Raw genomic sequence first — 144,179 nt, 5'->3', positions numbered from 1 at the left:
TAAATACACTTCTAATCACCTTGACCAGAAGAATTTACATGGTAATGAAGAAGTTAGTTCCAACATTTTTTTATCTATTCTGGGTTTTCCCAATCTATCTCCCAGTTAATCTTTTTAGGTGCAACTACAAACCGCTTTAGCTGTCTGTTGCAAGAATGTATCTAAAAAATAAAAGGACAAAGAGTAGTCTTTGGGTGACCCCTCTTCGACCACTGGAGTTCATCTGTTTTTCAAGGTTTGTCATCGCTTGAATGGACTGTCAGTCAAAGCCAAGGCATTTTGAGGATAATTACATTGCCCCATTTGTGACCCTGACAATTCGGGTTTGACAATATTCAGAATTCCGTCCATCCTCTTTTTGTGTTGCTATAGTCGCCCTAAGTGGGAAAGTTATGCCCAGACAGGGGTCCCGAGCTTACTAGGTCACTGGATTCAAGCTAGCCTGGCTAATGAGGGGTGAACTCCGAAACCGGTGCCAGTATTCTTGACTTACTTTGCTGGAACAACAACATTTTAATTGCTGATTTAGGGCTTTAATGCTTGCTGCTTGAATAGATAAGCTTTAAATAAAGGCATACTGTTATTAACTAATCACCCTTGTGAATGCATATGTTTTACTTTGCAATCAATGTAAAGTGTGGTTCGATTTACCTCTTTTTTATTCCCAAATTAATTCTTAGATGCAACAAAAATACTGTCCCTCAGACAAAACTATCTACAATGCAATATTTTGCTGTATGTGAATGTTCAGTCCAATGCTTTCAACACATACTTCTGTCTTGATTTCACACCACTATTCAACAATAGCACAGTTTAGCTCTGCTAATGCAGTGTGTTCAGCAAAAGGCTCCTTTGTTTAATATGAACTTTATGCTGTTGATGATTGTTATTATAACCCTCACACTATTCGTAAGAGAAAGCACTTACATTCAGCTGTATTATTAATCCATTCTTCTCCTAGAGAACTAGATGTTTTATGACAGACTGTGAATTGTAATCAGCCACAATAAACAATTTACAGCAAATAGAATACACTACTCATCTATAAGCAAATCATCTATTTTTTCCTATTTTTGAATTTCATATCTTTTCCACAACGGAGCATCATTTTACCCCCTACCCCTTATTGTTTGCTTCTCTTCCATGCCAGAGTACACAATTGGTAAAGTCTCTAGTTTTTAGGTCTTTCTGGAGCAAGTGGCGTCTGCTTGAAAGCCGTGCTAGATGCCCCCAATGGATCCAGCCCTAACAGCAGTACGATGGTGAAGAAATCTGTCTCCAGCAGGTGATAAATCTGCGGGAAATGTCTGATGTAGCTTACCTTCTAAATGTGGTTCAAATCTGGCTTTGGAGCAACATATTGGAGGTGGCACTGCTGCTGCGGAGCCCACTGCTGGCTGGGATTGCCAAGCGTCGCTCCGACAAAGTCAGGTATTTCCCCTACGGCCAGAGAAGGTTGATGTGTGATGCGCGTTCCTGGGAATGATCTCTTGGGTCCCGGATGATCCCTCCTGCCTCCGTTTCATTTTCCCCAGAGTAAGTGAGGAATGAGATCGGCGTTGGAGCTACCGGTCTAGCACTGCACTCCAGTGCGAATCGCTATGCCTCTAGCCTACATACAGGCGCCGCTTGATCTTCCTGCTCCTCCTGTCTCGGATTGTGGTTGCAACGCAAGCCTGGTCTGTTCTGGTCGATTCCTGATGGGCTGACTTGATTGGGCTGTTTCATTGTGATGTCCCTGAGCACAGAGTATTTCATTGATGGGTGCCCATTTTGTTTGTCTTTGTTGATGTTGCTGGCACCCATTTTGAAGAGGGGCCCTCCCTTCCCAGGTCCATATGCTCTGCTGGCCATGGAAAGAGGAACAGGCTTGCTCCACTCTCAGCATATGGTGGCCATCTTGGAGTGGTCATTTTACCTAAATCCCACATACCTAGTCTACAAGTTCTCTTTTTAACTTCATACATGCTCTACTAATCAGGTTTTCCCTCGGCTAATATGATAATTACATCCTTTTATGTGGACAACACAGGATAGGATCAGGATAGGATCTTGGCCTTTGAATTGTCCTTAAAGGACTTGCACGAAATGCCAAGTGTTCACTACCTATTGTAATCAAATTAAATTCTACACAGAGGATGACCTTGTTGGAGCGGTTAGTTTGCCCCAATACCACATAGTTTAGGTGGTTATTTCCTTAAAGGTCGTGTGAGAAAAGCCTGCCTGATCTGCCTACCATATAAAGATTTAAATATATCCCATGAATGGCCGTCAAGTTATCACGGCCCAGCCTCCTGTCTTTCAGCCCTTGATAGTCTGGCTCCCATGGGTCTTGGTCTACTCAAAGAAACTCGAGGGTGCGTTGCTGGCAGGTGTGATTCAATTGCCCACTCCACCTTCACCCCCTGAAACTCTCTGTCTGCTAACACACGGAGCTCTTTCGACACATCCCTGACCTCTGTCTATTCGCTTGGCCTACTTACACCTCCTATAGTCAGAGATGACCTCTGCCAGACTCTTGGCTTACCTATTCAATTGCCCACTCCACCTTCACCCCATTAAACTCTCCTGCTATCACACTGAACTCTTTCAACACGTCTCTGACCTCTGCCCAGATGCTTGGCCTACTTACGCCTCCTATGGTCGGAGATCACCTCTGCCCAGACTCTTGGCTTGCCTACACCTCCTTTGTTCGGAGACAAGACGTGTGCTGGTATGGATCCTAATCCTTCAATCCTCATCTCTTCCAACCTGGAGCTGGCTAGCCATAATGCTTTCTGAATAATATACCCCCCTCACCTATCAAAAAATGCTGCAAAAAACGTCAAACACAGACTACTTAAAACCCATCCAAAACACTTATCTCAAACCCCTTCTTCTCCATCAGAAAGGGTGTTACCATAAATGATCTCATCTTCTACACTAAACGTCATGCTCAATGGTGGAAGGCCATATACTCTCTGCTCAGGATCTCCACTTCCCAGAATACTCCACATGGTCTTAGATTGATGGTTGCGCCCTCCTCGGTTTACAGAGCTGAAATCACCATCTCCCTTTACAAAAACTGAACCATTCTTATACAAGCTTCAGATCTCAATCTAGTTGTCTTTGACAACTTTTTCCCCACCATCATGAATAAAAAATAATAATAATAATAGGGAGATTTGTAGAGCGCATGGTGACGCCAACGGCGTGTCCCCGCACTGAGATCCTAGTGCAGGCAGGGGAGGTGGAAGGTGGTACACTATTGGGAGTAGAGAAGTGTTTTCAGTTTAGCTCTGAAGGTGGACTCTGCGGGTTCCAGGCGAAGCGCCACAGGGAGTTCATTCCAGCTGGACGCTGCCACGTACCTAAAGGACCTGCCACCCATTCTGGCTTTGGACACCTTTGGAATGGCCAAGCGTCCCGTGCCAGATGATCTAAGGGAACGCACAGGCTCATATTGTGTCAGAAGGTCCTGCAAGGGAAGGGGTGCCCTACCGTTGATGATCCGGTGACACGTGCAGAGTGCTTTGAATTTCACCCTGTTTCTCACCGGGAGCCAGTGTAGTGTTTGAAGCGCGGATTTTGAAGCTGATCTTCTGGGCCGTCTGAGGACCAGCCGAGCTGCGGTATTTTGTAAAACCTGCAGGCGGTTTAAGTTCTTCTCGAGGGTCCCCAAGTAGAGCAGGTTGCCGTAGTCCATTTTGGAGGTGACTAAGGCGTGCACAAGTGTTTGCCGGGCTTTGATGGGAAGAAACTCCAAGACCTTCCTGAGGGTCTTGAGGGTCCCGAAGCATGAGCCGATCACACGGTTGACCTGAGGTCCGAAGGTGAGGTTAGAGTCGAACCAAACCCCGAGATTCCTCGCCTCCTGGCATGGGATTGGTGTGGGTCCTAGGCAGGGTGGCCACCACTCTGATGTCCAGGCCGCTCGGTCTCCCCCTACCACCAGCACCTCAGTCTTGCCTCCGTTGAGCTTCAGACAGTTGGCAGACATCCAGGCAGCTAGATCTTGCATGCATGCTCTGAAGATGTCTGCCGACAGACCGGGCGCTCGCGATAGGGAGATGACGAGCTGCGTGTGGCTAACTTCAATTTTGCCACCTTCGGAGGGGCTGGCCCCTCAGTCTTCGCAAAGTCTATCTCCTACCTCTTCACCTCCATCCTCTGACCCTACATCTGCTCCGAATGTCACCCTTCTAGCTACCTTAACGCCTAATAACAATTCCCCCTCAATGCCCATTGTGAATGAGCCGTGACAGCACAGTTAGCGTGCTAGTCTACCTGCTTCCCACCCCTCTCTGTTAGCTAGCTCTAACTCCACTGCTCACAACACTGCCCTGATTCTCCCCAGGATCCTTTCCTCCAGCCCAACCTGCAATCCCGACCTACTCCCAGAGGCCCCTAGGGGTCTCCATCTATCCAAGCCATCCTCCCCTATCCTACCCATCCCTCCGAGCACGCACCACCATTACCTAGAACCCCTTCCCTCTGGGTACATTCATTCGCCACCTGCCCTATTATCCCCCGACCCAACTAGCTCGCTACCACTGCAGGATCCCCTGAACCTACCCTCCTAATTCCAATCACACATTGGATGGCCGACTTAACAAGATAGCACTCTGCCTACAACAACTTAAGGCAAAGGTACGTAGCCTATTACATATCACTTAGGAACTGTCAGCTAACTCTAGACTAAGTTGCTTCATTATGAACAATCACCATCTCTGCTCGCTCCTAGCTAACGAGTGTACCTGGTTCTCTTCCAGACCTATATTTGGAGGTCACCATCACACATCACCCACACACCCCATAGTTGGGCTTCTGCTCCGCTCTCTAACAGCCCTTCTCGCCCCTGCAGATGTAGAGCCTCCCTGTCTGCTAGGGATATTCATTCTCTCCTACTTTCATATGATCAAGCACATCCCTCCACCATAACTAACTTGCAACAAATTGAATCCATCCCCACTGATCCCTTCAGGGAACCTAGGCCAAATGCCAGAATTGTTAATGAGAACAGCCTCAAGAGAGTCACCACCACTATACATGCACCAACAGACACCAACATAAGACTCAAATGCGTGCTCCTAAACTGTAGATCGGCAGTTAAACATGCTGTGGACATTGCCAACCTCCTCCTTGCCCAGGATCTTTACCTTGTAATGCTAATGGAAACCTGGCTAAATGATTCAGCCGCTTCCATCCTGGACACTTTAATGACGCCCAACTATGATAACATTAGGTTGGACAGAACTAGTGGTCAAGGTGGAGGCATTGCCTGTTTACATCATAGCAATCTAACAGTGAAAGTACTTCATGCCGAACTGCTGCTCTCTTGTGAATACCTATGCATTGAAGCGACTGGTTGCAACAATCACTCATGCAAATTGCACGTGTTTTACCAACACCCTTGCAGCAACCTTCCCTTCACTGAACAGTTCTTGGACATTATCTCGGCCAATGCTGATTTCCATGGCACTCAGATCTTCCTGGAAGATTTCACCGCCACTGAATCCTTCCTACTAGACCTCAACCTAATCCAAATCTGTAATAGCTCTACTCATATCAAAGGAGCTACCTTAGATCCGGTCATTGGTAATCTCAACTCCATCCTCCTGGATTCGATCATCCTGTGTGATTGGACAGACCACTATTGCATCACCTTCCACATCCTGGAACTGGTAAGAGAAAGTAGAGCCCAGCCTAAGAACCCAAAGCAGCTGAAAAGATGTCTACGGAACATCAACTCGCAAGATCTGACTGATAACATCCTGCCCCCTCCCTTGAACATGTTGGATGTCCACACCTTACGGTCCACTATAACCATGCAATGCCTAATGTACTAGACTCGGTTGCACCACTACAGCTTAAAAGAATTTCCTCTAAACTCTCCAAACCTTGGTTCAATATCAAGTTACCACTCACCTGAAAACCAGGTTGTTCTTTTTGAGAGATGAGACGCTAGTTCCCAACAACCCCAAACGTCTATGCCTGCCCAGTTGCAATCAAAATACACCTAGGCATGAACAGACCTCTAGGGGAAGGGGGAATGTAGTGAAAAAAGAGAGAAAGAAAAACACACTGCTGTCTTCAGATTGAAGCACTTCTATGGTATATGCATCATAGACGATGTCTAATACTGTACACAAACTGTAGGACTCTGCTTTCTTGAATCTAGAATGCAAGATTTATATAATCAAAATGACGACAACTATATATTTTTTTTACTCTCAACCTTCCATATAGAAACTATATTTTACTTTGCATTTAATTGTACCTTTTCTCCTAGTACTTCTTGTTTCACAATAAAAGTTATCGCCACGGGGCGTGTCCAAGATGGCGATGGAGTAGGACGTGCTTTCTGTCCCTCCGCCGCCGTGATTTTTCTAGCCTTGTTTAGCGCCTACCCCGAGCCTTGCTGATCACCCCCAGCCTTGCCGCGCCGCCGCCGGAGTCACCGTCGGAGTTCCGAAGCTTTCCGCGACTCCGGTGGTGTAGGTGTGGCCCCGCTGACAACGCTGAGGCCTGTGGCGAGGCCGCGTAGCAGAGCCGGGGACCTGCATGCGGCGCTGCCGGAGAGGCTGCGTCCGGACACACAGCTGAGGAGACGCTCGCCGGCGGAGGAGCCGGCCCGGAATTCCGCGAGGAGTGGCCCGGCCCCGCAGGCAATAGGAGCGCTGCGGAGCCCAAGGAGGAGCCGACGGTGAGCGGGGAAAGCCTGGTGGCTGGCGGGCGCCTGCCGCACTCGAGGCCGGGGATCAGGGGCCTACGCCCGACCCGGCGCGGAGGACGCCGGTTCATGGAGTGTGGCGTCGCCGGCCCGTAGCCGAAGAGGAGACAGCTGCTGTCCTGATTCCTGCGGCTGAGGCTACTAGACTTTGCGGGGGACCCCCTGGGCCGGGCAGTGCTCTGCCAGTACCGTCCGGACTGTGCTGGCCTCGGTGGTGGGCTGCTGGCGGTGGGCCATGGCTCCCCGGAGGCCGCCGATCTCGCTTTTTGGCCCGAGCGAACAGGAGGACCCTGAGAAGCAGCGGAGCACCCCTGAATAGCTCGGGGCAGGGAGGGGTGTACTGCTCTACGGCGGAGAGGCCTGCAGGGGAAAAGGCTTGGGCTGCGTCCATGCCCGGGACAAACTGGAGAGGCTCCTTAGAGTGTCCTCGGGCTGATAGCAGCGAAGAGTGGTGCGGAGGGATCGTCCTTTCGAGGAGGTGGGGGATCGTCGCAGTGGCCCCGGTCCAGCAGCGGAGCCACCTGTGGAGAGGAGGTGAGGTCGCTTGCCCCGGGGGGAACATATTGGATGGCACACCCCAGGTGGCAGTAGTTGTGCTGAGGGAGCTGGGCAAGTTCGGATGGCTCAACGGGATCGCAAGGACAAGCCGGGCAAGGATGGGCCTCTGAAGGGTACGCAAGCGGCGGGGTCCCCTAGCACCAGCTCGTCTCCCCAGCTGCGGGACGATGAAGCACCGGCCACCAAAGCCTTCATGCTGGAACTTTTCTCCGCCATCAAAGAGGACATCTCGGAGCTCCGGTCACAGCTTGCCTCCGATCTCAGGGAGGTTAGGAGAGATGTTTATGGCATTGGCGAAAGAGTCGCGACGTTGGAGGAACACGATCTGAGCCTAGCAGAGGATGTGCACCAGCTTCAACAGGATGTGATCAGGCTGACGGAGCAGAACTTGGATCTTCAGACACACGCAGAAGACCTGGAGAACCGCTCTCGCCGAAATAACATACGCATTCGCGCGGTGCCATGGGGCGGAGAGGCGGGGAACCTGCACAGTTACGTAGAGGCACTGCTCTACAGGTCCTGGAGGAGGATGACCTTCATGAAGTCAGAATGGACAGGGTGCACAGGGTCGGACTGCCGAGAGGCACGGGAGCCCTGCCTCCGGACATATTGGTTTGCATTCATGACTTTCAACTTAAGGAGCGGATCCTTCGGAAAGCGAGAGGTATCACGGATTTGCAGTTTAGAGATCACCGCCCCCAGCTCTTCCAGGACTTGGCTGCTTCGACTCTACAAAAGAGACGCAACTTCAAACCAGTGACATCATTCCTGCGGGAGCGTGGTGTGGCATACTCTTGGGGTCATCCCTTATGCCTCATCTTCAGGTGGCAGAACAGGCTGGGCCAGGTCCGCTCCTTGCAGGCTGCCAAAGAGCTTCTGGGCATGGACGACGTGGCCCCCTCCCCGAATGATGGGCAATCACCAACGCGACGAAGGTGGCGTTCTTCCTCTTGGCAGAGAGTGGGGCACCCGGTGACGCAGAATAGGCCGTATCCCTAGGCCAGCCAACAGGAGAGAAACGGAGCTGTGGCTTCTGTGGCGAGCGCAACGGTGTCGCCATCTCCAGAAAGTTCGGGGGCAGCGTGATCAAGAAGGGAAGGCTGTTTGGCTGCGGGGGGACCGCCCCCCTCCGCTCAGGTACTGTGGTCCCTATGTACTTTTGGGAAAGACGACCCGGTCCAGGGAACGTGTGGGTCACTGACTTGATCCTCACCCGCCGTTCCTCAGGGGTTCCTGTGAACACCCCTATGGTGGTTCTTTACTTCTCTCTCTTTTTTTTTCTAGCCCCCTTGGGGCCTTGCAGTTGCGGGCGGGAGAGGCACTCCTGTTGAGGCTCTACGGTCCTGAGGAGGGGGGTGGGGGAAGCGGGGTGGTGAGTTTTTTTGGGGGAGTGGGAGGGGGGGTTGGTGGTGGCGTGAGTGTGCATGGCGATATGTTGTAGTACTTGCGCTTTGTTCTGGGAGGGGTTGCTACTCCCCGGGAGGATGGGCACGCTGTCCCGAGACCTGGCTGGATGATTGGAGTCGAAGGGTTGAATGGGAGGTGGGGCGCTGGGGAGGCGGGCACGGATCCTGGAGAATGGGGGGCCCGCTGGTGGGTCCTGTGAGAGGGCTTGGTCTGCTGGGAGGCCAGGGCTCTTGGATGAAGTGGTATTTACTGGTCATGGAATGCTGAGCTGAGTGAGGGTTTCTTTCTGTGATGCCGATTACTGTGGGTACGTGGAATGTTAAGGGGTTAAACTCCCCTCAAAAACGGCAAAAAGTGTGGAAATACATTATAGACCATAGCATGGATGTGGTGGGTCTCCAGGAGACACATCTGGCGAGGAAGAATGAAACCCGCCTCAAGCATAGACATTACCCGCTTATATATAGGTCCTCTGCCCTCACTAAGCACAGAGGGGTGGCCCTTATGTTCAGCTCAGCGATGCGGTTTCAACCACTGGGGGTTAAGAGCGATAAGGAGGGTAGGTGGATCTTGGTCAAGGGTATGCTCCGAGGCAAGCTATGCACTTTTCTGGTACTGTAGGTCCCCAATGCGGGACAGAATAGGTTCCTCCAGGATCTGCTGACTACTGTGGAGGACTTTGTTGAGGGGGCACTCTTTGCGCTAGGGGATTTCAATCTGGTGTGGGATCGTGATCTGGACTGCTCTCGCCCTCAGAGCGCTGACAGCTGAGACACATAGGCAATTTGCAGACCTGGGGCTGATCGATGGGTGGCGCGCCTTGCATCCCCTTGTGAAGGACTACACCTATTATTCCCATATCCACCATACTTATTCCCGCCTAGATTATGGATTCCTGAGCCAGTCCCTTCAGGGTTTCCCTATGTGGTGCTACGATTTTCCCCCTGTCAGTCTCCGATCACAGTCTGATGGCCCTCTGTGTACACTGAGCCCTGACTCTTCTGGAACACGCAAGTGGTTTTTCCCAGCCTCACTGGTTAGAGACGATACCTGCTGTAAGGCACTACGGGTAGCAATCCGAGACTTTTTTTACCTTAATCCAGTAGAGGACACCTCGATCTTTGTCACCTGGGATGCCTTTAGGGCATCGTTCAGAGGTAGTTGCATGACTCTCAACGCAGCCCTTAATAGACTGCGGCGAGAGGAGAGGGAAGGATTGGAGGAGGAGTTGGGCCGTTTGAAACAGACTCATAAACAAAACCCCACCAGACAAACGCTCCGCGCGATGACGGCAGTCCGGGGTAAACTCAGAAACCACTATAGCAACAGAGCGGAATTCACTCTCCTTAAACTGCGCCGACTCTCTTATTCGCAGGGTAACAAGATTGGGAAGCACCTCGCGCGTCAGTTGAGGGCCAAGCGAGAGAAGGAATACATCGGAGGCATCCAGGATTCCGGGGGGGAACTGAAGCATCGCGACGAGGACAAGGCGGAACTCTTTGGGGAGTTTTATGCGGCACTATACTCGGGGGACGCCCTAGACCCGGAGGCCCAACATGCTTATTGTAACACCCGGGGTTCTAGGTTTGGTGATTTATTGTAAAGTAACACAGTATACAAGAAATCAATAAGGTAACTTAGTCACTGGTCACCTTCAGCCGGTATACGTTACCCCGTCCTCTGAAAATACGCCGGTCCCGGCGTATGCCAACAGAGGGCAGAAGCACAGTAGCCGGCAATGCCACTCGATGTGTTTTGAGGGAATCGTGGAAACAGCTGTTTCTCACAGTGGAGTCAGGGAGACACCCGGCCGGGGTCTCGACCTGAAGGGAGCAGCCGCTCGACCTTATTCCACAGAGGAGTCAGGGAGACACCCAGCCGGGGTCTCGACCTGAAGGGAGCAGCCGCTCGACCCCTTCCTCTTCTACAACGGGACGCTGCTTCACCTTCGGGTGATGCGTCACCGTTGTCCCAATAATGCAAAAAGCGGGTGACGAGAGCAGCCGCTCGATCGTCTTCGGAAACTCTACAGCCGATACGCGGCAAACACCTCCTGGTGTGCGTAACAGCTGGAGTCTCCCGTAGGTTTGGAACAGGCTGGGAGCTGCGGCTCACACCAGCGAATGTCCCAGTGTGGGACTCCCGACTCCTCCGAGTCGGCGGCGGCAAAGTTTTCCGCGTCCACTAACAAAAGACAGGCTTCTCGACTCATCCAAGTCAGAAGCGGCAAGGAAGCTTTCCTGGCGGCTCACCGAGAAAAAAACAGGGCGGACTGACAAAGATCGGCCTGGGGAGACTCTCTCGACCCACCTCCGTCTTTGTCCTAGGATCCTGCTGGAATTCTTCTCACTGCTGGTGCACAGGAACAACTTGGTGGAAGGCCGTGTGGATACTAGAATATCCGACACCCTTCTTCGTTCAGGTACCACCTTTATAGGCGTGTGGTAATTGCGTTATGTAACCATTACATTGAGTTGCGTAACGCTCCTCCCGCTTGGCCTTCTGGGAGTTGTAGTCCGTTAAAGTCGCGGATGTCTTTTCCCTGTCGGTGCAGGGATTTCCTGACAGTACATCCTCCCTCCCTCAGCATCACCCCACAGGGCCTGCGCTGGAAGGGAAGCGACGGTGAAACTGCGAAACCAGGCGCGGTGCGTGCACCCCTGCAGCCGGTTCCCACGATTGCTCCTCAGGTCCATATCCTTTCCAAGCGATTGGGTACCACAACTTTCCCCTTAGCCACTTGGAAGCAAGGATACCTGCAACCTCATACTCAACCTCCGATTCCACCACTATCGGTCTGGGCTTCGTGTACTTTTTGTTCGAGGCTGGTTTGAGCAGTGACACATGGAACACAGGATGGATTCTCAATGTCTGGGGTAGGCATACCCTCACATTCACTGGACCCATACACTTGGTGATCCTGTACGGCCCCATGTATTTCGGATGGAAGACGCTGTTCTTGCGGAACCTCATGTTCCTTGTAGATATCCAAACATGGTCTCCAGGCCGGTATATCGGACCAGGTCTCCTTCTTCTGTCCGCTGTAGCCTTATACCTTTGTTTAGCTTCAATCAAGAAGGCCCTGGAGCGTAACAAGATGTCCTTGATGTGTGCCACTCTTTCCGCTGTGGCAGGTATCTTGCTCTCTCGAAGTGGATGGACAAAGGGCAAGAATCTCGGATGATGGCCATAGTTGCTGTAGAACGGGGATGATTTAGTCGAACTGTGAGTGGCATTGTTGTACGCTATTTCCGCGATCCAGAGCAGATCGACCCATTCCTCCTTCCCCTGCTCCACAAAACAGCGCAGATACTGTTTTAGAGTTTGGTTTAGGCGTTCCGTCTGGCCGTCCGTCTGGGGGAGGTAGCTGGTGGACATCGCGGTCTGGACGTGCAGCGCAGGGCACCACGTCTTCCAGAATTGTGCCGTGAACTGCGACCCCCTATCCGACACAATCACCTCGGGCAGCCCATGTAAACGTACCACGTTAGTTAGCAATACTGTTGCTAGTTCTCCTGCCATAGGTACCTGTTTGCATGCGATGAAGTGCCCCATCTTAGTCAAGTAGTCCACGACCACTAATATCGCCGTCATTCCTTGATCCTTTGGCAAACCCACCACGAAGTCCAACGAAATATTCTCCCATGGTCTATTCGGGGTAGGAAGGGGACGAAGGAGCCCTTGGGTTTTGCTGTGATCCGTCTTCATGGTAGCACATGTGGTGCAGTCCTGCCCCCATGTTTTGACATCCGCTCTCATGGATGGCCACCAAAAATGGCGTCCCAGGCTGGCCACCGTTTTCTCGTACCCCAAATGACCCGCACTGGGGGAATCATGACACCACTCAAACGCCTGTTTTCTCAGTCTAGGCGTGGGTATCAGCAGGCATCTGCCTTTTATCGGTATACCGTCTTTCACTTGCCATTCCTTGTGGCTATGTAGCCACCTCCTCCAAGCGAACGAACAGATCCCTCTCCGGATTCCCGTAATGAAGGTGTCTGGTTGTATAACCCCCAGCACCATCTGAGGGGGAATGATCGAATGCACCATCGCTTGTGGAGGTTCCTTGACAGCAGATTGTCGTGACAGCGCATCGGCCTTTCGGTTTTCCGACCCAGGACGATAGGTAATGTGGAAGCTGAAACCAGCGAAGAATATCATCCATCGTAACTGTCGAGGAGAGAGATGTCTTGTAGCTGTCATGAATTGCAGGTTCCGGTGGTCGGTGTACACCGTCACTACGTGTCTGGCCCCCATCAGCCAGTGTCTCCACTCAGCGAAAGCGTCCTTGATGGCGAGAAGCTCTTTTTCTACAATATGGTAATTGCGCTCAGCGTCATTCAGTTTGCGAGACATAAATGCCACGGGATGTAGCAATCCCGTGTCCGGATTGCGCTGTGACAATATAGCTCCAATGGCCACGTCTGATGCATCTGCTTCTACTACATAGGGAAGGGATGGATCCGGGTGTGCCAAAACCGGCGCTTTGCCGAAGGCGTCCTTCAAGGCTTCGAAGGCCTTCTGTGCTTCTTGAGACCACACAAACTCAGCTGACTTCCTTAGTAGTTGTGTGATCGGTGCCACCAACCCCGAGAAGCCATCGATAAATCACCTGTAGAAGTTGGCGAAGCCAATAAAGCTTTGGTCATCCTTGACTCCGTGGGGGGTTGGCCACTCTCTTACTGCCTTGATCTTGCGTTCCACCATCTCTTGTCCGTTCGGACTCAGCATCACTCCAAGGAACTCCACCGATGTGACATGGAAATCACATTTGCTGAGCTTGCAGAACAGCATATTCTCCCTCAGCTTCTGGAGTACCGCCGAGACGTGTCTTACATGATCCTTCTCATTGTCGGAATAAATGAGGATATCGTCGATGTAGACCACGACATATCTATCCATCTCCTCCCGAAACACCTCATTCAGGAAATACTGAAAGGCGGCCGGTGCGTTGCACAACCCGAACGGCATGACGAGGTACTCGAATAGGCCAAACCGTGTCTTAAATGCGGTTTTCCACTCGTCGCCGTCCCTCATGCGCACCAGATGGTAAGCCCCTTTCAAATCCAACTTGGTGTAAATCCTCGTCTTCTTGACCTGCTCCAGGAGAACACTTATGAGTGGTAAGGGGTAGCGGTTCTTTATGGTGATGGCATTCAACTCCCTGAAGTCCACACAGGCCCTCAGCTCCCCGTTTGCCTTCGGCATGAAGAAGAGCGGCGAGGCGGCGGGGGATTTGGACGGTCTTATGAAACCCAGCCCCAAGAGTTTATCCAGATATCCTCTGAGATGTACGTTTTCCGGTTCTGTCAATGCATACAATCTGCCGCTGGGCACGTTGGCTCCTGGGACCAGATCGATCTGACAGTCGTATATTCGATGTGGAGGGAGCACCTCTGCCTTCATTTCATCGAACACATCTTCGTATCTGCGATAATTTCTGGGAAGCATAACATCCTTTTCAGCTGCCGTGGCTACCGTCTGACTTACGTTCGGATCTGTGAGGAGTTGTTCCTGTTTCTTCTCGCAGTGTATCCGGCAGAACGGGGATTTCATCTCGATGGTATGTGTAGGCCAATCCACGGAAGGGTTATGCTTCTGTAACCATGGAAGTCCCAATATGACCCCGTCTTGCGGTGCCCTGATTATGTTGAAGTCTATCTCTTCCAGATGGCTCCGTCCATACTTCATCGGTAGACCCCCTGTGTGCTGCCCTATGGACCCGGTCACCAATAGTCTTCCATCCACGGCGTATACGTCTTCTGGAACAGCTTTGGGGAGAAGCACCAGCCCCAGCCTGTTTGCCTCATTAATGTCCATGAACATGCCTGTCGCCCCCGAATCCACCATGGCCACCACCGGTACCCACTGGTCGTGCACTCCCACGTGCACTGTGATGAACAAGTGCCTTTGTCCCTTGGACACAGATTTAGACAGTGAAGGGATGTAATCGTGACTCCTAGATGCCCCTTCGTTGGTCTGGGAGTCCTCTAGTTTTCCGCCGGGACGTCCAACACCGCTGTCACCGACCGGTTGTTGTTATATCTTGTATTTTTTGGCTTGGCTGGACACTCCCGGACATAGTGACCCTTCTTGCCACAGTACAGGCACAGCCCCTGTTTACGGCGGGATTCCTTCTCTGATGCCGTGAGACTCGCTCTGATGGCACCAATGTCCATGGGTTCCCCCTTGGGTGGGGTCGTGGGTTCTGGACTTCCCACCGTTGTATAAGATGGAAGAGCTTTTCCTTTACTTCTAGTGTCGCCCCTTCTGTCACTCATCCGATGATCCAGTCTCAACACCAGGTTGATCAGCCCCTCACACGTCTTGGGTTGTGGGTCGATTTGAGCAACCACATCCTTTAGCTCGTCACACAACCCTTGGTGAAACAGCGCAGTTTGTTTCGCTACTGGCCACTTGGTTTCAGCCACCAGTCTGCAAAACGCATTGAGGTATTGCACTAGATCGTTAGACCCTTGTCTTAATTCCAACATCTCGCGGTCTGCGGTGTATGAGTCTGCCCTTCTGTCAAACACTTTGAGGAATTCCTCGCGAAAAGCCCCCCAGTCACAGAGGATGGGGTCATCACGGCTCACCAATGGTACAGCCCACTGTGCAGCGTTCCCAGCCAAGTAGGATATAAGAAACGCCACCCTGGCTTGGCTCGTCGGGAATGCCTTAGGCTTGCAAGACAAATGCAGGGCCACCTGCGTAAGGAACACTTGCACGGTGTTGGGCTCTCCGCTGTATCTCTCCGGGGTTGCCAATGGAATAGCAACCGGCATTTCCACCACTACCGATGGACTCTGTGTCGTGAGGGAAACGCTGGGCTTAATGGGTCTGTTTGTATGGCATCCAGCCTAGCCCGCACATCTGCGGTTTCCTGTCTTAAGGCCGCGAGCTCTACTTGCATTGCGGCCAAGACGTCGTCCAGGGTTGCCATGTCTGTAAACGACCAGGAGACTGTTAAGGTTTATAGGTCGGATATTTTGTAACACCCGGGGGTCTCGGGGTCGCCACAGACACCACAAAACAGGACACGACACGGTTCTAGGTTTGGTGATTTATTGTAAAGTAACACAGTATACAAGAAATCAATAAGGTAACTTAGTCACTGGTCACCTTCAGCCGGTATACGTTACCCCGCCCTCTGCAAATACGCCGGTCCCGGCGTATGCCAACAGAGGGCAGAAACACAGTAGCCGGCAATGCCACTCGATGTGTTTTGAGGGAATCGTGGAAACAGCTGTTTCTCACAGTGGAGTCAGGGAGACACCCGGCCGGGGTCTCGACCTGAAGGGAGCAGCCGCTCGACCTTATTCCACAGAGGAGTCAGGGAGACACCCAGCCGGGGTCTCGACCTGAAGGGAGCAGCCGCTCGACCTCTTCCTCTTCTACAACAGGACGCTGCTTCACCTACGGGTGATGCGTCACCACTGTCCCAATAATGCAAAAAGCGGGTGACGAGAGCAGCCGCTCGATCGTCTTCGGAAACTCTACAGCCGATACGCGGCAAACACCTCCTGGTGTGCGTAACAGCTGGAGTCTCCCGTAGGTTTGGAACAGGTTGGGAGCTGCGGCTCACACCAGCGAATGTCCCAGTGTGGGACTCCCGACTCCTCCGAGTCGGCGGCGGCAAAGTTTTCCGCGTCCACTAACAAAAGACAGGCTTCTCGACTCGTCCGAGTCAGAAGCGGCAAGGAAGCTTTCCTGGCGACTCACCGAGAAGGAACAGGGCGGACTGACAAAGATCGGCCCGGGGAGACTCTCTCGACCCACCTCCGTCTTTGTCCTAGGATCCTGCTGGAATTCTTCTCACTGCTGGTGCACAGGAACAACTTGGTGGAAGGCCGTGTGGATACTAGAATATCCGACACCCTTCTTCGTTCAGGTACCGCCTTTATAGGCGTGTGGTAATTGCGTTATGTAACCATTACATTGAGTTGCATAACGCTCCTCCTGCTTGGCCTTCTGGGAGTTGTAGTCCGTTGAAGTCGCGGATGTCTTTTCCCTGTCGGTGCAGGGATTTCCTGACACTTATCTTAATGAGCTCCCGCTCCCTCGCGTCTCCCCCGAGTGGAATGAGCTGCTTGAGGCTCCCTTCACTAGGGAGGAGGTTCTGGCGGCGATTAAGAATTTGAAACCCAACAAGGCACCCGGGTCGGATGGCTACAGGGCACTCTTTTACCGGACCTTTGCTGCGGAGGTGTGTGACTCTCTAGGGCTCCTATTTAATGCTATGGCGGAATCAGGTATGACCACGGGCTCCATGGTGGAGGCGGTTATCTCGATCATCTCCAAGCCAGGGAAGGATCCCACCAGATGTGCCTCATATAGGCCTATAGCCCTGCTGAATATAGATGCCAAGCTGTATTCGGCTATATTGGCATCCCGGTTACAGGACCTCATGCCCGCTATCATCCACCCCGACCAATCCGGTTTTATAAAGGGGAGTCAGACACAAGAAAACACTCGTCGAGTAGTCCACCTCTTTGAGAAGGCTACGGGCTTCCGTATCCCTGCGGTCCTGGTGGGATTGGACGCGGAGAAAGCCTTTGATCGGGTGGACTGGGGTTTTCTGTTCCAGACCCTAGCGGCCTTTGGCTTCTCACCCAGATTCCTATCTATGGTGGGAGCAAATTACAGCTTCCCTCGTTCCAGGGTCTCGGTCAATGGCCACCTGTCGACCTTCTTTTCACACTCCCGTGGCACGAGACAGGGGTGCCCAATCTCTCCCCTGCTCTTCGCCCTGAGTATAGAGCCGCTGGCGATCACGGTGCGGGAGCACCCAGACATCAGGGGCCTGCCTTTCACGGGCGAGCAGCATAAAATCGCTTTATTCGCGGATGACATCCTACTATCCCTTTCGGACCCCGCGACTTCCCTCCCTCATGTTCAGACCGAACTGGTGCGTTTTGAGGCGGTGGCGGGCTTTAAAGTCAACTACGACAAGTCTGTTATCTTAAACCTCACGCTCTCCCTGGCAGAAGTAGACCGCCTCCGCCCGCTGTCTCCCTTGCCGTGGACCCTTTCTTCCCTTTTGTATCTAGGAGTCCACCTTACCCCCACAGTGGGGAAGCTGTATGCCGCCAATTTCCCTCCCCTGCTGGCACGTATTCGCTCAGATCTGAGGCAATGTCTACCCCTGTACATCTCGTGGTTAGGGCGGATACACGTGATCAAAATGACACTCCTTCCTAAGTTGCTATATCTTCCAGGCGCTGCCCATAGTCGTGGACGCTGACTTCTTTCGCTGTGTTAAAACCCTTATGCTCCGATTTGTTTGGCAAGGTGGGCGAGCTCGCTTTTCCTTTGCCACTCTTAGGCCCCCGAGGGGAGAGGGGGGGGTTGGCCTCCCGGATGTGCTTCTCTATTACAAAGCAGCGCAGTTCAGGGTGATGGTGGAATGGTCTCAGCCTCTGTCGGAAAAACACTGGCTGCATATGGACAGAAGTGTGGTGGGACTTTCGATATGGGACTTAGCTTGGAAGCCTAAGGGGGACAGACCTAAAAATGTGTATATTAACACTCCCACCGGCACCACCCTGAAGGTGTGGGACTCGGTCGCTGGGGACGAGAGATGGACAACGTTCCCCTCCCCTTTTACGCCCATCCATTTCAACCCGGCGTTCCCTCCTGCCTTACTTGAGGGGCCCTTTGATGAGTGGAGAAAGGGCGGTTGCTTCGCCCTTAATCATTTGTTCCATGGAGAGGCTCCGCTTACATTTGATAACTGTACACGGGACTATGAGGTCCTACCAACGGAGCGATACCATCACGCCCAGTTGTTACACTGGGCGCTCTCCCCCGCTGTTTGCGACGCGGCCACTAGAGCGCTTACCCCCTTTGAGGCCTTCATTTCCCAGACCACTGGCATGCGTGGAGTCATCTCCTTCCTATACCGTCACCTCTTGTCCACGGCGCCCTCCCCCAGACCACGATACATGGGCCTCTGGGAAGAATTGTTGGTCCCCGGATATCTGATATTGAGTGGTCACAATTGTGGAGAGACTTGGCAAAACACAATCATTCTATTGAACTTCGTGAGGCCCATCTTAAGACTATGTTGGACTGGTATCTCACCCCCGCTAAACTGGATCGCATGTTTCCCGGCACTTCTGACAGATGCTGGCGGGGCTGTGTCATGTTAGCTGATTTTTGCCACATCTGGTGGGATTGCCCCGCTATCCGCCCCTACTTGGAGGAAATTCTTTCCCACATTAAGGACATCTTGGGCTACCCCGTGGCTGACTCAATGGCACATGTACTAGGACTCCGAGACCCTCTGCTGGAACATCAAACCCGCGCAGATAAGAAAATCCTTTGGTTGTGCATTGGGGCGGCAAAGACCACCCTAGCGGCTGCATGGAAAAAGAAGGGGGCCCCAGCAATCTCTCTGTGGTATGCTAGATTGTGGAGATTGTTAAGCATGGAATGCATGGCTGAGGTTTTTGTAGGCGATTTTAAGAATTTTGCCTTTTGTTGGGTCCGCTGGTTCGATTCCTATCTAGGGGATTACCATCGGCAGTATACCCGCCTACGTTGCGGAGCCTACATCTCTTCCAAGTATGAATGCTGGTGCAAGGTTGAGTGTGAATGTGAAGGACGCCACCACCGGGAGGGGGGGTGGGGGTGGGTGAGGGAAGTTTCTAGTTATAGTTTGGTTTGGACATTTCTGCCATGCCTGTGGCGGGAGGCACTCAGCTGTTCGCCCACAAGGACTTATGCCGGTTGCAGTTCTTTGCAACTAAAGTGACCATATGGACTCATGTTTATTAACTGGTGCGCACCTCTGGGCTACAGCTATGGTGACTGTTTAACTTAAGAGCCCTAGTGGCCCGATGGATGGGTTGCCCATAATTTTCAGTTCCTCCCGCCTGCTTTGTTTAACCCTAGGCGAGGGTTGTTGTGCGAGATTGTCGCAAGATTTTTTCTGTTTTTTTCCAATAAAATACACCTTTGACAAAAAAAGAGTTATCGTCACTCTATATATTTCGTTCTGTGAATAATGACTGCGTAAATATATTAGTCATTCGCCTTTTCTCTGCATTAAAACAAATAACACGTGTTAACGTCTACATAAATTTATGTATACCAATCACAAGGTATTTACTGGTCTTGTATCACTTATGAAATAAAGTATATTTGTGTTCCGTGTACCACAATTCCTAAACAAAGAATACAGCATATAATGTCCAAAGTCACTGGTTAAAGAAAATGTTTACTTGATAACACTCGAGTAGTGAATCACAGACGAGTCTTTCATTACGAGCATAAAAATGTCAATGGAGTTCTAGTATCAATCATAAGTATCTGTCTATGTCCTCACAAGACTGGCTTCACTAAACATGAAGAGCAGGAAATGCCTAAGTTGTGCTTTCTTTATTTTCAGGACTGTGGAATCTCCGGAAGCAATGTGGGAATGAAGCGTCACCAAGACAACACCCGCATGCAGGAAGTGAAAGGACGCAACTGGAGAACGGAGAGGAGGAATCCGGAATGCCTTGCTGCATCCTCAGCAACAGATGGCAGATACACGGGAACGGGATGATGAGACCAAGCGCGTCTCGTTGTTTTCGAATTCTATTTATAGGCCCCAGGTGGGTGGGGTGCATGCAAAGCCGCTCGAAGAACTGTCAAATATTGGACACGTGTATCACATGGCCAACTGACAAGCAGCAGACACATGCAACTCTTAGCCAAGTGTTGAATGTTGAACAGTAAGAGAAAACAAAATTTACTTGAAGCAGCACAATATTACATAACAAAGCAGTTATTCAGTAAACATTATCGCAACTCAGATTATACTCATGATACTGCAATCTCCCGATAATATCCTCAATAATAAAACTACAATATAATGTACTGTGACTCCAATCTATTGGCAGTGCTCAGAGCACTATATGAGTACTGGCCACGCTCGATACACAACTCCTAACATTCACTGATAGTCTTAATTCTGAAAGATGAAATTTAAGACTCGCTGAAAGGCTGTGGCGATCATATCCCTCCCTTGAACATCTCTACAATCTGAGATCCCTTAGAAGCATATACAATAAACGCATCCAATGCTGAAAGGCCACCGTTTTCAGAATGCAACTAGAGCAAGCAAAAAAAGTTCCAAAAACTATTCGAACTCATCAAGTCCCAAGCTAGCAATCATCCTAATCTCTCATCACTGGGTCAAGTGACTTTGCCAAACTGTGAAGAATTTGTTGATTTCTTCACCGATAAGACTATTAGGATTGAAACTGAATTACACTCTGCCCTTGATCACCTGTCGATCAGTCCACTGAACACCTCAAATCTCCAGGGTTAGATATCACAGACCCCGCACAACCCCACCTCCCCAAAAACAATGCATCCTGGAGTTTGTTCCAAACCTTGGATGAATGCACTAATGCTGTCGACTTCAAAACCTTCCAATCACTACGACAACCCTCTGCCATCGAACCTTTTCCTGGAATATAGATCCTCCTTACTATCACTGAAGACTACAATTGTCACTTCGACATGGTGCTATTCCAGATTGCGTAAAAATTGGGTCAAGTTACCCAGATTCTAAAGAAACCTTCTGCTGATCCCACAGACCTTCACAACTTTCGCCCATTCTCTAACAACCCCACCTTGGCAAAGCTCCTGGAGAAATGTGTGCTGGCCCAACTCTGCAACCACATCGACCATTTCCAACTCCTAGACCAATGACAATCTGGTTTCCGCCCAGGCCATAGTACAGAGTCTGCTCTAACGCACATTGTCGATGATGCACTAAGAATGTTGGACCACAATGAGTCGTGCCTATTGATCCTTCTTGACCTTTCATCTGCATTCGGTACTGTCAAACACGATAATCTAATTGACCTCCTGTAACACAGGATTGAGCTATCTGGGCCTGTACTAAACTGGTTCTCTTCATTCCTGCAGAACAGATCCCAAAGTTTCAAGATGAACCAATCACTGTCCCATCCTGCACCGGTCAATCTGGGGGTTCCCCAGGGCTCAGCGCATTTTCCCGCGCTCTTTAACCTTTTCATGGAGCCTCTGACAGAAATTCTGAAATCATCCAGGATTCACTATCACATGTATGTGGATGATACCCAACTATACCTGAAAATCTCCTCCCCGAGGATATGCATTCCCTCATCTCAGTCCTTCAGGAAACACAAAGCTGGCTGACACGTAACCAACTGAAGCTAAATGCCCTAAAAACGGAATTCCACCTAATCTCACCCCTCAATCAATCTCAGGTCATGAAAAAATGGTTGAATCAGCTCACTGCTCTTAACTGTAGACCTCACCTCGTGGATTCGGCATCCTCTCTGGGTATTATATTAGACAAAAGTCAGAACATGCAGAACAACAACAGTTCCATCACCAAAGGAGCGAACTTCCAACTCAACATCCTCAGGAAACTCAAACCCTATCCCCTGCTCATGACCTAAAGGTTGCAGTGCAAGCATTAGTCATCTCAAAGCTGAACTATGGTAGCGCAATGCTTTCAGGTTTGCCCAGAGTGAAGGCGGCTCCTCTTAGGGTTGCCCTTAATTTTGCTGCTAGGCTCATAACTGGCACTAAAAAATACAACCATATTTCTCTGGACTTGCCGGGCCTGAACTGGCTCCCTTTTGAAGCTCGGATACAGTTAAAAATTGCATGCACGGCAAACTGTAGCTCTCATGAGAGCCTCCAGAAGTGCCAGGACCCTACTGCTCAAACCACAAAAAATCAAGAAAAAAAAGACCTATAATTGAGCCTTCTCAGGTATGGCTCAGAGGATCTGGAACTCCCTTTACTCCAAAGTCAGGGTCACCCTTCCATTGTCCACTTAAAAAAAAAAGACAAATAGCTCCTGATGAAGAAATTTCTACCTCAGCCTGGCTTCTCCATTTGATACTGGGGTCATAGTCGGTGATTTGTGGCCCAGATGCCTGGCTCTTGAGAATGTCGGACATTTTAAGACCGTGAATTTTTCGCTTTGTTGATTATGTTTTGTTTGCTTGTACCCTTCTTGATGTATAAACTGTAAAGCACTCGGACATCCCCGGTGGTCATGTTCGCTGATGGGAGGCACTCAGAGTCGATAATGGTACAACAGGGTACAAGACAGGGATGCCCTTGTTCCTCTCTGTTATTTGCTTTCTATATTGATCCATTGATAAGAATGATAGAAATTAATAGCTTAATCTCACCAGTAAGATCTGAGGGTTGGGAAAGTAAGATCTTAGCATATGCTGAGGATCTAGCAGTTGTTACCCCCTGTGCTATTTGGGGTAGTTAGAGCTTAGGCCCCTGTAACGTTTTGTCCATATAAGGGATCCAAGCCAAATTTGCGTCCATTTCTTCAGACATCTTGAGGAGTCTAAAGCTACCCAGGCTTTGTGGATTACCCTGGAGGGGACCCAGAAATTCGCCAAAATATAGCCTTTTTTTTCTTAAACATATGGGAAAAAACTGCTGCAGAAGAAAGCTTCTGTTTTTTTCTCTACAAATGGGATCAACAAAGGGTTTGTGGTGCTGAAATCCCCATCATCTCAGCTTTCAGGGACAGGCAGACCTTTGTCAGAAAACCGAAATGTTTTACACCGTTTTAGCATCTTACTGGGACATAGCCTATTTTTGCTATTTTTTGTGATTTCAACCTCCTTCCAGTTAGTGGTAGAAATGGGTATGAAAGCAATAATTTATCCCGGAGAACTATACGTTTCTGAAAAATAGACAAAATTCTGAATTCAGCAAGGGGTCATTTGTGTAGATGCTTTAAGGTTTTTCATAGAAACTGACAGCTGAAAATGAAAAAATATTGAAATTGATGTTTTACCTGTAACTTCTACTAAGTATGACAGATTTTTTAAAGCAATATACTGTTACATCTGCTAGGCCCATCTGGTTGTGGGGATATATATGACTTGTAGGTTCACCAAGAACCCAAGTAACCCAGAACCAATAACAGCTGCGTCTTGCAATGGTTTTTCATTGTGTACCGGGTATGTAGCAATTCATTTGGTAAAGTATAAAGAGTGAAAAATAGGTATCAAGGAAGCTTATATATTTCCAAAATTGGAACAAAATCTAGAGTTTAGAAGCAGTGGTTATTTGCACATCTCCAACATTGTGGGTACCCATACAAGCATGTGAATTAGAGGTAATTTTTAAAAATTTCAAAGTTACTTCTTTTTTACAAATGGTCTTACATTTGGAAGGCATAAATGCAAAGAAAGTCAATTGGTAATAACACTTGTTCTACTATTCGGTGTTCCCCATAATAGTCTCCAGATACAATTGGTACCTCACTTGTATGGGTAGACCTAGGGGCCGATTCCTGTCCGGTAAAAAGCACTCCGAATAGCTGTTCGGAGTGTTTTTCCCAATACGAATCGTACCCTGCAACGTCCCCCGTACGTACGACGAAGTACGATTTGTACCAGGAGCTGGACTCCGTACGAATCGTACAGAGACCGTATGACTCTAATCTCCGTACGAGTCTCACTCGGAACCCGCTGTACGTGACATCTGTACAGTTCGCGGCTGGTTTATACGACCCAACAAGTACGATACATGTCGGGTACACACCGTACAACCCTTTTTCTACGGGAGCTGAAAACAGCCGTAAAAGCAGAGTTTTCGATGAAACAGGTACGGAACGCCGCCCCGGGTATGGCGCGTACCCCCCATGATCGGAGGGGTACGGCACGTACCCCTGCAATCATGGGGGGTACACATCTTACACCCAGGGTACATGGGGTACCCACCGTAGCCCCTGTATGCTGGGTGTATGGCACGTACCCTATGTTCGCTGGGAGTACCGCGCGTAGCCCCCATGATTGCAGGGGTACGCGTCGTACCCCTCCGATCATGGGTGGTACGCGCCGTATGGTGTATATGTGATTGTGCGCTTTTCCGTACGAATCGCCCTTACCTGACATGGACCGTACGACTCGCGTCCTGATACCCTGGTCTGGATCGTACTCGTCGGGTCACACGGCATGTGTATGAGTCGTACGGTTCACCATTTCAGCCTTGCAATACGTACGGATCGCGACGATTCGGACAGATTGACAGAATACGGATCGTACTACGCGAATTGGACGGACGGGTACGAATCGTACAGCGATGACTCCGGATGAAAATCGTACGGACGGCCCGCGACAGGAAACGTCCCAAAACGCAACATGGACACATCACATGTTTCCAGTGAAAACTGACCCTTTTTTTTTGCAATGTGCCTAGCTGTGAATTTTGGACCCTAGCTCTCCCGGCACCTAAGGAAACCCTATACATTTTTGAAAACTAGACATCCAGGGGATACCAGGATAGCGTGACTTGTGTGGCTTTCATCAGATTCTGTTACCCAAAATCCCTTGCAAACCTCAAACTTTGTAAAAAAAATATACATTTTCCTCACATTTCTGTGATGGAAAGTTTTGGAATCTGTGTGAATCCACACACTTCCACCCAGCATTCCCCAAATTCACCCGAATAAAATGGCGTCTCACTTGTGTGGGTAGGCCTTGTTCCTGCGACAGGGATTGACCCAAAACATACTGTAGAGACATCAAAAGTATCCATTACAAAAAGACCTTTTTTGTGAGCGAGTCACCTGCGTTTTTGATCCTGGGCTCAGCGGCCACCTAGGCAAACCTATCAATCCAGACATTTCCGAAACCTAGACACCCGGGGGAGTCCAGGAAGGAGTGAATTGCTTGGATCCCCCAACGTTTTCTTGCCCAGTATCCCCTGCAAACCTCATATTTAACTGAAAACAATTACATTCTTCTCACATTTCTGTGTGGAAAAGTTGTAGGATCGCCTGTCTGACGCAAATTTCCTAGCACCCGGCATTCCCCCCGATGTCCCGATAAAGATGGTGCCTCACTTGTATGGGTGGGCCAAGTACCCGCAGCAGGGAAGGGCCCAAACGTATTTTGGAGACATCAAAATGATGTATCACAAACGACCTAGAGTTGCAAGGGGTCCACCTATGTGTTTGGTCCTGGGCTCGACGGCCATCTAGGAAAACTTACCAAGCCCAGACATTTCTGAAAACTAGACATCCGGGGGGGGGGGGTTCCTACCTAGAATCCCCTGCAAACACAAATTTAGCAAAAAAACCTAATTTCCAACGATACCTCTTCCATGTGTTTCGATGCTCGGGGGGCTGAGATAACCCATGAGTACCAAATCAGTGAAACTGAAACTATGTTTCAGTTTATTTTTTAATGTAATGATGACATGCTCGCCATGCACGCAATCATCATTACATTGAAAAAAAAATGGTTTTGGAGGTTGAAGAAGCTCTTCTCCTCCACCGAGGCCCCCAAAAAAAGGAAATCCCTCTGCTGTTTGCAGCAGAGGAATTTAGGTGCCTGTGCACATGACGGAATGGTTCCGTCATGAGGACAGGAGCACTGGTGCTCATGACCGAACTATTCTGTCATGAGCACAGAAGGGGTTAAGAGAAATAGAGAAGGAGGCTAACAGGTTTGTCAAGTTTTCAGGATACTATTTAAATCAAGATAAAACTCAAATGATCGAGGAGGAGCTTCGCGCTCAACCAAGATGGTCGCATGAGCACAGGGCTCCCGAGACCCTCGCCACCTCCCGCATCTATCCTGAATTTTATCCTGACTACGACGACGGGTTATTGAAAACGCAACCCAGCTGATATAATAGCTGCTTTCAAAAATCGATTTGGACCCCGGGAACCGAAACTACGATACTTTGAACTTTTGTGGGCTCCTCCATGGAACTGACCGGGGCTCGAGTCACTGTGGTGCCCAGGTGGTAGTTGAACAACAACGGCCTGCGGGGTCCTGCTCAAGACCTTGGAGTTAACTTTTGGTTTAGTTTTTGGTTCTTCTGCCTCTTCCTATCTCAACACCGCACTGGCAGATCGGGAGCCGGACCCCGCAACTTCACCGTGAGCCAGCTGCCGAGTCTTCCTGTTCGTGTGACATTCTGCTGTGACTCACACTTGAGATCCCTGTGGGTGAATCGTGAGTAAGCATGGGCGAATTTTGCGGATCTCGCGTTCGCGAATTTTGCGGATTTGCGAACTCGCAATCCGCAAAATCCGCGAATTCCCGCGAATTTGCGGATTTTTTTTTTTGTGTTCGCCCGTGTTTCTGCCAGTTCGCGAGGGTTTTTACAATTTCGCAATTTGCGAACTTACCTGTCGGGTCGCAAGTTTTGCGAACTTGTTGTTTCTACGTGTCCAGCCTGTTTGGGACACTCTTCTTCATCACTGCCACTCTCTATCACCACTGCCACTCTCTGACTACTCATGCCACCCTCTGGCCCACCCATGCCACCCTCTGTTTCATCACCACACCCTCTGGTTGTCCAGTGTACATTATTTTCGGCAAAGCAAAGCACACCTTCCCTGCCTCAAGTGACCTGAATTAATTTGGGGCTGATTAATGTGTCACAGAATATTTTTTTAGCTGGCACCTGCTTCCTTAGTGCGCCCTGATTAGTGATCTTTTGCACTTGCTAAGTGCTTTCATTGTTGCAAAATTAGTTACAACACCTGCCCTGCCCCAACTGACAATAATGAATTAGGGGCTGCTTAATGGATTTTAACTTCCAGCCTGGCTCCTGCTTGTCTCCCTTAGCTGTAATTCAGGACCTTTGTGGCATATGTGTAACTATTCTGAGGTTCAGAGCAGGGTCACATAATAGTTGCAACTGGCAACTGAACTCTGGAGGGGCCCCTCAGGAAGCACTACAGGAAATGGCTACTAATGATGAGCGTGAACTTTTGAACCTGGCAAGTAGTTTCAGTTTTGCTAAGATCGTATTTCTGCAATTTAGCACTTATTCGCGGGGCGCGAAGTTGTACTGGGAAGCCGCGAACTCACGCGAACAGTGCGAGCAGTGCGAGCAAAATCCGCTGCTCGCGGATTTGCGGATTTTGCGGGAGATTCGCGAATCTCGCGGATTGCGAATTTCCCGAAAATCCGCAAAATCCGCGAGCGAAACGGATTTTCCGCCCATACCTAATCGTGAGGAGTCATTTTTACCAGGTCTCAAATGCCCCTTCGGGCGCAACATCTAATATGGCGGGCAAACCCGATAGCGAGAAACGGAAGACCAAGACCGTTCACCGAGGGGGTACTATTCAATCGAACATTATGGATCGCTATACCCATCCTAAAGGGTCCCCCGGTGGTGCAAGTAGGTCTCTGGAAGATGCGGGTGACGGCTCAGCCGCAGTTGATGATTTGACCCTGCGCGATGTCATGAGCGCCGTTGCCAGCATGAAGACCTCCAGTGGCCAACAATATGAGGCTCTGGCTCTAAAGCTTGACACAGTGGCAATCGATGTCAACTTGATCAGGGCAGACTTATCAAAGACAAACGAAAAGGTAAAATCCCTAGATTTGAAGACCTCCAGCCTCACGACCGATTTACAGACGGAGGTCCGCAACCTACGAACCTCCAATGATCATCTCGCCCCCAAAGGCTTGAGCAACTTTTTTGCGGTGGAACGTGCACACAGAGTGCCGGGTAGGAAGCCGAAGTCGGGTGCAACTCCACGGCCAACAATCGCCAGAATTTTCAACTTCAGAGATAGAGACGCTATCCTGCAGGCATCACGGGTGGGTGGCCCCATGAAGTTTGAAAACACCACGGTGAGCTTCTACCCAGATTTTACCCAGTTCGTTCAGAAACAAAGGATGGGGTTTCAGGGGGTGAAGCGGCAACTGAGAGACATGAGTATGAAATATGCGATGCTTTTTCCAACTCGGCTACGTGTTGAACATAATGATCGGACGTTCTTCTTTGACCGCCCGAGACAGTGAGTGACTGGCTTGATACGTTGCCTACACAGCGTGATCGCTCGGAGCATTCTGGAGGTGCTGAAGGTGGCCCGTTGGAACAAGAATGAGAAGTGGTTGCTGGTTTCCGGACAGTGCACACAACTGGCAGCTGTGGTTTGATGACTTTTGTATTTGCGATACTTTATGGCGTTATACCCAGAGGTGGCGAGGGGGATGGGACTCTCTCTCCTCCGGGTTTCTTTTTGTAGACTAGTTTAATGTTAGAGCGACAGGCACACTGCAAGTTGGGGTGGCTTATGAGTCTAACGGAGGGGTGCAGGGTGGAGGGGTGTGTTTCGGGAATTTGTTGGGAGGTGGAGGGGTCTGGGTGTGTTTCATTTTGTTTCAAGGCAACGCATTATTTTGCATCATGATCTTGGTGTCGTGTTCGTTGTGGGGTGGATTCTGCACTTACTTCCGGAATGGGGGTAGGGGGTTGAAGTTATTGTGTTGGAATGTTAACGGGTTTGGGGATAGGATAAAACGTGGAGTAGTGTTGCAGCTATTGAGACGCCTCTCCCCTCACGTAGTTTTATTGCAAGAGACGCATCTGATCAGAAACACATGCCATGCTCTGAATCGGCGAGGATATCGTCCAATTGCACACTCTGGATGTACTACTGGATCTAGAGGGGTGGGTATCCTAGTTAGGAGTTCCCTCCCCCTGGAGTTGGACGACATAATCCTTGACGAAAGGGGGCGCTATGCTGCGTTCACTGGTAGGTGGGAGGGGAAGACTATCTCACTGCTTTCTGTGTATGTTCCACCTGGTCTGCAGACTACGACCTTCGCTGATTTGGGGAGAGTAGTGTTGGGGCTCCCTGAGGGCATTCTGGTGATGGGTGGAGATTTCAATTCTGTCGTTTCCGGTAGGGAGGACCGCAACCCCCCCAGGGACCTCACAGGATCACAGCGTTGGTTGAGTGGCTTTTTGGAGACGCTGGGACTGGTAGATTGTTGGAGGCTGCTGCATCCGGGACAGGCGCAATACACCTTTCACTCTGGTGCACACGGTAGTCTCGCTAGGCTTGACTATGTCTTGATGCCAGCAGCGCAGGCCTCTTCGGTTAGAGAAGTCAGGCACCTGGCCAGGGGTATTTCGGATCACTCCCCACTGTGGCTTTTGACGGACACGAAGATGGGTTCCGAGGGTTGAGTGGCTCCGATCAATCCTTGGCATCTCCGTAACCCCAAAATCCGGACAGAGTTGGTTAAGTCTTTGGATCACTATTTTGCTGAAAATGTGGGGTCTGTGTCCTCTTCTGTTTTGCTGTGGGAGGCTTTTAAGACGGTCATTCGTGGTCAAGCGATAATGTTAATCGCTGGCGCCAGGAAAAGCAAAAATGAGGCGGTGGTCCGCCTTGAGACCGAAATAGCTGAGCTGGAAGGGGATTTGGAGTTGGGTATCACTCATGATAAAGTGCATGTCCTTAGTCTCAAACAACTTGATTATAGAGCCCTGGTAAAGGACGCTGCTAGAGCTATGAATAGAGAGCAGCAGGGACGGCTGTATGATGTGGGAGACAAGGCTGGGAAGCTGATTGCTTGGTTGGACAGAAAGGAGAGGGCGAGTTGTGTGGTTCCCTTGGTTGAGAGAGCTGATGGAGTGCGTGTGACAGACCCGGTTGAGATTGTGGAGTGTTTTACTGAACATTTTCGAAATGTATATTCCCCAGTCTCTGACAGACCAGAGGAAGACTCGCATCTGCTGTTAAGGGACATTGCGTTGCCTCGCCTGTCGGACCGAGATATGGATCTGATGGACGTAGCCTTTTCTGACGATGAGGTGGCACTTGCTATCCGTTCCGTCCGTTCCGGAAAAGCTATGGGCCCTAATGGTCTCTCCATCGAGCTTTATAAGCTGCGCCCTGACAAAATGGCGCTGTATCTTCGTGATATGTTCTTGGGAACGCGAGATATCGGCTCCCTTCCTCGTGACCAGCGACTTGCGACCATCGTGGTGATTCACAAGGATGGGAACTGCGGGATCGCTGCACATCCTATAGGCCTATATCGCTCCTGAATGCAGAGCCCAAGATCCTTGCAAAATTGTTGGCAAACCGATTGATAAAGGTGATCGGTGATCTGATCCATCCGGATCAATCTGGTTTCATTCCGCATCGTAATACAGCATTGAACTTGCGGCGCCTGCATGGCATCCTGGCTAGCGCGGCGTCACTGCGTGAACCGACCATCTTGGTTTCCTTGGATGCTCCGATGGCCTTTGATACAGTGGAATGGCCATATATCTGGGCTGCTCTTGCAAAGTTCGGTTTTGGTCCTGGTTTCATCGGCTGGGTAAAACTCCTGGGGAACCACTGGCTCAGATTGTGGTGAATGGTCGGGTCTCTAAGTCCTTTGTCCTGGGGAGGGGCACGCGACAGGGGTACCCGTTGTCCTCACTTCTTTTCGCCCTCGCATTGGAACCCTTGGCTGCCTGGCTGCGGTGGGAACCTTCGCTTAAGGGTATTCAGTGGACCCCTGATTTTGAGGATCGAATATCACTCTATGCAGATGACATCCTGCTGTATCTTACGTCGCCTTGGAAGTCATTGATAGTATTATTTGACGTGCTTAACTCGTTTGGGAATAACTCCGGCCTTGTGATTAATTGGACTAAGTCCTGTCTTTACGTAATCTCGGGGGACACTCCTCCTTTGCCACGCATCTGCCCCATACAGATGACGCAGATGGGATTTAAATACCTGGGGGTCTTTATTTCATTAGACTCCGTAGTTCGTTACGAGCGGAATCTCCTTCCTCTACTCCAGCGGTTAAAATCTGACTTTGCGGCCTAGTGTGGTCTGCCATTGTCCCCCCTCGGGCGTGCAGCTCTTCCAAATGATGTCTTTACCACGGTTTTTGTATGCGCTTCAGAACACGTTTGATGTCATTCCGGCGAGTTACTTCCGGGAGGTGGAGAATCTGCAGAGGCGGTTGATATGGGGTGGACGTCCGCGTATCGCCCTCGCTAAGCTGACGCTTCCCTGGTATTACGGCGGTATCGCACTCCCGGATATCAAGCGATACTACTAGGCCTCTCAGCTGGGAGCGGTTAATCATGCAATGTACGGCCCCACGTTAAACCCTGCGTTTGAGATGGATAAGTGGCAGCTGCCGGGTGGATATTATAGTAGGGCGCTTTACTCCAAATCTGTCGGAGGGAAACTTTCGGGACCCACTAAAATAGCAGTGCGAGTGTGGCAGTGTGCAAATGCGGCAATGGGGTGGACTGATCGACTGACCTGGGCGACTCCGCTCTATGTGTCTGAGAGACTGGGCAACTTGTGGAAGACGAAAGGCTTTGAGCAGTGGGATATGATCAGTATTTGTAAGATTAGGGATCTCTGGACCAAAGATAGGATTAGGACCTTCGAGGAGTTGAAGGTAGAATATTAACTTAGTGACAAGGAGTTCTTCCGCTATGTACAGGTCCGCCATGCGTTGAGTTTGGTTTTTCCTGTCGGTGTTGCTATCCCAGAATCATCCCCACTCGAAGATCGGGTGCTTGACGGATATGTTCCAGACAGCACTATCTCTTTGATATACAAGAAATTGATTAACGATCGTACAGACCTGCTGGTGCACCACAGAGAGGTTTGGACCATTGACGGTTTAGAGCTGGATGATGAGGACTGGCAATCTGCGATATCCTCACCCAAGGAGGTTGCGATTCCAGCCCGTCTCCGACTTGTGCAACTTAAGATCCTGCATCGGATTTACGTGACTGGCCCTCGCCTGATTCGTATGGGTTATTTTATGGAAGGGTTATGTAAGCGTGGATGCGGCTTGACTGGTACTTTCCTCCACATAATTTGGGAGTGCCTGGAGGTGGTTGTGCTTTGGAATCGAGTGCATGCAGTAATGGAGGAAGTCACGGGTGTTCCACTGCGCCCCGAAGCCAGGCGTTGTTTGCTGAACGTTTGGGAACCGACTGATTATGATGTGGCGCAGACTCGGTGGGCGACCCTTGGAAATATGATCGCCAAGAGAGATATAGCATAGTTGTGGGGGTCCCAGAGACCGCCCACTATCTCGGCATGGAAGGAGAATATGGATTGGTGTATGTTTCGGGAGAAAACGGTGTATGTAGCGCGAGGCAGACCGAAGAAGTGGGGTAAAATTTGGGGACAGTGGAACTCGTACCGGGGTAATGTTTGCACACCTCCCCTCACCAATATTCCGGATGTAACTCTTTCCCCCTGATCCAACAATCCTAGTGCTGTCTAGTCCTAAAGTGATATGATTCTGTTTCCCCCTGCTCCCCCCGTTTCTGCACTGATGATTTGTATTAAATTGTAATGCGCCTTCCTTCCCCCCTTGAACACGTATCCAACTGTATTGCCTTCTATTGCCTTGTTTGTTTATGTTTTCTTTATTGTCAATAAAAAGAGTTACAAAATAAAAACCTCAAATTATCATCAATGGTGAGGTGAAATTTGAGGACAGGCGGGTGGTAGAGGGGGCTATCTATTTGGAAGTCAATATAGTAGCTGAAGTGAGAGAATTGGCAAGACTAACTTAGATCCATTGATTAGGGAAACCAAATTGGATTTTGGAAGAATGAACAATTTACGACAATCCCTGATAGGAAGAGGCAATGTGGTAAAAATTATCTTTTTACCTAAAAGTCTTAATATTTTTAGAGCCATTCTTCTTAAGGTAAGAAAACAGTGGTTCAAGGCAATTGACGGGATGATCTCAACATTTTTTGGGGCAAATCCTAGGCCCAGATGGGCACTTAAATATCTGACCTTCCCGAGAGTTCAGGGGGGGTTATCCGTCCCTATTTTTAAACTCTATTATTGGGCGACTACATTGCAACAGATGGCAACTATCTTTAGGATAAAAGAGGAGGTGGGGCCTGACATCACTCACTCGCCTACCCCATATGAGCTGTTGATTGGGGAATAGGCATGAGGGTTTTTTTTACGGCAACTACAGTTCAGGAATTATAAAAGAGTGAGATTCAAGACCCTCCATTGTGCCTATAGAATCTGGTCCGGAGGAAAGTAGGTTTGGGTCAGTACAACTTTTATACTCCTTACAAAAGAACCCTATCTGCCAGATATCTTTTGGGACTCTCACGTAAGTCACCGGGAAGAGCGTGACCCCTTCAGAATGGGCGATTTTTACCAGGAGAATGAATTAATCACATTTGAGATACTTCTGCATAATTTTAATCTGGGGCATAATCAATTTTTAAATACATGCAGATGCATGATTTTCTTCAGAAAAAAGGGGGTGGGGTGGGGTAGAAGGGTTATCTAGGATCAAGTTGATGGAAAGGGTCCTGGCAAAGAAACGCCTATTGGGTCATTTTGCAAACTATTGACTTGCGAAATGCTGGATGATATAGATAAGCACAATAGGTGGTGGCAAGAGAAGACACAGGTAGGAAAACATTTATTTTCTGAATCTATGGATCTCGCTCAGTCTATTTTAGTCTCAGCAAATCTGCAAGTTCAGCACTTTAAAACCAGCTTTAAGTTATACTATACTCCGGGTAAAATTGCAAAATGGGGCAAGTCTGCATTGCCCTCACTGCCAAGTATGTGGCGTTGATCTGATAGACATGTTTGCAGGATGCCGTGGGTGGGGGGTCTGATAATAGACATAATTGTCTTTTTGGAGGCAAAACTGTGTTTAAATCTAGAAATGATTTCTCAACTTATATTATTAGGGGTTTATAATGAAGTACTTCCAAGATAGACACAGGCATTTATGTTTATAGCAATGACGGTTGTAAGACTGTGTAGTAAAAGCCTGGTTGGTATCATACAGAGACAGCAGATCTTATCGATGACCGAGGGATAGGAGGGGGAAGAACCCGAAATATGGTGATAGGGCATGTCAAATCTAAAATCTTATGCACTTTTGGATGAATCATTTTTTATTTAATATCTTTTATGTGATAAATAAAATTATTTGTAATCATCGAAATGTTATCATTGTAGGCTCTGGTGGACTCGAATAGATTGTAATATGAAATGTCCGCTTGGGTTGTGGGGGTCATTTAAAACAATTCTAATAAAAATGTGGGGGTGGGAAGCAGAGTGTTGGTGCTCCGTAGATTTCTTGCCTGCCTGGCTTTGTGAGTTTAGACACAAAGTAGGCTGGTCTCCTAGTGTGGACTGTGGGAGTGAGGCAAGCAGTTTTGAAGCAACAGGCTTCAATCAGGAGTCACTTTCGTTTTAAGTAGGGTGAGATGTGATCGTGTCTTTTGACTCCAGTGACCATCCTTGCTGCAGCATTTAGTGCGGCTCTTAGCGGGCTAGTTCCGACTTTGCAGTGCCAGAAAGGGTGGCGTTCCCATAGTCCAGTCTTGACAGAACCATAGCCTGCGTGGCGATTTTAAATCATTCGGGGAGGAAGGGCTTGATTTTATGAAGGAGTTGTAGGTTGTAGAATGCAGTCTTCCTTGTATTATTTATGTGTTGGCTTATGCTCAGATTGGGTCCTGAGGTTTGAAGGAGTAAGCTAGAGACAATTTGCAGTTAAAAGCGTCAATGGTTTTTAGCCACTCTTGGACCTGGGATCGTCTTTCCATTGTTGGATAGGAGGAGTTTCGTCTTATCTTGGTTGAGTTTCAGGTGGTTGTTTGATAGCCAAACATCAGCCTAAAACACCTTCAGGCAAAGGTAAGCATGAGTTGAAGGCAAATGAGATAAAATATAACATCACAAAACAAAAATATAGAATGGAAGCCAACAGAAATCACAACCTGCTAAAAATAGAGAAATATAAATACTCTTCAAAATAAAGAACAAAAAACAAAGATTCAAGTCTGCTACACGAACTTGCTCTATTTATAATGCGAGACAGGATGTTCTTGTACAGATAGTTTCAAATACATTTTTACATAATATTACAGTGCGTTTCATAATTATAAATGACATGAGAAAGGTATTATCAATAATCTACATTATGCTCTTGTTTAGACAATACATCAGTCTTTGTAGCAATGTTTTCAGAACATAATGGTAAACAAATATTTCCATACCAGCAATAAAATGTAACATTTCAGTTGAAACAATTCTCCTAACATTTTAAAATAGTTAAATGAAGGCAGTTTTAAATGTTGCGGGAGTTAGCAAACTGAAAATATACAGTTCTTTTATTTTCTTTGATAATATATATTTGATAAGCTTTTCTGTTTCTTAGAATCAACTTCACCTGAAAACTGGTAAGAAAAATTTCTTGCCCAGCCTGGTCATTTAAACAAGCCATTAATCAGCACGTTTAATTGTTCATAGTTTTAAAAATTTCATGACCTGATTTCAGAGTGACTGGAATCCTAAATTAAGTTGAAAATTAGTAAAGTTAACAATGAATGCACATGATTATGGTTTGTAATAAACTTTGTGATTTCATAAACTTGAATATACATTAACAAATATAGTATCTTTTATAAGTTAGTACACAGTTCCCAACTTTCTTTCACTCATAGTATACTGCATAGACGTTTGCGACGGCAAACAAGGAGCTGTTCTTGAAAGCATAAGATGAAAATGTATCATTTGCAGGGTCCCAAATGCAGCGGCTTCCAACGCGCATGCTCTGATCATTTAGTTGCCCTATATGGATGAGCACAATAATCTTGTACCTTGGAATCATTAGTTCTTTCACTCGGGCTTTAACCACCTGCAAAATACAAATATGCATATTATTGTCCTCATTCAGGTGAAAAGTATTTAATTAAATAATTTACAATTAAAAATACTTGGATGTTCTCATCTAGAAATAGGAGCACATACACACACACAAACACACACGTTTTTGACCATATTTAGGTTTAATTTATTGACCCTGAGCCATTTATGGCTACTCATCTTATAGAACATACACAAAGGCAATAGACTAGTTTATGATTTGTCGTATGAGTAAGTACACACCTATCATGACTTAGGACTGCAGTTTGCCTTTCTCATTTCCTAATACAGTTTTCGTTCATAGTTTGCTTCAGGCCCATTGGACCTATAGAAAGAAAGGGGCTACTTTAGAGTTTGGAGAGATGGACATCAGTCGCAACAGCACCGGTATACCCGCTTCACCAAGCTTTTGGTTTGCCTGCCCGATTTATGTCTGGACAGACCAACAGATTGTCCATGATGGAACATACCTTGGATCTGTTGCTGGCATTCTCCTCCAATGGTGGACACAAAACAGGCCACTGTAGGTAAGCCATTCGACTGACTGTCAAACTTGCAATGGGCAGTTGGAAGACTTTATTTTGCTGTTCCTCACAGCCAGAGAGAGACAGTACAAATAAAAAATATCTCTACAATATGGGAGAAAACTCCCATGGTACAGGACTATTAATTTTCCATTTTTCAAAAACAAACTCCCACATTGGGAGTTTGTTTTAAAAAAATTTAACATTTGGTAATGTTTGACAAGTGGACCTCATGTGTGACAGAGCCATCCATCAATTTTTCCAACATTGACATGAACCGCTGTGACTGCACTTCTTGCCGATGTATGGAGATGTCAGCAGGGCCGACAGACATCTCAAAATTTGGTGGAAGGGATGTCCATCAAGGCAATGAAGTAAATTACTCCGTCACCTTGACAGACATCAAACCATCTGTCAAACTCTAGTCTAGATCAAGCCCAAAGTACGGGTGGTACATGTATGGCACTTTGAAGAAGCATTGGTAGAGATAGCTCTGTGATTCACAGCAAAGGCCAGTGTGCCACGTCCTTCTCACATTTCAATGATTTATTGCATGGAAAAATTGGAGCGATTCGGACCCGGAAACGATTCAGTCGGTGGTTTTGCGTTTCTCACATCGTACTTGCTCGCTCGTACAGCTGTACGAGTTGGGCGGAGAACACGCATACAGCTCGTACTTTTTCTGTCCAGATCACGTTTGGAGCCTTCCAAGCGAGTTCGGAATCGGGCCCTATGTGTAATAATTCCTAAAAGAGGGGTGTACTACCTGCTTTTTTTGAAAATTAGCATTAGTTACTCTGCTCTTTAAAAGTCAGACTCTAGACCCTAGCATTTCCCTAAATTATGGACACATTTCCCGTCTTTCGTTTTAAAAAAAAAAATGTTTTTAATTTATTTTTATTGAAGAAAAACAGGGCAAGAATGACATTCAGTAAACCATCATAACTTGTCATAATGTACATATAACCGTTTCTCAAGTGGCTGTGATACTGGCATGGAGCAATTAAAATTAATTACAAATAAATCAAGACACAAGCAGCAATAGCATCAAGTCCCAGTTGGACACCACAACTACTCACAATACAGATAGTCCATTGTTCTGACCCCCAACCCACTGGTGCTCTATCGGGTTGTATCACCTGTATTGACGTCTGGTGGTTCACATGTATATCCCCGAAATGTATTCCATGCTCCCCAAACCTTTTCCCATTTGCGAGGACAGCCGTAGTGTATAAATACCACCCTCTCAGCCACCATGATCACATCCATATCTTTACACCATTTATGAAGTGTTGGGGTGACGTCCGACCCCAAAACATAGCAATATTAGGTTTGGCTACAGTCATGCCCAGCATCACCCAATCCTGCTCCTGGTGAGCAAGGTCATTAGATTCCCACATATTTGATAGACAGCGCCTGGGTTCCGGAAGCAGTGAGATTTCTATTGTCTGTGATATGGTGCGCATAATCTTAGTCCAATATGCTGCAATCTGGAGAAAGTCCCATACAGTGTGGAAAAACGTACCCTCCTCCACGCACCGCCGAAGACAGTACTGATGCTGGGTTTTCCCTATTGCCTACAATGTGACCCTAGTGTAGTATGTACAGTGTAGCACTTTGAGTTGGATTAGCCTGAGACGCGAAGATATGGCTGTTTCTCTCGGGGACGATAGTGCCTCCTGCCATTCCGAATTTCAAAATCACCCACGTCCTGACTCCAGTGGTGTCGTAACCTAGACGTCGGGTCCGGCAAATTATTGACTAATTTACGATAGGTGAAGGATGTCGCCCTTGTGGCCATATGTTCTGTTAACAGCCTGTCTTCTAAAGGTGTGGTCTCTGGCAAATCAGTGCCCGGCGGCATCAGCGCCTGCAATGCATGCCGTATCTGTAGATACCGGAACCTCTCCATCTGTGCCAGGCCGTATTGGGTGCCCAGACTCACAAAGTCAACCCCGCGCCCCTCTGCCACAAGTCGCCCACCACAGAAATACCTATGTTATCCCAATGGCGAAACCCTTTACTATTTCGGAGTCGCCTCAGCTGCAAAGAGTCCCACAGTGGTGTCATCTGCGTGATGGTACCTCTACATGTTAGTCGAGCCTGTGCTTGATACCATATGTATATTGTGTGTGCCATCGGGCCGAACAGGTGAGGTGGCGTACGCTTTCGATACAGTGCAGACAATAGCCTCTCCTACGGAGTGCTTGCCTGTCTGCCAGGTACGCAGGATCATCATGTGGTGCGTGAATCCAGTAATTAATTATTTTAAAATGCGCTGCCCAATAAAATAACTGTATGTTTGGGAGTGCTATCCCTCCATCGTACCAGCTGCGCATCAGCTTTTCCTGGGCGATCCGTGCTGGTTTGTTCCCCCATAGCAGACCAGAGAGTTCAGCTGCAATGGCTTTGAAGTAGGCCTGCGGAACCTGGAATGACGTATTTTCGAGGACATATAGAAAGCGGGGGTCTTTCGTTTTTTGCAAAAATCCGGGAGAGCTGGATAAATACACTACTAGCTTCTTACATTGAGGAAAATGGTGTGTTTGATAAGCACCAATCTAGATTCAGATCCTGCTATAGCAATGAAACCATACTTGCGGCAGCAACCAATGACATATTTAGGATCTTGGATGGAGGAAGTTTGGCGGCACTCATCCTTCTTGATTTGTCAGCAACCTTTGATATGGTTTCCCATGCCATTTTACTGGAAAGTTTATTTGCTGTTGGGCACTCAGATGGTTTGAATCCTTTCTGGAAAACAGAACTCAGGACATCAAGAGGGCAACTTTTCACTCAGATTTGAAAGATATTGATTGCGGTATTCCTCAGTGGTCGGGTCTCTATCCCACTCTTTTTAATATATATGTTGCTCCTGTGGCAGATTTGATTGCTTCTTTTGGCTTTCAGTGTTAAGGCACTGTTTATGATACCCAAATAATCATCAGCATGGAGGGTAACATTTACAATTCCGGCAAAAAATCAAAGACTGTTTGATTAAGGTAGCTAGCTGGATGAATGCCAATTATCTCCAGCTAAATTTAGATAAAACTGAGATTTTGATATTTGGTAATCCCTCCATCTGGTCCTCTATGTGGTAACCCCAATTGTTAGAAGAATATTTGGAACCAGCATCCACTGGCCATAATCTGGGTGTGATATTTGATAGAAAACTCTAATTTGAGAATAAGATTAATAAGTGAATGTCGATGTGCTTCCTTCTAATGAAACAACTAAAATAGATCCTCCCTTTTATTCCTCATCTTTTTGAACAGTTGTTACAAGCCCTGATTTTGAACAGATTGGACTATTGCAATGCTCTCTATTTTGGACTTCCGGATTACCCTATGCAGATGTTGCAATTTATACAGAATGCAGCAGCTAGGCTGACTGTTTGGAGGAGTAAGGTTGACAGTGTCCTTTGTAAAGATGAGATCCTGGAAATTAGTTTGGTTCTTGTATGTTCTTTATTTGGCAAGAGATAGAGTTGAACAAGTCCAGCTCACACTTCAGCTTCACAGCTTTAACCACCCCTTTGCTTTCAAAATATAACATTCTACCATGCAGAGTGTTCCATGTTCCATTACAGCACGAAGCAATGAAGACATCTCTACACATCTTCCCCCCTTATTCACAAAAATAAAAACAATTCAATAACAATTCGAATAACCTTCCACAATTCAATGTACAATAACTGCATACATAAAATGACTATAACAACTATTAGAACTAGATTACATACAATTATACATCAATCACGTAGAACTGGTTGAGGAGCACTGCATTTACAGACATTTCCTGAACTCCAAGCAGAGCCATCAGCCAAAACGAGAATATTCTTCTTGACAGCTCTTACTTGAACAGGTTTTGAAAATGTTCTGTCTCCCTTGATCACTACTCCACCTTTCCTGGTTACAACCCAATCTCCCTCAACTATGTCTGGCTCTTTAACAGCTTTTCTGTCGTTATAATGACTAGCAGCTGCCAATTGTCTCTGACATACTCTCCACAGAAGTGCAATCAACTCAACAAACACTCTTTGTCCCTCAGCCAACCAGGTACCTCTTTCAAACCTGGTTCACAACCTTTAAGAGGGACAAATAGTGACACACCAGTGACAGAATGCAGTGTTACCCTATATGACCACACCAACTTCTTCAATTCCTCCAACCATGACAAACCATTTTAACTGTATAGTATCCATCAACAACCAATTTATCCTTTCCACCAATCCATTTGCTTGTTGCCTGACCAATGCAACTTTTTCATGTTTGATTCCTAATTTACTCAAGAAATCCACCATCTTCCTCAACACCAACTGCACTCCATTGTCAAACACCAGAAATTTTGGAATTCTTTCCTTCATAAACACTCCACATATCCCACAACTTTGTCAGTGTCTATGCAATCTGTAGTTCCAATCCACTTGGAATGATAATCCACCAAAACCATCACTAACCTGTTGCGAGAACCAAGCTTTGAAATCAGGCCCAAGAAATTAATTGCTACTCTCTCCGAAGGACGTTTGTGAAAAACATTGCAACTTAAAGGAGTCTGTCTCATAACCTTGGTCTGGTCACTGTTTGCACATGCATAACACTCTTTGACTGCTCCCTCAAACTCACTGTCCATTCCGGCCACCAGAACGACTGTCGGATCCTCCTCTTCGTCATGTTCCTTCCCAAATGACCCTAATGAGCGATTTCAATAATTCTTCTTCTGATTCTCACGGGTGGCACAAATTGATTCCTCCTTAAAAACCTTCGATGACAGACACTCAACTCTTCATGCACATGATAATAACCCTTAAAACAAACATCATTCTCAAGATCAATCCAACCTTCAGATACAAATTTCATGACCTGTTGCAGAATACTATACTCGGACATAGCAAACACCCATTCTTCTTTTCTGAGAGCAAATTCCACATTCTCACTTCCTACTGCATCAATTTCTTCATCCACTACATCTTGACCCAACACCGATTCCACTGCATCAAGAGGCATCCTGGACAGACAGTCTGCAACTACATTTTTAACCCCTTCACATATTCAACTTCAAAATTGGACTCCAAAACTGATCAAATTCACCTAGAAATCCTGGGGGTTACACTACCCTCCAAACCCCTTCCCCTTTAAACAAATGAATAAAAGGTTTGTGGTCAGTACGAACCTTGAAAGGTAGACCCCAAACAAAATACCTAAAATGATTTATGCCCCAGCAACACTCTATGGCCTCTTTCTCAATAACAGAGTAATATGTTTCTGCATTACGAAGTCTACGAGACGCCCATCCTATGATTCTCTCCTGACCATCATGAATTTGAGTCAACACAGCCCCAACTCCAACAGCACTTGCATCAGGTGGGGGAGGCGAGGTGAAGCACAACTCTCTGTCCCTGCCACTTTGCAGATGGGGGGGAACAACCCAACCAGAGAGTGGCATATGTCCTCCCTCCCACTGGAGGGTGGCATAATAGGGGGTGTACCCACCCCAAGGAAGGGACGGACCCATTGGTTCCAACCTTTACTCCTCTGAATCTTGTATTAAGTGCAACCACAAACCTTTCCTCCTCAGACAAGAATCGACAACAAGAAGAGAAGAAGAAGGACTGAAGAAGCTGTTTTGAACTAAGGAAGAGGAGGACACCCACTGACTTGGGCTCAGCCCTATCGCCCTGTCCCCCACCTCAAACTTTCTCCAGCGAAATCCTGGTGTGTCCTGCAGCCAGCAGCCCCCAAGAACCCGGAGGACCTGCCCTGCCTTCCAACCAAAGACGGTCTCCCTTGACCCTGTGCCTCATGGAAACAGCCAAGCCTGAACTGTCAAGCTAGGTCTTCCCTGAAACCGGCCCCATGATGCTTGTTTCCAGTCCTGGGAAGCCCTGCTTGGCAGTTCGGGCTGGACTGTTTCCATGAGGCACAGGGTCAAGACTGATTTGCATATAGCTGGGTCTGAACTGGGGTGGCGAAGTGAGCTAAAGAACGATGATGGATTTGACCCAGATCTGTGACTGGGGGTGAGTGTCTGAAAAGTTTCAGCGCTCCGTCCATCATCTCCAAGGACATTTGGCACTCTTGCCAGACACAGCCTGGTACGATTCATGGTCTCTGCCAACTCAGGCTTCAGGTGTGTGGAATCCGTATTTCATTCTTCGTAATTGCAGATTTGCTAGCTACCAGAAATTAAACCGAAGGCGTGTTGAAAAATAAATATACACACCATTCTAATGATGATTATATCATTCTGCATACTTTTGTTACATTCTCTCTTGTCAAAATATTTGGTATACTATTTGTGGTTGGTCTACAATAAAATCTTTCATTATAAGAATCTATACGCCTTTAAGTGTGTGCTGAGCTGGGATTTAGGCGGAGGGTAGCCCATTGCTAACCTGCTGAGTCTTTGGCAGGACTGAGTGTCAACCCCAACATGGGCCCTTTTTCATGTTACATATGAGGGAGAAGGGTCATGGTACAGCATGTAATGAAGATGGCGATTACAATCATTCCACCTAGACATTTTGACAGACTTGGTCTTCTGTTTTGCGCATTACTAAAGACTTTGGGGCAGATGTATCATCCGGTTTTTTTGTCGCAAACGCTGCGATTCGGAAAATAGCAGCGTTTGCGACAAAAAAAACGGGATTTGGAATGTATCATTCAAAAAGCCTCGCAATATTAAGGAATCGCTAATTTAGCGATTCCTTAACATTGCGAGGCTTTTAAGAAATGGCAAATTGCGATTTAATATTTGAAATGTATCAAGCATTTCAGTGTTGCGATTTTTGACTAAGAATTCGAAAATTACCATCAACTTGTAGTTGGTGGTAACTTGCGAATTCTTTTCAAAAAGCACTTTTTTTTAATTCTAAAGGTGCCATATGACGCTCATACATGCCCTTAGGGCATGTATGTGCGCCATATGCGTACACATATCAAATTCAGGGGTGCAGCAGGGTGTCCTTAAGACACCCTTGCACCCTTGAAATTATTCTCAATTTGCGATTAGCTAATTGCTAATCGCAAATTGAGTATAATTTTACATTCATTCCTATGGGCCTCCTGGCCCATAAAAATGAATGGGAAATTATTCCTTAATTGCGATTAGCAATTTGCTACTCGCAATTAAGGAATTCTAAGGATTCGCTAATAAATAGCGAAATTCTACATACATACCATTTTGCACTTCTCAAATAGCGATTCCTTAACAATCGCTATTTGAGAAGTGCAAAATGGTATCTTGATACATCTGCCCCTTTGTCATGTTACTGAGACTTCTATAGGTTTATGCAAGCATCGTGAATTAAAAAATGTAGCAAAGTGAAAATAACAGGCATAGCAGAGAGTGTTGAGATGGCAACAACTGTAAATGTTATGCATGTTTTTGTATATTTTACCTCGGAGATGGTCTTCGTCATTTGCCTACATAGTTCAGCTTCATATCTTTCTTCTTGGAGATAACTTGTAAGAACGTCTTTTAAAATGTTGTTTACTGTGGCCACAGGGAAACGTTTAGTAGGACCTATTAAAAGCAGCATATTGATAATATATGAATGGCATTGCAAACTGTATGCTTTACGTACAGTTTGAAGATGCATACATTGAAGTCAGTTAAAATATACAACAAAGTAGTTATTAAAACATAGCTGACGTGTGTATATGTTATGCATTCTGAAAATGTTCTTCTAGGCCAGAGAAAATACCAACAACAAATGACAAGAGTAAGTAACTGGAGCAAGAATTCACATAACTACATTTAGAATATTATTATAATACCTTTAGGATCATGATCATTACCAATATCGATAACTTAATTTTAACACATGTATTGCCACAGTGTTGTGGTTTTGTAGCGCTGCAAGTAACAGATGTGACAATTAGGAGGTTAGTACTGTCAAAGGGGGAATCACATGAAGGGAGAACACGAAGGGTCCAAATAGAATGACTATGTGAGTCCTGTCCTGTCCCGGTGAGCAATATCATTAACAGGGTACCTGACAACAGTCTCCTGGGCAATACTACCATTGCAGAGTCACCGTCATTCAGGCAGCCTTATGGTCTTCACAACATTAGCCAATGACGTGACTTGTACATTATTCCAAATACGAAAGCTCTAGTAAACTGCGCCATCATGTCATGAATATTTTGAAACTTATGGAAAAATTAATTAAACTTCTACCTTCATGATGTTGATGCATTTATGTGGACGTCTAATTCAATATTGGTAAGCAATTGGGTTAATAGCAGTGAAGGATGTGAGTCCTACACAAGTAACAGGGCCACAATTGTATTATTACTGGGAACCGAGTACCCTACTGTAGCACTTGATTCTCTCAGGCTAACAAAGCAGGACAGTCCAAGGCCTGCTCAGACTCCGGGGAGGTGGTATGGGTGAGAAAACAACTCTCTATTATTTATTGTTCAGTCAGTGCTTTTTCCTTAAAAAAAAAAAAAAAGAAGGAAAAGTATTTATTACACACACACACTAATACTTACCACACATTAAATTACAAATATATAAATCAGGCAGATGGAAATACCGTTGGTGACACTTTCATATCACATTTCACCCCTAGTGGGTCCTGAACCCCATAACCACCCCCACCAACCCATCTATACCATTTACATTCAAAACAGCCATAATCAGGGAGATGTGGGGGTGGCCTTGCGCGCAAGATGGCGGACGCGCCTTGAGTGAGCTCCTGACAGTTAATTCAGCGTATGACAATAATCCTGCCCATCCGGCCTTTTGGGACAGCAGCTCTACACCGTGTGGCTCAAGTATAGTGGAAACAATAGATAACTGCAAATTGAGTGCGGGGATCGCGGAAGGAGCGGCGGAGCATGGTGTGGCCTGGTTTTGTTCCCCCGGACCTGTTCAGTGGGCGTCGCTGTGGCTGTGGTCGAGGCCCAGTCGGGTCTACTGGTGACCCCCTGCTGTTTGGGAGCGATGATGACGGAAATTCCCGGAGCCGGGCCGCCGCCAGGAGAACAGGACGCAGGCTGCTGTGGAGGGTGTGTGACTCAATCGGGCCCCGAAGCTTCCCCGCCCCGGCACCAGGGAGTCTGCAGAGTGGGCTACACACCAAGGAGGAGATGTCCGACCCCCTCAAAATACCTGGGATCTTTTCACACACGCTGGCTTTGAACGGGATTGCCGGCCAGGTCCTGATAGAAGGGTGAGAACCGGCCGCAACATATACCGGAGACAGTGAGAAGGTCGTGCAGTGTCAGGCCTGCCCAGCTGGTGCTTGTTGACATGGTCGGGCCTTGTCCCCCCATGCCTCAATGGATATTGCTGCATTTGGCGTGCACCAGCAGAGCGCCCCCCCCCCCCCCCCCCCCCCAGCCGCGCCCCCCAGCACCTAATAGACAGCTTGTAAAGCAGGACAGGTCCCAGTGGCCTCCCCCAGTAATCTCCGTTCTTACCACTCTGTGGGTCTGGATGGCAAGTGGGTGAGGCCTAAATAAAGAGCAGCAGGATAATAACAACACCGTCGAAGGACGGCTCTGACCCTGGGAGGCAGTGCCCTGCCGGGGGTGTGCGGCTGTGGTGGGTCTGAGTGATGTTACAGTTCCCTCTCCTTGCATGAGCCTCTACCCTCTCCATGGGGTACTGGTGGCAGCGCATTCATATGCGTAGCTGATACGGTGCGGTGCTCCATTAAGAAGTACTATGCCGCTGTCCGCCAGTTGTTGCAGAAGCAGCCAGGCCAGGTCCTGGTACTATTTATGGCTGTGGTGGCCCAAGTAAAACATTGGATCAAGGACCTGCTGCCGCTGTGGACCGACGGCCCTGGGAGTGGAGGGGGCCAGCCATCCATCGGTGGATTGATGCAGCCCCTAAGCTCTCACAATGTCTAAGGATAAACCACCACCAGCCTCAGCCAAACAGAGTAATATAGACCAGTACACAAGAGCGAACTCTGGCAGTACAGACCGGGCGAGGTCCCTATCGGGCTTTCCCGACAATGCCATGCTGCTCGCGGCCATTACTTAATCACAGGAGGCCATAGAGGCTAAGATGGGGGCAGTGGGCTCCGACGTGAACCTGTTGTGCCAAGATCTAAGTAATGCGGTTGATCGCATAACAGAGGCAGTAACAAGAATGTCTGAGGTTGGAGATTTAGTGGCAACATTGCAGCAGAAGGTTACAACATGAATGGCCATGACTAAGGAGCTGGCCAGAAGGGCTTTCCTGAGGGATGCAAAGGCTCCTCTGGGGAACAATTCCTGACACAGTGATGAGATCTATGGTACTGCCAGAGAGACTTTCATCTTGCCTCATGGTTGAACGGGCTCACCGGGCACTAGTGAGGAAGCACCCACCCGGTGCACAACCACGGCCTATTATTCCGAAACTCCTGAACTACTTAGATAGGGACGCTGTCCTGCGATATGCCCGGAGCCAAGAAAAAATCATGTACGAACCTGCCCACATTATGATCTTCCCCAATTATACTAGACTGGTCCAGCAACAGGAACACTCCTTCCTTGCCACAACACAAAAGCTGCAAAACCTCAAGATTCAATATACCTTGCTATATCCAGCACGGCTGAGAGTAGTCTATAATTCCCAGACAATGTTTTTTGAAACTCCGGAGGCTGCCTTCCAGTGGATAGACGAATCAGTGGTGATCAAACCTCATACCCCACCTAGAATAGACACTAATTCATCACACAGCGATCGGTGCAACCGCTCCAAGAAGTCCACCTGAAAACACTGCAATAGATCTCGATCGTCCTGGAGGAGCTCACGTACAGATGATAACTATTGGCGTTATTAAGGGGCTGTCGTCCTATGTGAGACTGATATACTAATTGTTATATTTCTCTTCAACTGTTCTACGGTTTCTAATTTCCAACTTTATGGGGATCGCACACTCTCTCCTACTATCTATATTGCCTGTGCATGAGGCCGACATTCGGAGGGCCAATTGCATGGAGGGACCTTGTGTGCCTACCAGACATGGGCTGGACCCGGCGGGACGCCCTGTCACCTCAGTGAGTCATTCCTCTGAATCCCTTCTAGAGGCCATGTTCCTTGGGAGTTAGGGTAGTGGGAGCCATTGGTGGTGTTCCTTCCCGTTCCCCCCTGTTGGGGTTCGGTAGGAGTGCAAACTGCGACAGTTACTTCCAGTTTCATGAAGTATGGCGGAGGTGGGGGGGGGGTTATTTTGTTAGTCCTTTAACAGCTGCAGGACCTGCTCATACCACATTTGACACACATATATTGGGGCTCATTCTCTACCACCGATATACATGACTATCTGCACACCAGGGGGTTGATTCTGCATTTTAACATGGAATGGCAACACGCAGCAGGGCATTATAGAGCATATCTGGTCCTGGTCAGTGAGTATTTTATGAGTGGTAATCCCATTCGAACTTGTGTTGCACATCTTTTGGGTTTTCTTTTAGTTTGTTTTAAAATCCCTGTTGCCCGATGCCCACTGGGTACCAAGATGCTTTACCATGTTGAAGGCTGCACAAGGAATCAAATCCAGGATGCCCCGGATGCTTTTCGACTCAGTTGGCGCTACTGGTTCCCAGCGTGAAAGTGGAAATCTTCATTCTCCCTGCTCGCTCCATTGAGTAGAGACTGATGTGCGTGCCTACCTCCCCCTGGACAAGGGGAGCTGGGGCACCACACCAATGTTTAAAGGGCTGCCAAATGGTACTCCCCCTCCCCTGGCTCACATCGGAGACCAGGGAAGTCCCTGCCCCAGTCATACTGCGCCGCCCCTAGCAGTGCTTTTCTTTACTTCATCCCTGAGGATGGGGTTCCCAAGGGCCAAACATTGGCACAGGGAGGGGCCACCATGCACATCCCTCTCCCCATAAATGTATTTAATACCTGTTCAGTCGACCCATGGGCCATGGCCCACCCTAGTGGTAATTAAAAGAAAATACGCAGAGTGCTCGGAGTCGGTTTTCACATTTCTTGGTTCACAGCAAATCCTTAAAACAGCATATCTCTGACCCTGTTGGGGCAATTTTATTCGTCATCTGCTTTTCCTGCTCCTGGTGGCTAGGGCTAGCCCCCAGGATCATAGCTGTCAGTCCTACTGGCCTATTTGTAGGTGCATTTTGTGGGTAACTGGGTTTTCTGACTTTCTACGCCAGCCTTGTCCTTTCCGTGGCTCCTGATGCTTCTCTCATAAGATGAGGATGTAGTGTGTGGGGGATAGCAAATTAAAACTCACCATGCATGTTGTATTCCAGTTTGGTACCTTGCTGGACCCTTTAGTCCTACGTGGAGCCAACATTTAACTTTAAGGCAGATTTCGCCTACATGTATAATACAATGAAAACACTATTGAATTTACAGTAAGAGCTACTGACCTACTCTATGATTGCTCACTAATATAAGGCCTACCTCAGGTCAGCACCAATCCTTGTAGAGTCCTTTCTGCAACAGGCTACCTGTGCGCAATTACCGGGTTACGCTCAACAGTATGCTCACACACACAACCTGCGCACACATTTGCACATATACATGTGTAATTATCCCAGCACACCTTCCCTTAGCTGCACAGCAGCGACCTTATCTTAAAAGACAGACACTGGTGGTTAACACCAATCACTGTGAATTTACCATGAGTGAGACTCCGGTTGTGAGACTCACCCACAGTAAAGGTAAAAAAACATGATTCATTTCAGAACTTAAATGATCTACAGCTTGCTCACAAATATGTAAGACTCATTTTCATGTAAATTCACTGGACAGTCCTTGTCAGATGAAACGTATGTACTTCAAGAATCCACAAGATTATATGTATCAATCATCCTACTAATTGGTTTTCAGTTGGAACTGTAGAGAAAGGTTTAAAACGCTGGGATACATCGCTTGGTGAAAAAGCAAAGCCCACAAACCTCCCCTTTACGAAATAAAAATGGTAGTGACAGATGAGATGGACCAAATAATTATAGAGTTACTAGGGTTTGATGCAAATTGATTCTTCTGGTCCAAAACCGGTGGCTATCTAGGAGCAAGAATGGCTCCCTAGTGGCTGTCACCCAGACAGGACAAAAGTATGGAAATTCTACATTAAAGATTCTTGAATAGAAAATGCAATTATGAAAGGAGTATATCTGAAGCGGCAAATTGATGTAGTTTACTCACTGTTAAAAAAAACTGTCCCAACTCATGCTCCAAAACGATATCAGTAAACTAGGCACAGTGTGGTTCATTAGACCCAATAATATCTTGCGTATTTCGGATGTTATCTAATGTTGCAAGAGCCCTTACAATTTGCAAAATAATGATGGATTTCGAAAAGGAGAACACAAAACACCCAATGGAGCACAATATTTAACAACATTAGGATGGAACTCAAGCTCCTACTTCTTAAATACAATGCACCCTGCACTATTAGCCTTTAGGCCCTAAAGTTTAGGGAGTATTTTAGGAGTGACTTATAAGTAATAACAAGCATTGGTATAGCAAATAGATCTCGCCTTTGGGACCTTATAAGTGTTTAGCCATGCAACGGTTGACGTTGTTGCACCAAGGATATTGTGTTACATAACTAAACGCTTTTAAGTTCCCAAAAGCGAGACCTATTAGCTACTCCTATCACACAAGCTAGTATCACACCACAAACATTCTTTAATACGAGGCCTTCCGACTAAGGGGTGGAGACCCTACTCAGTCCCAATTGCATACTGTCCAAATCCAAGTAGGTGTTATACATACATACATAAAGAATGTAGTAAATTAAAGGATGTAACAGACAGATAAAAGGGTGTAACTTCGAAGAGACTCGTTGTAGGTATTTCACAGTCTCATCATTTCAGAACTGAAACATTTTCAGTATCATATACAACAGAGCCAAAGTTATTACTTATTAATCTTATGCAACAAACTACCATTGACAATGCCAATAGTCCTGGCTTGTTGTAGGTGTTATATTATTTATTGTATTATATATCTGGATGCAATGACAGAAGCAGCAAAATACTGACACATTTTGCTAAGCACAGATTTTTAGCCTAGGTGTTTTTAAGCAACGCCCTTAATTACAGAGGCCACGCCCCTTTGGGAGACATCCTTCCCCAGTTTTTTCATCCCACTTAAAGCCCTGATCATGACAATGAAGTAAATGATGTTGCTTTGGTAAGGAGCAAGGACGTAGAAGGACAGGGAGTGTTTGATTTGATGAACATAGGGTTTCTCTATTGTAATGACGTCCACAGTGACCACAGCAGTAAGGCACTAGGACATGCCCGAGGGTTGACGAGGGCGGGTGGAAAGGGAGGAGCAGGGGCTAGGGACGGCAGTTAGCCGTTAACCCACAAGGAAAAAGGACACTAATAAAGAAGCTGTGATCTGCAACTCAGTGTCTGCGTGCGTTTATACCCAGCAAGACACTACATCTGGCGACGAAGGTACCTCGATCTCACGCGTGTGTGAGGACGGCTAGCTCGGTGCACGTCCCCACAGAAAAGGCGTCCACCAGTGGGAGAGCAACCGCGTGAGCTGGGAGCCCACCCCAACCACCCGGCGTTGCTCGACCCGCCCGGAGCTCGCCCCACGTGTGGGGGCTGGAGCGTGCTGCAGCACCTGCCTACCGGGAGCCCACCCCGGCGGCGGAAGACTAGGAGCTCGCCCCGCGTGCGGGGGCTTGAGTGCACTGCCCGAACTGCCTACCGGAAGCCCACCCCGGCGGCGGAAGACTAGGAGCTCGCCCCGCGTGTGGGAGCTTGAGCGCGCTGCCCGAACTGCCTACCGGGAGCCCACCCCGGCAGCGGAAGAAGCGTAGCTCTCCCCGCGTGCAGAGGCTGGAGCGTCCTGCTTAAAGTGCCCATTGGGAGCCCACGCCGGCGGCACAAGACACGGAAAGCTGCCCTACCTCAAGCGGTGACTCCGGCGGTGAATCCCGGCTGCAACCGGCAAGCGGTGAGTGGGATGTGTGTGAAAGCGCCGAGCAATAAAGCGGCTCCTGTGGAAGGAAAGAGAAAAGACGGCCAAAATCTCGTTGAACACGAGATTCCCGCACGGCCATTTTGGGGTCAGGCAGCATTGTCCAATCCCTTGCGAGGGTTCATCGGCGGCCATTTTGAAGTCAGGCAGAAGACCTGAAACTGCAAACAAACACTGGCGAGTGCAACAGGGCCAACAAACAAGCACTGGCGAGTGCAATAAATATAGTAAAAAGCACTGGCGAGTGCAATAAACACAACAAACAAGCACTGGCGAGTGCTAAAAGTGTTTTGAAAGAAAAAAACAAGCACTGGTGAGTGCAACGAATACAGTAAACAAGCACTAGTGAGTGCAACGAAGATAGTAAACAAGCACGGGTGAGTGCAACAAACTTAGTAAACAAGCACTGGCGAGTGCAACGAAGACAACAAACAAGCACTGGCGAGTGCAACGAAGATAGTAAACAAGCACTGGCGAGTGCAACGAACATAGTAAACAAGCACTGGCGAGTGCAGCGAAGTTAGCAAACAAGCACTAGCAAGCGCAACGTACATTAAGAATGAGACTGTAAGAGCAGTCAAGAACAGCAGAGTCGGACAATGGCTGACCCAGCTCCCATGAGTACGTTTGGGGCCTCATTTCTGCGCCGTCCAGAGCCCCTCGCTCTTGAATATGGCGGGGGTATGGGTTTGCGATGGCAAGAATGGATAGAAGACTTCACGGTCTACATGAAAGGGTCGAAAGTAACAGACGCCGAAGAGCAACTACTAGCTCTCAAGAACCTGGTTGGTAAAGAAGTTGGACAAATAATAAAAGAACTGCCCACTGAGTCTGCTGGGTCCTATGAGACAGTCTGGTAAGCACTCAACCGCAAGTTCCTACACAAAAAAAACGTGACTTTGAGCGGTACACATTCAATCTGGCCACACAAGAGAGAGGTGAACAAATGGGTGTATTCGTCACACGCCTGAGACGGTTGACAAGATACTGTGAGTTCGATACATTTTCCACCGAAGATGCCCTTCGACTAAGAATCATAGAAGGCTGCATCTCAGAACCACTGAGACGTAAACTGCTCAAGAAAAGCTACTCGCTAGAAGAGATTGAAGAAATGACAAGAGTAGAGGAGCAAGCCGATGAACATGCAAAAAAAATTGGAAGCCGGAAGAGGGGATAAACGAGAACAAGCATTCAGGATGCAGTCTCGACAAGCGCACAGACAATCGCCGTCCGTGCGCTCAAGTACACTCCTCCAGATCAAAGAAACAACATCACCAGTCACACAATGGACGCCACAGCACAAGACACACCAAGAGACGATCCGACAAGAAACTGAAATGCTACATATGTGGCTACGACTTTCCGCATGCAGACGCATGCCCAGCATTAGGGCAATGATGCCGGAAGTGCGGCCGAGACAATCACTTCGAAAGCATGTGTGGGACACGGCACAAGAGCGATCAACGGGGACAGCACCGGAAACATCATCACTCAGACAGTCGTCACCATGTCAGAGCAGTCCAGGATAGACGAGACTCGTCCACTGGGTCGTCACAATCCAGCTGCCACTCTTGCCGGACATATCAATCTCGACTGTCATCATCAAGAGAATCCAGATCCCTCTCACCCATCTCACAAGACCAAAACGAGTATATCTATTTTGTAGCTGACCCTGATTGGCTGAAGGAATATCCACGGTTAGACATCAGAGTTGGTTCTCATCCTACCAAGTTCGTGCTGGACAGTGGGTCATCGTTAAACTACCTGCCAGTAGCGGAATATCAACGAATGAGACCGCCTCCAAAACTGGTCAACGCCCACGTACAAGTGTATACGTGGATGTCGAAGAAACCACTAACGTGTCTTGGGAAGTTTGCAACCGATCTGTCTTACAAAGATCGCAAGATACAAGCCTACATACATGTCATCGAGGGGCCCAAGGCAGACTGCCTTCTAAGTTTGGCCACAGCTGAACGACTGAAACTGATTGACCTATAGTACAAAGTGGATGACAAACCGGACGTCATCCAAAAGTTCCCCAAGCTCTTCCAAGGCCTTGGAAAAATGAAGAACTGCCAAGTAAGACTGCATATCAATGAACAAATCACACCGGTGGCACAACACCACCGGAAGATCCCATTTCACCTACAAAAAGCTGTCGAAAAAGAGCTACAAGAGCTATTAGAGGCCGACATCATAGAAAGAACGAATGGACCAACACCATGGGTCTCCCCGGTTGTGGTAGTCCCAAAGAAAGGAGAAGCCGGCCAAGTCCGTCTATGCGTGGACATGAGAGCGCCCAACACGGCAAAAGAGAGACATCCAGGTCCACACATCAGTGACATGATAATGTCACTCAAAGGAGCAAAAATATTTTCGAAATTAGACCTCAACAAAGGATACACCAACTAGAACTGCATGAGCGGTCAAGATATATCACGACTTTTTCGATGCATCTGGGGTTGTTCAGGTACAAAAGACTAAGTTTTGGGGTGTCCTCAGCAGCAGAAATATTCCAAGAAGTTATCAGGAGAGCAATTCATCATATCCCACATGTACTAAACTACAGTGACGACATCCTAGTATACGGAGCAACCACTCAAGAACACGACAAGCCGCTAGATAGAGTCTGCCATGCACTAACGGAAGCCAACCTCACACTCAACCAGACAAAGTGTGAGTTCCACAAGCCAACACTGAAATTTTTTGGCCACATATTCTCTGGAGATGGCATGAAACCAGACCCTGAAAAGGTAGCAGCGCTAAATGACACACCGAGCCAAGATGACGTTGGTAATGTACGATCATTCCTAGGCATGGCCAGCTACTGCTGCAGATATATACCTGACTACGCCACAATAAGTCACCCACTGAGAGTACTGACCAAACAAGGACAACCATTTCAGTGGTCCACCAAATGTGAAGGGGCGTTTAGAGAAATAAAGAGAGCTGTGGAGTCAGCTGAAAACTTGGCTTACTTCAATTAAAAAAAGAAAACAGAGATAACAGTAGATGCTAGTCCCTTAGGACTGGGAGCCATCCTAGCACAATGCGACAGAGAAGGAGACCTGCGACACATAGTGGCATACGCCAGCAGGAGGCTAACAGACACAGAGAGAGCATACTCCCACTCCCAGCCAGAAAAAGAAAGCCTGGCTGTTGTGTGGGCGTGTGAACATTTCCACATATTTATTTTTGGAAAACACTTCACCTTAGTCACTGACCATCAAGCACTGACTACGATCTTTGGAAACCCTCGAGCAAAAAATGCCACCAGAGCGATGGGGCCTCAGGTTGCAAGAATACACATATACCATCATACACAAACCAGGAAAAGCTGCAAAACCCGCAGACTACAAGTCCAGACACCCCACCAGATCCAGCAAATCAGAACAATCGATTGCGGACGAATGCATTCATTTTGTAGTAGACCAAGCTAGACCTCCGGCCGTTCCGCTGGAAGCCATCTGTGAAGCGACACAAGCTGACGTCACCCTACAAGAAGTGAAACGTAGGATCCAAACCAACAGCTGGAGGCATTCACAGACCAGTGAACCAAACGACCAAGAGATGGCGGCATTCAAACATATCCACGACAAATTGTCAATAGCGGCAAATGGTCTCATCCTAAGAGACACCAGAATAGTGGTCCCACGACAGCTTAGACAAGGGGTCATCAACCTAGCGCATGAAGGACACTGGGGCATAGTAGCAACTAAAAGAGCACTCCGCGAAAGAGTCTGGTTTCCAACACTAGACCTGATGGTAGAGACAACTCTGAAAGATTGCCCGCAATGTCAACTGGTGAGCCGTCCAGATCCCCCCGCACCACTACAAATGTTTCCACTACCGGAGGGTGTCTGGCAACACATTGCCATTGACTTCTTTGGGCCAGTCAAGTCGGGCCAATATGTCCTAGTCATCATGGACGAATACTCCCGATTCCCTTTCGCACAACTATGCACATCCACGAAAGCGTCTAGCACCATACCGATCTTAGAAGAGGTTTTTTCTGCGTGGGGCATTCCTCAAGTGGTGAAGTCAGACAACGGGCCTCCATTCAACAGCCATGACTTTGCTGATTTTGCTCAACATCTCAACTTCAAGCACCGGAAGATCACACCTCTATGGCCTCAGGCGAATGGAATGGTAGAACGCTTCATGACCACGATTAAGAGAGCCATTCAGCAAGCGGAACTCACCCGGAAGAACATTCAGACAGCACTGAACGAGGTACCACGAGCTTACCGAAACACGCCACACTCCACCACAGGCAAGTGTCCTGCCACCATCATGTTAGGACGACCAGTGCGTACAAGGCTGCCAATGATGAGTCCCGCAGTGAGTGAACAATATCCCGACTCTGACCATGAGGAGATGGTGGCCATGGATAAGATAAAGAAAGAAAAGATGACGGACTATCCGGATGAATGGCGACATGCCGCTCCCACTGAAATTCACGAAGGAGACTGGGTGCTGGCGCAGCAACAACAACACCGACTGCCAATATCATGAGGTGCCTCTGAAAGTGATACAACAAAACGGAACTATGCTCACTGAGGAGGCCGACGGAAGACGAATTACCCGTAACATGACGTACTTTAAGAAGTGCAGCCCCAATGTCAAGGAACTACTGACTGAACCAAGAGTAGAGAAAAGAGAACCAGAGACCCTACCCCATCGCAGTCAGGCACTGATAGAAATCACTGACAAGCGCGAGCGTGACAGTCCTGACCTCCAGTCGCGCCCCAGATGGGTCATCACAAAACCGTCTCACCTGATTGAAGAACTATAAGCAGAGACAGTTGACGACTAGAAAAAAGTGGTGCAAACCGTTTGCTGTGTTTTGTTTGGTTTTGTTTTTGTGTCTGTTTACAGAGCGGGGAGATGTAATGATGTCCACAGTGACCACAGCAGTAAGGAACTAGGACATGCCCGAGGGTGGACGAGGGCGGGCGGAAAGGGAGGAGCTGGGGCTAGGGAAGGCAGTTAGCCATTAGCCCACGAGGAAGTAGGACGCTAATAAAGAAGCTGTGATCTGCAACTCAGTGTCTGCGTGCGTTTATACCCAGCAAGACACTACATCTATGAAAATAGGGACATGTAAAAATGGCTGATGCCTGAAGATTGTCACCGGTAGCTGCCATATTTGTCTGTTGGTGCTGACTCCGCCCTTTGGACGCTTTAACCTTGAGGGAGGAGCTAGAGACGTGGATGTATGATTGCTACTTGTGGCAGGTCCTGTAGCAGCTCTCATGGACCCAGCTCAGCACCTGGTCGGGTTCTTTGTGAGAACGTGTCAAGGGGTCGACACTACAAACCGCATGCAACGCAGTGTGAAGAGGAGTCCTTTGTTGGGGAGCTGCCTCCACCCCTCTGAGGGGGAACACCCTGTCCATGCTCTCTGTGACTAGCTGAGCAACAATGCATATTCTTTGCTGATGTAATGTGTACGCATGACGTCAGCAAAGATTGCGCATTGGATAACAGTACGCCGAGTACAAAATGAACGGTGGCTAATGGTGCTTACTGTTGTATTTTTTAAAAATATCAAAGGGCCGGCTGCCTCATATAATGGGGTCTTTCAGTGAATGACATCACCAGACATCAGCAAACAAAAGTCACTTCTGGAATGTAAAACCCCAGCTCCATAGAGTCAAGAAAGTGCAGATTCAGCCATGTGACGCTTACAAGATACAACTGAAACATGGGCCGGAGGAGGCTTTGCCGGACCTGATAGGGGACCGTGTCGAATGCCACCCGGAGGTTGGAACCCCCTAATCAAGACTGCAAAAAGGGGGGCAAAATTGGTCGCCCCCCAAACCAGCTGTTAATCACACAATCCTGGAGGGAGATGGTAAGCGATCAGTCTGAAGCGGAATTGCCTGATGTCTGGGATCCATCACCGCTTAGAGGGACCTGCAGATGACGAAGCTGCGGTCGCCAGGAAGAAACAGCGAGGGACAAACGAACATGAAGAGGATGCTGAGGATACCGAGGAGTTGCCAGGAGGAACAGCGAGGTCAGCGGCTCCAAGCAGGTAGTCGTGATGAGGAGCGACTGCAGCTATAACTGGCGGGAACCGGTCATCGGCGGCCCATTTGTGACAAGTGCAGCTGCCTTGGAGGTGTTATCACGTCCTGACTGGCACTGATGCTGAGCCTGCAGTGTGGGCTGCAGGCGTGAGATGGAACCACAACGTGGGCAGGAGTGAAGGAAAAGCCGGCTGCAGCAGGAGCTTAACAACGGTCCAGCCTCGCCGAGGACCGGGGAAGTCTGCTGCTCACCAGGAAACCAAGAGGGAGGCAGGCGCCTCCTACAGCACAGGAACAGCCGAGGAGCGAGACACAGGAAGAAGGTGCGCGAGGCTCAAATGTATCTGTGTGTAGCGTAAGTGGTATTCATGGTGGAGTTTGCGCTACATAAAACAAGGATAAAAACGAGATTCACAGCCACAAAAAAAAAATGCGCCTGCCATTGTTGCTAATTAGGAGCAGCGTGCCAATGTGTTTTGTAAAAGCCTCCGCTTACTGTGAAGGAAAAACAAGCCCGAGAGCGGTGCGCAGGGGAGAGAGAGTAGAGAAATGTCAACAAACGCTAATTGGAAACAGATGGCCCCTGCGCGCAGCTGCTCCCTCCCGCAAGGTGGATACCGCGACAAGCACGAGTGCTTGAAAAGTACAGACATATTCCAAAAGGTCATCTCCTAAAGCAATGCATGCGCAATGCGCTAGCCTCAATCTAAAAAGGAAGGTTTAGGCCTGGCAAAAGGTTTACTTTGCCAGTCCTAATAGCAGTTTAAAACTGAAGTAAAAGCTGCAGTGGCAAGCTTGAGACATATTTTGAAAATGCTACTTTAGATAGGTGACACAAGCAGGGCTGCTGCTCACTAGTAGAATTTAATTTACCATATACTAGGGACTTACAATGAAAAATCAATGTGCTATTTGAGTGTAAGGCAATTTTACCATGTTTTATGGAGAGAGTACTAGCACTTTCGCACTGCTTGGCACGAGTAAAGTGCACAGAGTTCTATTGGCAGCAACAGAAGGCAACAATCTGGGGGGTGACCTTGCAAACAGGGCCATGTCCAACAAACCAAAGCTGCAATGCTCCTGGTAACAAAGTCATTATATTATTAAGTCTCCCCTATGCCACATAATTTAAAACTCAAATATGTAATCAGTGATGTTACTGACCATGTCATCAGTGATGTAATATGTGAGGTCACAAGCAGTGTATTGCAGGAGCAAAAGTTATAGTTAGCTTAGGTAACTATAACTGCTGAATACTAGCAGAATACATGCAGTAGCCATCGACGTCAACCTTCTATCCTGTGACCCGCGTAAGGTCGCAGATAAGGTCACTACGACTGAACATACTATAGAGGCCCTCCAGTCTTAAGTTAAGTCTCTTCGGGAAACGGTCATGGACCTGCAGAAAAAGACAACCAAACTAGATGACCGAGCCGAAGATCAAGAGTGCTGATTGCGAAGGAACCGATCATCTGGAGGGACGCGGCAAAAAGAAGCCGACAATTCTGGACGAGTCCGGGTGTGCACAGATGGTACCCTTCAGGTGGCAGAGGTGCTATCGGATTCTGATCTGGCCTCGCATGGCATAGCACCTGATTCTAATGTATCCTGAGACTTTTCTGCCTAAGAACATTTGAACACCGATCAGGAAGCTCAGATAAGTACTGATGGGGGGCTGACCCCCAGAATGTGGTATTAGTGTGGGAATAGCAGAGTATTGACCGCTATAACCAGGGAGCACCACGCCCCCTTTAGAGGCTGAGTCTCATACTGGGAGCTAGACCCTGTCTCTTATCCCGGCGATCGCTCGGCCACTGGGAAGGCATTTATTTAAGGGAACATGACCACTGCACATTGAAAGATATGAGAACATTCAGCTAAGACTATGGCTATTGACGCAGTGGATAGTTATTCTTCTTCGGGAATTTGTGGGGGAGGGAATGGGGCGGGGATTTGGATACTAGCTCTCCTGGATAATGGGAGAGATGGATCCGCACCAATGCCCAGTGGGAGGGGAGGAGGTCGGAGTTAAAACAGTTATGTATGTTCTGCAAAGGTTTAAGAGGGGTTCAGGGGGTCCGTGTCTGAGGCAGTCTATTTATGTGAGGCTTATCTCTATAGAAGGAGGAAATATGGGGACAAAAACATATCACCAACCACGAGTCACTATGGTTTCACCCATGATGAAATTGATTACCTGGAATGTCTGAGGTATGGCAATGCTCGAAAAAAGGAGACAGGTATTTGCTCACCTAAAAAAATATAGAATATCGATTGTATGCCTCCAATAAACTCGTGTTTGGTGTGATTCCCTGCCAGCTAGAAGTCACAAATGGCGGGGGCAGATATATGCCACTTCCTACTCGGGTTTGCACAGGGTTCCCATCTGGGTGGCTCCCCGGGTCCCTTTCAATAATTACATCATGTGACGGACCCAGAGGGACGGTATGTGATTCTACATGGCAGACTCGTTGGCCAAGAGATATGCATTTTTAATGTATACGCACCTAACTCGGATGCCCGGGCTTCTTCCCCCACGTGGTAGCTGCAGCGACCCCATATCTAGGTGGTGGGGTGATTATGACGGGGGATGTGAATTGTGTGCTGGATGGGATATTGGACCGGTATCCCCCACGAAAGAACACAAAACCAGGAATGACAGAGGCCCTTAGAGACACCCTGAAGAGGTTGAGGGATGTGTGGAGGGCAAAGTCTTTTCCTGTCACACGCCAGCACCAAATACGTTCAGTAAGCTGGACCAATGTTGTTTATCAGTAGATCTGGTCCCTATGGTAGGAGGGATAGTATACCTCCCTAGATATATTTCGGATCTCTCTCCAGTGCTGCTATCCCTGGGTACCACGAAGCCCAGATCAAGGATCCCCATGTGGAGACTGCAGGCTGAGGCACTCATGGACCCACCTTTCACGGCGACACTGGGAGAAGAAATATCCAGATACATTAAAAACCAACTGGGGTTTGGCGACCTCAAGAGCAGTGGAATGGTAGGCCATGAATGTAGTGATCAGAGGGGTTTGCATCAAGAAAAACATGTAGAGTGTGCCAGCAGCTGAAGGGGGACATTAAGGTGCAAGAAGGAAAGCTGGAGGTTATAGAGACGTCGTTCCCGACTGCCCCCCAGCTTCTGGACAAATGGCGCACAGCTCGGGAATCATTGCTGGAGTCTTTACGTCACTTAGACAATTTCGAATATACAGCGTACCTGCAGCATCTGCAAATGGAGGGAGACAGGTCCAGGGCTTTGCTCGCCAAATTAATTAAGAGGGAAACACCTGTGGCACCCATAGTCCAGATGCAGTTCAGGAAAGGTACCATAATCTATAGCCAAGTGCCTATTGGTCATCTGGCCAAAGTGTACACCGAATGGCCGTCTCCACCTTTGGAGATTGTTGTTGATTTTCTGGCCACTCTAAGCTTACCTCAACTAGAAGATGCAGCGAGTGAAATGTTAGATAACCCGATCTCCAAAGAGGAATTATTGGAGGCCATACAAGCTTTAAGGCTAGCTAAAAGCCAAGGCAGTGACAGTCTCCCGTCTGAGTTTTATCGGAGGTTTGCACCATTGCTGGTGGACCAACTCTTGGAAATATATAATGGAGCCTTTCAGATGCAAACCCTACCAGCCTCCATTAGAAAGGCCCTAGTGATGATGATCCCCAAGGCGGACAGAGATCTTCAGGTACCAAGTTCATATCGTCCTTGTTAAATATAGATATAAAAATCCTGAGCGGTATATTGGCGGACCGGCTGTTGCCTCATATGCAGCCCCTGATACATCCTGACCAGGCGGTGTTTATCTCCAAATGTACCACTAATAACCTGCGTAGACTGGCTCATATATGGCATTCCCCCGCTATAAATCGGGATGACCATGCTCTGGCGCTGTTAGATATAGAAAAAAGCTTTTGATTCTGTAAACTGGTCCTACATCTGGGAGGTCATACGAATAATGGGAGTAGGAGAGGAGTACCTTACATGGATACAATTACTTTACAGGGCCCCCCATGCAAGAGTGCAAATGGGGAGGATGGTTCTACAGCGAGGCCCAAGACAGGGATGCCCAATGTCGCCACTCATATTTGCAGCGGCGCTGGAACCACTGGCAGTGGCCTTGAGGAGGAAGCTGAGTGCATGGGGGATCTCCTCGGAGACACTAATCATGTTGTCTCAATGTACACTGACAGTACGCTGGTGTACATCCAACAGCCGGCTCAAGTGATGCCTATATTTCTGGATACGCTGCAGGGATTTGGTGATATATCCGGGGTAAAAGTAAATCCGGGCAAATCGAAACTACTCCCGATTGGACGGGTGGCCTCAGAGCCAAGAGAGACACTGCCGGAGGTGGGACTCCCATGGGCGGAGACTGAGCCCAGATATTTGGGAATCAGATTGGCGGCTACGCCTGAGAGGTACCTGAAGCTTAACATAGGGAAGGTAATAGAAGGAATATGAGGCTCAGTGCGTTTCTGGCAGGAATTGCCTCTGTCCCTTATGGGAAGAATTGCGTTAACAAAAATTATCATCATACACAATGCTTATATGCGATGCAGCACTCCCTTTATAAAATCCCACAGCACTTTTTTAAAATACTGGCTAGCCTGTTAATGGACCTGCTATGGGGTATCAAACGTAAGAGGGTGAGCCTGACCACTCTACAAAGAACATGGCAGACTGGGGCATTGGAGGTATCATATTTCGAATTTTATTATCTGGCCTCTCAACTGCAGCATGCAGTTCATTGGTTGGATGAAGCTGAGAACTGGGAGAAGAGTCTGTTAGCAGGTACCTTCCCAGGAAGCTCACTTCCTTAGCTCTTGATGTTGGGGAGGGAGTACCACCTGCCTGCCACTACATAATACGGCACTTTGCAGCGGTATGGGAACATACGGTTAGGAAGGTGCTGGATCACGTGCCATATGCCCCAGAGATGTCACTTTGGGTGACACAGCCCTGCTCTAAAATTGCAGCTTCTATGTCTGTCTGTAGATGGAAGGAGGATGGATGCCTAACAATGGGGGAGCTCTTTGAAAATAAACAATTCATCACGCGAGAAAGCACAGAGCCTGCTTTTGAATTGGGGAGGGGACAGTTCCTGGAATATAGGAAGATACCCCAAGTAACCTTGGAAATATGGCCTTCGTTCCCAGAAGAATCCCTTGTCACAAATGTACTGCAAATAATGTTATGTATGGCTCAGGGACGTCGTCTGATCTGGCACCTATACCGGGCCAGCTTGGAAGATAGGACGATCCAGGTACTCCCTGTTCAGTCCAAATGGCAACAGTAGTGGAAGCTCCTTTAACAGAAAAAGATTGGACTAAAATACATGAGGGGGTTAAACGAGTGAGTTTGAATACACGGTTTAAGCTGATACAATACAGTTTTGTGTATCAAACCTACCTTACCCCCAAAACGCTAAATAGAATATACCCAGATAAGTCAGGGCAATGTCCCCGCTGTGGTGAAAGGGACGCTGATTGTATACATAAGACCTGGGCTTGCTCAACTTTAGACCCTTACTAGACCAGATTTTTTTCAAACTAAAGGAAGCAACAGGATGGGTAATCCCTAGGGAGATCCGTAAAGTCCTGTTGGGATTACTCCCTACTCCTAAGCACAAAAACCTTAGTTGGAAATTCGTGATGTTAGGGCTTGTACTTGCAAAGCGCTGTGTAGCCATATCCTGGATGAGTCACGCCCCACCAAGAGTAGCGATGTGGGTGAAAGATGTTTATGAATGGGCAACAGCAGAGGCAGTTCGATTGAAACAAATATAACACAGTGAGAAAATTGAAGATGATGTACGGGCCTGGGAGACAATGATCAAGGACCTAAGGGAAACACAACCACCTGGAGCTCCTTCGCCCTCGAATTCTGGTACTGGGAACACTCCATAGAGAATACAGTAGTGACTAACAACAGCCTGATGAGCCATGAGTAGGACATAAGAGGAGCCGTTATTAGGGAAATAAAACAGGATTACAAGTACACATTCAGACACGGAGGAGGGAGGGAGGGGGGAATATAGGGGAGTTAAGACATTATGTTGACAAGAGGGTATTCTCTAAGAATGTTTTGTTATATAAGCTATAGGAATAGGCAGAAGGCTTGCTTATGGTCGAATGATCCTCTCATAAGAGGCTAGAAATGATTAATTACTGTCCGAATGTTTCAGTATCTGTATTGAAAATGCCCTCTGCATGGTTAAATGGCAATAAAAACATTTTTTAAAGGGTCTAAAATCTTGCCACTACCGACTGATGGATATTACCGGCCATCTAACCAAGATGTTCGAGTTAGCCCAAAGGGCCTATCTTGAGGAGACCCCAGAGAGCTTTGTCAGTGGGCGCAAAGAGCCATCTGCCTACTTGATAACGCCAACACTGCACCCTCAAATGAGCGAAGGAAAAGCGTCTTATTGAAAATTGACCCCAAGCTATTGGAACTGGCTAACAAGGAAGGGGGAGTAGCCTCCCAGGGCCTCCTCTTTGGGGAGGAATTTATTAAAGAAATGGCTAAATACATGGGAATATTTAATTCTATACCGATGTCCCAGAAAAACATAAAAAGAGTCTTTCACAACATGGTTTTTGGCAGGGTCGGGAGAACAGGGGGTCGGTTCCTCTGCCGTGGCCAAAGCTCATCAATACCCTACATGGGACGGGGGCAAGGTCCGCCCAGGTAGAATTTGCACGCCTTCTACCCCCAGAAGCAGAGATATCGTGGCAGAGGCTTCAGGGGCGAGGGGGGACATAGAGGCTTTTCAGCAGGTAAGAATTAGAAAGACCCTTCAGATACCACTATAAAGGTGGGAGGAAGAATAGCCCAATTCTGTGGGAACTGGAATCTGGTGAGCCAGGATCCTTGGATCTGGATACAGTCAAAGGGTACAAAATAGAGTTCATAGACTTACCAATACAAAGGAAGTTATCCTGGGAGAGGACCTTCTCAGAGCAACATTCAATCCTAGTTTCAAAGGAGGTAAGACTTATACACCAAAGGGGCAATATGAAAGGGAAAAGAGTTAGGCTTCATCAGCAATGTTTTCCTAGTGGAGAAGAAAGACCTAAACCTAAAAGAATTGAACGAATGGGTAGTTTACCACCACTTCAAAATGGAGGGAATTCACCTACTCTGAGACGAACTGAGGAAAGAGGATTGAGTACCTCATCTAGACCTAAAAGAGGCATACCTCACTATCCCTATCTGGTGTAGTGTAGTTCCTATATTTCAAATAGGCTCTGCGCATTGGAATAATATATCCTATAGATTTGCCGTAGGACTTAGGTCAGTAGGTCTTTATCGAATATACTAAACGTAATTGTCAGTGCCAGCTAGCTCAGAGGTCACTAGAAACTTTCTCGAATTCACAAGAAGGGATTAGTTTCTGACCACCGCATAAACATGACAACTTTGCTTCCCTAGGACTTGAATAACTATCATCAGAGTCATAGAAACAATAGATAACTATTTTACTCAGTCAATCGTGCATGCTTCGTTTCTACAGAGTTTGCAGAGAAATAGTGAGACAGGAGTTTTCAATAAAAGGTTTATTGAACAGTCTTCTTTCTCATGCAAGAGAGGTGCACTGCTACACTCGCTAGACAGAATGTAAAGTATAATGCGTACAGCGTAAACAGTAATATGAAATAATACTGTAAGAGCATTGTATGGTTTCTAAGCCATATAAAAATACATACATAAATAACAGACTAAAATACTCAACTGGTGCTTCTAAAATACGCCTACCCCAATGTACCTAACCTAGTTTTGGTACGAGGGAAGAAGTAAGTATGGTCTTTTGCCTAGGTTTAGTTTTTGCCAAGAATCTACCAAAGGTTTCTCTAGGTTCTAATCAGCTCCATACCTTTTGTAATGAAGGAGGTCTGGTATCTGTGTCTCGGGACTCGATTTCCCAACACCCCGCAAGGCGAGTCAGAAACACTGGAGCTGGATTCTCGGCAGAGGAGGGCAGCTTCCTGATCAGTGCATCAGCTGGAGAGTCTGCTTCCTTCGGCACTTGCTGTAGCGAGCTACGTCGGGCAGGTAGGTCTTCGAACTGCTCCGAGCCACCGTGCTTTGCCATAGCAAGTGAAGGTATATTTATACCTTGAAGGTGTTTAGGAATGCCATGTTTGACGTAAAGTCGGGCAAATGAACATCATGAATGAACCCCTGGGGAATAGTTGTTCACTGTAAAACTAACTGAGCTCTTGGAGAAATTAATATTCAAGCAAGGGGAAGTCCCTAACAGCTTAAGCTGGTTTTCCAAAAAATCATTGTGACGATTGGTGAACGGATGGAAGTAGCCATGCCTGTATTTAGGTAGCATAAGCTATGCCTAAATAAGGGCTTGATTTCTATGCCTATATAAGGGCAACGTGAATTGTACCTATATAAGGGCATGAATCGTGAAAATCCATCCGGAATCTAAAACGCCATACAACACTGGCAGTTCTGCAGCCTCCCCTTTGGTCCTTCATCAGCCCCCCTGGTGTTTTCCCAAGCTTCTATGCTCAGTAGCTGGATGGTAAAGAGCAAGAGGGCTAAGATGATATTGTACTTGAACGAAATACTAATAATGGCCCAATCCAGAAAGTGGCGTCACAGCACACAGATCTCACAATCAAACTTTTAGAACACCTAGGATTTGTCAATAAACTCCAAACCAGGACACTCAATTCATAGGGTTTATCATAAATACAGTTCAAGCAGAGTTAAAACTACCTGGGGGAAAAAGTAAGGAAAGTTCGAAAGGAGTTAAGGAAAATACTAAAGAAAGAGAGATTCCCGCTGAGAACATTAGCCTCTTGTGCTTAACTATCTGAACCACATATCTGGGCTCCCTGCATTACCATGCCCTCCAGAGACTCAAGGCCAAAGCATTGAGATTGAATAAATCTTATTCCCAGACAGTATCCCTGGACTCTGATAAGAGGAAAGAACTACTCTGGTGGTTGAGGAATGCAGAGACCTGGAATGGCAGCACCATCTCTAGGGAAGGAACCAGAGATAGTAATAGAGTTGGAAGCGAGCTTAGAGGGAATGAGGAGCAAGATGCAGCGACTCAACGACGGGGGCGATAGACAGAATAGGAGGATTTACATATCAACTGCCTAGAACTATTAGCAGTACAAAAGTGGGTGGTGATGGACGGAGCATCTGAATCAATCAAACACTCACACCCAGTCAAAAGATCTGGGTTTAATCTATCACCGTTCTTTAGCCCACTCTGCCACCCCAGTTCAGATATGGCTATATGCAAATCAGTCTGACCCTGTGCCTCATGGGAACAGTCCAGCCCGAACTGCCAAGCCATGTCTTCCCTGGACCGGAAACAAGCATCCGAGGACCGGTTTCTGGCATTCCAGCCGTCTTCAGCCCGGCTTGCTTGAATCCAGTGGCAAAGTGAGCAAGGGACTCACGTCTGAGCATACCCTGCCACACTTATGGCGGCCAAAAGCGGTACAAAAGGGGGTGGTGATGGACGGAGCATCTGAATCAATCAAACACTCACACCCAGTCAAAAGATCTGGGTTTAATCCATCACCGTTCTTTAGCCCACTCTGCCACCCCAGTTCAGACATGGCTATATGCAAATCAGTCTGACCCTGTGCCTCATGGGAACAGTCCAGCCCAAACTGCCAAGCCATGTCTTTCCTGGACCGGAAACAAGCTTCCGAGGACCGGTTTCTGGCATTCCAGCCGTCTCTTCAGCCCGGCTTGCTTGAATCCAGTGACAAAGTGAGCAAGGGACTCACGTCTGAGCATACCCTGCCACACTTATGGCGACCAAAAGCGGTACAAAAGGGGGTGGTGATGGATGGAGCATCTGAATCAATCAAACACTCACACCCAGTCAAAATAGCTGGGTTTAATCCATCATTGTTCTTTAGCCCACTCTGCCACCCCAGTTCAGACATGGCTATATGCAAATCAGTCTGACCCTGTGCCTCATGGGAACAGTCCAGCCCGAACTGCCAAGCCATGTCTTCCCTGGACTGGAAACAAGCTTCCGAGGACCGGTTTCTGGCATTCCAGCCGTCTTCAGCCCGGCTTGCCTGAATACAGTGGCAAAGTGAGCAAGGGACTCACGTCTGAGCATACCCTGCCTCACTTATGGCGGCCAAAAGCGGTACAAAAGGGGGTGGTGATGGACGGAGCATCTGAATCAATCAAACACTCACACCCAGTAAAAAGATCTGGGTTTGATCCATCACCGTTCTTTAGCCCACTCTGCCACCCCAGTTCAGACATGGCTATATGCAAATCAGTCTGACCCTGTTTCTCATGGGAACAGTCCAGTCCGAACTGCCAAGCCATGTCTTCCCTTGACCGGAAACAAGCTACCGAGGACCGGTTTCTGGCATTCCATCCGTCTTCAGCCCGGCTTGCCTGAATCCAGTGGCAAAGTGAGCAAGGGACTCACGTCTGAGCATACCCTGCCACACTTATGGGGGCCAAAAGCGGTACAGAAGGGGGTGGTGATGGACGGAGCATCTGAATCAATCAAACACTCACACCCAGTCAAAAGATCTGGGTTTAATCCATCAACGTTCTTTAGCCCACTCTGCCACCCCAGTTCAGACATGGCTATATGCAAATCAATCTGACCCTGTGCCTCATGGGAACAGTCCAGCCTGAACTGCCAAGCCATGTCTTCCCTGGACCGGAAACAAGCTTCCGAGGACCGATTTCTGGCATTCCAGCCGTCTTCAGCCCGGCTTGCCTGAATCCAGTGGCAAAGTGAGCAAGGAACTCACGTCTGAGCATAACCTGGCCCACTTATGGCGGCCAAAAGCGGTACAAAAGGGGGTGGTGATGGACGGAGCATCTGAATCAATCAAACACTCACACCCAGTCAAAAGATCTGGGTTTAATCCATCACCGTTCTTTAGCCCACTCTGCTACCCCAGTTCAGACATGGCTATATGCAAATCAGTCTGACCCTGTGCCTCATGGGAACAGTCCAGCCCGAACTGCCAAGCCATGTCTTCCCTGGAACGGAAACAAGCTTCCGAGGACCGGTTTCTGGCATTCCAGCCGTCTTCAGCCCGGCTTGCCTGAATCCAGTGGCAAAGTGAGCAAGGGACTCACGTCTGAGCATACCCTGCCACACTTATGGCGGCCAAAAGCGGTACAAAAGGGGGTGGTGATGGACGGAGCATCTGAATCAATCAGTTCGGGCTGGACTGTTCCCATGAGGCACATGGTCAGACTGATTTGCATATAGCCATGTCTGAACTGGGGTGGTAGAGTGGGCTAAAGAACGGTGATGGATTAAACTCAGATCTTTTGACTGGGTGTGAGTGTTTGATTGATTCAGATGCTCCGTCCATCACCACCCCCTTTTGTACCACTTTTGGCCGCCATAAGTGTGGCAGGGTATGCTCAGACGTGAGTCCCTTGCTCACTTTGCCACTGGATTCCGGCAAGCCGGGATGAAGACGGCGGAATGCCAGAAACCGGTCCTCGGAAGCTTGTTTCCGGTGCAGGGAAGACATGGCTTGGCAGTTCGGGCTGGACTGTTCACATGAGGCACAGGGTCAGACTGATTTGCATATAGCCATGTCTGAACTGGGGTGGCAGAGTGGGCTAAAGAACGGTGATGGATTAAACCCAGATCTTTTGACTGGGTGTGAGTGTTTGATTGATTCAGATGCTCCGTCCATCTCCACCCCCTTTTGTACCGCATGCCCACCAGCAGCATTTGTATTTACAAGCCCTGGCACTCCTGGTGCACTTTACTGGGGACTGACAGTAAACCAAATAAGCCAACCATGGACACCAATCAATGTATACACTTTTCATAGAGAGCACTTGTACTGTGGCACTGATTGGCAGTGGCACAGTGCCCTGAGCAGCCAACACCAGCAAACCACAGGAGGCACATTAGCAAAAGTGGAAGGGAAAGTCATGTCAAGGTGCCAGGTCTAACTCCCTTTAAAGGTAGAAAAATTACATTGTTCTCAGCCTGTAGGTTTCTTGCACTATTCAAAGTATGTTCTCTTCTGTTATGCGGTTTTTTGCTACTAATCTATACATAATGACCAAGGATCAGAAAGTTTAAATGGAATAAAAATTGAAAATTAGTTCCCAAATGTACAGGTCTTATAATGGCCTGTTGAAGAGCTGAAGTCATTATAAATGTTATCCTGTTATTCTGGCATGGAAAAGCCACTAAATAAAATTCAGCCCACATTTTGAGGGTACTCGGTGGCCGATGTTCATCCCGTAACAAGAAGCAATATCTATGCCACACAATAGGAATGTTACCAACATATTCATCGCAGCAGTCTTGAAAGAAGAGAGGGATATATGTTGCTTACCCAACTGAAAAGTATTCTCCAACTGAACAGCAGGACGGGGAATATCATCATGATGTCCAGGCTCATCAATATAAGAAACTGTACTCATGGAACTGTGAGAAAAGCAAGGATAATAATGTTGATTAACATTTAGATTCATAGACACTTATTCACCATGCAACCTTATGTTAGTGAAAATGTTTGCAGAGCTAGCCCTATCCAGCAAAGAAGTCTTAGTCATCCCACTTGGTAAGTAACCATGCACATCGCAAGCCTGGCTCACTACAATGTGCGTCATGCCCTCATTCCCCCGTGAGGCTAGATGATTCGGTGTCTTCATCACCAAAGCCACACGCAGTGCTTAATTTCTAAAAGAAAATAAGGGCAGGGGCCCAGGGTTTTTCTTAAGAGGTTGCCAAATCCCAAAGGTCCCTAGTTTTGATTCCACCTCATGTGTCTTTCTTCAAATACCCTACACTTCCTGTCTCCTCCTCTCACCACCATAGTTTTTTTCCATTAATTTTCTCCCTTAGTGAATGTTTTCCTGCCTTTCTCTTGCTCCTTTCTCCCTTTTTGCTCTCTTGCTCTGGCTCATACTTTAATGATATAAATATAAACACCAATCCCAATAAATGACTGCCGGTGTCCATCACTTTGAAACACATATAAAAAGTAAGCACTGGTCAAATACTGTGAACTAATGAGGACTAAGGTATTAGTCCTAAAAGCTGGAGGAATTAGTCAAGAAGGCACGGACCTGGTAAAGCTTAAAAGAGCTTTAGAAATTAGCCCTATCCTTTTGATGACCACAAAATCAAACTACAGCCCTAAATAGGTAATGCAAATCCTGCTCTGACTTTTTGTTTCCATGTAGGAGAATTTTCACTTGTTATGTTGATATTAAGCAATGTTTACAATGAAGTCTGTACATTGTGCACAGGGGTGAAGCACACCGGAATGAATGAAAGAATCTAAAGGGGTCTAAGGATTAGCGGTAGAGGGAAAATAATAACAATTAACTTCAATATTTTGTAACGAAAAACAGGAACTCAGAGTGTTGGATTGCTCAGGGCATAAATACCTGAATAAATCTTGCTCTCTCTGTACACCTACACTTTTACGTATGAACAAACACATGGCGTACTGTGAGACCTTCATACAACAAATGAAAGTACAAGGGAGGGAGAGAAATCGGGGTTGAGAGCAAGGAGTGAGAAAGCGAGGAAGAGAGAAAGAGATGGCCAGACCTCATACTCGGGACACTGACGAACTCAGAATACTTGATGCATGATCAGATCTTGAGTGCTTGCATCCAGGACTAGGCCGCCCTAGGATTGGAAACTGCTAGGACTTGTATGTCAGCACCCTGTGGGTTGTTTCTACCTGATCCCAAGTATAAAGGCCTCTCAAATCTTCTGGACTCTTATGGAAATGAAGTTGCCTGCACACTATATTGCTCTTGCGCTCTCTTCAACCATCTCTCCAATTCTGAGCAGATAAATGTATCAATTAGGAAGACTGTGTTGGACGATCCTGTCACTCTGGACTTCTTGAGCAGAGTCCTGGTGACTCAACAACACTGGGAAAAGAAAAAGACTGATAATCAGGTCTAGAAATATGCCTGAACTGAGATACACTTAATACACCTACACTGTTTCAAGGAAGGCACAAGGTCTAGGACAGGGTGCACACTGGTACCAGGTGAGGGTATCACTATGACATGGAGACAAACACTAGAATAGGAAGACTGACAATGGCTTAAGGCGACTTACACACTAGGGCAGGCAGCACATTAGCACTTGGACTGAGAATACACAAAACCCATAGACTGGAACTGGGAGAGAAGTACATGGACACAGTAACCGAAATACAAGACCCAAATAATCATAATGCCATATTTTCAGTCAAAACTCCAATTCACTTTGGAAATTCCCACAAATATTAAACCGCAAATAGCACAAGATTCCAAAAATCCAAATAACACATAAAGCCCAAGGAATTGGCAAAGAGTGCTATATGAAAATTATGTAATAGAACAAAAATTCATACATTTGAGCCAGATATACAAAATTTAGTAGTCACTAAGTCTGAGCATGAGTTGCAAAATCACAAGATTTGCCACCATAAAACAGTGTGTTGCAATGCACAAAGTGTATTATTGTAGGTCTGAAGGTTTTCTTGAACTCGTGAAGTAGACTTTTTGACCCACGCCTGATTCACAGAGGGCAAGAGATGCGTAAAAGTGCACTCCCCTCCTTTGAAAGTCCTAAATTAGTTAAGGATAAAAATATAATGAAGTGGGGTCGTAGAAATAGACAGCACGCCAGCAGGATAGCGGTACAAGAAGTTTATTGTCACTTCAAAGTAAAAGAGACCTCATCCTTCAGAGTGCAGGGAAAACTGACTCTGAGTTTGAGACCAAACATTCTAACACAAAGAGATTCTACAGTAGAACAACAGCAGAGTGCATGAGCCATGGAATGCAATCATGACAGCAAGCATGTCCTCAGACAAGAACACAACATCCCCTCCCTCTTTTCATAAACACATAAGAAACATGGAGAATGAACATAAGACAGTAAGTAAATTAAACAAAATCCTGAAGGTGAGAAGGAGTTGACCTTTTCCTGTCAGATCTCCTCACTCCAGTCTCTGGTGTAGACCTAGAGGGTAAAGAAGTGCTTAGATCATCATGATTTGGAAGACATTTAGCTACCCTATTAAGGTTCCAAACCTTATGATCTTGTGTTCTAACAGCGTTACCCAAGAGCTTAATAATTCTGGTTGGCTGACTACATTTTGACACACCAAATTTTCTTTCAGGTAGTTTTATTCTGACTAAATCTCCAACACTGACTGTTTTTTTACAGCTTTTCTCGCATCATACAACCTCTTCCTTCCTTCCATTTTTTCTAATTCTCTATACTTCCAACCAAGAGTATTGCTATCAACACCACCAGAAGCAGATAGTGTTTTAGACACTCCGGAAGTCTTGAGATGCGAAGACACTGTTCTCCCCTTAAACAAACAAACGGGGTTACTACTGTAGAGGAATGCGGAGTGAACCTGTACTCGTAAACTTTCTTTTTAATAGCTTCTTCCCAGTTACCACTGGACACTGAAGCCAATTGCATAGCTTCTTTAAGGACTCTAATGAATCTCTCCACAACCCCGTTGCTTTCTGGATGATACAGAGATGCACGTTTTCGCGTGATCCCTCTCTCACTCAAAAATTGCTCAACCACACCAGAAGTGAACTGCACTCAGTTATCCGTTAGGATCGAGTTTGGCAAGCCTTCATTCACAAACAGATCATCAAGAAAGGAGATGACTGAAGAAGAGTCCACACTATTGACAATCTTTATCATTGGCCATCTGGAAAACATGTCAATACACACCAATACATATCTATCTTGTGTTCTAACCTTGACAGGACCCAGGATGTCCAAATAAATATCCACCCAAGGACCAGTAGATTGTTTTCTGATGACCATAGGTTGAGTCCTGCACTTCAGGATTTTGCACTAATGGAACATTGAGCACAACTCCGCACAGATATTTCAATTTGGGTGTCCATGGCAGGCCACCAATATACTTCCCTAACTCTTTCTTTCGTTTTTGCGATACCCATGTGGCTTGTGTGAGCACTCTGAATTATTTTGAGTCTTAAATTCGTAGTAGATTTGCTCCATTCTTCAGATCAGTAGACCATTCATCTTCTGTTATGACACCTTCAGTTACTACACAAACTTTAAGATCCTCAAAAGAATCTTCACCCATGAAGAAATCATCATCATCATCGTCAGAATCATTAGGTGAATCACCACAAAGTCTGGACAAACAATCTGCTAAAATGTTGTTTGAACCAGGTAAATAAGACACACAAAACTCAAAGTCTTGTAAGGCAACTACACATGTTCTTATCCTGTGTGAAACACAGTCAATTCCTTTTTTCCCAAAAACTTCTTTTAGAGGTTTATGGTCCGATACTACCGTAAACCTCTTACCCCACAAAAAAATTTTACGTTTACGGGCAGCCCAATAAACTGCCAAAGCCTCTTTTTCGACAACGGAGTAATTACATTAAGCTCCTCTCAGAAGTCTCGAAATAAATAGGATAGTGTTATCCATCTTTTCTCCATTTTGCAGAAGAACAGCGTCTAGACCCTTATTGCTCGCATAAGTCATTATATACGAATCTTTAGCAGGGTCTTTGATCAAGTCATATTCTTCACTACAATGTTTGTCCCAAATAAATTCTTGTCCTTTTTTAAGCAGAGCTCTCATTCTCTCAATCTTCTGGGTAAAACCAGAAACAAGTTTATTATAAAATTCAGCCATCCCGAGAAACTTGACTAACTCATCCCTGTTCTCTGGATATTTGAGACTATTAATAGCTTCAACTAGAGACGGTTTGGGCTTGATACCAGATCCAGACACCAAATGCCCAAGATAATCTATAGCCTTCACATCAAATTTACACTTATCTAATCTGAGAGTGTGAAAATTGAAGAAATTGATGTACATAGACAGCATTCATTCCCCTTCTTCTCCCACTCCTCTCCCTGAGAGCACCATGAATACCGTAAACTATTTACCGTATCACTCTGTCAGTAAAAGCCCCTACCCCTGTGCATATGTACAGCCAGTTTAGGCACCATGGCCTTTTTACCCATTAGGATCTCTGGTTTCCCTCCTGCGCGTATCTTAACCCCCCCCCCTCTCTCATGCATAGACCATGAAGCCCTCTCCCTCTGCGCGACCCTGCTGTGAAAGGCAACTCTCCCCCTTGACTCGCACAAAACCCCCCTATTCCTTCTTGGAGAGGCATCCTTCGCCTTAGCTGACGTAGCCCTCCCCAGCTGCACCTGACTGCCCCCGCTCTCTCTCATATACAGGTCATAAGATCTCTCGCTCTCTGTGTGACTCTACCCTTGTGTCCACCCTGGCTACCCCTCCCTTCTCCTCACGTGGGCAAGTCATAAACCTTCTTCTTCTGCAAGATCCTGTCCTTGAGAGTCACGGCCGCGCCTGACCAACACCTCCTACCCTTCCATGAATGCCCCTCTGTTGACAAGCCTCCCCTCTGCGCTCGATTGTCCACACGGCATGAATGCCACCCCTTTGATGACCCTTTCCCCCGAGTCCGGCTGACCACACATGTCCGAGGCCATCGCCTGGGCCAGGAGATACCATTTACTGCCCTTATTGTATGAAGTCACTCCTCTTCAAAGGATCCTCTATTGGTCTTAGCCACCCCACCCCCTGGGCTATGATCAGGCGTACACATCCTGCGAAACACTCAGCTGCATGATTGCCCTCCCCTCTTATCAGCAGGTCAAGGGTCCCCATTGTGAATGTATGTGGGTAGGATCACCACGAGGATTATAGGATCACCACGAGGATTATAGGGATGTCTTTCTTTTGCGTCATACAGTCCTGATTGTGTTATCAAGTGTTCTGTAGGGTATAAAAGCAAGAGTCTCAGCTCACTTGTTAGAGCACCTCCCGAAAGACACTGTGTTTCGTGTCCGAAATGACTGGCTCTCCTCATGAGAAATAAACTCTGTTCTTGATTCCTGCTTCCAGCGCCCGTCTCTTTATTTTGGTAACTATTCAACATGGGAACTAAGAGGCGGTTTGCGCCAGCGGCCTGGGCATCGATAGGATTATGGGCTCGTTTTCTACAATTGGCGTCCCAACGCGGGGTCCATCAGTGACATGGGGTTCGGTAAGAGAGATCCAGACGAAGAAGTGAACGTCTAAATGATCGGGGCATGCCTGCCTTGAGAGGGCCCTCGCCCGGCTGCCGATCGACAGAACTTCACCAATTCTGAACGGACCTCTCTTGAAGTAACCTATTGTCCTGACTGGAATCCCACAGGAATGCTACATGGAGTAAGAGAACGAATGGGCGCTGGAGGAGGAAGTCGAAGAACTGTCCGTATGGTCCGGTCCGGGTAAGATTAAGTAGGGCGTTTTTACGCCTGATTGGTAGGGTGGTTTTATCCACCTGATTGATTGATTGTTTGTATTGAAAATCGGTATTTGTATACCGAAATTGTTGGTATTGGTTCATTTAGCTTTGAGGGCTACTTGACATATTGGTTCTCTTCTGAGAACGAGACATTCTCTGTTTTCAAACAGCGGCGAATAGGAACGTCGTCCCTCTTTGCAGATAGAGAAGGGTAGGTAATGTAGACTTTTGTCCCCGGTATTAATCCGTCATGCCTACTTTTCTCCCCACTGAATTGTTTGAAGTCGATTAATAATCGATTGTTGTTCTTTGAGAATTGTTTGAAGTCGATTAATAATCGATTGTTGTTCTTTGAGATCTTCCCTGTCTACAAACTGAGACGAGTAGAAATATTCTGTCTTCCTTTTTGGATAGCGAAGGGCAGGTAATGCAGACATTTGTCCCCGTTGTAATCCGTCATGCCTGTTTTTCTCCCCACTGATTGGTTGGTTGCCTGGACATTGTTGTTCCAGGAATTGTTTCGTTTGAGGTATTTTCTGCCTGCAAACAACGTGGAATAGAAATATTCTATCTAGTCTTTGCAAGTAGTAAAGGGTAGGTTATGCCCCTTTGTGAATTCGTCAGTCCTACCCACTCCCCACTGTTTGGGGGGTAGCTCGCATGGTCCGCCCAGGAGACTACCCTTATGGAGGACATATGCTCCCCGCTCATGGGCCATTTAATGGAGGTAGACCATCTGGTCCGTCCAGGAGGCTACCCTAGTAGATGGAAGTACATCGCTCGGTCTGTCCAGGATGATACCCTAATGAAGGAATATATGTTCCCCTTTTGATCGATAATCTCGTTCCACCCCGGACCATTTATTGGAGGGAACTCGTCTGGTCCGTCCAGAAGTACCCCCTAGTGAAAAGGACACATAAAAATATGAAGTGATCACCGTTCCCTACCAACAGAAAGCTTTAGCTCGAAGCACGCTAAGGAAGAGAAAGAAAAATAGAAAAAGAAATCAGGCTAAGTCAGTAACCCCCTGATGAGCTTTTGACTTCACTAAAAATAAGAAATATTAGAAATAGTTCGTAATAAGAAATATAAAATGGCGAAAAGTTTGGCAGCAAAAATAGCCACGAGGTAGCTAGGCTTCACTGCCTGTTCCTGCTCCCAACATGCCTGCCTCATTGCCCGCCACGCCCAAATAACGGTCACATGAAATAGAAACAATCCAATAGGTACCTTCCCTCATTCCGGAAGCTCCCAAAGTGCAACAGGTCCAAGGTTACGCCCATCCGGAAGGCGAGGCCTCGAGGCACGAGGGGCTCGCCTGACCACGGTCGGGAGGAGATGATGTTGGGCAGGCGGTCCAAAGAATGGCAGAGTCCTCTCCTTCTCTCCTCTTCCGCTGCCCTGCAGGCCACGGGGGGGGGGGGGGGCTGTCTTGCCTCAGCCACCGACCACCCCCCCCCCTTCTGTCTCTCGCCTGGTCCGACCCACGAAGAAGGCCGAAGCCAAGGGCGAGAATGGCGGCAAATCAAGTAGTCCCGCCACACGTCAAATTCCTGGATAGTTACAGGTAGTGCTGCCACATGTCGACGCCTGGACAGTTCCAGATAGTCCCGCCACATGTCAAGAGAAAAGGGGGGGCTGTCTTGCCTCAGCCGCCGACCACCCCCCCATCTTCAATAGCCAGCACGGCCAATATCGAAACGACGGAGCCGAGTAACGGCGCGGGGTCGCTGGAAGGGGGAGGTGATGCGAACGAGCCTCCCCCACCTCCCTCCAGGTGGAGGCTTCCAGCGACACCCCAATGCTCTTACTTAAAGAGGGTCAACATCATAAAGCGGTCCTCTGCCCAGGACGGGCACACGCTCCATGCCTTCTCCCCTCAACCTTGAAGATTCTATAAGAGCCGGGGGGCACCCCGATCCCTCCGCATGGGTGCCCCCGCCCCCTTCACTGGGAACCACGACACCGGTGCAACTCCTGCCGGCACCAGCCTCGGATTGGAAATGGCTAAAAAGAAGCCACGGCACGGACTTGTTCAGTTCCGGAGGAACGCCAGGATGACCCGGTAGGAAAATTGTTGCCGCCCTTCCCACTCTTTGACTCATGGTCCATATTTGCTAAACTGTTAACCACATAGCACAAAACTTTTTGAACTACCAACGGAAAGTTCTGGGCCAACCATGCGAGACTAGAGACTTTCTGACTGTGCTGGAACTTGCCTGACCCCACCTAAAATGGCGCCGCCGCAAAATGAAACGTATTTGAATAAACTTTGTTGCACCCAGATTGCGCAGCTTGTTGTCCCGAGATCTATGTGCAGTTTTTGGATAATGAAAGTAGATATGAAGGGCGTTGAGTATGTGCTTGGATAATGAATTGACTTAGGGTGGGTACTGATTATGATTTGGAAAATGAATTGGTGTAACTTAGATAACGAATGAGTATTGGATAAATGAATTTCTGAATTAATTGAAAATGAATTCTTGACATGCATCATGCTTGCTCTGTAAGGAAATTTTAATACGATTTTATTGCACTGCTGCACTTTATGCAATGAACTGCCACCAATTTCGTTTATTAAAAGTATTTTGAAGAAGAAAGCATGGTTGTAGCATTTGTATTAATGAGTTTTGGAATGCCTTACTACTGTGAGCGAAGAGTAAGTATGATGAAGGATGTAGATCAAAAGGGATCAGATATTTAGCAGCTACCTTATGTGCCACAAGCAGCCGGAAAAGTGTTTCAGATACCCTTAAAATGACACCACAGAAAATGCCACCTGACCGTCACCCTTGCACCCGATAAAGAGGGTTACGACCAAGTAGCTCATGTAGATACTCAGATCGTCAATGATTATCTATCTGACACCACTGGTCCTTCTGGGCTGAAATGCCGAGATGGCAAGGGAATGCAGTACGAGGAGATAGGGCGAGTATATGGTAGGTAAAAACATTCTCGAACTACTGCATGATGATGTGCTTTGAACGCTGCCCCCCCACCCCTTCTTTTCCTCCCTTCTGCAGGACACGTCAGAACGTCGACTGAGGTGTGGAAGAGCGACGGTTGGACCACCGACGAAAAAGGGAAAGGGGGAATATGTGTTTAGTCGTTGTAACGATAAGTTTTTAAAAGACGTAGGCTTAACATGACTGATTCCTCCTTAGGACATAGCGACTGAGAGGATGGACTGACATAGAAACTGGACAGGTACTGAATGACGAAAAATTGACTAGAAATGACGTGTTAAATAATGTAACTGGACGTTTGACTAGGTAGGGAAAGGACAAAGAAAAATTATACGGGTAAGGGTTGCCACGGCACCACCCATCTAGGAAGTTAGAAATGTTGCTGATGTTCAAAATGCACTACCCCCTTTCTCACACTCTTATAGATATAGCCAAGCTGTCCGACTGTTCTCCCGATCAATACTTGCCGTTGCCTCAGCCTGGAGAACTTCCCACCAAAGGAGGGAACAGAAAAATGGCTTAAGATCCAACCATGGGTAACTAGCACGACCAGGTTAATTACTGATCGACCAGCCGAGGTGTGAGTATTGGTAATTGGGAACGCTCGCAGGCGTGACAAGCGAGAAGGGAAAGGGGGGAAGGGTAGAAAGAGCTAAGCACGTAGATAAAACAGGATAGTAAAGATACGTAGGATATACATAAAAAATAGATCTTGTAGGCTAACAATTGTTTCCTGTCTTGTCGTGAATGTCTTGTATATGTGTAATACATGTGCCGTCTTCCCTGTCTGAGTTTGTGTGTGTATAAATGTACGAATTTATGTCTTCCCTCTGTCTGAATCTGTGCGTTACCTGACCTTTGCTGTTCCGTGTCGTGAGCGCACTAAATGACCTATTTTTGTACACGTCTCTCTCTCTCTCTCTCTCTCTCTCTCTCTCTCCCTACATGTCATACGTGTACCGAATGGCTCGTTTAGATTGCGGACGACTCTCACTCTCTATGAGAGTCTCCCTATTCTCTCTCCCTCATTGGTAAAATTGTGCCCCACCGGCACCAGTCTGATTTGATACATATTGAACGCGAAGGTGTTCAGCGAAATTGACCGGAGCTAAAATGATTGTAGCTCGCCATATTACTGCCTCTCCTTTCTGAAAAAAAATGAATGAACTTGAATTGGCTGAGAAGGAAAGGACAGGTAAGACGACTAAAGTCCCCCAAATCTGGCCAATTATAGGGGAACTGTATGTCAATGGCACCTTATGTCTGTTCTTCAGAGACGAACGCCAACGTCTAGATTTGAACCCCCAATGCCCAGATTGCCCCGCCCCCCTTTTTTTTGCACCCAAGCGCAAGCGCCCGAAGCATCCCCGCCCCATTTTTGATAAACCCCAATTGCTGTCCCGAATATAAACTTGATGCACATGAGTAGCTGTTGACCCTCGAGAAGACCCTGTTTTGCCTGACTCTCGATAATGGCACCCCCGCCCTGTTCGAAAAGGTTAGCCAGTCCTGATGGGAAATGTTCTGTAAAATGCTGAATATGATGTAATGCACAGTTGATGGGAACCTCACTTGATTTATAAATAAGACGATGAATAGACCTGCCATGAACCCAGTAGGAATACTGACACATGCACTACTTGGTAATGGACCTCTGACTGTGACCAATGAGCGTATCTCCCAAATGCGTAGAATTAAGGGAGGAATTCACATGCGTAGATATCTTCTTTTGCCATTTCACTGAAACCTTGTCTTGTACCTATTCAAAGATTCACGATCACCGACGGAGATGGGTCAGAAGTGACGTACAGCCTGGCTGCGGATCTTGGGACTCGTGTGACCTCGACCAAAAAGGTGGAGCCGCAGAGCAACAGGATACGGGACGAGACCGCAATTTCTACGTGGAAAATGAAAAACGGCGGGCCGCCTCAAAGCCCCCCGCCTGCTAACCCACGTGTGCCTGGAGTCTCCGCCCCCCCTCCTTGAACCCGATGGATGGGCCTGCCTGCTTGTTATCCTTTGCTCCCTTGGTCCCTTTTGTGTGTCCCAGGAACTCTGACCCAACTCCGCCTTCTCCCCTATCGACTATTTGGACCACACTCACCCTCTTTTCCACGTGACTTTTTGCCAAGGGAAAAAACAGCATCCCACTGGGAATAGGGTGTTGCCATAGAACTGTGGGTGCCGAGCATAAGGCGCCACCAACCGGATTGTTTAGGGAACAGGACTGTGGTCTAACAGCAGAGGACTGACCGCACCCTGCAACGCGTAAGGATAAGAACCGAGCTGGACCTATAGCTCCACCGCCGGTGCTCAACAGCGCCAACGAAAGTACTCGAGCTAGAGCCTACCAGTGATGGCTCACTGACAAAAAGACACTGGGACGAAGAAATATTGTGTATTGAACTGAATTCCGCTCTCAACTACCTGGTCAAAACTGTTCATTGGTCACATTTTTTAAGTCGGAAAGATTTTTGCTATGTAGTGCGTTTAATTGTTAGGAACCCAATGAAAAACAATTTTCTATGTACTGCATTCTGCCCATTACCTTAACTGTCTATGATTGTACGCCAAATGTTAGTATCGACAAAATGCTAATTCATCAACGATGCCTGTCTACCTGTAAACCCATCAATTGCAAATATGACTGCTGCTATGTAAAAAGGGGCGACTGTGAAAATTGAAGAAATTGATGTACATAGACAGCATTCATTCCCCTTCTTCTCCCACTCCTCTCCCTGAGAGCACCATGAATACCGTAAACTATTTACCGTATCACTCTGTCAGTAAAAGCCCCTACCCCTGTGCATATGTACAGCCAGTTTAGGCACCATGGCCTTTTTACCCATTAGGATCTCTGGTTTCCCTCCTGCGCGTATCTTAACCCCCCCCCCCCTCTCTCATGCATAGACCATGAAGCCCTCTCCCTCTGCGCGACCCTGCTGTGAAAGGCAACTCTCCCCCTTGACTCGCACAAAACCCCCCTATTCCTTCTTGGAGAGGCATCCTTCGCCTTAGCTGACGTAGCCCTCCCCAGCTGCACCTGACTGCCCCCGCTCTCTCTCATATACAGGTCATAAGATCTCTCGCTCTCTGTGTGACTCTACCCTTGTGTCCACCCTGGCTACCCCTCCCTTCTCCTCACGTGGGCAAGTCATAAACCTTCTTCTTCTGCAAGATCCTGTCCTTGAGAGTCACGGCCGCGCCTGACCAACACCTCCTACCCTTCCATGAATGCCCCTCTGTTGACAAGCCTCCCCTCTGCGCTCGATTGTCCACACGGCATGAATGCCACCCCTTTGATGACCCTTTCCCCCGAGTCCGGCTGACCACACATGTCCGAGGCCATCGCCTGGGCCAGGAGATACCATTTACTGCCCTTATTGTATGAAGTCACTCCTCTTCAAAGGATCCTCTATTGGTCTTAGCCACCCCACCCCCTGGGCTATGATCAGGCGTACACATCCTGCGAAACACTCAGCTGCATGATTGCCCTCCCCTCTTATCAGCAGGTCAAGGGTCCCCATTGTGAATGTATGTGGGTAGGATCACCACGAGGATTATAGGATCACCACGAGGATTATAGGGATGTCTTTCTTTTGCGTCATACAGTCCTGATTGTGTTATCAAGTGTTCTGTAGGGTATAAAAGCAAGAGTCTCAGCTCACTTGTTAGAGCACCTCCCGAAAGACACTGTGTTTCGTGTCCGAAATGACTGGCTCTCCTCATGAGAAATAAACTCTGTTCTTGATTCCTGCTTCCAGCGCCCGTCTCTTTATTTTGGTAACTATTCAACATGGGAACTAAGAGGCGGTTTGCGCCAGCGGCCTGGGCATCGATAGGATTATGGGCTCGTTTTCTACAAGAGTGAGACCAGACTCTTGTAACCTAGACTAAACCTCATGTACTCTCGTATCATGCTCTTCCTGAGTCCCTCCATGTACCAGCACGTCGTCCTGATAAATTTTCACGCCATGAAGACCAACCAAAATATTTTCCATCACTCTCTGGAATACTGAAGCAGCCAAAATCAACCCGAAAGGCATTCTAAGAAACTTAAATGTGCCGAACGGGGTGATGAAAGCTGTAAAGTCTTGGCAAGAGGGATGGAGTCTGACCGGATGATAGGCCGATGAAAGATCTAAAGTTGTGAAGTGTGAAGCCCCATTCAATGAAGACAACATTTCGGCAATATTAGGGTGTGGGTAATGATCAACTACCACGGCCTAGTTAAGCTCCCTCATGTCAATGCATAATCTTGCCTCTCCATTGGCCTTCCGGGCCATAACGACCGGAGAAACTCACTCTGTGCCTTCAACCACTTGAATGACACCATTAGATAATAGTTTGTCTAGTTCTTCCCTCATTTTGTATTTGACTAAAAGTGGCACATTTCTGACTTTCACAACTTTTGGTACTGACTCATTTTTTAATTTGATGAGATGTAAATATTTCTTGAGACAACCAAGCTTTTTATCAAAGACACATGGAAATTTTGTAACCCAAGCACCATGTTCTGAAACTACAGCAACGTTGGGAATATCTCTCAGGCGCACAGAAGGAGCCTCATTAGGATGTAGGTAGACCCCAAGATCCCTCTGATGTGTCCAGCTGATAAAAGAGTCACCCTTCATGGACACATACATTTTCCCTGCTGTGATTCTCCCTTTGAAATCTATGGTGCCCATAAAGTATCCTAAGAGACTTATTATTTGACCACCATACCCTCTGGAAATTATGTCTGGTTTGAAGAGCTTGACTTTGTTTAACAAATTCTTAGAGAAGAATGTTTTAGGTATGAGGGTGATTTTAGCACGCGAGTCAAACAGCATATCTACATTACAGCCATTGATCAAAACTTTTTCTACAGGTCCATCCGTCTTGAGGTTAGTAACCTGACAGACCACCGATTCCTCTTCACCTTGATCATATATATCAACTTCCCTTACCTTTTTTTTAATTCTTATTGGACCTACAACACTTGGAGAAGTGCCCCTTTCTTTTACAGATTGAACAGGACGCTTTCCAGCCTGGACATTCTTTTGAATTAGCCAAATGTCCCACATTACCACACTTAAAACACTTTAAGGTGGAAGGTTTGGAGTTGGGTACAGAAGTTTTGACGCTACCGGCACTCTCAGGATTGGGCACCCTATGTGACGTGACAGGAGTTGAGGTCTTAATCTCTTTAACCTCAGTATTATTCTTTTTATCATCAGAAAAATTTTTGCGAATGGTTTCCGCACAGGTATTAGAATGTTCATGCATCTTTAAGGCAGTAATGACCTCTTGTAGAGAAAGATTATTTATTTTGCCATAAACTATCTTTGTCTTTTTCTAGAGAAGAGCCTAGCATGAGTTGATCTCTGAGGCGCTCATCTAAGCTCGCTCTAAACGAACAAGTAGAAGCAAGTTTGCGAAGAGACGTGACATATTGCTCTACCGTTTCATCCTGTCTTTGCACTCTCTTTCCAAAATGAAATCGCTCTAATACCATACTCATTTTCGGAAGGTAGTACAAATTCATTTTGTTTATGCAAATTTCATACTCATTAAGTGAATTACTTTCAGCATCAGACCATTCAGGAAGATTTTCAAAAACATCTTGCTACTCTGAACCTAAACGGTGCATGAATAAAGAGGACTTTCTCTCTGCGCTCAAAGAGGTACCACACACCCTGGCATAATGAGCGAAGACTTTTTTCTACTTAAGGCAGGGTATGGTTGGATCCCTGGGCTCAGAGAGAAAAAATGGCGGAGCTGTAACATTTTGCATGGTGAAATGATAACAGTATACCCTTTATATAAACTCAACAGAAGCAACAGTAGCAGTAGAAGATAGAAAATAATTTTAAAAAATGAAAAAGAAAAAAAGAAATAAATAAATCACCTACAAGTACAAAGTTGCTAAAGGATTAACGACTTATTGTCAACCATGCAACTACATAAAAAAAGAAGTTTGATATGTCCGATCTACTGTGAGCTGTGTAGATCAGCGATAATGTATAAAGTACCTTACAGCAGAAAGATGCACTCGATAATGTTTTGTCTAGATTAGGAAAGTGGAAAGCCTCGGTGAGATGGACGCAATGGAATGTGACCAGAAATCAGCTGTGCCGATCAGCGTTATGACGACAGGTAAAACTCTCGATCAGCATATGATGAAAGTGCTGTGCTGATCAGCGATGTAACGATGATCACGGACGCAATGGAATGTGACCGGAAGTCAGCTGTGCCGATCAGCGTTATGATGACGACAGGGAAAACTCTCGATCAGCATATGATGAAAGTGCTGTGCTGATCAGCGATGTAACGATGATCGAGGTGGAAATCCAAAATGGTGCTGAGGACGTTTCGCGATGACGTAAGAACGTTGCACGTTGACGTCGAGACGTTGCGGAATGACGTGTCAGGAAGCGCTCTATGAGAATGAAAAAGCCGAATGATTCCTCAGAGTCGAGAGAAGAAACTTGAAAATTCCAGCAGATGCGTCACAGGGACGAAGGAAGATTGAACATATAATGTTATCCTTTAAGTTTTTAGAAGAGTCCAATATTCAGAGTTCTCCGCAAAGATACACGCTTAGTCTTTCCACAAAGCAGGTCAGAGCGTGAGAGATATGTTTGTTAAAGAAATGTAAATCCGAGAGGATGATGTGGGTAAAGGTCAGATTTTTTAAAATGGAGACAGAAGGTCCTTACCAGGTTTCTGTAGACGTTCTGGCTGGATTAGTCCACAATCTCGTGAGAGAGTAACGAAGAGCGGATGGCTCTGCCAGTACGAAAGTTGGGCTCGAAAAGAGAGGGAGTTAAAAAAAAAATTGAAGTTGTTGAGTTGAGGCCTCTTGTTGTGGGTGTAATCCCGTCCAATCGTCGCCAAATGAAGTGGGGTCCTAGAAATGGACAGCACGCCAGCAGGATAGCGGTACAAGAAGTTTATAATCACTTCAAAGTAAAAGAGACCTCATCCTTCAGAGTGCAGGGAAAACTGACTCTGAGTTGGAGACCAAACATTCTAACACAAAGAGTTTCTACAATAGAATAACAGCAGAGTGCATGAGCAATGGAATGCAATCATGACAGCAAGCATGTCCTCAGACAAGGACACTACATCAGTCTGGATTTAACTTTTGTGAACCATTATGTTATGCAATGTGTGCAGCTCAGAAAGTATTACATGTTTTTTTAAAGAACTTTGTTCTTCAACAACCACACAAATTGCTCATCGTATTTCTGTAGTTTACATCAAGCACCTTGAACCACACTTTTTGTCATAAAGCACAATATAATTATTAAAAATAAATATTTGCTTTTCATCAATATTGGAGTTTAACTTGATAGGGCATTTATACCACTTTGCACTCCAAAAGAGACACATTGAGCAGGTGTGGGTAAATATTTTATTTTGGGAATGTAATTGTATTGTATTGCAGTATTTATATAGTCCTTACTACCCCTATGTGCAGGAACTGAGGCTCTTGCCTACAAGGGTATCACACTACACTATGTAGGGTGTGTGGTTGGAATGATGTCGTCTTTGTTTTGATCCAATGTGAGGAGTGTTTCCATGTTGTGCGCGATGACCACCAAGGTGTGGTTATTGTGTTATGGGACACAACATGCAGCAGTGTGGTGGATGATGAGGTGTAAGAGACAGAGTAGTTTTATGGTTTTCAGTATGCTGGCAGCTTTGAACAGCTCTGCAGGCCCCTTTATGGTATTCCTTATGATTGTAGTCTTCTTCGCTGGTTACTGCACTGAATTGTCTAATCTGAGATTTTGTGTGCAGTTGTGGTCCTTAGCTGGCATGGTTGGAGGGACTGAGAAGAGGAAAGATCTGTTGAGATGGGCATTGTTATTATTATACCAAATCTGAGTACCATTGTGAAATGTAAAGAAGTGGTTGGAGTGCATAGATATTCGGGACCTACAAATCATCCAGTAGTGTGTGACAGATCTCTTTAGTTAATTTATGTCTGTTCATTTGCTGGTCTAGTTTTTGGCTGTACAGTAATGGTGATGGACAGCTCTCATAACAGATTTTTTTATGTGAATTTAAGAGGTATAACTTACAATTTTCTGCTGGCCTTTGCATAGTATGGTCTTAGTATTATTGTGGGACATAACTGTTATATATGCAAGTATATAACTATATATTGCCACAGCAAACAACAGGTTTTTGACGCACCGGCGGTGTAGTGTGGTGTTCCAAATTTACAAGGACATGTGAAGGCACCCTGCATGGCTTTTCGTGGGTGGCTTTCCGTGGCGTTGTAAATACGGCCCCTTTTCACTCAGCACTTCAGGTGAAAGAGGCATACCATGGGTGTTGCTGTGGGTGTTCCCACGTAACACCTATGGATTCTGGAGTATTCCCAGATTTACAACATTTCGTAAACCTGGGAATGCGTTAGAATCTTATGAGGCGTAAGGAGGTGCAACGAGGAGAAATACTTCTATTTCTCTTTGTTTTTTCTTCTTTCTATGCGTGCAGCATTCTGCAGCACACGTAGAAAGAGGAATACACCTCACGAGATTTTGTTTGTGCAGAAAGGGACACCTAAAACGCAGACACCCTTGCACCATGGCGCAAGGATGCCTGCGTTGGTGCATGGCAGCCAATAGTGCGCCAGCGCAGGGGAGAGCACAGGGCTGCAACATATTGTTATAAATATGACGCATCCCTGTGCTTTGAAAGTGGCTCATAGTGGCGCAGCCAAGCGGCTTGTGCTACCGTGCTGCGTCACTTTCTTGTAAAGAAAGCCCTTGGTGAATCAGACATTCCCAATCACTTTGAGAATGCCACGGTAGGTGGGAATACTTCCACTATGTGCTTGGCAAACATGGCCATGTATGGCATAATTTTTAACAGCTAGTAATAAAACCATAGTAGGTGACTAATGCCCAGCGTGGTCTCCTTCGTTCCCTGTAGTTTTCCTCAGACTTTAATTGCCTCATTCAAGTAAATGTACGCTGATGTTAGTTGAGAAGTGTTGTTGCTCTGGCACGTGATGGGGTGCTTACACTTTTTGGGTCGAAATTTAAACCTAGAAGAAACTCCAATCATTTAATTAAATAAAATAAATAATTTTCATTTGCCCTTTTAAAATAATAAGTAAATTGTTGTAAATAGAAGCCGTGAGCCTGGTATCATTTAGGTTGCTTTATTCAAGTTAGACAAGTCTTCAAGATGTTAAGAATAAGATGTAGAGAAGACCCACCAGGAGTGACCAGCTTGCCACTTAGCCTGCCTGGTTCCAGCTGCCAGTTGTCACCAGGCTAAGCCCCAAACACTCCATGATGTCACCCAAGGTTCTAGTGGTGACATCATGTGAATGACAATGAAATCCCAGAGATAGAAAAGAGACAGGCTAAATACAACACAAATTCATCTAAAAAACATTTAAAGTACATTCTGGTGTGGACTTTGTAAGTGAATAATAAGGCAAAGAGCAAGCCGAACACAATTAAATCACAAAAGTAACTTACTCTTTGGTCTTCCCAATGCTTTCTTTTGCTTTGACTTCATGGCTGCTTAAAGATGACACGCTGCCTCTTTTCTTTAAAAAACGAGCAGCCTTATCCTTGGCAATTTCAGACATGTCTAAGAAAGCACAAATCAACATAACATGGTATTTTATATTAATTATGCAACATCAGTTATATTTTTTTGTCATTTTGTTAATGCCAGGTCCATTCTCAATCAGTAAAGCGGAGTAGACATTTTATTTCTCTCTCGCCTAATGGCTGTGTAAATTGTGTGTTGACAACAGACTTATTGTAACTAATATATTTACACTGGGCTTTGGATCCATTCCTTATCCATGAGTCAATAGCTTTCGTGTCTTTCGAAGTTCCCTGCTCCTCATTTGGTCACTTTCCTCACTATTCTTATGTTTGCATCTACCAGAGAGGACTCTGTCTCGCCATCTGTTGATTGAATAAGTTGTATCCTTCCACTGCTGACATCAGGATAGTTCACCACATTTCGTGAGGGACTATTTTCTTTCCCCTTTTTCCTACTCTGCTCATTTAAAAATCTTGTCTTCCTCAGCACCTACTTGCTGGCCAGTGCTCAATCCTAAATCTGGTGCTAATACAGTGGTGGGCAGCAATCTTTGAATAATTTTTAAACAATTTCCAGATGGCCCCCAAGGCATGAGAATTTGCGCATATGAGGCGGACGACATCTCGGAATGGTTTATGGTAAGCTTTATGAAAAAACATTCCAATAAGCCACCTGTGTGCATAATACATAAATGCCATCTTGAAATGTTTTTTCATAAAGCACTGCAAAGACCATTCTAAGATTGCAGTCTATGCAGGCGTGTGAAAGCACTGCTGCCCATCTTACAATGTTTTTGCCATAAACAATGCCAAACCCCAAACAAGCATTGGCAAACTAATAAGTCTGTGCACCAGTATCCTTGTCGTAGCCTATGAACTTTGTAAGTGCTTGTTATTTTAACAGCAGTATCCTCAACAAGAGATGAGTGTTGCCTTGAGAGTATAGTAATTTGTGACGGAATGGCGTTAACAAGGATGTAATGTGAGGGTGGGAGGGTGGTAATTAGGATAGTAGCAAGCAGCCCACTATATACTTATTATGCTTATGTGGCTAATGGAGGGCACTAGACAAACTGATTTGACCAAAACGCACAATTTTATTCTTAATTTTGTCATATAGTGAAGCCAGAATTAGAGACTAGAATAGCAGGTTCTAAAGTCGGCAACTTACCCACTGGAACACAATGTATTTTCTATCATACCACAATCCTAATGTCATATTAATTGATTTTGCTAAATAGCAGCACAAACACTAGACAAATTATTAAAAAACTAGGGACCAGATGTAGGTAATCCCAGTTTACCGACTCTTAAATACCGAATCATACCGATTTGGTACTTAAGAACAGTAAATGGGATGTAGGTAATTTTTCTGTAAAAATTACCGAATTACTGATTCGGTAATTGCCATTCATTCCTATGGGCCTCCAAGGCCCATAGGAATGAATGTCAATTACAGAATCGGTAAATACTGATTCGGTAAAAGGGGGAAACATTGAAGGGTGGAAGGGTGTCACTTTGACACCCTGTTGCACCCCTCAATTGGGTATGGGTGCACATGTTGCAGACATACCTGCCGTAAAGGCAGGTATGTCTGCAACATGGCACTGTTGGAAAAGCAAAAAAAATGCTTTTTCAAAGGTTTTCATTATTTACCACCAACTTCTAATTGGTGGTAAATAACGAATCCTTAACTGAGGAATGCACTAACTTGAGTGCTTCCTACATCCTGGATTCAGTAATTTACCGAATCACAGTGGCGTAGCTAGGGAGGGGGGAGGGGTGGTCCGCCCCAGGCGGCACCATTATTGAGGCGGCCGCGGCACTGGAGGCCTGTTGCGGTCTAAAATACTCTAGCAATAATATTTGCTGAACCCCAGGAGAGCTGGAGAGACACCTGCTAGGCCAGCTGACGTGTTCGTTTTCACTCATTGCAAGCAGGCTGTGCGGTGTGTTAACACCCAAAGAACCACCTGGCAAGTCCCTCTATTACGTCAATGGTCACACTCAGAAGGTGTAGTCAAGCTGGCAACTTTACACACACGTCTGTCTACTATTGGAAAACGTCACCGACACGAATCCGTGTGTTGATTAGTTTGCAAGTGTTTTGTGTACACTAAGCAGGGCGGGGAGGGTGAGGATTAGACCCATTGCACCCGTTCATAAAACCGATCATGCGCAGTTTACCCATATTTCGGGTAGAAATTACAAGTAAGTGCCTGCAACTTATTGTGCAAAATTCTCTGCTTCGGATGCCTTCATCCAGGGATGTCCGTTAAAGTGGGGAGAAACACCCAGTGGGTGTGTTACACACTTAATTCATTTGACCTCAGATGAGAGACATCCCTATGTATTATCTGGATGTTCCCGGTAGGTGGTAGTGGTTTTGTAAGATTCCTTCTAAATGTCCATTTATTTTGAGAAGATCCACCAGATGGAAGATATAAACATCAAGGACATACTGCATGCCTTATCATCATAGGAGGCACGAACGCATGACGCACTTGCGGCAGTCCGGCACTATCATCTGAAGTAGGTGAGTGTTGTGTGCAGTTAGTGTGTAGCAGCAGGCCTCAGGTAGACATTTCTGCCATGTCTAAAATACTACTGCCTTTTTGAAATGCAGATTTTGTAATTTTTTATCACAGGCAAAAAAAACAAGGACATACTGCCAGGACAGGTCCCCCGCAGGATTTTTTTTCACACATTCCAGGCTGTTTGCATCTCAATAGCTGAAGGTGCTTCTGAATTTGCTTTATAAAGGATTCCGTCCTTGTAGTAGCTCGTCCCTCCCAGCCACCTACAAGTATTTCTTATCTCTTTCAAGCAGCGCTTTCTCAACCACTGCGGCTTTGTCAAGCTCCTGTAAAAACTATGTTATGTTTAGAAGCCAATTACATGTATGGTGAGTCACTGTGAGTGACATGGCTGACCAGATGGCACCCTGCTAAGCCCCTTCCTTGATTGGCATTCTGGTAGGAGCCCACAGCTGCCTATGCATGCCCGCACCATGCCCTTGTGGAGGCACAAGGACCATCAGCAGGAGCGGCAACGGCACCCTGCATCTGAAATCTGGATGCGACCGAGATGATCATCAGGGCTGTCGCTGTTTTTCTATCAAATAGTAGTTTTCTCAGGGCTGGTGAAAGAAATTCACATTTTACAGATGAAAGTAACATGTAGGATCATTTTTCTACGATCACAAAGAGTGTTTGCTGAGGCAAGATTTGATTACTTCAAATGTAGGTATTAAAGCGCTCCTGCTGTTTTGGGCATTCACTAAGGTCGACATAGATTTGGGTAGAAGCCAAGCACCGTATATAACACGGCAGATCAGGGGGATTGCTAACATTGGTTTAGAAGGTGCAGTCACACCAGGGCCCAGAGGCCTGGCAGACCCCCTGAACCCTCGTTGCTGTGTTTCATAGTTCACACAGCGGCAGTGGGTGCATTTATTTACTCGTACTGCCAGTCACCGGTGTATTCAACTGTGTAGCCTTTGACCGTGTCATGTACGTGCATGTAACTTGCATGATCGAGGTAACTATTAGCAGCAATACTATGTGTCTCTCGGACATCTTTCAAGTGCTCACCGTCCTTTTTCCCCAGTACCCAATAACCCCCCCCCTCTGCCCCCCCAAAGGGGCGGCAATCTGAGGGATAGCCCCGGGCTCCACAAGCTCTAGCTACGCCCCTGCCGAATCGGTATGTTAAGAATTCCTTAAAAAATGCCACCTACATCTAAAAAGCCCAATACTGGTCAGTAACGGCCGAAATTCGGTAATTTCGGCCGTTACCGACCGGTATTGGGCGACCTACATCTGGCCCTTGGTGTGCTACAATCTCTCTATATATAGATTTGCAACTCATTTGTTTAGAAATCGATTACACAGTTAAAGCCTTCCAAAGGAGATGAAAAACGCATCAAGTATTGACAGACCCACACACTACTGTTAATCAAAATATTTAAGTATGGAAGACAAGCCATGTGCTTTAGGAAAACTGGCTTTGCATAGATTGAGACATCAAACGTAAGGGTACATCATCAACATCTGGCGACAGAGCCCAGAAGAGTATATGTTTTAAATACAGTGGCCAGCTTTCCTTTAAAAAAAAAAAATCGGGAGACAAAATCCAGTTTACGAAAACCATCAACACAACGCCAGATAATACTGAAAGATAAATGAGTATTGTGCCAAAATAGTTAAGAAACTGGGAAATAATTGTTCATCCTCTTGAGGGGATATGTTGTTTTTAAATAAATAATACAGGCTTAGATTTCACTGTTGCCTACATGTTCATGCCAGATCACTCACTGAGAACCAGCCAGGCTCTTCATAGTGTATCCCCAAGTGTATCATCTACAAACCGCTACACAGACGTTAAGCATACACGCCTTCATTTTCTCCGTAGCATTAGGATTTATGAGAAGTGCAAAGTAAAGAAATTTTTTTTTAAAAGATGGATACTTTACATTCATTTCTTCTTGTTACTTATCTGGGTTTAAGGTCCTGTACTCGGACTAGTCCTCTCTCTGGAAGACAAAGTCAGTACTCCGTAAGACCCAATGTCTATTTTAGATAGCTTCGGTGCCTGAGGTTCTTTTTGACTTGCAGCTTTAAAGGTGAGGAGTTATTTTAGCATTGTTTCTACTTGATTGTTAGTGCATAAGAACCAAAATGTTGCCGTATCCTCTCTTTAGTCTCTCCTATGTCTTAGTGTGCAGGGCCGGCTTCAGGGCAGTGCGACTGGTGCGGCTGCAATGGGCGCTGGCCTGTGGCAGGGGGGCCGCTGTGTTTAGCAATAGCTTATGATTGGAGTGATGAGGGACACTTTTGCCCTGTGGTAGTGAGAGAATCCGAGGAGGCCGTCATGGGATGTGGGGGTGCCAAAAATGATTGTCACACCGGGCGCCAACAGCGCTAAAGCCGGCCCTGTTAGTGTGTAGCATGGGAGAGATTCAGTTTACGATTGCAAGGTGCTAAAGCTGCTGGATTACCACCATAGACCCGTTCAATAGAAACCTTATCTGTGGTTGAAAAAGCATGGCACATGTTGAGTAAAGATTTAATTGTCATTTGGTCGCTTTCGATCCGATGAGGTTGTCTCCGCAATATTTACGTTAATTGCTTGTATTCTATGGTGTCTTGGTAATGTTTACTTACTTGTACACAGTGGTTGCAGCAATTAGCTATTCTATAACTACTTGATGTGGTCTTGACTTATCTACTAAGAGGCACACCACACAAATTCAGTTTCTGTGGCTTGAGTAGCCTCATCAGTGGTTGCTTGCCAACAGGGGTGGCTCCTCTATGTGGGTGGAGGAGCATCGCCCCACTGCTTTCTCGCAGTGTGAGAAGCATTAACATAAAAGGGTATTTTAAATACCATTGTATGTTTCTGCTTCTCTAATTGCAAGAAGGCAGAAGGGTATGCATGTTTGGGGGTAGGCGGGTCGCCAGTCCTGAAGAAGTCCAGGGGAGGAGTGGCTTGCCCATTTTGAGTGCGCTGGCTGTTTGGCGGACCAAACCAGTCATACTCACTCTGCATTTCTCTATGTAGGCTACATGCAGCTGCATGCAGCCTACAAAGAGAAAATGGCCTCCCATAGATGCCTGTGAGGGTGGATGGCAACGTTGTGATTGGCTTAGGGGAGGGAAGAGAGGCTGCCTGCTTCCTCTATGGAGAGGAGAGTGAAGACATGACACCACGTGGGACTGGAAGAGAAGGCAAGCTTATTTTTTTTAAATTAAATTAACGCCCCCTCGCCGCACGACCCCCACCCCACATGACTTCCCCACCCACGATTCATGCTGGCTGTGACTGCTTGCCAAGCATCTTGTGGAACGTAACCTGCTAGTGTGCCATTGAAAGGTAAATGTGTCATGTTGGATGAATATTCTTGCAACTGGAGGATCCATTTTTAATTCTTTGAGGGGCTTTTAAGATAATTCTTGGAAGAGAGTTAATAAAGGCTTGTTTGTGTGGCAATCTGTAACTCAATGCAAAATATGTAGATGTGAATATGGCAGCGCTCCCTTGTGAATGTTACCATTTATTTGTCGGTGTGCCTGTACCTCTGCTTGGCAGGGCTGTAGGGGGCACCAGCCATTTTCCCAGTGGGCCAGAAGGGTGGGGACTGGTTTTTGACTGATGGGGGGGGGGGTGGCTTTTTTGTAACTGGGAGCCGGTTTTGCAGCAGTGCTGCAAAATCATCCTGCAGTAACAAAAGTAGCAGTAGTGTCTCCCACCAGCACCCAAACTGATATCTGACAAACTGAATATTTGATTTTAGAACCACACATTTATTGCAGTACAGTGCCAAACTGCTATGCCAGATTCTTTTGAGTACTGCCGAAGTCTATTAAGGCAGCATGCACCAGGATGTTGTCAATGATATTTAGGACTCTCACAAGGACGGACTCCAGTTCTTGCATGCAGTTCTAGAAATCCCAATCACACAAGGATTGAGAATGCGGCGATGCATTGTGAAGATTTGTTCAAAAAGAGGTGATAGTACTCCACATTAGGATTAGTATTGGAGAAGCACTTAGAACCATTCACCTCAGAGACTACATTAACCACCATGTGGTTGTTGTATCTTTTTCCTCTGAGGAGCCCGTTAGGTATGCACATTTGTACAGAAAACCGAACTTTTCCAGGTAGCTTTGTTTTTTTTGTGTTGACTACCTACGAGACCCATGGTATTGAGAAATGTGACTTTTCAATTATTCCCACTTGTCCAAGTTATTTGGGTTTGTTTGCTACTTTTGAACATACGTGAGAAATGTGTGGCGGTTTTTTTTTTTGTCCTCATTTGCCTAACCCTCGTTCCAAAGAAAACGCCATCCACCTTAAATGTACTTAGGCAAAGGGTGCGATCGTGATGATCTTTTCCCACGCCCAGACAAAGATACCAGACTGGCGGAAGACGCTTTAGGAATATTTAAGGGAGGGATAAGTTGGAAGGCGTGCCAATCCCCTCGATACTCCATCAAGGCATATTTCAGCCTGTTGGACCTAGTTTGGTATCATTGTCGGGCGGAACCACCAATAGGACCATGGAGTAATTAGGCATAATCATCGGACCCGGGGGGAAAAAAAAAAGAAAAGAAAAAAAACCTGGCAGTCCTGACGAAAATTCTAACTCCACTGAACAAGCAGATTCCAAAAAATAAGGTTACGTTTACTGCATGACCTGGCCAGATCCACCTTTGATGTTTCGTGTAGGGACATTAGCCAGCCAGCATGTGATGGTGCCTTAGAGTCGACCCAAAATGTACAGATCTGCCGGCTCGCAAGGAGAATTGCATAAAACAGGAAGGTCCTTGCTGGCCCAGTAATATTGCCATCCAGTCCAAATATTATTAGTGGCAGGGTAAGATAATGATGTTTTAAGAATTTTTTCCAAAGTGACCTTTACTTCATCCCAGAAAGCATTGATAAGGGGACATTCCAAAAACATATGGACGTCAGAGGCTGCGGGGAGGTTACACTTGTTACAACATTTTCCTGGCTGAAATTTGGATAGCCTTTGAGGGGAAAGGTAGGCTCGATGTACTGTAAACAGGTGATTTCATCTCAACCAGGCTGGCTTAACAGCTTTATACAGGAGAGTAAAAGATCTTGTCCATAAGTCCTCACACTGAGTACCCATGTGGCCTTCCCACAGCTCATCTGGGAGAGTAAACTCCCCATCCACCTCCTCCAGAATGGTCCAATACCAAAAGGCTACCTCTTTACCCCCCGTTTGCCTCTCTACCAGTTGTTGTTCCAGAATACTTCTCCTCCCCACTTGGGCCTTTTTCCTGATCAAGTCCCGGGACCAACTAACAAGTTGTATATATTTGAATCTCGATAGAGCTGGGCCAACCTCTCATATAGCTCCTCCCATTCTACCAATGACCCTCCTGCTAGCAGCTCTCCCCATCTTAGAATCCCTGCCTCCTTTACGGGGACTGCAAGACTATCCTTTAAACAGGGGGAAGCCCCGGGGAGTCCCATATTGGGGCGGAATTTGAAAAATAGGCCAACCCTACTCTTGCTTTTATTAGCACCCAAGCTTTTGCCAATGATTGTAAGGTCTTTAACCTCACCTTTTTAAAAAAAAACTCTGATCCCCAAACTTAAATAGGAGTCAAAAGCTAGTGGGATGGAATTAAAATTAAACGTGAATTTGGGGAGAATGGAAATTTTTACCAAACTTATTTTCCCAAGTACGGTCAAAGGGAGGAAAGACCAAGATTTTAAGAGCGCCCGACATTCTCGGAAGACCCGGTCCAAATTGGTCTGTGCCATAATACCAATTTCCTGGGTAATCCTTATTCCCAGATAGCGCATGGAGGGGGTCATGATAAGCTGTGTGTTGTCGATATTCCAAGTCATGATCTCGGTTTTCCCCGCATTGATTTCATACCCCGAGATCCGCCCAAATTCCTACGCCCTTTTAATGACTGTGGGAAAAGCTTGAACCGGGTTAGTTGTATAAATAAGAATATCGTCTGCCTAGAGTCCTACCCGCCGCTTTACCCATCCTCCAAATTCGAAAGAGGGGATGTTATGCTCCTCTCTCAATATTTGTGCGAAAGGTTCAATTAAATATATATATTGAATAGGAGGGGGAAAGCGGGCAGCCCTGCCTGGTGCCCCTCATGATTTTAAAGGGCTCAGTTAGAGCACCATTGACCAACAGTCTAGCGCTGGGGTCGCTGTACAGGAGGTTGAGAACCCGACAAAAGTTGACAACAAACTGAAACTTTCTCATTACTGCAGCCAGATAGGGCCAATTGACCCTATTTAATGCTTTGGTAGCATCCAAGGTCAAAGTGGCCAAGGGAAGAGAGAAAGTTGAAGCAATGTCTATTGCACCAACCAGGTCGTGGGTGAGGTCTGCCAACTGGCGCCCCCTTATAAATCCCTTCTGGTCTTGATGGACTATTGAGCCGATCTCGCTCCCAAGCCGAGCCGACAAAACAGCTGCAAAGATCTTATAGTCGTTGTTTAGGAGCGAAATCGGCCGGTAAGACCCGCAATCCATAGGGTCCCTGCCAGGTTTGGGGATCAATACAATCGTTGCCTCACTCCACGACTCAGGTGGCGGCACGCCACTTAAGAAGATACCGTTAAAGAGGGCAGTCAGTGATGGAATTATGGCGGGCCAAATACGCAGTACACTTCCCCTGGTAGACCGTCTGGCCCGGCCGCCTTCCAACGCTTCAATTGTCTAATAGCCTTGTTAACTTCCGCTTCTGAAATTTCCTTGTCCAGGTGGTCACTCTGATGTAATGAGAGGGTAGGCAGTCCGACCTTGTCTAACCAGAGTCCCTGGCCAAAGGGTCTTCCATAATATCCTCCTTATAAATATTCTGGAAGAACTCCTGAAAAGCACTTCCAATTTCTGGGATAGAAGTCCTAGCTGTAGCTTCCCCCTCTACCTTTATTTCCCTGATGTATTTTTTGGCCTGATCTGATTTTATTTTCCAGGCCAAAACCACCTGCAGCCTCTCCATACTCAAAATGTGAGAGCTTGCTTAGCAACCCTTCCTTGTAGTAAACTTGCCAGGTTTTTTGTTTAGCTCCGCCCGCTTCTCTTGTTGTACTGTGGATGCTGAGGCGGGGCCACACTTCTGATCTAAGAAAAACCATTCCTGCTCAATATTTGTATTTGCTTCTCTGTATACCTTCCCTCTGTGTGAGGCTCTGTTGGTTATACACCCTCTTAAATAGGCTTTAAATGCTTCCCACACAATCGTTATCGTAGCCGAGTTTAAATTGATTTCCAAGAATGAGGTAGACTCAGCTACCAAGAAGCTTATCTCCTCTTCTTCAAGCAGGATCGTCCGGTCAAAGGACCAGGAAGTGTGTCTAATCTGCTGAGAATGTTTTAGAGTAAAGAGGATAGCTGAATGATCTGACAAGTGGGAGGGGAGATATACCAGCTCCTTCAGTGCGTCTTTAAGATTGCAACTGAAGAGAGCGTAGTCGATTCTCGACTTATGTTTGCATTTAATTTCTGGAAGGAAACTCTCAGGATATTACCCGCCCTCTCCCTCCACAGATCCGCTAGACCCAAGGTTGTCATTATAGATGTAAGAATTTGCCTAGATTTGGAGTGCGTCACTGCTCTAGAGTTGGGCGACTTATCTAACTTGAGATTCAGGACCAGGTTAAAATCTCCAACCCATATTACCGGATCTTGCAAAGTAATCAGATAGTTCTGAATCTTGTTGAGGTAGGATGGGTCATCATGATTCGGGCCATAGTAGCCAACTAAAGTATATGGACTACCATCTAGCCGTAATTTGGTAAAAAGCCATCTTCCACTAAGATCCTCCTTATGCTCCATAATCTGTACCTTTGCATGCTTTTTAAAAATAATGAGGATCCCTCGTATATTAGCGTTATGGTCCGTGCATATGAACTTATCCACCCACTTCACCTTGTTCAGCATATCCTTAACCTCATGTTTGAGTAGGTGCGTCTCCTGAATGACAATGACCTGCGCGGGGGAATCTCTCAGATACTGTAGGATTCTATGTATCCTGCCCCTCACACGCAGGCCATTGACATTCCAGGATAATAAACTGCAACCCAATCATGTCCCTTTCCTACACCATTCCACCCACCCACCAATAGGACCGATCTCTCTTAAGTATATAAATTGACATCTTTTTAACTGACAAGGACTCCTCGTGAGGCGCCTGAAGAAATTATGGCTCAGAATGATTGTTATGAGAACAGACTTATGAGGATTTTTTAACTCTTTTCCCCTCTCTCCCCCCCTGGAAAACCCACCGTTACTTACACTGGCCAGGTGAATAGCCAGGTTTACGTTGTCCGACAAACCCTCTCCTCTTGCCCCGCCCACCCTGTATATAAAAAAAAAGGACCGGCTAAAAAAAACAGCATTTGAGACTGAGTGACTGCTAATAAGGCGTAAGTTAGACAGGAAGGGAAGTCCCACTACCCCCAATTGTGACAAAATTTTATTTCATACTATATTTTTTTTTTCCTTTTTGTGATTTTCTAACTTTGAGAGAAAAAAATATATATATATTTTTTTCCTGATCATAGCCTTCCGTTTACCTAATTATGGCCGCTTTTTTAAGGTTTTTCTTTTCATTCCTTTTTTCTTTTGTGTTCTTGTTCCCACCCCCCCCTTTTTTTCCCCCCTCCTTCCGCTCAGAGTTTAGGTTTAATGTTTAATGTGAAACCATAACTGTCAGGTTCACTACATGGGGACTGAAACTGGAGGAGAAAAGAAACCTTAATATCCCCCGTGAGTGCACACTAATGGATGCTAATAGGTCCTCAGCTTCTAGAGGGGAACAGATGTTGTGCATTTTATTATTGAAAGCAGGGAATCTCATCTGCACTGTTGCCCCCACAGCTCTAAACATCTCAATTTTTTGGCCGAGTTTCCTTTTTTTTTTCTTCTTTTTTTTTTTTTTAACAATTCTTTATTGATAATTTTTGATCATTCTTTCCCACCCATCCCACCCAATTATAAAAACAACCCCATGCAAACAGGCAATGAATATAAACAGAAATATTTTAGATTAAACGTTATGCAAATACTAAAGGAGACACACAACAGATAAGTGCATAACCATACAAAGAATATCCTTTCATATACACACAATTAATCTGCATTACGAGTCTGATCTCTCGATCCATTGTGTAACGGGATACCATATTTCTAACCCTTTTTTTTTCTTTTTATGGCCCTTATGTTTGTATATAGCTATTTCCAGGCTATAGGTAGCAAGGAATCGTGCCCGCCATTGCTGGAATGTGGGCGGGTACAGGTCCAACCATGCAGATGTTAAGCAGATTCTAAGTACCGCCATTGAGATAAACACTAATCCCTGCATATTGGCGGATCTAACGTTCCTATCCACCCCCAGTATAATTTCCGCAGTGGTGATCACAATATTACTCTCAAATATTCCTGACGGAAACGTTGATATGTCTTGTCTGATAGTATTTAGGGTTTGACATGTAGCTAACATGTGTACCAAATCTGCTTCGGGCTGAGCACATCGAGGACATAGTGTGCTTTTACCGGTACTCCATTTGGATATCCTAGCTGGTGTGTAATAAAGTTGAAAAAACGTCTTGTAAAATTGGGCTTGAAGTTTGGTTGACGTTGATAAGCAATTTGATTTTTCTAGAGCATTTCGCGTAAGAGGTTCTGTCAATTCTAATTTGTTTTGCCAATAATGGATATGCTTGTCTAAATCATCTGGGAGACTAACAACTAAATCTTTATAAATTTCACCAATTTTAACACTATTAGTGCGCACCACTGTTTCGATTGCTGGAATTTTATTCATGGCCCAACTGCCACCCCCCTTTTTAGCAATAAAATCCCTAACTGCAAATATTTTAAAAAGTCACGCGATTCGAACCAAAATTTAGTTTTTAGGGATTCGAATGAGCAGAAGCTGTCATATAGCGAACCAATCTGTGTGATTCCCGATCTTACCCATCGTGTCATACAATAATCTGTAAAGATCTCAGAGAGATTAGAATTTCTAACTAGGGTGGTATAGTGGGAGAACCTACAGAGTCCCAAGAGTTTTCGCACATGGTTCCAAACAATATAAATACCTTTAAGTGTTTTAAAGCGGACCTTTTTGAAATGACAGTCATATGTTAACATCCACAAATGATCACTTGTCTCTTTACCTAGAATGAGTTCCTGTGTGGTTGGGACTAACATATCTATATTGGGCTCTTGCCTGGGGGTTAAGAGAGCTCTACTGTATTTAAGGATGGTTGCCCACCAATAGATTTTAAAGTTTGGAAGCGCCAGACCCCCTCTTTCCCTTGGTAGGATAATATATTTTTGAGCTCTACGTGTTCTTACATATCCCCAAATAAAACGAGACAATATATTATCCATTTTTTTAAATATTGATGGGTCGAAATTTAAACAGATGGTCCGAAAAAAGTACAGAAATTTCGGAAAGAATAGCATTTTAATAAGATTACATCTTCCTATGATAGATAAATATAAGTTGTGCAGGCTATTTAAACTTTTCTCAGTCTTTTTAAGAAGTGGATTCAAATTGAGACTTACTAAATTGTTTAGATTGGAGGTGATATTGACACCGAGATATAATGCATTCTCTACCACCCTGTCATCAGAAAAATTGATTTGACTATTGATCACAATCTGGGTTTTAGTTTCGTTCAATTTATAACCTGATATTTCGCCAAACTTTTTAACTTCTTCTTCCATTTTGTTTTAGTGTTTCCTCTGGATCGGCGGTGACTATTGCGATGTTATCTGCAAAAGCCAAGGTCTTTGTTTCACCATTGGCTGTTTTCCTGGGTTGTATTAAGTGGTTTGATTCTAGCCTTGAAATAAATGGATCAATAAAGATGGCAAATAATAATGGGGAGCAGGGACAGCCCTGCCTCGTACCTCTAGTCACATTGATGGCATCTGATAAATCCCCATTAACCATTACCACTGCCTCTGGGGTGGTATACATCGCCTGAACAGCTTTAATAAACTGGTCGCCAATCCCACTTTTGGACATGGCTGTCCATAGATACTGCCAGGAGACCCTATCGAATGCTTTTTCGGCATCTAGCAATATCAGGGCCATTGGGTCTCCTGCCACTTCAGCCATATCGAAAAGCGTGATCACCCTCTGAATATGGTCTGTGGTTGATCTCCCTGGTACAAATCTGTGTTGTGTAATGGATACAATTTTATGGATTAAAGGTGATAATCTACAGGCTAATAATTTAGAATATATTTTGGAATCATTGTTGATTAATGTGATTGGTCGATATGCACCAAGTTCCGTAGGATCCTTGTTTTTTTTGGCAAAGAATAATTTTCGCCCTGGCCCAGGATTCCGGAGGGCGCCCACCTTGAATGATAGGAATCATTAATTTAGTAAGAATATCTTTCAGTTTGTTACTAAATCTGACATAGAATTCAGTAGGGATTCCATCAAGGCCTGTTGCTTTACCCGACGGAAGACTATTCATTGAGAGTAGAATTTCTATCCAATCCGGAGTGACCGAGAGAATATCTTGATCCGATTGAGATAAACGGGGGCGTGTAGTCAATTCTAGATATTCATCAATACTGACCTGGCTATTACCTATCTCAATATAGAGATCCGAGTAATAACGCTTAAAAGCTTCTCTGATTTCTTTAGGATCATGGGTTAATCCCTGGACGGGATCTCTAATTGCTTTAATCATATTTTCTGATTTCTGTTGTCTAATACGATTAGCTAATTGGTGACCCACCCGCTCACTCAGTTCGTAGGTTTTTTCCCTGTTCACTACCGCTTTACTGATTGCTTTGGTGGTAAATATTTCAGATATTAGATTCCTTCCAATCGCTACCTCACGTACCGCCCTTTCTATATTGACTCCGCATTGCACCACTCTAGCAAGGGCTTCTTCCCTTCTTATTAAGTCTTCCTGTAGGGTTACCAGCTTTAGTTTTTCTTCTTTGTTATTGTTGATGGAAAATCTAAGGGTTTAGCCCCTTATACCTGCTTTCAATGCGTCCCAAACCACATCCAAAGGGGCACTACCCATATTAAACTTTAGAAATTCTGGGATCCAATTCTCCATATGTATACAATATTTTTCGTTGTGCAATAAAGATCTTTCAAAGGTCCAGAGGCTACGATCTGATTGTATCGTCTCCATATTTATGCACATAAGTAGAGGATTGTGGTCAGAAAGAACCCTGGGTAACTGATTTATTGAACAGCTAGATACAATGGTGTGTGAAACAAAAAAGTAATCCAGTCTGGCTAGTTTTTGATGAGGATGAGAAAAGAAAGTATAGCCTGGGTTATAAGGGTGTTTTGTCTCCCAGCAATCGGTTAACCCATGAGTATTACAAAGTGATTCCAAGGCTTTGAAAGTTTTAGGTTTCCTTCCTTGACATTTAAAGTTATGGCCGGACGACCAGTTTGTTGGGAGGTTAATATTAAAATCACCACAAATAACCATGGGTACGGGCCAATGAGCTAGTTCATTTGATAAAAACATTAATAATTCAGGGTCATCAAAAACACAGCCATAAACTGCGCGAATTGTGATCTTTTTCCCTTCAGCGCATATACCCTCAGCAATTGCCCATCTGCCACAAGAATCTGCAGCAGATCTTGTAAAGCGTATTATACAACCCCGTGCCAAAATAGCCACCCTCCCCGTCTTTTATTTGCCTGAGTTGTAGCGACAACTAGTCTATACCCCAAATTTTTTAATATGTGTCTTTGGGACCCCACAAAATGGGTCTCCTGCAAACAAACAATATCTGCCTTGGTTGACTGGAGGTCAATTGCTATTTTTTGTCGCTTCCTAAGATCATTAAGCCCACATATATTGATACTCAAAATTTTTAGTTTAGCCATTTATAAGTATTAGACAATTGTTTTGTATATATTGGTATTTGCACTTTTTAGTAGTGAACAATGCCCGTTTTTTCAATTTTCTCGCAACTATGTCAATCATAGATTCTGAGCTGATTGGTTGCCTGTTTGGTTGCCCCCACCCCCCTCCCCCTAAAACCCATCTACCTTTACCCCCCCCACACCCCACCACACCCCTCTGCCCGACCCCCTTCCGCTTCCCCCACCCACCACCAACTTTGAAGGTTACCTGGGCCTATCTGGACCAGGGGTGTGACCTCCGCGCTAGCGGGCCCTGTGGACTGGGCTAGAATATAAATATAAGTGATATGCTTATCGGTTGCTGGTTCAGCCAATAAACCGGATTCCTCTGATAATGTCTCAGATTTAGTTTCAAAGGCTGCCCAGCCATTCAGTTTATTGCCCACATTTCCAAATATACATTGAAATAGTTAATTCAACCTATCCGCTCCTTCTATCATCCTTCATTTGATATAGTTAAGATTATTTCCCTGAGTGCCGAGAGCCAGAATCCGAAATTTCACGTAGATAGTCTTCTGCCTGTATTTCATTAATAAAGCTTCTTGTTGTGCCTTTGAATATTATTTTCAAGCGTGCTGGATTTTGCAAAAATACTTTTGCTCCAAGTTTTTCAAACGGTTCAAATAGCTGACGCATTTTCCATCTTCGCTCCACGGTAGCGTGGGCAAAGTCCGGTCTTACAAAAAATTTGAACCCTTTATAGTCTCTTTGGGCTGTAGGTCTTGCTAAATCATAGATTTTTTCCTGGAGAATGAAATTACCAAAGCAGACCAACATTGCCCTGGGATATTGATTTTGCTTGTTGGAATGCTTTGATAGCATTAAAGGAAAACGATGGGCCCGCTGTACTTCCCTTTCCATATCCCAGGCTTCCAACTCCAGAAATGATGTTTTGAGAATGTCAATCATTGCCCCCTGGCATCGCTACCCTCTGAGTTCTCCGGAATTCCAAGGAATCTCAAATTATTCCTTCTAGATCTGTTTTCCTGATCTTCCATTTTGAGCATGAGATCTCTTATTACTCCATCTTGTTCTTTTCCTTTTTTCTGAAGTATCGCGAAATCGGTTTCAAGGTTCTCGGTGCGAGTTTCAACCATGACCATTCTCTCAGAGATCTCAGAGCAGATATTACCCACTTTTTTAACTTCACCTTGTAGTTTTTCAATGGCCACACGATTCTTTTGGCTGTCCTTCTTCACATCCGTGTAAAAGTTTTTGATTGAGCTAAGCACCTCGCTCAATGTGGGCTCCGTTGTTTTTTTATATCTGTCTGTGTTCTCATGTAAGTCTGAGGTTTGACGTGGTGTCCCTCCCGATGTTTTGCTCTTTGGACTCCTTCGAGGAGGATTAGATCTACTTTTAGCATAATCCGTATTATTACCAGGGTCTGTGGTTTCCTCATTCTTTTTTGTTTTTTGACCTTTTTTTACCCCCACTTATTTTTTTTTCCTTACATTGACTTCGCTAAGTAATCTCGAATCATCTCGAATCATTGGAACCGGAGTACTCCTGTAGCGCAATGTCCATTTGTGCGCTTGGACTAGATTCTCTTGAGTCGCTCAATTTGCTGGAGCCATTTGATTCACTTGAGTCGCTTGAGATAGACATCCCTGTCTCGTAAATATCAGATTCGGAGCCTTCATTTGAGAGAGAATGGTTTACTAAATGCAACTCTTTCCCAGCTGGAGATGCCGCCTGATTCGGAGAAGGGTTTAGGTCCCCTAACTCTTCGGCTATATTTTTTCCATTAAGTTGCTCAGTCTGCTCCTTTTGGTTCGATGGTGTTGCTTCTATTTCTATGAATGTCCATGTCTCTTTACTCCTTGTATTTATCTCAGCATCTGGGTCAGCATTCCGAGTACCTTCGCTGGGCCGTATAGTCTGCCTTACCTCCAAGTTGGTTGAGGGCATGCATTGGATATCTTTGTTGCTACCACTCCGCTCTTTGGGGGTCTTGTTTTGGAGTACAGTCTGTGTTTTTCCATTAGTTATTACATCATTCTGGCCTTTTAGTAGAGGGCTAAATATATTTGAGATTTTTTGTTGGGATGACACATGTATGCCGGTATTCTTTGCAGATGCTTTAATATTCTTTATAGACTGTAATCTCTGTGCTTTAGCTCCATTTTGGCGTTATTTTCTATTTCACCCTCATCCCCATCCTCCTCATTGTGCTTAGTAGCTTTCTCTTTCTCTTTCTCTCTTCGTTTGGCTTTTTTTCTTTCCTTTTCCAGTTTTTTTTCCGTGTTCTTATCTTTAATTTTCGCCTTCCCTTTTTCTTTTTCTTTTTCTTGGTGCTCTATTCGTGTTGGGTCTTTTACCAGGTCTATCTCCTTTGCTCTGGTCCCTCTAATCTCCGGACCTTTATGTCTGTTGGTTGTGTGCTGTACAGGCATTGTCTCCATGTCTTCATTCTCCAGATATTGTTCAGTTGGTATCGGTACCTCCTCCGGTGTCTCTCCTTGTGGGAGCTCACCTGCCTCGCCCTCCTTCTCATTCTCATTTAATGCTGCGTCTGTTTGGGGTTTCTGTCCTTTCTGTTCTGTCTTCTGTTCCTTTGGTAAGGTAGCCCCTTTATCCTCTCTGATACCCCCTTCCATGCCTTTAACTTTATTGGGCGTCGCCTTCCAAATTATTGACGTCTGTAAACACTGCAGAATTCTACCTTGAGATTCACTCTTGTGATTATAGTAGAATTCTTTCAGAATAGCATTACTTCTCCTCCGGAATTTCGTAACTCTGAAAGTTTTTTTTAAGCAAATGATTCTCTCCGTAGTCTTTGAGGCAATAAGGTCTCCATGTGAGAGACCAGTAACACGAGGGTGACGCCTAATTACTTGATAATTAACTTGACGCTTGATGAGTATATCAGGTATAAATGCCACTAAAGAAATTTGTGAAGTAACAGTTACAGAACTGGGTAATGCGTTTAAAACAGGTAAAACTGATGAGCCAGTCACAAGTCCAAAGAAAAACCTCTCTCCCCCTGTTTTAAATCTGCTTCTGAGCAGCACCATTCGTTCTGTCAATTTCCCCCTCTGCGTTAGCGTCCCCCTGGAAACAGAACACGTGATGAAAGCTACGGAGCTATAAGCCTGTATCCTTGTGTCTGCAGATGACGCCCATGCCCACGCCCACGATCTGAGACGAGCCGAGCAGGCGATGGATTGAGGCTTCAGCTGCACGCAACAGAGAAGGGAAAAGAGAGGCAAGGTGAGGTAAGGTGAGCTGACTAAAAGTATATGTAGACAGCTGGTGAGCCGGTGAGCCTCTTCAAAGCGCCTCCTGTAATGTTAGAAAATCGCCCCACTGAACAACTTATAGCAAGTGAAAGCAAAAGCATAGTCGTTATGTATACAAATAACGGACGGACGTGGAAGGAATGTAAAAAACCACTTGCCGTCTCTGTCCCATCCAGCGTAGATGGCGTGCACTATCGGGTCACCAGGTAATGTGCTGCTCAGCCCGACTCGGCATTCACCAACACACTTCTCCTCCGATAGATAGCGGTGCGCTTAACCCTCGGCACTCCGAAATCTCTAGACCGACAGCAGACAGGTCAGGCCAGGGTTCAACACTCCATTATCCTGCAGCTGACAACCAGAGCCCGAGTCGATATCCTCCAGGTTTCTCTGATGTTTTCCTCCTGTAGCAGTCAAAGAGTAAGCGGATCAAAAATGCGGAAGTGTGGTATCCTCATCATCGTTTTTTTTTTCAGTGTTCATTACTCATTATTCAGAAAGCATTTTCTATAAGGAGAAAGCAGCCCAACACAGCAGAGCACTGCCACTGCAACCACTCACGCTGACGCCATCTTCCTCTTTTTGGCCGAGTTTCCACTGTCTATCTAGGGTGGTTTTTGACAGATCGGATCAGACTTCAAAGGAAAAATCTGGGGCCTTTAGTGACTTTGCCTTTAGTGCAAGGTTCAGGATTTTTTCCTTTATAGTGTATGTGAGGAAATTCACTAGGATTTTCCTCTGTTTCACTCTCCCTGGGTTGAGGCGAAAGGGGTCTCTATGTATCCTCTGGATATCCCTCTCCAGATCTTGTATTGTCTAATCCAAGTTGAGGGCATTCTTTAATAAAGACACTACATACGCCTTGAGGTCTCCACCCTCCTTCCCCTCTGGGATCTTCAAGAGTCTAAGATTGTTCCTTCTTGAATAATTTTCCAGGGACTCAACCCTTTCCTTCATTGCATCCCCATATCTCTGTAGACATTGAATCTTAGTCTCTGCGGACTCCAGACTCACTTTTAACTCCCCCACTGATCCTTCCAGCCTCTCTGTTCTTTCAAAAAGGCCATCAACATTCTTTTCGAGGGTCTCACATGCCGCCCTGATCTCATTCTGGTTAGTCTTGGATTCCGAGAACCCACTCCTTATCTCGTCCCTCATGGCAGTTAGAAGCACCTCCAAGGGGCCACCCCACCCTTTTCTCCAACCATTAGATCTCCATTGGTGCCATTGGCTCCCCGTCAACCTCCACAGCCTCCACGGAATGATCGGGGCTCCCGAGACCTACCACTGGGGTTGACTTAGAGACCTCTATAGTATTAGTCACTGAGCCGATGGACTCATTCACCTGGAAAATATTGGGGTTGCTAATGATTCTTTCATGGGCGCCACTAGCCACCTCTGTACTTTGTAGGATATCTAGTACCTGGGGCAGTACTTTAAAATAGGAACGCACCGAGTAATTCGCCTTGCACTCCTTCGTAACCCCTTAGTTTTGCCTTTACCCCCTAGGTGGGTGCTAGTACTGGCTTTGGTGAGAGTAAGCCCCTCTCTTGTTTTTGCCCCTAGACTCCCCTTAACTGCTGTGACAGATTCAAGTTCCACATCCACTGTAACCCCAGCCTCAAACTCACATTCCCCCTCTACTCCTCCTTCGCTATTTCTCTCCAGGCTACAGTCTGGTTAATAGTTTGGGGCTACTTTTCCGCCTTCTTCTTGTTTTCCCACTGAAATGCTGCTCCTAGAGCCCTTTCCCCGTCTTCTGCCTTAACCCCCCGCTTTCCAGGGGTACCACTGGTGAGTTTACTGGACTTCAAGCATTCTCCCCCCTTCGTGCCTCCACCCCGTGCCCCCTCCTTACTGTCTGATACTTTGCTGCCCAGCACTGAGGGGGATCCGCGGGCTGCCGTCACTGTGTCCTTCGCCCTTGCTGTGCCGCTTCCTTCAGCCTCAGGCTTAGGCTCAAAGTATTCCGTGGGGCGAAAATTTGAAAAAAATTGAGGGGTTCTGGTTCGGGTGATTCTTGGTCCGCCCTTCCTCACTCTTACCTCGTAGACCTCTAAGCAGTCCGCGAGCTGCCGCCCTGCTGCCACGCCTAAGCACCACTGCTGCCTTCTTCCACCGCTTGAGAGAGGCAGGGGGTGGCTCCAGGCTCACACACATCGACACCGAGCCAGGCACTCACGGCGGTTTACACACGCGACAAAGAGAAAAGCTCCAAGCAGCTCCAGGAAGCTCCAGGAAGACGCGGATTACACTCCCCTTACTGCCGAGCCGTCTAGTATTGAACTGCGGTGAGAGCCGAGCCGATTACTACACCATTCCTCGGGGGCTAGGAGAGGTCTGTCAGAGATGCGCGCCACCCTAACCAGCGGCCGCCATGTTTTTCACCGAAATGTTAGCCTCACCTCACCAATGTATGGCAGTGTTGGAGTGCATCTTGTTGCACTGTTGCATCAGCTTGCGAATAAAGGAATTTGTTGAAAAACTTTTCGACATGAACCAATGAAAGCACTTATCAAAGTTGGAGCTACAATCATCTTAAATCTGTATGTTACATTGTGGGTGTGATTTCCATTTTATAGTTTTGCCACCCACCATTAATATTATGTGGAGATTATCATAATCGGCAACACCTAGTTTTTGCAGGTGTGATTCTGTATTATTTGGCAGTAGTGTTCTTATATTTAATCACATTGTTGCAGTTCACGTTTGTAGCTTAGGGATTGTGAAGTAGAGTGACATACATTGGGCTAGTGGTTTACATTCCTGCACATCCAGCAGATTTTTTTCCTTGAGGGGGTGCTGGACTGATGTGGGGCAATGGCCTACAATATCAACCTGAGCTTTTCTTTCTGAGCCACACCGTCTGAATTGAGTGGATAGAGAATTAATTCACTAATTCCACAGGCCCAGTCGTACCATTATGGGATGCACAAGCCTAGGAAATTTAATGTGATTGCCTGAGAGTCATCATGTTGTGTAGTTCCATTCTCGTTCCTCTTAGGATTGGTTGGGTGTGTTTGTGAAACAGCAGCCTTGAATTATATGGGCATGGATTTCTTTCTATGATGTAATAAATTCAAACATGCTGACAACTTTGTGTGGAAAGTAATTATGGTTGTGTTAGAAATGGGATTTCTGGTTGGCTAGAGCAAATGCCTAAGCCAGGTAGAAACCACCACACTAGTCATGGCAAGGGAGTTACACACCGAAGACAACCCCTGCTCACTCTCTTGTTAGCTTGGCAGAGCAGTCAGGTTTATCCCAGAGGCAATGAGTAAAGCCTTTGTGCAACACACACACGGCAGCAAAACACTAAGCACACCACAAAAGAAACTCCACACAAGGTTATATAAAATAAATAGCCTTTGTATTACTTATAAACACATTAGCGCATATAACACATCGTAGCGCGCTGCAGGGCGAGCTATTTACGAACGCGGCAGCGTTTTTAAAAATATCCCTGTTGTGTATTTGCTTTGTCTTTATTTGATTTTACCTTGTTTTTACTCAGTATCGCGCTCCCTCACCTGCACTATAATGGGAATTCCACCGCGCTTAGCGGGTCCCGGGTCACATCAGCTTTGGCCGCCATCTTGGGTGAGTCTTCTTCCACGCCTGGCCATTTGGGGGTAGCAGATCAGCTGTCATAAGGACACGCTGACCTGTATATAAGGGAGCATTCTAGGCGGGCCACTCTGTTTGCATCTACCTCGGACGCCTGACCCTGACACTCCAACATCGTAGCACGCTGCAGAGCGAGCTATTTACGAACGCTGCAGCATTTTTTAAAATATCCCTGTTGTGTATTTGCTTTGTCTTTATTTGATTTTACCTTGTTTTTACTCAGCATCGCGCTCCCTCACCTGCACTATAATTGGATTTCCACCGCGCTTAGCGGGTCCCGGGTCACATCAGCTTTGGCCGCCATCTTGGGTGAGTCATCTTCCACGCCTGGCCATTTGGGGGTAGCAGATCAGCTGTCATAAGGACACGCTGACCTGTATATAAAGCAGTCATTCTACGCGCAGCGTTCTCGCGCAGCGTTCTCGCCGTAGTCACGCCGGAGTCACGCCAGAGTCCAGCCTGTCTGCGCCCGTCAGCGTCTCGGAAGCGGTCGGAGCGGCGGGGGGGCTGGATCTGTTAGACTAATCATACCGGGTGCTATCATGGTCTGCTATACATCTTCGAAGCTGCGCTCTTTACAAAAGGTATCGTGTGCTTGCTATAAGGTGTTTCCTGGTCGCTGTAGGGGCAAGAGGAGATGCCCGGGCTGCGGCTGGTCGCCAGGCAATGCTCCACGGACACTGTCCAATCGGGAGACGGACATTGTGAAGCATCTCTGTATGCTTTTAAACACCAGGTCAGTGCGCAGTCATGCTCAGGAGCTTTTTAACCTCCTGACCACGGAAAAACCGGTGTGTTTGATGCTAGCAGAGACCTGGTTAGGAGTCTCCTCCAATCCCGATATCGCTATGGCGATTCCTCCAGAATACAATATTTATAGGCAAGATAGACTGGAGGGGAGGGGTGGAGGGGTAGCACTCGTAGTGAAGAAATCTGTTGTATGCTCAATTATTCCTACGGAGGATATCAATGGATCTGAATCCCTTGCCTTCTCTTTATCATTGGCACCGCATCATTCGGTGAAAGGGCTGCTAGTGTACAGGCCCCCTGGTCCAGTTGGTTCTTTTGTCGATGAGCTTCAGTCTGTCATGTCAACGCTGGTCCTGAGAGCTGACCACTGTATCTTGGCTGGAGATCTCAATTTTCACATGGATGAGGCTTTGGACCCAGATGTGATCAAGCTGTCCGATATTACGGCCCCCCTGGGCCTGGCCCCCTATCTTTTTGAACCAACGCATGATAAAGGCCATACTTTGGATCAGGTCTTCTCTACGTCCCCCATAGAGGTGACGGCACTTTTGCCGGTCCTTTGGACAGACCATCGGTTGGTCAATTTTTACATACTGGGGAATAAGAAACCCCCAAGCAGTGCCCTCAGACAGCAAGGATCAGCGTCGGGGGCATACCATCAGGTGACCCCAGTAATGCTGGCGCAGGCATTGTACGAACATCCATACCCTCTCACGGGGGTTTTAGATAGGGACCTGGAGTCTCTGCAGGCCTGGCTTGTGGACAGGCTGAATGATTTGGCTCCTTCGAGGGCTCCTCGTTTGCTATCTAAACGGGTTTCTGCTCCTTGGTTCACTGAAGCGCTGCTTGCTTCCCGCAGGCAGTGCAAGGTGGCTGAGAGGGCCTGGCGGGCTCAGTACGTTTCTGCAGCCAGACTCGATTATAGAACCATGGTTAAGGCCTATCATCGGGATATCCTCCTTGAGAAGAAGGGTTACTTTTCTAGGAGGATTGAGGCTGCCTCTAATTCCTGCAAGGAGATCTTCACGATTGTTAGGGAATTCATTGCCCCACGGTCGAATGAGACCCAGACCGCCCCTACCGAGACATGGGCTTCGGATCTCGCCAGCTTCTTTACTACGAAGATAAAGCTGGTTCAGGACTCTTTTCCACTGAGGCCGGCTGTAGTCTCCCCTTGTTCTGAGGACGGACCAGTTCCATCGGTCCCTCTTGGGTCAGTCCTGTCAGACTTTCCGCCTATTTCAGCTCCTTCGTCATTGACACTCATGGCCAATCTTAAATCGGGTTCGCCGCTTGACCCATGTCCGGCCAAATTTCTGGCGAAGATGGCGGCAGTGGTAAATCCGTTGGCGAATCCCCTCCTGAATCTCTCTTTGAGCCAGGGGGTGGTCCCACCGGCCTGGAAACAGGCTATGGTCATTCCCCTCATTAAGAAGCCTGGTTTAGATCCCGAGGTTTAGGCCAATTATAGGCCTATTTCTCTCCTCCCTGCGTTGGCCAAGATCGTGGAGAAGCACGTGCACACTGTGCTTTCTAATTTTTTGGAATCATACGATCTACTTCATTCCACTCAATCGGGCTTTCGCCCTAATCTTAGCACTGAGATGGCGTTGCTGGAGGTGTCTGAAGCCATCAAGGAGACGCTGGATTAGGGTGGCAGAGCCATGTTGATAATGCTTGATTTGTCGGCGGCCTTTGACATTGTCCCCCATGAGGGTTTGCTCGTCAGACTTTATGAGATCGGTCTGAGGGGGACGGTGCTTAGCCGATTTAGATCATTTCTGGCTGGCCGTCGACAAACGGTCTGGGCCTCCTTTAGCTCTGCTGAGATGCCGCCATTGGGAGTCGGAGTCCCGCAGGGCTCTGTGTTGAGCCCAACTCTATTTAACATCTTTATGACCCCTCTGGCGGCATTGGCTGAGTCTTTCGGGGCCCAGATCGTATCCTATGCCAACGATACCCAGCTTCTCTTTACCTGTGGGAAAGGAGAGGATTTTGATGAAGAGAGTATTCGTGAGTGCCTTGGGGCTGTTTTTGAATGGCTCCAACTGAACAGCCTCAAGTGCAACTCAGATAAATCTGAGGTACTCTTCTTCGGCTGTCAATCCGATCCAGACTGGCAGGTATGGTGGCCCGCTGATATGTCTCCTCCGGTGCGATCGTCTCAGTTGGCTAAGAATTTGGGGATTAAAATTGACAACGGCCTGACTTTAAGATCTCAGATCCTTGCCCTCACTTGCACCTGTTTTGGTCTCCTCAGGATGCTTCGGAAGTTTTTTCCTTTGCTATCTGAGGATCATAGGAGGACTATGGTACAGGCCTTAATTGGTTCAAGATAGGACTACTCGAACGTCCTATACCTTGGCCTGCGGGAGTATCTCCTGCAACGGATGCAGGTGGTCCAGAATGCGGCAGCGCGAGCCATTTTTGGCCTGCACAGGCGAGTCAGAGTCTCTGGCCTGCTGCAGTCTCTTCATTGGCTGCCTATCCAGAAGCGGATAGTTTTTAAAGCCCTGACTCTTGCACACAAGGCCCTCTACGCCTCGGGGGCTAAATACCTTGAAAGGAGGCTCGCCTTCTACCGTCCGTCACGATCTCTGAGATCAGAGTCACTGTTTCTTGTCACTGTTCCTCGTGTGAAGAAGGCCCGCATTGGAGGTCGCTCCTTTAGGTTGCGGGCTCCACAGCTCTGGAACACTCTGCCCCTGACACTGCGCAGTACCTCGAGTTGCTGGCCTTCAGGAAGGGCCTGAAAACCTGGCTTTTTGCCTCTTAGACTCCCTCTTATTTTGCTGACTTCGTTTTCTTAAATCTCTGTGTTGTGTTTGTCTTTTTCAGGTTGTCAATAAAGCGCCGGGACACTGTTTTCGAGTAGCCGAGCTCTATAAAAGACACAATTAACATTAACATAACATTAACATTAACAGAACGTAATCACATAGATACACTGTACCACCTGGCACTAGGTATAACTTTACAGGGGATTATATACATTACATTCCAATTAGGCCACTGTCATAACCATTAGAATACACAGTTAAAAAAAACTGCCAGAAATTACTGGCAATGGCACTTAGCATGACCACATTAGGCATAACTCCTAATTCAGCATAACACCCTAGTAACACTAACAAGATGTACACATCACCTTAGGGCCTTGAGTCCCACAGAAATGCAAGTAGATCCCAGGCCAACTGACCTTCCTCGGGGGCCCGGCTTGGGCTTCCTCGCAATGCCCTTCGTCCACAAAAGTCTGGGGCTCTATGAGCATGTGGCTTCCACCAGCCCATGATCTAATGGGGGCGAGGGTGCAACTCACCCCTGTTTCTCTTAGGCTAGGCAAACAAAAGAAATGCCACCATCGTTGCAGCTGCCTGCAATATGGCGGCGCAGCCTCCAAATTGGCCCCCTTGCTGCTGATGCAGGAGAAATCAGGCCCGTAATGCACAGGGGGACGGCACTGCTACCAACAGGTAGCGAAATGTCCTTGAGGGCGGGAAGACCTCCCTCAGTCTCTCTCAAGAAGGCAATATCCCCCAATGGCCAGAGTCACCCTCACTCCGGTGAGTCGGGCCCCAGGAAGATGACGTGTGGCTTCTCAAAGGCCACGGCACTGGGGCCTCGCATCTCTTCTGCTCCGCTGGAGGGCGCCCTCTCTCTCGATCCCAGGAGCACACAAGGCTCAGACGCGGTCTCCTTCAGTGGACCCGGCCCACCTCCAGGCACAGTTCCAGGCAGGTTTTCTCATCCGGGAGAAAACTCCACCCCACGTCCGGCAACTGCCACCTGACTTCCTTATCGTGGTGGCCAGTTCCTCCTACCACCAGGCTTAGGCTGCATGCGGGGCACTCTCCTTCCTTCCAGGAGCCCCGCCCATGTCGAGGCATCTTTGGTGGTGCCTCGCAATGGCACAGTGCCTTCCAGCGGGCTCTCTGACGAGCGGCCTCACATCCCATTTGCTCTCTCCTGACGTTGTGGGGGGTAATCCCCAGCCGGGATTCGTTGCCACTTGCACCCATCTCGCAGCCTGGGGCCACATAGCAGAGCCCCGGCTGCAGGACCAACCTTTTGGCCACGGAGGAGAGGGCAGCCCAAGGCCAACAAGCACTCTTATTGTGTGGCACCTAGTGAGCCCCCCTCGTGGGGTATTCGCCTCACAGTGCTCACAGTGCATTCTTCTCAAGGACAGAGGCTGAGTGCATGAGGTGCTTCACCAGCGCTGCTGCGGGTTGAGCCCATGCCAATGGCTCAACACTCTGGATTCTTGCAGCGCCCCCAAGTCCCAAAGTCCAGAGGGGCAGAGCTGGGCACAGGCAGGCCAGCACATAGGGACCCCCAGGAGACAGCAGCTGGGTCCCACGGCGGTTCCTCCTAACCCAGCAGTCCTTCAGCAACACAGCTCCAAGTAAGCACCAACAGCACACACCCTTTAAATGGGGTCACTGCCCCAATATTTACACAACTTGCTGTCTTTGTTCTCTCCCCCTGGCACAGGCCTAGGCCCAGTAAAAACCAGTTCTGGGGGGCACTTAGGAACATCCTTTCAGTGCACAAACATCCTCCTTTGTCAGTGTAGGTCCTGCCCCAGGCAGACCACAGGGGGGCAGAGCCAGCATTGTGTGAGGCATACTCTGTTCTAATCATGCTCAGGTGCTACTCCTCCCACCAGTCCAAATGCAGGTGGGACTATATAGCCTAGTGCTGACTCATCCAACCCCTCTGGAGCAACTGCACCTCCCCAGCCCCTGTCACTCCAGAGCCAGACATGTAATACACAGGCAGGCACACAGACACATAGCACACAGAAATGCCCACTTCTAAAAGTGGCATTTCTAAAATAGTGACAATAAATTTGCGCACACCATTACGCAGCATTTATTACCACTATTTCAAACATACCAAACTTGATCGCGCTACTCCTCTCAGATCAGGAATTACCACTGAAACAGAGGGAATCCCAATGCATTCCTATGAGAGGGTAGCCTCACAGCACTGAGAAATCAAAATGGCTGTTTGTCACTACCAGGACATGCCACACGGTTAAGGCACATGTCCTACCTTCTACCTACATTGCACCCTGCCCTAAGGGCTATCTAGGGTCTACCTTAGGGATGACTGATATTTAGTAAAAGGGGAGTCACAGGTGTAGCACCCACTTTATGTGCCACGTCACAGCGGCAGTAAACAGTGCACACAGGCCCTGCAATGGTAGAGGCCCGAGACCGGTTTGAAAGGCTATTTTGGTGGGTGGCACAAGCAGCGCTGCAAGTCCACCAGTAGCATTTAATTTACTGGCCCTGATATCTGAGATACCACTTTACAAGGGACTGATAGGTAAATTAAATACGCCAAAAAAGTGTAGACCAAACTTACCATGTTTTACCATAGCAAGCACATACACTTTACACTGGACGGCAGTGATAAAGTCCCCAGAGTCCTAAAACCACCAACACCAGGTCAGATAAAAATACCAGGAGGAAGACAAAAAGTTCAGGGATGACCCTGCAAAAAGGGCCAAGTCTAACAGGTTTCTTTGGCCTTTTTTGGCCTGGTGGAGGGCATATCTGGTATTTGGACAAAATATTGGAAATACAAATAACGTGGGACAGAATATCATGTGAAAAATATAGCCGGCAGGAATATCATGTGGGTCATTTTCAATGGGTAAGTAAAATTTTACTATATATAACTCCACATATATGTACCTTGACAATATATATATATCATCAAGGTACGTAGATTTGGGGTTAAGAATAGTGAATTTATACTTACCTATCGCACTTACCTACTCAATATTCTTGTGCTAGATATTTTTGACACAATATTCTATCCACACAATATTGGTGTTTCCTATATTCTGTCACTGATCCACATATCTCAGTCAGGATTAACATGGGGCCCAAAACGAATGTTAGGCACAAAATAATCGTCCACTTGGACAGTGACTGCAAGAGCAAGAAACAGCTTATAACATTATCCCTTGTGAGGTGCACAAGTAATGATTGCTTGGCGGAGTTATCTATTTCTTTGATAATTGCTCAATGGCTTTTTATAAGAGCATCCCCTTACCACAGTCCATGGCCCCACCTTTTTGGAATCATTGGTCCCCTGTGTCCTTCTCCCCCTCTATGCTACCCTGCGTCACTGCTTTCTAGCTAGGTTTTCACTACATTAGAGAACATGTATACATGCCTAATTAATACATGCTAACACTCAATTTAGGCAGGAGACTTTTGATTCTTTCAGCAGAAAATTCTGTCATTTTACTTCTACTCCACCTAAAACATCCTACAGTGCAAGAAAACTAAGTAGGAAAATCAAATTCCACCAAATTTTTCTACCAATCTCCCTCTAATATGTACCTAAATTTTGACATGGATGATAATGTTCTAAACGAGGGACTAATGGGGACATACGTACTGACATGACCTGGATCATCTTACACATTAAAGAATAAATGCTGGAGACTGAGTCAACTGATCAAATCTTCAGGGCAGGTGGGCCACATGGTTGGAATCTTCATTTGAACACATGGAAAACTCCGGTAGCGTGAGGGACCGTGGCTGCGTTTAGGTGTGGATGGAGGGATGGAAAGACCATCGTCTATCATGCCTGACAAAAAACCCATTTGTCTGGTAGAGAGCTATATCACTTTCCCCTATAAAATCCTCCTGTTGACTGTCAGATCCACTACACTCACTCAGCACAACAGTATAGGCTGGTATGAAAACACTGTAGCAAACAGGAATCCCCCACCTCCCAATGGGGGCCAATAATCAGTTCAGCATTAACATTCTTGCTTGCCTTACCCAGCAGAATATAAATGTCTTAACCATTGACAAAGTATGGCATCCAATGCATCTGCAGCTAGTGGTAAGAGTTTGCAGGCAGGGACACATGCTGGTAGTAAATGGAGTCTGGCTGCAATAATTCGGACCACACACTGAGACCACAGCCCTCACAGCATGTGTGGGAAATATATACAGAACACAGGTCCTCTCATCACCAGCCTATGGCCTGAAATATGATTCGGCGGCACAAGCAAAGACCACAGGACACAGTATGATGAGCAGTATACCAGTGCCCGCTCGCACTACTACCATGTATTTCCTACAGATCTAATATACACGAGAAGGCCATACCAATGAAAAGGGCCCATTAGGAGCTGCAATATGCACTGTCTAAAACAGTCAATCCATGTTAAACATCCTTATTCTCTTAATTTAGAGGGAAACAGTCTGATGCATGATAACAGTAAATGTAAATGTAAATCCAGTATTTGTAAAGCGCAAACAAGTACCCAAGGGCGTCAAGACGCTGGGGGCAGTCGGAAAAATTAAGCGAGCTATTGCCCAGAGTCACATGATGTTAAGCTGACCTGCCGCCGGTCCCGGGGATCCAACCATGAGCCCCCGTGCTCCGGAGTCAGCTGCCCTGGCTGCTGTACCACACCTCTCCCTAAATGTTCACCACCTTAAAGCACACAGCAACGTCCTTGTCCTTTCCTTGGCAGAAACAGCCATTGCGGGCCAACCACAGACAGCAAACAGCAAAGGGGCAGTACTCCTCCTCAGTTTCTCCAGCTTTTTTCCTTGGCAAAGGTTCCTCTTGGTTTCCAGAAGTAATCTAACAGTCTGGGACCTGGCCCCACTTTATATAACAAAATATCCTGTGCTCTTTTATGGGAGAGAAGGTCTTTGCCCAGCCAAAACTAGTTCTGTCCTCTGGTGCAGCTCCCCTTTCTATCCTATGGGACCGATAGCCTCACAAGAGTGGAGAAGTGTGGCTCACTGGTTAGAGCAGGCAGACCCTGAAGCAGAGGTCAGACCCAGGACCAGGGTTAAATTCCCGACGCGGCAGGGTCTTGAGCTCAAATGTCCACGGACTCGATAATTCTCGCTTCGGTGCCTGACCTAATCATGGGTTCTCACTCTGCAACTCTGGGCATTAAGCTTGCTTAATCTCCACAACTAGTATTACAAAACTGAACGCCAATGCTGCCATGTAATTTCAAACCACTTATTCCATTCCGTGCATATGAACAAAACTATGCAAGAAAGAATCTTATCTTTGAGTCAATCAATTCGGATTTGCATTTTATTTACAAATTGGTGGATGGTTTCGTTGGTAATGCAGCTCTCACCAATTTGTTGGCCAAGTTTGATTCTTTTTTGAAGGCGAATAAAGGAGGTACCCAAAGTGGCTCATGTAGAATCAGATCATGCACTAATATAGGTTCCCCCTGTTTTTCATTCACAGCCCTTGGTCCTGACGAGAACTCCAAAACCAAGGAGTTTGAAACGCGTAGACCCTTCTATATCACGTTTCTTACGTTGAAACCATAAGAGAACTGAACAAATCTTTTGACCTCAGAGATTTATATCCATAAACAATGATCTATGGTTTCCTATTCATGAACTGTATATAAATTGTATGAAAAATGTATGCTCTGTTAGACTGTTAGTGGTATGAATGTGTTCTGAGTATGATTGAAACCCCTTTCAGTATGAGTGATGTATAAAGGCAAATACTTACATGTGTGTTTTTTGTATTGTTCTTTTGTAATGTGCTTCACAAAAAAGTCGTGTTGAAACAAAAAAGATTTGAAAAAATACATGAAAGAAGAAAAGTGTAAATAAAATGCAAATCCGAATTGATTGACTCAAAGATAAGATTCTTTCTTGCATATGGTTTTGTTCATATGCACGGAATGGAATAAGTGGTTTGAAATTACATGGCAGCATTGGCGTTCAGTTTTGTAATACTAGTTAAGGCAGGGTTTGGCCTTGCTGCTTGGGAACCCATACCCAGTATTGATCAGTAATCTCCACAACGGCCCCCCGCGGCGGGATGCCTGGCTTTCACCTTGGGGATGCCCTGTAGGGGCTATCTCACAGGGAAAAGCCAGGACGGGTTCCCAAGGCAAGCGCCGAGATGCCCCCCGGTGATTCGAGCGCTATATAAGAACATAAAAAAAAAAAATAGTGAATAACCAAATCGGCAGTATTTCACTATCAGGACATGCCACACACATCAGAGCATGTCCTACCTTTCACATACACTGCACCCTGCTGACAGGGGTACCTTGGGCCTACCTTAGGTGTGACTTGCATGTAAGAAAAGGGGAGGTTAGGGCCTGGCAAGTGGGTGCACTTGCCAGGTCGACATGGCAGTACTAGACTGCAGACAGCCACTGCAATGGCAGGCCTGAGACCTTGTTGCCAGCCTGCTTGTGTGGGGGCACAATCAGTGCTGCAAGCCCACTAGCAGCATTTGATTTACAGGCCCTAAGCACACACTGTGCACTGTACTAGGGACTTACCAGTAATCCAAATAAACCAATCATGGAAACATCAATCCATAATAACAATTGAGACACTAGTTGTGTAACCTGAAAGTGAGAGGGTGAAAGGGGTAACACTGTGGAAAAGTGAACACAGTCTTGTCAATTCAGGCAAAAGCCTTTATGAAACGTCCGTTTCTAAGAGTGGATTCTCACCAAATGAGCACCAATCCACAACACAAGCAGCACATTCACTGTAACTTTACACCGCCCTGAAAAGGAAAGAATGGCTTCGAACAAGCTAATAACAGTGGGTAATTATTTTGCTGCATTTCCTGTTCGTGCATTTGCTGCACTGTACTAAACAAGATTTCAAACATGACCCTCAACGCCTACATGAAATTAAAAACTTAAAAAGCGCACTACTACCCGAAGACATCTTGGCGCTAGCTGGGAAGAAAATGTCAAAGGATAAATTAGGCAGGTATTTATGGCTTTCCAGAAATTGCTATCGTTTTCAGTGACCTCAATAGCTGTAGGCACGTAAGGCACACGGGCGTGAACGCAGAGGGTATAGATCAAATGACGTTAATGTGCGCATACTATGTGTGCCAAGTGACAAACCTCCCGCATCCGAGATAACAAAGGCGTGCAGAAATCCTAATCGAGCGCAAACGGAGCATGGTGGTTTTGGATGACATTCATATTCCAGAGTAACTACTCAGGACAGAGGCAGGGCGCAAACTACAGGAACCGTCATTCCTACACCTGAGGAAATCGTAGGTGAAGCCGAACGATACGATCAGGAGACTGCACTTACCGTGTTTCGGAACAGCCACCCGCTCCTTTCACACGCCTGACAGCACCGCTTGCACCAGTGTACCGCGTCCAGTTGCCAGGGGAACGCATACTCTTAGAAGGAAGGCGGGCTCATGCAGGACTCGCCAATCACGTCCAGTTCAAGGGAACTTCATAGCCAACAGAAGTTGCTGAAAAAGGGGCAAGCCACTGAGCCTGAAAAGAGAAAGTGTGCAGCATTACACGGAAATGCAGTCGAGCGGGGAGCGGCCATAGAGAAGGGTGGTTAATGTAGTGCTGGTGGAGAGGCCTACAGGGCCTGGTAAAAACCACACCAACACACTTGTATGGTTTACTCGGGTACTCCGTAAATCGTCACGATCCTGCCTTTATCATTTATACTTGATCGCACGTCACAGTGTGGGAGGAACTGGTAACACGTGGGAGGAACTGGTAACACGTAGCAGGTTAGTGAACACTACAGTTAGTTCAAATTGTATTCAGACCACGGTTTCCATATAAAATTCGTATGGACACACAAGTGTTAATTGAATGTTTGACCATGTAGAGAGTATGTGGCCTAACGGCCAGAGTTGACACCTTTGGAGCTGGGGGACCAGTTTCTACATCGTCGACTCAGGATCCTGTGATTTTGAGCAAATAACTTTATCTCCACGTATCTACAAAAGTAATGTAAGCGGAGCTCCTGTAAAGACCTTCCCTATAAAACTGCACAAAATAAATGCAAGTTGGAAAAAAATGTAGTTTCTCAGCGCATATGTCCTTTAACACTCATTATTTGAAAGGCATTTTAACTGATAACGTCCCTGCCTAAGGTTCATTTTGTTTTATATACAGGGGCGTAAAGCATAACTCTCGCAGCTACCGGGGTGCAGCAGGTGGTCCTGTGTAGGGGACCCCCATCCACTTCTGAAGCCTACTTGAAAAGGCTACGGAACTCAACACAGCAGCTGCTGCCTGACTTGGTGGGATATCCCAGCAACTTTGAAACGCTCAAAAAATTTGCAAAATGCATCATTGATGCTGGCAGAGGTTAAGTGAGTGTGAGGGTTTTAAAAAAAATATATATTTTATTTAGTGCATTTTTATAAAGCGCGGATATTACTCGAAGGTGTCAGAGCGCTGTACAATAGAGCCAGTTACGGTACAAGAGAACAGTGGAACACAATAAAACATTACAAGGAAAAACGGGAGACTAAAAATGAAGGTTACATAGATACAAAATCCAACAAAGCACGCAGGAGTGAGGAATGTACAGGAAAAAAAAATACTAATTTACAATGAGGAGTGAACTTCCAAGCTATAATGAATAACGGAGGGTGATAGTGTGGAGGAGACAGGTGCGAGAGAGATAGGCAGACAGCTGAGTTAGAAGGGGAGAGAAGATCTAGAAGAGTAAGAAAGAGGCAGATGAGAAAGAGAGTCAATTTGTGGGAGGGAGATAAGTTAAACACAGCTGAGATATAGAAGGAGAGACTCGTGAGAGAGATGTTATAAAGACAGAGGACAGTGGGAAAGAGACAGCTAAAAGGACACAAAGAGAGGGGGAGAAGGGCTGGGAAGGTAAGAGAGGCAAGCGAGACAGAATGGGTGATGACGTGTGAGATGTGAAAAAAAGACTGCTCAGCAAAAGAGAGAGAGATAGGGAGAAGATAGATGTTTTAGTGTGAAGAAGAGTGGTGAAAGACAACGGAGCAAGAGAAAAAGGGCAGAAGATGAGAGCGGTGATAAAGAAACACCTGAGAAAGCGATCGCTCTGAGATAGCATAATACGCACAAAAGTAAGGGATGAGAATCAGACATACGGGTTAGATAGCGATAGAGGTGAGAATAGCGCAGCACAGAGAGTGAAAGGGGGGAAGTGATGAACATGAAAAGAGACAGGTGACTGTAGTATCGTGTGAGTATGTAATGATGGAACCTTTTGTAGCTCCTGTTGGACCCCTTAGAACTGTGATGTGTATGCATTAAAGCATAGTGAACTGATTGCAGGTTTAGAAGGTTGAGTTCAGGTTTACATGCAGAAGAATAAAGACTTGTGATACTTAGCTCCGTGTGTGGCGTTGTCATTGGCGAGTACCCAGGCTGGGAAGGATGCTACAACTGATGGCGGGATAGAGGATAAGTAATCCAAAGATCGACAGTGCTCTCCTAGAGAGTTTGACGTGGTCCAGCAAACTGCTTGTGCGTGTCACGTGTGCCCTGTCTAAGTGCAGAATCAACATTTGGCATACGTGTAGTTAAAGTGCAGCCCCATTTCAGTATAGCCAATCAACAACAAAATTAGCAATACTGATTATTCTTTTTAACAACAAATGCCCATGGGTGCGCAGACTTGAATCAAAGGCCCGAGTAGATTCATATCTAAAATGCTTTTATTTTATTTGCATAAGAGCAAACACATCTATTTTCTCATTTAAATATGAGTCTCACTTTCGTAAACACACGCAAAGGACATTAATTAAACATTACAAACAAAAATTGGTTGAACAGACAGTAGTGAAGGATGATCATAGGAATCAAGTAGTAGCAATATAAATATTTATTTCAAGTAGATGGTACAAGGTGGTGAGTCCAAAGGTGGTAATTAAGGATTATAAATACGAACCCCACCAGGAGCAGGCTCCTTTCAGCTCAGCCCCAAGCTCCCAACTGAACTCCTCAGAGCCAGGGAAACCAACTTTCTAATACATCATCAATGAATGCTAACATTCCATAAGGTGACAACAGTGGATGAGCAAAGAAGAAAAGAGACAGACACTACACATCTCCCTCTTTTATATATAGAAACAAAATGTACGATGTCCCAAAGTATTAGTAAAAGAACCAAAGAGAATAATGAGAAAGACAATGAAAAGAATAAAAAAGAGAATAGTAAGAAAGGATAATGAAAAAAATAGAAAGGGAAGAACGGACTGAAATAGCAATATAAGGATGAAAGAATGAATTTCATAATAGAAACAATATAAGGATAAGAGAAAGAATTTGATAGAAAATAAGAGGAAATAGAAGATGAAGGAGATAGAACATCTTCCCCTGAACAATAAAGAAAGAGAAGAAGAAAATACAGAAATAAAAGATCGAAGAGAGGACATAATACAAATAAAAGGCACAAAGTTGAGGGTTACATCATAACACAACTGTTGGCCAAACATTTATGGAGATGAACACAAAAAAAGTCATTGAAATAAGAAGAAAATAACCATAAAATAAAGAAAAGAAGTGTTCCTGAAAGAAGACGCCAGAAGGAAAATTCTAGCTAACATAGCAAAAGAAAGGTGATAACATGACACCTAAAAGGAATACGAACAAGAATGAAATATGAGGTGAAACCTTAATTGCCAGAAAATGAATGAATTAAATCTTTGTGCAAAGGAGAAAACCGGCATAACAATTGTTGATCAATCACAGAGCTCATGAAGAAGAATAATGAAGGTTTAGTGCACAAAACCATCAAAGTTGAAAACTGAAGTCAGGAATAATCATATGAAACAAGAAATGTACATTCAATCAGAAGAAACGGAGATAAATAGCTTGGAAGGAAAAACTGCGAACTGCATCATAAAATGAATTAGAACTAAGCATCAAACATGTATAAATAATGTACATGGCACCTTGAGCACTAAAACTAGTATAAATAATGTCAAAGGCATAGAGTACACACCCCACACTGAAATAAAATAGGTGTAATAAGAGCATGGAAAATGCCAGAGATAAAATTAACTGTGTAAGGTAAAAGAAATAATAAAGTTAGACAATGCATATAAGAAATATACACACAAATAATAATTCATTTCAGTAATAAACACAAAACAAAAATAAACAAGATCAAATGTTTAGTTGGAACATTTTTTTTCCTTACTTGACTGCACTATGTCCATAAAGAAGAATTAATTATCCTAAAGATTGGAGTTTCTTTTCAGAAAATGTGCTGAGGGGACTGCATCATTAATCTTCAATGTGTCACACCGGCAAAGGATGTCAGGAGCTGTAAAATAAACGCGGCCAAAAGGTCAAATTGAAAGACTCGCTCTGCACATCTGAACACTAGCTGGTATGGAAGAAATGAATCCCAAAATGTTCCGTTCAGAAGGAAATTGTATAAATAAACATGACAAAAAAACGTGGTTGGCAGGAACATCATACTGAAGTAAAACATAAGAGCTGATGAAGAGTGCCACTCTTATAATGGAGCGGTACAAAAGGGGTGGTGATGGACGGAGCATCTGAACCAATCAAACACTCAAGCCCAGTACACAGATCTGGGTTTAATCCATCACCGTTCTTTAGCCCACTCTGCCACCCCAGTTCAGACATGGCCGTATGCAAATCAGTCTGACCCTGTGCCTCATGGGAAGTTCGGGATGGACTGTTCCCATGAGGCACAGGGTCAGACTGATTTGCATATGGCCATGTCTGAACTGGGGTGGCAGAGTGGGCTAAGGAACAGTGATGGATTAAACCCAGATCTGTTGACTGGGTGTGAGTGTTTGATTAGTTCGGATGCTCTGTCCATCACCACCCCCTTTTGTACCGCTTTGTTCGCCATAAGATGGCAGGGTATGTTCAGACGCGAGTCCCTTGCTCACTTTGCCACTGGATTCAAGCAAGCCTGGCTGAAGACGGCTCTAATGCCAGAAACTGGTCCTAGGAAGCTTGAATCCGGTCCAGGGAAGGCATGGCTTGGCAGTTCGGGCTGGACTGTTCCCATGAGGTACAGCGTCAGACTGATTTGCATATGGCCATGTCTGAACTTGGGTGGCAGAGTGGGCTAAAGAACAGTGATGGATTAAACCCAGATCTGTTGTCTGGGTGTGAGTGTTTGATTGGTTTGGATGCTCTGTCCATCACCACCCCCTTTTGTACCGCTTTGTTCGCCATAAGTTGGCAGTGTATGCTCAGACGTGAGTCCCTTGCTCACTTTGCCACTGGATTCAAGCAAGCCTGGCTGAAGACGGCTGTAATGCCAGAAACCGGTCCTAGGAAGCTTGAATCCGGACCAGGGAAGGCATGGCTTGGCAGTTCAGGCTGGACTGTTCTCAAGCCCTGATCTGTTGACTGGGTATGAGTGTTCTGTTTAATTCAGATACTCTGTCCATCACCACCCCCTTTTCTGAATCGTTTTGTCCACCATAAACGTGGAAGGGTATACTCAGATGTGAGTCCCTTGCTTATTGCACCATCAGGATTCAAGCAAGCCGGGCCGAAGACGGCTGTGATGCCAGAAACCGGTCCCCGGAAGCTTGTTTCCTTACCAGTATAAGAATTGGCTTGGTAGTTTGGTCTGCCCTGTTCCCATGATGCACTGGGCCAGGGACAGACTAATTTGCATGTAGCCAGGTTCTGAGCTGGGATGGTGCAGTGAGCTAAAAAACGGTGATGGATCAAGCCCTGATCTGTTGACTAGGTAGGAGTGTTCTGTTTAATTCAGATACTCTGTCCATCACCACCCCCTTTTCTGAATCGGACTGTTCCCATGAGGCACAGGGTCAGACTGATTTGCATATGGCCATGTCTGAACTGGGGTGGCAGAGTGGGCTAAGGAACAGTGATGGATTAAACCCAGATCTGTTGACTGGGTGTGAGTGTTTGATTAGTTCGGATGCTCTGTCCATCACCACCCCCTTTTGTACCGCTTTGTTCGCCATAAGATGGCAGGGTATGCTCAGACCTGAGCCCCTTGCTCACTTTGCCACTGGATTCAAGCAAGCCTGGCTGAAGACGGCTGTAATGCCAGAAACCGGTCCTAGGAAGCTTGAATCCGGACCAGGGAAGGCATGGCTTGGCAGTTCGGGCTGGACTGTTCCCATGAAGCACAGGGTCAGGCGGATTTGCATATGGCCATGTCTGAACTGGGGTGGCAGAGTGGGCTAAAGAACAGTGATGGATTAAACTCAGATCTGTTGACTGGGTGTGAGTGTTTGATTGGTTCGGATGCTCTGTCCATCACCACCCCCTTTTGTACCGCTTTGTTCGCCATAAGTTGGCAGTGTATGCTCAGACGTGAGTCCCTTGCTCACTTTGCCACTGGATTCAAGCAAGCCTGGCTGAAGACGGCTGTAATGCCAGAAACCGGTTCTAGGAAGCTTGAATCCGGTCCAGGGAAGGCATGGCTTGGCAGTTCGGTCTGGACTGTTCCCATGAGGTACAGCGTCAGACTGATTTGCATATGGCCATGTCTGAACTTGGGTGGCAGAGTGGGCTAAAGAACAGTGATGGATTAAACCCAGATCTGTTGTCTGGGTGTGAGTGTTTGATTGGTTTGGATGCTCTGTCCATCACCACCCCCTTTTGTACCGCTTTGTTCGCCATAAGTTGGCAGTGTATGCTCAGACGTGAGTCCCTTGCTCACTTTGCCACTGGATTCAAGCAAGCCTGGCTGAAGACGGCTGTAATGCCAGAAACCGGTCCTAGGAAGCTTGAATCCGGACCAGGGAAGGCATGGCTTGGCAGTTCAGGCTGGACTGTTCTCAAGCCCTGATCTGTTGACTGGGTATGAGTGTTCTGTTTAATTCAGATACTCTGTCCATCACCACCCCCTTTTCTGAATCGTTTTGTCCACCATAAACGTGGAAGGGTATACTCAGATGTGAGTCCCTTGCTTATTGCACCATCAGGATTCAAGCAAGCCGGGCCGAAGACGGCTGTAATGCCAGAAACCGGTCCCCGGAAGCTTGTTTCCTTACCAGTATAAGAATTGGCTTGGTAGTTTGGTCTGCCCTGTTCCCATGATGCACTGGGCCAGGGACAGACTAATTTGCATGTAGCCAGGTTCTGAGCTGGGATGGTGCAGTGAGCTAAAAAACGGTGATGGATCAAGCCCTGATCTGTTGACTAGGTAGGAGTGTTCTGTTTAATTCAGATACTCTGTCCATCACCACCCCCTTTTCTGAATCGGACTGTTCCCATGAGGCACAGGGTCAGACTGATTTGCATATGGCCAGGTCTGAACTGGGGTGGCAGAGTGGGCTAAAGAACGGTGATGGATTAAACCCAGATCTGTTGACAGGGTGTGAGTGTTTGATTGGTTTGGATGCTCTGTCCATCACCACCCCCTTTTGTACCGCTTTGTTTGCCATAAGTTGGCAGGGTATGCTCAGACCTGAGCCCCTTGCTCACTTTGCCACTGGATTCAAGCAAGCCTGGCTGAAGACGGCTGTAATGCCAGAAACCGGTCCTAGGAAGCTTGAATCCGGACCAGGGAAGGCATGGCTTGGCAGTTCAGGCTGGACTGTTCTCAAGCCCTGATCTGTTGACTGGGTATGAGTGTTCTGTTTAATTCAGATACTCTGTCCATCACCACCCCCTTTTCTGAATCGTTTTGTCCACCATAAGCGTGGAAGGGTATACTCAGATGTGAGTCCCTTGCTCATTGCACCATCAGGATTCAAGCAAGCCGGGCCGAAGACGGCTGTAATGCCAGAAACCAGTCCTAGGAAGCTTGAATCCGGTCCAGGGAAGGCATGGCTTGGCAGTTCGGGCTGGACTGTTCCTATGAGGCACAGGGTCCAACTGATTTGCATATGGCCATTTCTGAACTGGGGTGGCAGAGTGGGCTAAAGAACGGTGATGGATTAAACCCTGATCTGTTGACTGGGTGTGAGTGTTTGATTGGTTCAGATGCTCTGTCCATCACCACCCCCTTTTGTACCACTCTTAAAATGGAGGCACGCACTCCTAAGCACAACCGGGTGGTTCAAGGCGTAAAAATGCACCAAGTAAAACAACAGTGATGATGACCTTGAGGAAGCAGGTAAGGAGGCTCGTGTCACAATTTGAATGAAACTGTCATTTTTGAACTGCTGTGAATGATGGCGCACATTAATATAACAATTGTTTCCCCCAAGGTAAAAACACATTTAAATATCCACGTTGTGCAATATTAATCTGCATGTATATGACGGTCTGGAAAGCAGTGAAAGGCAGTAACTTTCAACTTGCTCTAATGCCGTCAGAAATGTCAAAAGGTTAAAAAAAAATAGCCCACAATACACTGACCTTCGAAGTGCTGGCATAAATTAAAAATAAACCCTTTCAGTAGAGTCACATTAGGTAAAAATCAGTTTTTAGATGGCAATTACTCATACACATTGTAAAATTCAATCATCAAAATAGTTTAAACGCTGCCAGTAGTTTTTGAAAACGAATGCCAGATGGTGCTGATGTAATTCATGGAGAATCTCAACGTGGCAAAAACCAACATTAAAACAGGGGAATCCTGCTTCACATCAGAAAATGAACAAAATGATGAAGGCAAAAATAAAATCAGTCAAGAAGTCTTTGAATTAGGTAGCTAGGGATTATTATGAAGACAGTTGTCGAAAGTTGCACTGGAGGTTCTCTCTCACTAGACCATAAGTTCATCACTTGAAAATGGTAGAATAGACCACGGAGATTGAAATAGGGACAACAGCACATCTGGCAAGAGCTCTCAATAGCAAAGCCGCACAGAGGAAGCAGAGAATCCTAATGTTGAAGAACGGGCAGCAGGAATGGGACATTCACTTCTTGGCAGCAGAACAGGGAGAGATCAAGATAGTAGGCATGTAGAAGGCAGGAAGCAGGTAGTCATAATTGCAGCAGGGACTGGCATTGTTGGGATGAGGACGAATGGTGAAATGGTCACTGGTGGAGTTCTTTGTCTGCCAGTATGCTTGTGAATAAGTATTCAGATGAAAACGAAGTTCATTACCTTGAAGTTGAAGTAGTAGGCATAAATTCGCCCAAATCGTCGCCATTGTAGTGAAGTATGATCACTGGAATCAAGTAGTATCAATATATATATATTTATTTCAAGTTGATGGTACAAGGTGGTGAGTCCAAAGGAGGTAATTAAGGATTATAAATACGAATCCCACCAGGAGCAGGCTCCTTTCAGCTCACCCCTAAGCTCCCAACCGAACTCCTCAGAGCCAGGGAAACCAACATTCTAATACATCATCAATGAATGCTAACATCCACAAGGTGACAACAGTGGATGAGCAAATAAGAAAAGAGACAGACACTACACAGACCTATCAACAATACATTCAAATGACACATTTCTTTGAGGACATTCAGACCAAGACTAAGACAACATACAACAAATAATATAAAGCAACTCAATGTTCATAAAATAGACAGTGGTTTACAAAGGGTCAATATTAAATCATCAAACAGTGTGAATGTTTTAAAACACCATGTTTCTGCACAGAGCAGATCTACTAAATATGACTAATTTTGTATAGGCAGAAACCAGAACATATATGTATAACCACACTTGTTTGGAAAGACTGGTCAACGCGTTTCGAACCTCACATTAATCAAAATGGGGGTTCTCTTCAGAACCACACACTGAAAAAAAAGGATTATAAAAAAAGATTTAATCTCAACCAGGCACATTTTTGCAAAAATCAGTCTCACCAACCACACCATAAAAGCTTACCTAATGTTAAAGATCAGCTGATCTCGGATATCACTTGAATGAACTGTTCTATTCTTAAAAAGATCAAGATCAACAGAAAGAAAAGGAAAGGAGAAACAAATGTCAGAATATATCAAATGGGTCAACCAACTGATGTCAGAAATTGAATGAGAGTGTACATCCACATTCAAATGGACTTAATTTGTGTCCAACAGTCAACGTCTCGTGGAGGTTGTATGAAGGGACTTTTTGAATTGAGGAAATCTGTCAAAGAACAGCGCGAGGGTTACTATTGTCTCAACAATGGGCAGTTTCTAGTGTTTTTGAATGATCTTGCATTAAATGGGCACATGCCTTTTCATGTGCGTTTGTAAACATTACGGAGACGCTCACAACAGTTTGCATACATTTTGGAATCTGTGGAGAAACAATGGCGGTGTTACAATACTACTCAGTAAGATATGGTTAATTGACTGCATCGCGTGTGAAACAGTGTTTGAATGGCTTTCAATGTGACGGGACTGCGCTTTCTTTTGCTTAGCAGAAGCCATGGAGGCATAGGTGGCAGTGTCAACAATGCTTTGCAAACAGACTTTCTTATGAAAAGCGGATTGGAGCCACCTTATAGCTGAACATCAAGCCATATCTCATGACTCACTTATATTTCAAAGCCTATAGATTTCAGACAGTTCGTTCAAACCATCTACTGCTGTATTGAACTTAATTAAGAGTAATGCTTTGCGTGGGGTCAGTTTTTGATCCAGATCACCTCCACGAGGGTCTTGTTCTATTTTTGAAATGAGTGTTCACTTCAAGTATTTTTTTATCATGCTTGTTAGTTTTCCAATGGTTCACCAGTGGAGCTGTTTGTACATTTCTCCTTATTCTTGACTTATGTTGGGTAATCCTTTGTCTCACTTCTTGGTTCGTTTTTCCAACGTAGAGTATAGAACAAGGGCATAAAATGCTGTAGACTACGTTTCCAGTTTTGCAGTTGGAGTAAAACTCATGTCTCCAATTTATGTCCTTAAGAGAAAACAAGGAACCTTCTAAAGTTAAATCACAACATATGCAAGTGCCACACTTGTGATGTCCTTTGATCGCAGGCAATCCCAAGTGGTCTCTCATGGTCGTTTTTACTGTCATTTTTGGTAATGCTTCCCGAACTATCTGATTAGAAATACTTTGTTCTTTCTTCAATGCGAAAAGGGTGTTTGTTGCAAAAGATGGATCTAGATTCTCAATCAGATGCAAATTTTGATTGATAATCTTTTTTAGTAGGTTAGAATTGGGACAAAAAGTTGACACGCAGACCATTCAGCTTAGTGGCTGTTTTTCTCTTTTTTGAAGAAGTGACTCGCAAAGTTTCCCCCACGCTCTCTTTAAAGCATTCTTGAGCAGTTTCTTAGGATAGCAACGCTCAAGTAGTCTTTCCTTGAGGTTCTCCGCATGGTGCATGTACTCATCTTTGAATGTACAATTGCGCTTGATCCTTAAGAATTGACCAAATGGTAAATTCTCATGCAAATTGCGTGGATGATTGCTGGAAAAGTGCAATGCTTTGTTTGTATCTGGTGTTTTTTTTTAAAAGTGTTGTGACCAGTTTGTTTTCTGAGGCATACACTTCTATGTCAAGAACCGTAATTCTTTGCAATGCATAATTTAAACTGAATTTGATGTCTCCTGACCTAGAATTGAGCCATCCATGGAATTGCATCAATTTATCTTCATCTCCTGTCCATACTAAAAAATGTTGTTTATATAGCGAACCCAATTCGAAATGAATTGCAGGAATGGGTTGCCATTGTAGACATACATCTCTTCAAATTTGGCCATAAAAAGAACTGCCAGGGGAGGAGCCAAGCCAGCAACGACGATGGCCGCCTGACTCCTCGGCTCCGCTGACCCGCCCGCTTTCTGTCCGAAGCGCAGCGGATCCTGATCTCTATCCTGAATGAAAGTCGGCGCTTCGGAACCGGGCTGGGCTTCCGACCCGGATGGTGTGTTCCCCGTCAGCCAGCTCGCTGTGGAGCCGGAGATTCGCCCTCGTCCAGCCCCACCGCGGCGTGTGAGGGATCGGGTCTTTGTTCTCCGGAGAGGCTGCCCCTTGACTCGGCAGCAGCGGACGCCTGCAGCGGGAGGGGCCGGAGGCTGCTGTGTTACTGTTGCAACAATTGCTACAGTGTGCCGCCCGGCCCTCCGCGCTTCCACGTTTGCTTGAATACTGTAGCAGGCGCTACATTGTATCCCTCATCCGTCCCAGGTTCGGCGCTGGGTGACTTATTTATCCTTTGGCGCTGCGGTAGACGCCATTTTACCAGGCGCCCTGCACCTCGGCTGGCAGTCCCCGGGGGCTTCCATGAGACGCTCTCCATAACGCAAGTTGCTTACGGCAGGACCCGAACAGCGGGAGATTAACTTGCACCGTGGCTTCGTGGTGATTGCGCTCATTGCACACACTATCGGCTTGCCTTTGAGATGGGCTCTGGCAGACACTACAGGGGACGACAACATGGCGACGCCCTCTGGGTGCGGGACTCTGCTGCTGTGGAGCCCATTGTCCTTGCAGATGTTTTAATTGCCCTGCACGACCTGCGGTCATCTATGCGGGCGTGCGCCCGAGACCTGGAAGACCGACTAGATGGAGTGTTGCCTGGTGAGCTCCCGGACGACTGTGCTGCTTGCTGTTCCCCGCCGGACCTACTGCACCCGGTGGCCGGCGGTGGGGACCTGCGTATCCCGCCGTGTGTCGAGACTCGGAACACCCCGGACGACTCGGCTGCTGGGCCCTCTACTCTGGAGATGCTGGGGAGTGGGACACTGGACCCTGCCCACCGGCTGGAGAGCTCTTGCTGGTCGACCTGCCCTGTGCCCACCTTGGGGTCCCCCGGAGGGCTCCCCTGCTCTGCCAGGAGACTGTTGCTACGGCCCTGGCCAGTCGGCCTTCAGGTACTGCTGCTGGGTTTCCACCTTTACTGGGTAGCTACTGACTGTTCGGCACTACGTGGGACAGATTTCTGCGAGGGGCTTTTGAACTGGTGGTGGTCTTTACATCTGCACCTCTTGTCCAAGATGGCCGCTGCCCGCCTGGACTTCATTATTCGGCTGGATCGACGGGGACAAGGCTGACACTATCTTTATGTTTTGAATGTGGTCGGATGCTACATGATTGACGGAAAATTGGAACTGTTGGGATGGTGTATGCTATTACGGTGTCGGGTCGGGATCCGAGGAGGGATGGCCGAGGGTGGATCTGTTGATTGTATGTTTCCTTTGCCTGGGCCCTCCCCCGGTCTTCTGTGACTTCCTTTCTCTCTTTTCTTCTCTTCTGCATTTCGGGTACTCTTTTGGGGCGACAGACACTCTGCGAGGGGGGGGGTAGGCCGTAGCCTTTGCATGTGTGTAGGGTGGGGCGGGTGTTCTTATGTTCTTTTTTGTTACTATGGGCCTTGGTTTTCATTCTCCTACTTCTACTCTTTCTCTCCCACTTTTTCCTGGGGTTTTTGGGTGGATCGATATGGTGTGGGTGGTAACTGCCGACCGTAGTAATGCTAGCTTACATTTTCTCCTGTCCGGTCCTCTGCGGTCAATTGCTGAGCGGATATTGTTTGCCTAATCATGATGCTGATACTTGCCCACTTATGTCCTGGATGGTCTATCTTGCCTCAGATCCTTTCTAGCCCCTTTTTATGGTCATACTAAAAACTTTAAAATTAAACCTCACTTCTCCTGCTTCCCGGTGGCACATATGTCTCCAGTGTAACTTAGTATTATCCTGCTTGTGCTCCTATGTTGCCGGGACGCATTTACCATTTGCTATTGCGCTTCAGATGCTGCCGAGGCCGGCCGGATGGTTGTAGGCCCGTATTTGTATGATTCTATTGTGCAATAAAGGTTTTCAAAAATTTAAAAAAAAAAAAAAAAAAAAGAACTGCCAGCTCTGGGGCAAAAGGACACCCCATTGCAACTACTTTGATTTGGTAGAAAAAATTGTTTCCAAACTTAAAATAGTTTTTATTTAGAATAAACGTAGCCAGTCGCAGAATAAAATCTGGGGGGGACTCTTTCTGGTTTGGTTCTTTCATTTATAAAACATTGAATTGCTGAAGTCCATCTTCTTGTGGTATTTGGGTATACATTGATACCACACCCAATGTAACAAAAAATTGTTGCCTACATCAAAATCCATCAATTCAACTTTTTTGATAAAATCAGTTGTATCACGAAGGTGCGATGGGACATCTTTGAGAAATGGTTTTAAAAAATGGTCCACATATTTAGCGATGGGCTCCATCAAGGAGTCACATCCCGACCCGATCTGACTGCCTGGAGGGTGAATTTCATGGTTATGTATCTTGGGTAAGATATATAGGATCGGAATCCTAGGATGTTTATGATCTAAAAATTCAAATTCTTTTTTACCCAACATTTCTTGATCATATCCCTCTTTGAGGATGTTGGCTAGTTCCCCTTGTAGTTCTGCTGTCGGATCGTTATTGATTTTGCGGTAGCATTCCTGATCATTTAGCTGTCTCATGACTTCTGCGGTATAATCAGGCATACTAATTACCCCCTTTGTCCGCTTGTTTTATATTAATCAAGGAATCCTTTTTTAGGTCCATGATTGCAGACTTTTGCAGTTTAGAAATGTTATGTTAGACAATTTTTTTCTTCTTCTCCATATGTGTTATTGCTGAAAGAACCGTTTTTTTCAAAAGTAATTACTTCCTTTAAAATTGTGTTAGATGTAGGGCAAAAAGAGGACTTATTTTAAAGTTCTGTCACTTCAGTATTAGTAGGTATTGGATTATCCAAGAAGTATATTCTCAAACGTATCATTCTGCAGAACTCTATGACCTCTGCCTTCATCTTGACAAAGTCTGTATATTGTGTGGGCACGAAAGACGATCCTTTTTGAAGAACACTTTCCTCAGCTTGTGTTAGGGGTCGATTCGACAGATTGTAAATCAATGACAATATTAATTTTTGTAGCGTTGTCATCTGGTTTGCATCTCCCATGGTTGATTGTTATATCTGGTTTTGCCGCGTGATTTTGGTTGGCCTCAGTACCCAGGCTGGGAAGGATGCTACAACTGATGACGAGATAGAGGATAAGTAATCCAAAGATTGACAGTGCTCTCCCAGAGAGTTTGACGTGGTCCAACAAACTGCTTGTGCGTGTCACGCGTGCCCTCGTCTAATGGCAGAATCAACATTTGTCATACGTGGAGTCAAAGTGCAGCCCCAGTTCAGTGTAAAGCATTTGAAGTTGATTAAAGCTTAACTGAGAAGTCTCACATCGGTGGCCGAGCACCTGCTGGAAATGCCACTCAAAGAGGTGCTGCACTACTACGCAATTCAAAGTCATACATTTATACGGAGTGACAATGTAATAGGCGGATGCAACCAGGTTTTGAAAGTGTAGCAAAGTGCAAGATAACACTGTGTACAAAAGCGATGTGAGGCAAAGATCAACCAGGTGTCAGATGGCACAAAAATACTCCTAAAGATAAAGTGATACAAGAAACAGTCAATTGCTTAGCGGTACTGAGTGAAGAAAGCCATTGTACCAATTATTATTATTATTATTATTGGACATTTATTAAGCGCCTGGTTACGCCACTGGCCACAATGCGCTGGGGGAAGCAACCCCAGAAAAAGCACCCAGGTTGTGCTGCAAGGCTGTCCATAACCAAAGGGGTCCACCACCAAAGCTTCCAGGTAGTGGCTCTGAACAACTCTCATGGTCTCCTAAAAGCAAAGGTCTCCCATGGAGTCCCAGGGAGACCTCTAGGCTCCATGGGCTGTCTAAACTGACCAAGAGGCCACCACAGCACAGAGCCTTTGAGATGGTATGGATGAAGCAGAAAGTGTCGGAAGTAGCTTCAACCTGTGTCAGCCAATCTCGTAAATGGTTACAATGCTACCGCCTTCTTGAAACCACCACTGCCATTCGATACAGTCAAAAAGTTGAATATTGGCGACAGATGGACAGCCTGGATAGAGACATTTGATGATTTAATTGATGTGACTGAAGAAGCAGTGAACAGGAAGATTATCAAATACTTAAGAATCTTGCTAGTGACGGTGTAAAAGTAGTCATAAATAAATTCTGTGAGCTGATGAAATTGCATACAGTCAAATCAAAGCAGCCTTGAATCTTAAATTCAATCCAATGCCAAATGTGGATTACCAAAGACACATCTTCAGTCAAGAAAGACAGAAAGCAGTGAGACCATTCACAAATTTTTTGAGAGATTGGATACGCTAAAACACTAAGTTCAATTAATTTAATGATGAGCAAACTGTACGCCATAGAGTGACTGACTGATGCTTGTCAGATTTGTTCAGGCAACAAATGCTGAGAAAAAATCTTAGTCTGCAGCGAATTCTCACGGCTGCCAGAGCTGAAGTGCGTGCTTGATCGTCAAACTTCTGACATGGAAGCCGTAGGTGGCCAGAGAGAGTTAATCATTAATGTGAGAAATAAGCCCAACTACAAGGCCGAGGAATTCAGTGAATTTCCCACACAAAAATGAGTTATGCTTCAGGTGTGGATTTTTGTTTCCACACAACTGTAAATGTCCCTCTTTGGTCAAATCTGCAAAGGCTGGGGAAAGGAGAACCGTTTTTTGATGGTGTTGAAAGCAAAGGAAAAAGTAAGTGAGTCACGACGTGAAGACAAAATGGCCGCCCAAGCGTTCCAGAAGCGGTGTTCAATGCACACCCATAAGACTATGCTACCACATCAGCTGAGGCAAATCGACATCAAACAAACTAATTTGACATCTACATCTTCATCAAACAGTTCTTCCGTATCAATATCAAGTGAAGAAGTGGAGTGTGTCATCTCGATGTTTACCTAGAAATAGCATGCGCATGTTGGACTGGCCTGTGAGGAAAAAGACTGGTCCAAGAGAAACCGACATGAGTCGTTCAAACATTGCCCGAAGATCACAGCAAAAGTCAATGGTGGTTCAATACCTTTTATTAGTAATAGTGGTACTTCAATAATTATTATGTCTGTGGAGAAAGATTATGAACAGTCTCCAGTGGCCTGACTTATGCCATCGAAACCTAAAGTGTATACTTGGGCTGCATTGACACCTCTAAAAAGTCAAGGTTAATTTGTAACAACAATGAAGCATAGGAAAACAAAAGTCCATGCATCCATACATGTACTTCAAGGTACAGCATCAAGCACCTGTTTACACAGTTTCAGCACAGCCGCTGATATGGGACTGATATCCGTGAACTAGAACATGAATTTTCATCAGAAAATAGTAAGTCAATTCGATTTGTTGTTTTTATGGATTGAGAAAACTCAAGACTATGAAAAACCAATTTCACGTTAATGATGACGTGTATCCTATTGCTCAAAGACACAGACCAGTTCCCTTTCACTTACAGGAAGCTGTTGAAAAGGAACTTGAATCTTCACTGAAGCATGAGATCATTGACCATTCTACTGGTCAAACTCCATGGGTTTCTCCCATAGTGGTAGTACCCAAAAAGAACAGTAAAGGAGCTGTACACATCTGCATGGATATTGTTAGAAATTGCCTTTTTGCAGGGTTATTCCCAAGTTTTTTTTGCTTCTATGCTTCCTGACATGTTTATGTTGGCTTTAGGACTCTAGACAGTTTACCACTGCTAATCAGTGCTAAAGTGGAAATGCATATTTGATTTACTGGCAAGTACCTAGTAATGTGCACTAAGTGTGCCAGGGCCTGTAAATCAAATGCTACCACTGGATATGCAGGACTGGTTGTGCTACCCCCATGAATAGCCCTGTATATGTGTCTCAGACCTACCACTGAAGTGTCTGCAAGCACAATTGTAAATTGCCATGTCGACCTGGCAAGTGCACCCACTTGCCAGGCCCCAGCCTTCCCTTTTCTTACATTTGAGACACCCCTCGTGTAGGCCCAAGGAACCCCATGGGCAGGGCGCAGTGTATCTAAATGTAGGACATGAGCTGATGTGTTTTACATGTCATGATAGTGAGTTACTGGCAATTTAGTTGTTCACTATTAAAAGGCTATCTATCCCATAGATTAACACAAGAGTTACTTTGTAACATCTTGCAAGTATAACTTTCCATTGGGATAAGATAGAGAAATGGAGTTTAGGCTCTCTGAACTCAGAATTTTTATTTTTTTTAGTCATCATGATCTTTATTGCTTGATTAATTAAAATCATTGCAATCACAACATCTTATGTCGCCAAGAAAAACACATTTATATTTAAAACAAAAGATCTTCTCTTAACATAATACAAAAAACTGTCCCATAAATACAATTTAAAACCTTATCGAAAAGCCCAAATCTAGCCACCTTACATCTTAGTCACAGAATATTGTTGTACGTTATACATTTTAAAGTGACGGTGTGCTTTACATACTATTTCCATAGATATCACAGAGAAATATTAATGACCAATAAACATTCACTTCCCCTTCCTTTCAAAGTGCTAATGCGTAAAAAGTGCATCAGTTTGCTGCGATGGTAACCCAGCTGCTGTTACAATTCAAAGTAATACCATCGAAAAAAATATTTAAGTAATACAGTTTTAAGGCGTTAAAACTAATAGCACCAAGGCCATAAAAAAAGAGGGGATCTGCCCTATAGTAGACATTTGTCAACTGCCATTAAAAGTGTTACCAGTTGACATAGTAATGGAACCGGTTCACCAGATAATGACTCACACCATCAAAAAATAAGCTCTAAAAAATAAACGTCTAAGATTATTCAGCATCAGGCATACACACGTTATATGTACAAGAGTTTCCTGTGGCCATCCGCAAACTCTAAAATTAGAATCCGGCCACTGTTTGATCCAAGATCGAGTGCCCTCCTTTGTTGGGTTTATACCCATACGTAGCCTTAAAAACGTATTTTTAAACTTTACAGAAAAGAAAACATTTAAATATGGCTGAACACGCGGGGATTGATATGAATTGATCACGTACCATGCATAGTTTTTCTCAGCTAAAGCAATTTTATCCAATTGGAAAGATTCATTTTTAATATGCTTTTTTTAAATTAATTTATGGTTGGGCATTTTCAGAGCTGGCAGTTCAATTTGCAGGCCAATATCTCGTAGGGATGTTAAAATATAAGCTCTCCATTTCGTAGTGTAAGCAGATTTATCAATTTCTTGCCAACAGATATTCCCTAAAGATGCAGGGGCTGATGTTGACAATGCAGCCATACATTTTAGGAAAGATCCTTTTGTTACCAGGCACTGTCTTTGGAGACCGAATTCCAATCTAATTGCTGCTTGACACACTGACCTGGCAATTCCAAAGATTGCTTTAAAAACCTTACCAATCAGTAAGTCGAGCACCTTTACATTTTTTCCTCTAGTAATCGGAGAACCATAAATGAGGGTAGGTTGTAACTTGGCTTTGATTTTGGGATTATAGTGATTTCTTTAAACATTTAAAAGCCGGATCAATGTCACAGTCTTGACCCTTAGATCTTTAAGGTGAAATTTAAAAGACATATGATTGTCAAATATCACCCCTTGTACCTGCTCTGGCTTTCCAGGGAATACACTTCTGTTTAACTACACCAATTTTCATCACTTTAGTTTTTTTAACATTCAGTTCAAGGCCATTCTGCAGTATATAATCATCAAAGGCAGTAATAAGTCTTTGTAGGCCGATGGGGGTATGGCTCTAAAGAATCGTATCATCAGCATACTGGAGGTAGCTAATTTGCACTCCCCCCATCCAGGGAGCATGCCCATTAACAACATCCAAATGCTATGAAAGATCTGATCAGAATAAGTTAAATAAGCAGGGAGCAAGAACACAGCCCTGCTTCAGGCCATTATATGTACCCTCCCCAATCTTATCTTGAACCCAAGTGTTGGTATACAGAAGCATATTAGCTTTCAACAATTTCTTTGGGATTCCCAGATCTGAAAGTTTTTTCCATAATAAGTTTCGAGGCACAGAGTCGAAGGCTGCCTTAAAGTCAATAAACGCAATATATACATTTTGCTTACTCAAGACAGCCTTCTCAGTAAGCAAAGTTAGAACCAACAAATTAGTGGTAGTGGATTGACCTTTCTGGAAACCAGTCTGATTAAATGAAATAATACTCTCCTTCGTAGCCCAGTCTTCCAGTTCTATTACAAGAAAAGAAGCAAACACCTTTGCATTGACATCAGTCAACAAAATTAGTCGATAATTAACGGGGTTTGATAACGTGCCGCTTTTATAAATTGGTTGTACTATGCTACCTTGCCATGACTCCGGAACAACCCCCAATGTCAAATCATCCCTAAATAAATTATGCAAAAGGCCTACCCACAGATCATTATTAACACAAAACAGGGCATTCAGTAATAGTAGTAGTACATTATGTCCCGGGGCACCATTTGCTCGCAGCCCACATAACAGGGTCAATACTTGATTACAGCTTGGAATTTCAAAATCAAAATTTGGATCAGGACTAGAATCAATAATATGATCATTAGAGTTCAAATCAAGACACTCTCCATTCCCTGCAGTAGTTAGTGATATATTCTTTACCTCACCTGAAGCCAACCTGTATGGGTGTTTTCCCACCCGAACCGATACACCATACAAATTGGTTATAAACATTACCCTACTGGGTTTGGGTATATTTACAAAAAAAGCCCTACAGCCTCCCCTTTTGAGGATATTAATAACCCCCCAACCATTTTTTGCATTATTTTGCTTAGTGGCGGGTAGTAAGCTATTCCAAATCCCAGTTTAATATTTAAATTTTGCTTTCCATATTTCTTGTTTGTAGGTCTCCTTAAGTTCCTTCAGGTTTTCTTTATACACTGTGTAGGTCTGACAAAATCTATGGGCGTATGCCTCAAGGACAGCTCTATTGAGTACTTTCTTTAACCTTAATAGTATGGGGAAAAACCATATTTTATGTATATTCAAATTAGTGGTAATTTTGCTGATCTTTCCAGTAGAAAATTTCCCCACGATAGACTCTGTGATAAAACTCCATTTAATAATCATATTCATGTCACCCTGAATACCCTGATCACTTTCCTTAATCAATGCCTCAGCTGTTTGCATAATATCCTCCTTTTTGGCTAAATTCCATACCAGCCTCCTCAGGTTATATGCAGAACATGCCGTGTTGGGGAAATCCTTAGATTTTAGAAGACTTTCTACCAAAGAATTTAATAACACATCTTTTTGAGGAGATGGTTTTTAAACTGTGTTTGAAAATGCCACTTTAGGTATTTTCTTGTTTAACCTTTTTGTGTGCCTCTGCTGTTTGTGTATTGACTGTCAGGTTTTGGATGACAGGAGTTGATAATGTGCATTTACTGTAGTCATCCACAAAGGGGGGGGGGGCTGAGGTGTGTCCTGCAGTTCCTGGGTGACTCATAGCTGGGCTGAATAGACCTTGACTGCACTTAAGGAGGTAGGAATAATTTCACTTGCACCTGAATAGGATGTGTCTTCTTTAGACAATGCTGTCTCCACCTCCTGTGGCCATGCTGCCCCAGAGAGGACAGAACTGGTTTGGACTGGGTTTAGAGACCCTTGCCACAAACAGGACAAAGAAAAATTGGTGTAAAAGTGTTAGACCATAAACCATAGAGAATTAGATCACTTCTGGACTCAAGAGGAACCTCTGCCAAGGAGAAGAGCTGGAGAGCTGTGAGGAGGAGTACCACCTCTTTGCTGTGTGTGCTTTGCTGTGCTGGTCTGCAGCTTCTGCTTCTGCCAAGGAGAGGACAAAGACTGGAACTTTGCTGTGAACCTCCTTGAAGAAGAATCTCCAAGGTCTTGTGTGTGCTTGCCTCCTGTTCTGAAGTCTCAAAACCACAAAGACTTCACAAGCAGCTCGCTGACCAGCCCCTGGACTCCTGCAATTCAAAGCGCACAAATTCCAGTTCCTGAGAACTGAGAATTGTGTGATTGGTGCCGCAAAGAAAGAAAAACAACTGCAACACCGTCAGCGATACTGCGACGCACACCTAGACCAGGGGTACCGCGCGTGAAGTGCATAACATATCGCTCCGCCTGCACTGCAGCTCCGACGCCCTTGACACCTGCAGTTATCGGCCTTCCTGACATCAGTGCTTGCAAGGGTGCCGTCACCGCCAGTGCCAGGATCACGTTATCGTGGAGCCAATAACTGACGAGGGTGATTTCATGAACTCTTCCACTTTGCATTGCTTCACAGGAACCGATGCCTCACCACTGACACCACCTGTGGCAACCATGGAACTGGCTTTACCTCGGCACCGACGCCTCACTACCACAATGCTATGCATCGTCCATAGACTTGGTTTCCAAGGTACTGTTGATTTGGGGGTCTGTGTGACTCTGTGCCCGATGTCGCGCATCTCACGGTTGGCCTCGTACTTTGGATTTATGCCTGTCACAACGTTGTAATAGCCTCAGGTGGAGCTATTTGTTTCTACAAGTGCTATTTTTGAAGTAACTGTTTAAAACGTCACATTCTTGACACCTGTATGTTGGATTTTTGTTGTTTAGATCTTGTTTAGTTTAGATAGACACTTTATTTTTCTAAACTGTTGTGGTGTCCATTAGTGGTGTTTTCACTGTGTTATTGTGTGTTTGGAGTACAAATACTTTACACACTGCCTTTGGGATAAGCCTATCTGCTCATGCCAAGCTATTAAGGAGGTGAGCAGAAGTTATTTGAAGTGTGTAACTTCCTTACCCTGACCAGAAGGAAGGGTCTCTACTTGGACAAGGGTGCCTACCACTGCCAATTAGAGACCCCCCATTTCCAACAGATATGCATCAAGCGAACAAGGCAATTGAAAGAGAATGACATCCAAGCCGCAGATTGGCAACATGATAACACAATTGAATTGTGCAAAGCTATTCTCATGCCTAAATTTGAATAAAGGATATCATCAATTGGAACTCAAGGAGAATTACAGGTACATGACAACCTTTTCTACACATGTTGGTCTGTTCCATTACAAGAGACTACATTTTTGTGTGTCATTAGCTGCAGAGCTATTCCAAGATGCCATTTGACGTATCATACAGCCTGTCATGAATGTTTTCAATTATAATGATGACATATTGGTTTTCGGAGCTACACATATGGAGCATGACAAAGCTCTCATGCAAGTGTGTCATTTGCTCACT

General features: G+C 46.1%; 1 protein-coding gene across 1 annotated transcript; it reads right to left on the bottom strand.

The window, feature by feature from the left end:
• Window positions 1–35,286: 35,286 nt before the first annotated feature.
• DYNLT5 (dynein light chain Tctex-type family member 5) lies at window positions 35,287–121,981 on the bottom strand. The gene is made up of 5 exons (XM_086936233.1): window positions 121,640–121,981; window positions 88,400–88,514; window positions 69,990–70,081; window positions 44,073–44,197; window positions 35,287–36,141 (listed from the first exon to the last, which is right to left on the bottom strand). The coding sequence occupies exons 2-5, from the start codon at window positions 88,510–88,512 to the stop codon at window positions 35,938–35,940; spliced, it is 534 nt and encodes a 177-aa protein (XP_086792359.1). The 5' UTR covers window positions 88,513–88,514; window positions 121,640–121,981; the 3' UTR covers window positions 35,287–35,937.
• Window positions 121,982–144,179: the final 22,198 nt, after the last annotated feature.

This window comes from Lissotriton vulgaris, chromosome 1_1 (assembly GCF_964263255.1).
Source record: "Lissotriton vulgaris chromosome 1_1, aLisVul1.2, whole genome shotgun sequence".
Classification (NCBI taxonomy): domain Eukaryota; kingdom Metazoa; phylum Chordata; class Amphibia; order Caudata; family Salamandridae; genus Lissotriton; species Lissotriton vulgaris.
The sequence above is the reverse complement of the archived record's forward strand: the minus strand, read 5'-3'. Positions and strand labels throughout refer to the sequence as shown.

Bases quoted from the DNA above. Each gene is read 5' to 3' on its own strand.
- DYNLT5 (XM_086936233.1), bottom strand. From the start codon at position 88,512: ATGTCTGAAATTGCCAAGGATAAGGCTGCTCGTTTTTTAAAGAAAAGA. The intron at 44,198-69,989 runs GTAAGCAACATA...TGCTTTTAATAG, and splicing joins GGAGAATACTTTTCAGTTGG to GTCCTACTAAACGTTTCCCT. The intron at 36,142-44,072 runs GTAAAATATACA...TGTATTTTGCAG, and splicing joins TGACGAAGACCATCTCCGAG to GTGGTTAAAGCCCGAGTGAA.